Source organism: Pelodiscus sinensis, chromosome 20, assembly GCF_052426305.1.
Source record: "Pelodiscus sinensis isolate ZL-2025 chromosome 20, ASM5242630v1, whole genome shotgun sequence".
Classification (NCBI taxonomy): domain Eukaryota; kingdom Metazoa; phylum Chordata; order Testudines; family Trionychidae; genus Pelodiscus; species Pelodiscus sinensis.
In genome coordinates, this window is record NC_143071.1 from 20695728 (window position 1) to 20824655 (window position 128928).

The following is a 128928-nucleotide window of genomic DNA, read 5'->3' on the forward strand; positions in this document are numbered from 1 at the left end:
TAAAAAAACACCTTTCTAGCCCTCAGAATCAAAAAGAAACCCCACACGCCAGAATGCAAAAAAAAAGAACCCAGCATTGATTGGTTTTGGACGTCTCATGCCTTTTTGCCACTCTCGTGATTTCTGAGGGCAGGCTCCTATTTTCAAATGCTTGGTGTTGTCTGCACTGTATTGAGCTCTGACAGACACAGGGCAGTGACACTTCATAGCAAGGAACAAATGCAGTAGCCTCCCCAGGAATTGAAATTAGGGAGGGTATTTGAATTTACAAGGGGGCGTGTCAGGGCTGATGAGGGGTGAGACCGTGAGGGTGAAGTTGGGCTGTATGGCACCATAGTTCACAAAACTGGGGGGATGTTGGGGAAATTCGGGGGGTATACATCTCCATGGGGGAGGGGTGGTGTAGGGAAATCCCTGAACAAATGGATACAGATAAAATAAAACCACAAGGCAGGGTACTGGGCGCAAACACATGGCACTTCACAGGCAAGTCAAAGGACAGAGGATTTTTCAGTTTAGAACAGGACTTGGAAGAACTTGATTTGGCTAAGTAGATTGTGTGGTGGCAGTAGCTATGGAACAATGGCTGTGTTTACACTTACAGCTGGGGTATGATTCTCAGCACAAGCCGACAGAGTCATACCTCTTCTTGAGCTAGCATGCTTACAACTGTAGCAAAGCCACAGGAGTGCAAGTGGTGGGGTGAGGTAGCTGCCCCTAGTATGTACCCATGGGATCTGTGTGGGATTGTATTCAGCGTGATTAGTCCATGCTGCTGCTGCCACAGCCCAAACTATTGCAGCTGTACTGCTGAGAGCTAGTGCACGTGTATGTGAACTGGGACTCACGCCCCACAGTGTAGACATATCCAATGTTGTTTCCCCTTAATCTAAAATAAAACAATGTAGCCTGAAAGTATATGGCTGTTCTTTATGTAAAGTCAATCTTTCCTTCTACCAATCAATCAATCAATAAATAATAAACAGAAGAAGATGAGAGAAAATATTCATATTTACTAAAATGTACAAAAAATGAAAATTAATTATGTTAAGTATCTAAATTCTAATAAGCATGTTTAGATTAATTAAAAATCACTATTATTCAGCTTAAAAATAAAATATTGGTATATTCATACCATAGAATATGATCGTGGTTTTATTTCTGAATCTGTTTTGAATCTCAGCTGCTAAAATCATTAATTTTTGGAATAACTAGTACTTTTCTTGTCCACTTCCCACTATACAAACACTTTAGTAAATCATTTGAAAAAGCCTTAGAAATAAAAACAAATATTTCTTTCTGAGTTTCACTAAAGGTAAACATCAGATCCTTCCAAGACTAATCATAAGGGAAAAAATTACAACATGAAAATGATGTATCATCTGGGTTGGATTCTGCTTTATGCTAATCCAGTATAAATCAGAGAAATTGATTTAGCAATTGATTAAGTATGGTCAGAATTAGGTCCACTGGCAAGAGTTGAGATCTAGGCCAGGTTCACAGTGAACAGCTGTATTACATGGATGTTGCTAGACTGGATCATGCATTCTATTTATGAAGACACAGTCCTGAAAACACTGGTAATGGTCATGAATAACTTTTTGTATGTGAATACGTAGGAGTGTAAAATGACTTACATGCGTAAGTATTTCTAGGATAAGAGTTCTGAAGTCTCAGGGTCTTTCCCATTCTTCAAGGCTGGAATTTTGTTTTAAAAGAACTTGTGTTACTTAATGTAATGAACCTTGCAGAGCAGATGGCGTCTTAATTCTCCGGAACTATAGAAGGTCTCATGAAACTCAGATGATCTCATTCTGCTAATGGTCATATCAGGAAATTGAAGCTATTTTTTTCCCCAGGCACAGTGCAAGTGATTTGAAATGGCCTGTCTGTAGTCAGGGGAGTGCTGGTGCATGTGTATAACATTTTTGGTCTGGTTATAGGAATCCCCAGAGGTTCTCTCACATTCTAATATACATCTACTGAATAATCACTTTCAGTGAGACAGACGCAATTCTCTTGGGCACGGTTATGGTTGAATGCAAACTGCTCTTCACGGACAGTGGTGTTTCAGGTTGGCAGTGAAGGTTCTGTCATCTTGCTGCTGCTGCCGCTCCTGCTGCTGCCCCAGGGGGCTCCTGAAAAACCAGAGTATATGTCTGGCTAGTTCATTTCCCCTTAAATATTGTCAGTAACACCCTCTCCCTCCCAGAGTAAAGGCTAAATCTTCCATCCTGAAGAGCCATCTCGGTAGGGAAGCAGAAAAGCACCAATGCGCTCAACTTCTCTTCTGCTTGCAATGTCCGCACTGCTACCAGGGACCCCTAGAGAGGCACTGCTCCAGCAAGGGCACCCAGCCAGTGTCCATCCCTCAGCTAACCCCATGCCTGGCATGAGTTGGTTCACAGTGGCTCATCCCAGTGCCAAACACTCGAAGTGACAGGGTGCTCAGATGTGATATTTAAGTTTTGGCTCAGTCTAAATAAAGCCAGGAATCTTTACTCTCCGTATCCCTCACACTGTCCAATGGAACCATTCACAATTATGGGTGGGGAACTGAATTATGCTTGGTGTTTTATCAATACAGATCTGGAGTAACTGCAGCAGAGCCAATCTAGAACTACACCAGTGCAAGTGACAGTAACATTAAACTCTGGCTGGGCTCCTAGGTAGAAGTGGTCCTGTACTGCACAGGTTTGAGCTATATTTTCCTCACAGTGTTTTGGTTTGGCTCATAATAACAGCTGCAAAATTTGGATCTGTTCTGTCCTAGGCACATTCAGCCCTGGGAGCGTCCCACTGGACAGGACACAATATAGTCCCTGGGACCAACATTTTCTGAAGTCCAACTTTGGCAGCCAGGCCTGGAAGCACCCTCAGGCAAACATTACTCTGGAAAACATGGCCTCAGATGACCTGCCTGAGGTCTTGTAGTTAATTGGTGGCAGAGTCAGGAACAGAACCCAGGCATCCTGACTCTGGGTCTGGCCTGGATGAAACAATGTACACTCAGTGTGCTTGCATAGGGCCCCCAATCTGAGGGGGCCACCAACCAGGAATGAGCCTACCGTTGCCACCTGAGTGTTTTTAAACCAGCCTGGCTGAGTTTTCTCCTTTGTTGCCAGCAGAGCCGGATTAGGACACGCTAAGGCCCTAAGTATGTCAAGATTAAGAGGCCAGGAAGGAGTCTAGATTCTAGGGTCCCTAAGGAAGTTGAAGACCCCCCAGTTCCCACACTACACAGGGCCCCTAGATGCTTTTGTGCGGCCCTTCTCTCTGTTGTCTGCTCTAACCAGGAGCCAAGACGTTGGCTGACACAAGTCAGAGTGGAGTCCAAGTTGCGCTGTTCTGGTCTGGTTCCCAATCGCTCGACATCGGAGTGCTCAGATGTGGCATTTGAGTTCTGGCCCAATCTGTACACTAAATAAAGCCAATAACTCCCCTCTCTGCACCCTTCTGCTGCCTCTCTGAAGTCCAGGGGAGCTTGGTTATGGCAGGGGCTGAATTTGGCTTGGTGTTTACCTATACAGATGGGGAGTAACACCACTGGCAGCAGCAGAGCTAGTCCAGAGCTACCGCCATGCCACTGGAAGTAACTGGAACCCCCAGGCTGCACAGAGCATTGTCTGTGCCAAGCCATGAGGCCAGGGGAGCAGGCCAATTGAGCCATTAAATGGAGCATGTGTTCCTCAGTGCTTGATGCATTCCTTTACTGGGGCAAGTGGGCCTGATGGATTTATTATTAACCAGACCATGCAAGCTGAATATTTCTATTAAGTGGGAGGGGGCCTCTGATCCTTCACACCAAGCTGAGCGCTTCAAGCTGGTGATTGTATTATATTGAGAGACACCAGAGCCCCTGTGGGACCATTGACAGGGCTTGTACATAGTGGAGAAATGGAATTTTACACATTTCATCTCTCCTGTGAAACTAGCAGCCTGGCCGTTACCATGTCACTGGGTGGGGGTACAACCAAAAGAGGGCCCCCCTTTCCTTCCCTGTGTTTTCTCCCCCCTCTGTGTGAGCATTTGAAAGTGTGGGAGGAGAAGAGGAACCTGGCTGCAAATTAGCCCTGAAGAATTTTTCAATTTCAGATGTGTACTTCCACCCCCACCCCTGTTATTTAATCTCTTTGCTGCCAAACTCCAGAGAATTAATCTTGGTCTGGGCTGACAGAGTTTACATTATGTGCTGCTCAGATAAACCATATCACCCAGTGCAGCTGAAGAGACAGGGAATATAGATGGACTCCTGATTAACATGGCTGGGAAGGATTCTCTCTCTCTCTCTCAGGGGGAAATAGGGCCAGATGCTCTGGGTAAGTCAGCACAGCTCCAATAAAATCAATTGCATTGTCCATTTTATGCCAGCTTGGGGTCTGAAATCAGTGGGAGTTAGGCACCTTTGAGGAGCAGGGCCCTGGTCCATAAAATGTAGTGGAATTTAAGCAGAATTAATGCTGCATGATGCTGCGAAAGATAAAGGGGAAAGATCAGGCAAGGAAGCTCTTTGGAAGAGGGGCTGTCTATCTGTTCTGTGTTTGTACAGTGCCTTGTGCCATGAGGGCCTGGCTCAATACACATAAAGGGGGAGGAGAAGCTAAAGGGACAGAGGTCCTGTGAGGGTGCAGGATTTGTCTTTTGTGCCTTAATAACAAAACATTAATTCTCTATGCATTTGTATTCTGTGGCATGTTCACTGGGGTGCAGAGAGATGACATTTGCACAGTGATTCTGGGCCTTTGCTAGAATCCCAAATCAATGACACTGTGGAGAGGGCTAGCATTGCTGGGATCCGCTCTGATTTGCAGTGATGTGCCAGGTTCAGGACTGGATGGGCACTGGCACACTACTTACTGGATAACTTATCTGGCACAATGGTAGACAGATGTGAGGAATTTGCGTTGGGACAGCTGTGGGGGTTGAGGATCAGAGCAGAGGTCTAGAGCTGCCCAGGGGTTTCTCTTAAGCATTCATTGAACTGGCCTTTTCCATTCATGTTCTCCTTTGGGGCAGGAGGGTGCCAAAAGAAGCAAAAGCTGTCCCAGGTGGGGGATGAATTACTGAGTGTTTGGACAGGATGTGATATATTTATCCTGTCTCCAGAGCCTGCCTTGCATCATGGTACAGCCTGCTTTCAGCGCAGTGTGGCTGAGAGCCCTAAGAGCTAAATAAATCAAGTCACCTTAATAACTTCAATGGAATAGGGAGGCCAGGCAAATCTCTGAGCTGGGTGAATGGTTGGACAGAAGTTTGGGCCTGACTCATTCTAACTGCCCTGTTGTGAGCTCAGGGTGAGCAGACACACCATTGTGCCAGGCTTTGGGCTGGGGGAAACCGTCTGGTGTCAAATCCCTTGGAGCATCCTACATGTTAGGATTTGACTCTGGCTTTATGGGAGAGAAGGAGAAAAAAATCCGGTGAAGGGGAATGTGCTGGGGTGTACAAACCCCACATTGGTTAGCCAGCAGTTAGCAGGAGCCTGAGCTGCTTAGCCAGTTAGAATCATAGGGCTGGAAGAGACCTCAGGAGGTCATCAAGTCCAGCCCCCTGCCCAAAGCAGGATCAATCCCAACTAAATCATCCCAGCCAGGGCTTTGTCAAGCTGAGACTTAAACACCTCTAGGGATGGAGATTCCACCACCTCCCTAGGTAACCCATTCCAGTGCTTCACCACCCTCCTAATGAAATAGTTTTTCCTAATATCCAACCTAGAACTCCCCCGCTGCAACTTGAGACCATTGCTCCTTGTTTTGTCATCCGTCACCACTGAGAACAGCCTCTCTCCATCCTCTTTGAAACCTTCCTTCAGGAAGTTAAAGGCTGCTATCAAATCCACCCTCACTCTTCTCTTCTGCAGACTAAACCAACCCAAATCCCTCAGTCGCTCCTCATAGGTCATGTGCTCCAGCCAAATAAAGGGGAATAATCACTTCTGTAGGTCTGCTGGCAATGCTCCTCCTTATGCACCCTAATATACCATTAGCCTTCTTGGCTACAAGGGCACACTGTTGACTCATATCCAGCTTCCCATCCACTGTAATCCCCAGGTATGTACTAGGCTGACTGCAAAGGCGTAGGAGGGGTCCCTGCATACTTAATATAGAGTGTGAGAGTGAAAAAACCATGTGGCCCAGGCACATAGATTCTCAGCTGGCATAGTGTTACAGTTCTACCGATGGGTGTATAGAGAAACCCTAAGTTTAAATTAGAGGAGGAAAAGAGATTACAGACTCCAACAATGTGGGTCAATGTGATTTTAACTGATTTAAAAGCACTTACAAATCCTGCATCTTGCAAAGATATGATCTAGTGGCCAGAGTCCCCCCTGCGGGAGTTAGGCCACCTGGGTTCTGTACCTGGTTCTGCCAATGACTTGCTGGGCGTCCTTGGCCAAATCACTTTACTAAGCCTCTGTGTCTCTTTTTGAATTGTAAGCTCTTTGGGACAGGGATGGTCTCTTGTTGTATCTGTGCAGCACCTAACACAAAGAACTGATAATGTCGGAGACCCCCAGGTGCTACTATAATATAAATAATAATGGATGGCTTGCAGCTCCTGGGACTCCATTGGTTGGAATATGTTTGCCCTGAGATCTTAGTTGAAGGAACATGATGAGAAGTTCACAATGGGAGCTTTGGGCGGTTCCTTCCTTTCTGCAATGTGCCAAGCACTTTCCCCTGCTCCAATATTAGTCTAATGGAATGGCTCAGTTAGAATAGGTTGCAGGACTATTCATTGTTTTTAAGTTTTTCCACCTAACTGTTAGTAATTAGAGTCTGTCCCTGCTCCACTATCAGATGGCTGTTGCCAGGGTGCCTAGCTTTAGGCTAAGGTTTGGGCTCTGAGTTTATATGTGGGGAGTTAAACCCTGACTTTCACAAGAGCACCTACTGTCCCCTCCATGGTCAACGGTGTTATTGAAAATGGGATGTCTTACTTAGGTGGTTCCGGACACTTAGTTTTTAGAATCATGGCTGGGGTGTTTTAAGGCACCAGAGGGGCCGGCTGTATCTTCCAGGTGCTGGTTTTAGGCTGGTGTAATTAGTGTTTTCAGAGCAGCTCCTAATTTGCACCAGTGTATGAGGGCTCGGAATCAGGCCTAGAAAGCTGGATGCTTTGGAATCCGTCTGATAGCTCTTCTTAAACCCAGCTCCATTCCATGTTTAACTGTTGCTTGAATGGGAGGCTTTCCTGAGTGGGGTCCTTGGATTGCAAACTTCTTTGGGCAGTATTTATCTTTGTCCTGTGTGGGACTCCGCAAGTGGGTTCTGCCCACGGAAGCTCATGATACCATCTACATGTCTTGTTAGTCTTTAAGGTATTGCGAGACTATTTGTTGTTTTTAAGTTTTTCCACTTAACTAGTAGTAACTGATCCCAATGGAGGGACCAGATGTTAGTGGACCCATCTGTCTGCCCTTGAGTACTGCTGGAAGGAAGAGGACAGAAGCAATGGTAGAGGTATTGGCTAGGATGGGGCAATGATGGTGAAAGACATAAGGAGGGGACCATGGCAGGTACTACTGGGATAGTGGCAGTATAAAAACCATAGGGGAAAATGACAGTGGACAGAAAGAACTGGAAAAATATAGAACTAAAAGGACAAAAGAAGGAAATAGAGAGCAGGTAGAAGCTGATGAAGATTATGGAGTCTGAGCCCAGAAGAGACTATCATGACCACACAGCCCAACTCTTGCATAGAATAAGCCATGGACTATTCCCTAAATCATTCCTTGGGTTTTGCTCATGGTTTGTCAAAGACAATGTTATCTTGTTAGTGGTTCATTCAACAGACAGCTAGTTTTGGTTGTTTTGGCTGCACAATCGGCACCTTTGTTTTGTGGAATTGATGCCACTTGTGAAAATCAGGCATGAGGTGTTTCCAGCTGGACACATGGACTGAGGTGTGCTAAACTAGAGAGCACTTTCAGGTTACATCTAGACTACAAACTTCTTCCGCAAGAGGAAATGCAAATTGAGTGCTCATTTGCATATGTCACGCTCTCATTTGCATTTCCTCCTCTGATCCCTTTTGCGCAAGAGATTTTTGCATAAATAAAGCGCTGTGTAGACGGCTCTTTTTAGCGCAAAAACCCCCTTTTGAGGAAGAACGACTCTTGTGCAAAAGGGGCTTTTTGTGCAAAAAGGAGCTGTCTACACAGCGCTTTATTTGTGCAAAAACCTCTTGTGCAAAAGGGATCCGAGGAGGAAATGTAAATGAGAGCATGACATATGCAAATGAGCGCTCCATTTGCATTTCCTCTCCCGGAAGAGGATCGTAGTCTAGACGTAGCCCCAGACTCTTGGCTGATCATCTTCCTACCTGCCCATCTATACAATGGGGACCCCTTACAGAGGCAGAGGATTCCCTATGCTCCAGGGGTCATGAACGGATGGGAGGCGCTCCGCTCCTACAGTGATAGGGGACCAGATAGGTGTCTAGATAGTCAGAGCTGAGGGCATTTATCACCTGAAAGGTGGAAATCCCTAGCACCGCCCAGGAACAGGCCCTCACTTTCCCAAAGGCCACTGCCAACCTGTGGCTTCAGTGGGAAGGATCAGAGTACAAACGGTCTTTGTAAAATTCCTCCCTGAAGTTCATGGGGTACTGCTGAGCTATGTGCAGTGGCACTGTAGCTCCATTTTCCTCTGCCTTCCATGAAAATACCTAAAAGCACTCTCTTTGTCCTTGAAAACTCCAGCTTCTGTTTCCATGTACAGGTCTGGTTTAGAGAGGGTCATTTCTGCACATGCCCATATCTGTTGGCCATTATTTACCTTACAACACCCAAAAGGGGCTATTATCCCAGTTGGGTCATCTAGTGACTGTAAGCCATTCATGCTATGATGTAATCTAGAACCTGGATGCTGCAGTTCAGCTCTGCTATAAGGCAGTGGTTCTCAACCAGAGATAGATACCCTGGGTCAACACCGACGTCTGCCAAGATGTACATCAACTCATCTAGCTATTGGCCTGGTTTTACAACAAGCTACATACAAGAACTAGCCAAATTAGTGTGGATTAAAATTTCATACGGACATTGACTTGTTTATGCAGTAGACTGAAATGTTAGTACAATATCTATATTTCAATTGATTTATTTCATAATGGTAAAAAGGAGAAAGTAAGCAATTTTTCAGTAATTGTGTGCTGTGACACTTTTGTATTATGTCTGATTTTGTAAGCAAGTAGTTAAGTAAGATGAAACTTGAGGTATGCAAGACAAATCAGACCCCTGAAAAGAGGTGCATGGCCTAAACGATGCAGCTTTTAGCAGTGTGGCCATGTTGCTAAAAGTCTGGCAGTGTAAACGCTATTTGTCAGCAGTTTTGCTGACACAATACTTCCACCCTCTACAAGTGGGGTTCATGTTGTCCACAGGAGAGTGCTTCTGCTGATAATGAGCTGTTTACATTGCTATGTACCATGGCAAAACTTTTGTCAGGGGCCGGGGAGGCTTTTTTAAGCACCTGTGAACGACCAAAAAAGTTGTCATTCAATTGGCAGTGTAGACAAAGCCTGTGTCCAGAAAGGTTGAGTTCCCATTGAAATGAATGAAAGATTCCCATTTATTCCAATGGGAGCTGGACAAGGTGCTAAGTGAAAATACTTAAGGGACTGGCAGAGTTCTGCAGTGTAATTATATTTTGAACTAGCAACAGTTAGGGTTGGAGAGGAACAGTTTAGGGCAGCTGTGCTAGGTAAATTTAAACCAAGATTCCTTAAATCTAGCAGCCCCTTTAAATTGATCACCAGTATGAAAGAAAGCAGAAAGAGACTGCGGAGGATAATGAGTTTGATTGGTTTATCAATGGGAGGTACAAGTTCAGTTTAATTACACAGTTTTGTCCTATTACAAACATACTAAAAACCTACAAAAAGAAAAATTACATCCATAGTACACTAAACAGCATGTAGAAAAAAAGCACATGAGCTCTGATAACACATACATGAACAGTACCCATTATAGTATTCTTAACACTGAAAACACAGAATTACGTCTGACCAAGTTGGTTCACAAGTGCAGGTCACCGTGGGACCAGGTAATGACATACTAACAATCAGACAACTTTAGCTATGGAAAATAGTATTGTTACAGTTTTGTTAAATATTTCAGACCCACGCTTATTTATCCCACACTTTATCTTGAAAGTTGGTCCAACTTTTTTTTTTTTAAACTTTCTTCTGAGCAGCCACCCTTTTTCTGACATTGCCTGTGCTGTGCATGGCACTCTCTGTACAGATACCAGCATAACAGCTCAACTTCACTATAGCAATGAGTAGGGAGGACATGCTCTGGAGGGCAAATTTCAGGTCCCATTGAAGTCAATGGGAATTTGGCCACAGATTTCAATGAAACTAAGATCTCCTTTATCAAAAATAATATAATCAAATCACAGCAGGATTGTACTGAAACAGCCCAAATGCTGCCATATTGCTATTGTAAGCTGCAGGGTTGGCACTTTTAGTGTAGCCTGCAGAGTAGGGCTGAGATTTGTTAAGATTCCTAAGGGATTTGGTGTCCTGATCGGAGCTGGTTTTCAAAACCAGCTGGTCTGTGTGTGTTTTCAAAAGCAAATTTCATGGGGTGGGGAGAAATGGTGCCTTGTCCACTTCCTATGCTGCTTTTTATGTGTTGTTGTTGTTCCCTTAGCACTTAATTTCTAGATAATGCTCATTCATCCTGGGGTAGACCATAGGCTGCAGAACCTTTCACGTCCAGGTCTCCAGTTTGTAGTGATGTGGGCTAAATTCACTTGGAAGGTTCTCTGTCAGCCTGTGCAAAAGAAAGGGTGGTACTGGCTCTATTCGGAGTGGACAGGACTTCCTGTGAGAGATGCCACCTTTATAGTGGGCCCTGGCTGCTCCTTTGTTTGCACCCAAATTGTGGCTGGCATTCTTAAAGCTGCCGAAACAATGTTTGCATGTATATTTCTGCTACACAGGTACTACATATTCATAGATCTCTGTTCTCCCACCAGCATGTCTAAGCGCTGACGTTAGATGCAGGTATTCTGTTTGGCTTTCACACAAACTCCTCTGTAGCTATAAAAAATACACACAGGGCACCCATATCCATCTGTTGTGTTTGCTCATTGCTCTCGCTCTGCAGAGCCCAGCCCTGTTAAGGACTCTCTGCTCTAATACCTCTCTCCCTTCCCCTGTGGCCACATAACAAGGGATGAGGCTGGGCAGCTCAGTTTTCTGGCAAGCGCTCTAATCCGCAAAGGAGAAGAGCCGAAGGCTATTGCCAGTGCAGCAGGAGGGGCAGTGACTGTCTTGAGACAGTAGAAGGAACACACACTGCCTCTGAGTTAGGGTACACGTGGGCCCCACAGCCACAACCCACCTGTCTCAGCGTTCTCTCTTCAAGGCAGAGGAGTGTGGTTGAAACCCGAGGCTTTGACTGCTAAGCAGCTCCCTGTCACTCATGTGTTTGGTTTTATCAGGGCCGTGCTTGCTCTATGGAGTTGAGGTTACATGCATGGTAGAGTCCTAAGGGAAAACTTTCAATGCTCCAAAGTCTCCTCAGAGTAGCCTGGAACTCGTCCACACTGGTACAAGCACCAGCCCCAAATCACAAAGCACTCCGCAGGAGCCATGGGGAAGAAGGGGTTAAAACAGTAACAACTTAGACCCTTTGTACAAAGCCTCTGTTCTGAAAGACTCTCCCCCTCCACCATGCTAAACAGCCTCTTACCACCTATGGAACCAGGGCTGCGCTGGAGGTGGGACCAGGAAGGCCAAAGGCAGAAGTGCAAGCACCGGCAGTAACAGGTGTGCGACCACCAGGACAGAGGAGAGCTGAGACGAAATAGGCCCTTTCCATTCTGTTGTCTGCTGTGGGAAGGGAGATGAGGCAAAGAGCCCTTCAAAGAAAAGTGGGGGAGAGACCTGTAGAGCGGCGAGGCAAGGGGTGCAGAGACGGCATTGCATATGGAGAAGCCCACCGTTGAGCCAGAAATGGACACGCAAGGATGTAGCCCAAAAGGCAGGATGAACGGTGTGCTGGGCATGGGCTTGAGCCAACGGGCCCCTTCTCTGGCAGATGCCATGTGTCTTCTCTCTCTTACCCTTGGACCACTCAAAGTGAGGCAGCCGCCTGGGAAGGGTGAAAGGTTCCCCACCGCCCCTAGTCAGGGGAAAAGAGCACACACCCTTCCTCTCGGGGACCCAGCGGCTTCTTCCTTCTGTGCCCACTTTTAATCCTTTCTAGACAGCTGCTCCCCTTGTCCCGGCAATGCCAGGACAGCTTATCATGCCAATCAGTGGTCTTACAGTGGCAGTAAGGAGCATTTAGTGAAGCAATATTACTGGAGCAGTGAGGCTTTGATGGGAAGGGAAAGACTCCAGAGACCTGATGTACCAAAAGGACAGGTAATATCCTGGGGCTGATGGACATGACTGTGCTGTGAAGGGACAGAAAACTCTGAGTGAGGACAGCAGAAGAATGCAAATGACCCCGAGTTCAATGGGATCCTTTCTGTTGCCTTCTGTGGGTTTTGGAGCAGACTGTAAGATCCTGAATTCAATTCAGGCTCACCTTACAGCCCACTTACCGTGCTGGAACTTTCTTGCGTGGGGGGTCTGGAATATATGGGGGTCCTCCCGCCTCCCCTGAGTGCAGAAAGTTCCAGCACTGTAAAGTGCTAGGGTAAGCAGGTTCCCAGCACTGAGAGCTACTCCCCTCATGGAGGTGGTTTCCAGAGAGCTCTGGGGCCGTGACCACGCTGCTGCAGGAAGGCACTGCCCGGCAGCCATTACTCTTGGCAGGGAAGACAAAGCCAATGAGCAGTGCCTCACCGCGCAAATAGCCTCCCTGCTTGCTATGAACTGGTCTCAGAGTGAGATGCTCTTTGCCCTCCATGGGCTTAGGTGACGTCCTCAGTAACTCAAGCCAAAGTATATTCACCAGGCACTTGGTGTGGAGCTATGCAAAGCATTGCCTCCATAACAGGAGGCAAGAGGCAATGCACTGGTCCGGGGCAATGGATCCATGGATGAATGAAGTCCCGTTTCCCAGAATCTCTACTTCAAACTTCTGGATGGTTGTGAGAAGAGACCATATGGGATATCAAACAGAGCTGTCTGGAACATGCAGCAGCTGTGTGCGTGTGTTTGTGCATGCAAGAGAAAACTATGCTCAGAGCCAAGACCAATTCTCCCCTTGTGCTCTTCCTCTCAGCATTTCTCATGCCTGTCTTGTTTAGGAGTTATTTCCCTTCCAATGTTCAGCTTGGTTTTGTCCCTTTCCGCTGAGATTTTCCTGATCTAAGCAAGTCCTGTTCTGTTTCGGAGGTGGAGAGGGGGTGTTGACTTTAACTGTGTCTATTCCCTGGCACAGCCCCATTTATTCTACTTCCTACAGAGCTGGTAAAAATAAACATGTTTTTGTTTGCATGCATTTGAGTGGCCTGCGATTTGGCTTAGTGGGTGGATCCTCAAGGGACAGCAGCTGTGCGCAGCTGGATTCTATGCAGAAAAATATATCTTAAAACAATTTGCAAAGTTGTGCTGTGTCTACTGTGATTGCTGCTCTGAATTTTACACTTCACAGACAAGCTGTTCGAGACATGAAATACCAACATTTTCAAGCATTCATTAATTCTAGGTGCCATGGTCTCCTGAGAGGGGACAGTGTGAAACGCTCCAAGGACTAACTAGAGTTGTGTGTTCTGGGTGGCTCCTGTTGGGTACCAAGAAACCAAGGCACCCAAACTGAGTGGGTGCTTGACCCTCCAGCCTCTGTCTCTCTCCTGCCAGACAGTTGCAAGGAATTCCAAACCTCCCCATCTCAATCCTCCAGGTCTCACATAGCCACTCTAGCTCCCACTGATCTGTCCAGTTGATGCCATGGCAGCTGTCGGGACTAAAGTCCTATCTCCCAGTCTAGCCCTAGCATAAGTGACTTTGGCTGCATTAAACTCAGTGGAGTTGCACCCAAATATACCAAGGAGGAATTTGGCCCATTACGTCTTGGGGAGAGAAAAGGTCTTACAGAGGGAAATAATTCTCTTATGGAGAAAACGACTGAACATACCTATTTCCTAGCTCACTTACTCATAGGCCATGACAATGCTTAGCACATAATGGGCCAGCTGTAAATCAGCATTGCTCTGTAGAAGTATGTGAAACTACCCTGATTTACACCACCTGAGGATCTGGTCCAGCATTTGCAAAATATCGAGAACATAAACTAATCATTGGCAGTTTCTGCTTCTAGAAAACCTTTCATGCAAAAATTGCAAAGGGCTTTGCAAAAATTAATGAATGAACTCACGCTATAATGCTGGGAGCTAGGTTGAAGACATCTGAAATCTCCTGTTACACACCCTGCTTTCCCTTATCAGGGAATAAACTCGATGAATGAACAGGTCTTTTCTCATTTGTAATGAACATGGTCCTAACTATGAAATGACCCAGCTACAAACTTAGCTGAGGGTGGGGAGGGAACACATCCCTGAAGTTGGTACAAACTAGTAGCTGAATAGACATTCACATGTTAGCTGTTGAGACATTTGTGTGCACAATCTGATTGGCTGAACATCCAGGACCCTGATTCTGTAAAACAAGTCCATTACGATCCAAGTGATCTTGCATTGTCCCTAAATATAAATCCCTGTTCCCATGGCTTTTTTTTAAAATCCCTTTAATCTTGTAAATTCCTCAGGACTGTGGGGTTTGACCATCTGGGGTTCAGATACTCCAGTGACAGAAATTAGACAAGTACCTGGAAAAACAGGTAGGCAGGTCAGATTGTCATTTCTACCCAACCAGTCACTTAGCCCCAGGAAATAGCCCTGGAGACAGTTTGTGTCTAGCCATAAATGACCCTTGCAGAGGATCTCTCTGAATGTATCCGTTCTCCCTGTGTGCTATGGAGGAAAGAGCTGTGAAGCAAAGCAGACAGTTGTAGCTCTGCACTGTCACTGAAAGAAAGAGGCACCAGGCCAAACAACGGATGGGGCCGTGTTCATTCTAGACGTGGGTTTGAGTCACAAAGTTCAGATCCAGAGGAGGATATGAATCCAGAGCATCTCACAGCTGGAGGTTCTGACCCAGTGGCTTGATGTTGTCCAGTGCATGGTTCAAGATGTGGATCTAACTTCCCCACAGCTCTGGAATGCATCAGATTTGGTGGCCTGATGTGGACGTATTTCTAGCTATTTGATTTTAAAAGTATCCTTTGTTCCTTTCCTGGATGAATTTGTATTCTCTGTTCTTGCTTTTTAAATCTCTACCTTTCCTGAAAAGTCTTCATAGAATCCTGGAAGAGACCTCAAGAGTCATCGAGTCCAGTCCCCTGCCCAAAGCAGGACCAACCCCAACTCAATCATCCCAGCCAGGGCTTTGTCAAGCTGAGCCTTCACCTGTGCTCAGTGTTCTTTATTGGTGCTGCAGCCAGCGAGCAGAGTCCTATGTGACTTAATGAGGCTAATTCAGGAGAGTGGGGGTGATGGCTGGGTAAAGAGGCCATGTGGTTTATAAAGTTTCACAAATTCTAGTTTACACCAGAGTCTGCAGAGACCAGTCAGGGACTCATGCAATGATCTATGGGCTCTGTAAGCCCAAACCCTGGCTAAAATCCAGGGCTCAAAAACAAGAGAGGAGGAGGAAATGATTTTTTTATAACATGCTTCCATTTCCATCTTGTTTTAACTGGGCTGTGGCCCAGGGGCTGCCCTGCCTTGCATTCCTTTCTTGGGCTATCCTAGAGGCCTTGAGGGGTTCTCAGTGTCTTAAGATGTGGGGAGGGGGAAAGGTGATTGGAGATTAGCAGGGTGGGAGGAGAAAGCAGCCAGCTCTGTTTAATAGAATTCAGTGGACTCACAGCCCTGGCAGCAGGATCCACTTCCTATCTGGTTGGCTCTGGTGGGGTGTCCATGTTGGCGACCTTTTTGTGTCCCACACCTAGATAGTGAACAAGGTAGAGAATCGTATTTAAAACGTTTACCTCTTTTAGTGCTAAGAAAGGCAGGGTGCACATGAAGGTCTCTAGTGGAAACCCCATTGAGAGAATCATTAGCAGCCCTGCCCCTCTTACACTCCAAGTCTCCCGAGTCCGGCAAACACAGGAGCTGCTGATATTGGGTTTAGCAATGTGTGTGTGTTGCTTTTTGGGCTCATTATTGGACTGTAGTGCAGACATAGACTTATGTCAGCACAACTGATGTGACTCCAGGGTATGATAGTCCACCCCCAAGAGACATAAGAGTTTGTGTGCACAGGGTTGGTGGGAAAGCTTCCGCTTATGTCACTTGCGGAGGTGGGAGGGAGATCTCTCTCTCACCAGGACAGAGCATCCTCACCAGACGTGCTGCAGCAGCGGTGCTAGACCTATGCACATACCCTAACCTGGCCCCAAGGCATCCAATAAAGAGAGGCCAGAACATTTCATGCACTGGAAAAAAAAATCCTTCAAACTATTTCAAAGAATAAATCAATCTGCCTGCTAGTGAGTGAAGTCAGGAATGCCTGGCTGCTGGCCACGGAGGGAGAAGTCATTCCCAGGGGGAATTAATGTATTTATCACAGACCTGCCTCCCATTTAGTCTTGGAACAAACGCCCTCAGTCTGCTCAGTTCTCTTCAAACTGCTTGATTTTTTTTTACAGATAAAATCGGCCTCTCGCTGCCCTTAAGCCATGTCAATGTCTGAGGCTACAAAGCTGTTCTGTCTCTCCTGTGCACAGCAGAGAGCAGGACAGATCCTAAGCAAGCCAAGATTTTTTTCTTCTGCTAGCTGGGGGTATGATTGCCCAGTGGGGGTTATTGCGACATCATGGGCACATGTCTCTAGAGTCTGGGCTGAAACCAAACTATTCCATGGAGGCCACTGTCTAACAATCAGAGGACAATAATTCTGGGGGAGATTTTCAAAGTGTCAATAGGAAATAGGTGCCCAGTTTCCATGGACTTTTAATGAGGATTGGGCACAGAAATGTCCTTTGTGCCTTTAAAATATTCTCTGTCTCCACCAAGCTGATGGGGATTGTCCTCACTTTCCTATTGTTTGTCTGTGTGATCTCTCTCTCATTTGTAACTGTTTCTATCTGCTGTATAATTAATTTTGCTAGGTGTAAATCAACTAAGGTGGTGGGGTATGATTGGTTAGGTAATTCTGTTAGAGTATGTTATGATTGGTTAGTAAAATTCTACTAAAATACTTGGTTAAGGTATAGCTAGGCAGGTCTCAAGTTTCAATATATAAACTGGGGTCCAAAAAGGAGGCCAGTAAGAAAAAGGAAAAAGGGAAAAGAAGAAGAAAGAAGGGAAAGGGAAAGGAAGAAAGGAAGACCAAGAAGAAGGAGGGAAGACCTGGAAGAAGAATTCACCTCCAAGACACAGCCTAAGACCAGAACTGTTAGGACTCCTCTGCTCCACTGTGATGTGCAACAGCTAAGATCCAGAGAGACTGACCTTGCCCGGCCAATGGAACGTCTGCCTGCCTTTATCAGGATTGGTGAGCATGACACTGTGTGCTTAGCATGTGTGTTCTGCTTGCTTGAGAATTGTGAGTAGATAGAGAATAAGAATATTACTGTGTGACGCTCTTTCAGTGGCAAAACATCCTGCAACCCCACAGGAAGTTATGCCTTGAGCCCTAGGAACTGGGTAAGGGTAGCTGTGTAAATTAACAGGGCTGCACCTTGAGCCCTAGGATTTGGGTAAAGGTGTGTGTCTCTAAAGTGTGGAAGGGATAGAGAAATTTATGCAGGTAACAACAAGGCTTATGTTCTACCAGCCACTCACAGAAAGGAGCCAGCCACAGCCGAAGCAAACAGGGAAGGATTTACTTCCCAGCAGAATGATTCTGTTCTGTGTTGGTAGAAAAGAGTAAGAGAAAGATAAGTTCCTGTTTGGTTAAACTTACTCCCAGCTTTAGTTCTATGGTCCATAACATGCACGAGCCACTCTGTATTACTAAGCATTGTGAAATAAGCATCAATAGTGCTCAGTCCTATACAGGAGCAAACACAGTCCCTGCCCCAAAGAGCTTCCAGTCTAAGTAAGGCTCTTGCTATCTGACTCGTCTGTCTAATAGCTGGTCTGCATGGGATAAACAAGGCTGAGTGATTATGGAGTAGGTGCCATCCAATAGCAGGTTAGTTACAATAGAAGTGCAATGGAGCAGCAGGCTATTCACAACATCAGCACGATGTACTGTCCTAGGTGAGCACCACATAACTGGAAGGGCAGTTTCAGGGGAAGTCCCATGTGATAGCAGACTCTGTAGTACTTTGTATGCAGGGTTGATGTAGCTATGTCAGTCCCAGGAGAATAGAGAGACAAGGAAGATGAGGTAATATCTCTTATTGGCCCAAGTACATTATTATCCTGTAAGTCATATGGGGGGAGAGGCGCAGAGAGAGGGGGCAAATGGAGGAGCAGGAATGACATAACGAGGGGAGGTGGAAGGAGGAGAGAGGAAAGTTCTCTCACAAACTGAGTGCGGTTTTGGGGAAATGACCATCCCTTTACTTACTACAGGTATTTACAGCTGTGGTTTGGCTCTAGGTTTGGCTCAGTGCAGCCTCCTAACATAGAGGCTGCATAGGACCAAACCATCCCTGGTGTAACTACTGATTTAGTTCCTGGGCTCAGTGCCAGCACAGACCACACAGTTGGTCTGTGTGAAAAGTTGCCCTAGTGAGAAAAGCCACTTTCTTAGGCCTGGCTGGAAAGAGGAGCTGCTGCGGGGGTGGTTGGAAGGGGCACTTGTGGTACAGAAAGCACACATGGGTCACCCCAAGCTTTTGGCCTTCTTGTAATTGGGTGCATCATCAGGGACGCCGCCAGCCTCATGCCCAAGGAACTGACCATTGGCCGCTGTGCAGAGGTCTGGGAATGTAACTGGAGCCAGGCATACCGAGCAGAGGAAGAGCTGGTCTCTCCCCAGGTGCAGACTGTGTCTGAGGCTTGTGGGGAGTCTGCCACAGATGAGTGTCTCCAAGGAAAAGAGCCCTACCCCTTGCTTTGAATGCTTGCCCCTCCAGCGGGGTGCCTCATGGAGAAGTCTGCTTGTGAATAATTATTGGGTGAAAACAGTGCCAGGCTTCTCGGTGAGTTCTTCGAGCAGCTTGGCTTTTCATCTCTAGCACTGTACAGACATGCGCTGCTTAATCCCCGCAGTGCCGTGCCTGTGGAGGTAGGGAGTATTACCGCCTCTTTTGACAAGTGGCAAAACCGAGGCGGAGAAGGTAAGGGATTTGCCCAGGGCTGAAGAAGGAGAGTGTCAGAGGAAGGATTAGAACAGAGGATGTGCTGTCACCGCATGCGGAGCTCCTGCTGCTAGACGGTACAGCTCTCCCAGAGGGGGTCGCTTGTTCTAAGTCAACGTGGGTGCTTGTGAGGATGGAATCAGTGTCTTGCACACAGTGATTATTACCAGGCACTTCGTTTGGAGGAGCCCAGTTTCACTCTGAGGGAAAAGGAGCAAAGCCTTTTTCCAGTGAGGAGAGACTCTTCATCACACTCAGGAATTGCCCCTTAGGATGTTCAGTTCATCTTTGCATTATTCCCTTTCCTCCAGCCAGGAGGGCTCAGAGTAGCCAGAGCTTGGGTGCACTACACCCCCCATTCTTCCTGCAGACGCACATGCCAACTGCCAGCTCCCTGGGTCGTGGCCACTGAGTAGCACCTACTGGCCCGATGAATTCAGACGCCTGGTTCCAGCTTCCGCATGTTCTCTGACATGACTGGGGGAGTTAAAAGGAGACAGCCTGGTTCCATGGTGCCTCTCCTTTTCCCTGGAGCCTGCATTTCCCTGGCCAGCAGCACACCGCTGCCTACTGCATTGCCATGTCTCTCAGAGCGGGCCTGACCAGATTCTGTGCTCATCTCCCCCTCCTTCCCCCTGCCCCGCCTCAGGAGTGGTGCTCTCTACCCACAAGGCCGTGCTCCAAGCCCTAGCAATGGAATCCCATTACATGCTGAGCTGCTTCTGACAATGCAGCAGCCAACCTCGCAGCTGGGCAGAGCCTCCAGGACTGCGGGCAACACAAGGCCATGGAGAAGGGCTTCTGTGCAAATGAAATTGCTGCCTTAGGATGGGGTGAGGATGGTGGGTGACTGGTTGGGCTACTCCTGTACCAGTGATGTATAGTTTAATGGGAGGTTCTCTGCATCCCTCACTAATTTGGGGCTGGATTCTTACCAACTGGTTTCTTTTTAAAATGCAACCAAAGCAGCAGTTACCTGTTCCCTTTGCAAACTGGACAGGAGAGGAGTATGTGACCCTGATAAATCACAAACCCTGTGGGTGGGGAGCCAGTGATGGCTGGGTGCACTGCAGACTGTATAGGGTGGGGAGCCAGTGATGGCTGGGTGCACTGCAGACTGTATAGGGTGGGGAGCCAGTGATGGCTGGGTGCACTGCAGACTGTATAGGGTGGGGAGCCAGTGATAGCTGGGTGCACTGCAGACTGTATAGGGTGGGGAGCCAGTGATAGCTGGGTGCACTGCAGACTGTATAGGGTGGGGAGCCAGTGATGGCTGGGTACACTGCAGACTGTATAGGGTGGGGATCCAGTGATGGCTGGGTGCACTGCAGACTGTATAGGGTGGGGAGCCAGTGATGGCTGGGTGCACTGCAGACTGTATAGGGTGGGGAGCCAGTGATGGCTGGGTGCACTGCAGACTGTGTAGGGTTGTGATGGGCTTTTAATTCTTCAGTAAATGTGGGCAGTATTTCTCTGGCTCACCACAGAATTTGAACCAATGCATTTTTCAGTGGTCAAATCAAAGCCATGCTCTGGATTTGGGAAGGTTGATAATTTACTGGCCACTGGAACAAGATGGGTCCACCAAGCAAAACGAGTCCCTTCCCACCCCCTGTAACTCCCACCCTCTTTTTTGCTATGGGGAGGTAAAATTCTGACTCTGCTGTTACTGAGCTAATCCTGCCAGGCTGCTCAGATCAGGAGGCTCTTGAGTGGAGACCATAGTGAAGTCTTGATGCACGTCCCTCCCCATCCCTTCCCTGCCCCTGTGTCCGCTCACATGGTGGAGTTTGGATACTGCACCCAGCCCACCTCCTTGTATGTGGCAGTCACATGGGTGTAGATGAGGCTCTTCAGCTTGGTCCAGGCTCTCTGCACCTCTGGGGTGAAATCGTTGGCATATTCTTCAGCGATGACCTCCAGCATGACGCCGGTGAAGAACTAGGGGAGAGGGAGACAGGAAAGTGTTACTGGATTCTCTGGGAAACCAAGGGAGAAGAGGTGTGGTCACTGCGGCAGCACCTTTTCCAAAGCAGCCCTGCTGCTGAGGTCCGGAAGCTTCTGCCACCTTGCTAAGTTGATCCACACTGAGCTATTTTGCCCTGCTTTGCACTGTCTCTAGCCTTGTGGGAGAGTGGCAGTCTCCCACAAGGCTCCAGGAGCCCTCCAGGAGCTGTAAAGCAGTGTTATTAGCCTTGCGGTGCTGAGGGCGAAACAACCCCAGGTAGGCTCAGAGCTACGTTGTCAAGTGCCTGCTCATTTGAGCGTCTGCTTTTCAGAGGTGCTAACCACCCACAGCTCCCGCTGCCGTCCTGACTCAGTGCTAGGGTTACCAGATGGTTTAAAAAAAATACCGGACACACTTGATCTCAGATCAGGGCAGGGGAGGGACTGGCCAGGAGGGCGCGGGGCTGGCTGGGAGGGATGGGGGGGGGGGGAGCGGGGCTGGCTGGAGGAGATCATGAGCGGCGGAACTGACCGGCTGGAAGCAGGGATGGCCAGGAGGGTCTTGGGGGGAACAGGGCTGGCCGGGGGTGGAATCAGCCACTGGGGAGCGGGACTGGCCAGGGGGGATGTAATGGGGGGGGGACCAGCTGGCGAGGAGCAGGGCTGTCCTGGGCGCGCACAGATCCCAGGGTGCTGCCCGTCCTGCACACAGTCCTTGTGGGGCGCATGGGCAAGTCTGTCCCTGGGGATTCCATCCCACCCTAGCCCTGGCCTCGGCCCCAGTCCCATCCCCCTCCTCTCTGCTGCATAGTAGTGTACTACCTGGCTGGTAGACAAACGCATGCAGTGTGAGGGCATCTACCAGCCAGGCAATACACAACTACATACGGATACTCATGATAATAATAAAACTTACTTAATTAGAAAATACTGGACATTTCTATGTCCGGTATTTTCTCAATTTGTTTCCCGGACAGAAAACTCAAATACCGGACTGTCCCTGGCACCCTACTCAGTGCTACTGAAAATCTGAACTGAGGCCCTGGGCTTCTCCTGCTGGCTGCCCAGAATGCGGGGCCACTTTTGAAAAGTTTGGCCTAAGTGGTCATGCCACAAGTCAGCGAGGGTATGTCTAAACTACCCTCCTAATTCAAACTAGGAGAGTAATGTAGGCATACCGCACTTGCAAATGAAGCCCGGGATTTGAATTTCCCGGGCTTCATTTGCATAAGCCAGGCGCCGCCATTTTTAAATCCCGGCTAGTTCGAACCCCGTGCCGCGCGACTACACGCGGCACGGAGTAGCTAGTTCGGATTAGGCTTCTACGTGGAATGAGGAGTACAGCTAGTTCGGGTTAGGAAGCCTAATCCGAACTAGCTACTCCGTGCCGCGTGTAGCCGCGCGGCACGGGGTTCGAACTAGCCGGGATTTAAAAATGGCGGCGCCTGGCTTATGCAAATGAAGCCTGGGAAATTCAAATCCCGGGCTTCATTTGCAAGTGCGGTATGCCTACATTACCCTCCTAGTTCGAACTAGCGGGGTAGTGTAGACATACCCCAAGAGAGTGCGTGACAGAACCCAGGTGTCCTGCCTCTCCCCGAATGGCACAGTTCTCTAAGGGTTTGGCACCTTCCTCTCCCCTCTGCTTCTCCAAGTGTGGAAGAGGGGAACGCTGGCTGGCTTCCCACTGAAGTAATTTTGGAGCCAGCCTGCCTTGAGTCCTCTTCTGGGGTGCAGCCCATAGGTGAAGGGACATATGGGGGTCACCCCCCCTTAGATTTCAGTTGCTGAATCCAGGTGCCCTTCACTCTGCTCCCGTTCTCTGCCACCCCTCCCCCACCAATGATGCAGCCCGCAAAGTCCTCCCCGCTTCCTTCCAGCTCTTGCTGCCTGTCTGTGCCACCTGCCACTGGGTGCTATGGGGAGCCAGAGAAAACTCCCAGCTGTGTGAAAAGGAGAGGAGGTGAGTGGGGGAAAACTTGCTGACCATAGTACTGACTGCAGCCTCTCTCCCCAGTGCCAGTAGACCCTACAGGGTACAGTGCCCCTTTCAGGCTACCCAGCAAACCAGCCTCTCTTGATGTAAAAATGCATAGGGTTAGCCAGCATCCTGGGGGCTAGAATCAGCCAGTGCAGCCCCACCATTTCTTGCCAGCACCCATTTCTCAATGCGCCTTGTCCCCTCCCTCCCTTTCCCTCTTGTGTCACCAAGGCTTGTGCTCCACTCCTTTACCTTGAAGTAGACAGGCTCTACTTTGTGCTTGAGGGCATGGGCCTTGCCCACCAGGGCCAGGACAGAGGAGACCTTCTCGGAGTCATTGATGTTCTCCACTACGGTGTTAACAGCGCCCATGACCCGCCGGGCATGCTTGCGCAGCTGCGGGGTCCTCTCCATCTCCAGTGGGTCCTCCATGTGCTTGAACTGACTGAAGTACTGCTTGGCAGATGGGAATTGGACAAAAAACCTGCGCAGCACAGAAGGGAGAGAAAGAGGGGGAAAGAGAGAAGAGAGAAGCCACATGAATTTCAGTGAGAGGTGGAGGGGCCTATGATAGTGATTCTCAGCCAGGATGACACACACACCTGGGGGTATGCTGAGGTCCTCCAAGCTATGTCTACACTGCAGGCTTCTTGCGCAAGAGCGCGTCCACAATGCAAAAGCGCATCGAAAAAGTGAGGCACTTTTGTGCAAGAGAGCGTCCAGACTGCATGGACACTCTCTAGAAAGGAAACTGTGATTGCTATTTACAGAATGGCCACCAGGGCTCCTGTGCTTTTTTCAGTTGCCTCTTTTTGCGCAAAAAAACCCTGTTCCCCATCCACACACACCTTTTTGCACAAGAATTCTTGTGCAAAAAGGAGTTATTCCTTGTAGAAGGAGGAGTACCTACATCAGAAAAACTCCTCTGTTCTTTCATTTTATTTGTGCAAAAATGCACTTGAGATGTGCCTGCTCTATGAGTTTTTGCACAAAACAACCGTTTTTGTGCAAAAACTCTATATTGTAGACCTAGCCCCAGGGGTACATCAGTTACTCTAGATATGTGCCTAGCTTTACAGCAGGCCACATAAAAAGCACTGGCGAAGTCCCTACAAACCAAAATTTCAGTTATGGACAATGGCCTGTACATTGCTCTATAGACTCTGCATAGAAATGTAAATACAATACTTATATTCCAAGTGATTTATTTTATAATTATATGATAAAAGTGAGAAAATCAGCATTTTGTCAGTAAGGGTATGTCTACACTACAATGTTAGTTCGAACTAACGGACGTTAGTTCGAACTAACATTCATAGGCGCTACACTAGCACTCCGCTAGTTCGAATTTAAATCGAACTAGCGGAGCGCTTAGTTCGAACTAGGAAAACCTCATTTTATGAGGACTAAGCCTAGTTCGAACTTACTAGTTCGAATTAAGGGGTGTGTAGCCCCTTAATTCGAACTAGTGGGAGGCTAGCCCTCCCCAGGTTTCCCTGGTGGCCACTCTGGCCAACACCAGGGAAACTCTATGCCCCCCTCCCGGCCACGGACCCCTTAAAGGGGCACGGGCTGGCTACGGTGCCCGTGCCAGGTGCAAGCCTGCCAGCACCCAGCCAGCAGACCCTGCACCTGGCACGGCACAGAGCCACCCACCCGATGTCCCCCAGCCCACCCCCTCTTCCCGGGACCAGACTGGCGGCTCCCGGGAGCTTGCCCGGGACCGCAAGAGGCGGGCACCTTCCTGGGCTAGTGCAGACATCATGGACCTCGTCCACGATCTCCGCACTAGGCACAGGAAAGTGGCCGTCTAGGGCAGGAGAGCTGCCAGCCTGGCCACCCAGGAGCAGGTGTGCATGAAAATCAAGGGGGTCCACTGAGACCCCCGACCCTGAGCCCTGAGCTTACAATGGCCGTCCTGGGTCAGACCAAAGGTCCATCTAGCCCAGTAGCCTGTCTGCCGACAGTGGCCAACCCTAGGAAGCCTGGAGGGGATGGACCGAAGACAGTGACCAAGCCATTTGTCTCGTGCCATCCCTCTCCAGCCTTCCACAAACTTTGGGCAGGGACACCACTCCTACTCCCTGGCTAAGACTACTCCATGGACCCAACCTCCATGACTTGATCTCACTTCCCTTTAAACTCTGTTCTAGTTGTAGCCTTCACAGCCTCCTGCAGCAAGGAGTTCCACAGGTTGACTCTTTGCTTTGTGAAGAACAACTTTCTCTTACTAGTTTGAAGCTTGCTACCCATTCCTTTCCTTTGGTGTTCTCTAGTCCTTCTTTATGGGAACTCATGAAGAACTTTTCTGTATGCACCCTCTCCACCCAACCCCTGCTTTTAGAGACCTCTATCCTGTCCCTGCTCCATCTCCTCTTTTCTAAGCTGAACAGTCCCAGTCTCTGTAGCCTCTCTTCATCTGGGACCTGTTCCCAACCCCTGATCATGTTAGTTGCCCTCCCCTCTTCCAGCCTTTCTCTTCCCCTCTCCCACCTCCTTTTCCCAGTCTCCCCCAGTTTTGTTCAATAAGGACAGAGTCCATGTTGGAAGAAACGTTATCTTTATTTTGTACATCAGGAAGGGGGGCTAGGGAAGGGTAAGTGGAAGGAGGTGAGGGAGGAATGGGGTACGAGCCCCCGATGGGGAGGACTGGGCTGGCTCTGCGGGCTTCTGGGGGTGGAATCTCTCCTGCAGCCCCCCAATTGTCCCCTCTCCCCAGATGGCAGCCTGCGGCAAGTGCAGCCGGGCTGATGGCCGAGTGGTGTGATGTGCCCAGTGTGGGTACTCCGGGCACTCCAAGCCAGGATTGGTTTTCAAGCGGGGCACCCCTGAGAACTGTCTGTCCGGGGTGGGGGTCGGGTCCCTTTAAGCGCAGCCCTCGGCTAGCCTGAGACAGCATCTCCACGCTCTAAGTCCTCCTCTGATGCCCTGTCGGCACTGCTTCCGGCCATCCTTAAGCCCTGTTCAGGGTCCACTCAATGTGGACATGCTAGTTCGAATTAGCAAAACTAGAGCACCACGGGCAATAATTTTCGCAGTGGGGGCCACTTAATGAATTTTGGTAGGTAGTCACCAGTCAGCTCCACCTTGGAAGGGGCAGGGATTGGGGCAGAAGGGGCAGGGCTGGGGACTGGTCTTCCCCAGAGTTTTCTGAGGCCAGAGGCTTTGAATTAGAAACACATCAAATGGCTCACAGCTCTGGCCCTGTGCTACCACGTTGTTTGGCAGCCATCTAGGGTTGCTGCAGATATTTAAAGGGCTTGTGGCTATGGCCCCTGCTTGGGTAGTGTTGCAACTGGGAGCCATGAGCCACTTCAATAGGATCTGGCTACCTGAGCCACCGCCTGGAAATTCAGTGGCACGAGCAGCAGGCTATAAATAGAAAGCAGACAGATGCAGTCTGTGGGCAGGATCAAAGTGTTAGGTAGGCTGGATCCGGCCTCCGGGCCACATCTTGCCCAGCCTTGGGCTAGAGCAAAGTCCAGGGAGGCAATAGAGTTCAGATCTATTCCCAGTTGTGTCACATACTCACTGTGTGACCTCATGACTTATAATGGTGTGGGGGTTTCCTTGGTCCTGAGCATCAGTGGGAGCAGTGGTGCACGGCCCATCTGCAAGCTGTGTTCTGGGAGCTTTCCCAGCCTTTCAGTAAATACTCACCTGCCTAGAAGATGGGTTGCGGGGCTGAATTCATCATCACCATCCTTATTATTAAAGGTTGGACCTCTCTGGTCTGGCACCCTCAGGACCCATCTGGTCCTGAACAAGGGAGTTTGCCAAAGCAGAGGGGTCAATTCCAGCCCCTCTGTTGCCAGCCCCAGTTGCTAGTCTCTGCTCCCAGCCACTGGACTCCCAGCCGGCCCCGGCTCCCAGCTGCTGGGGGACTCTGGTCTTAGGGCTTTCTGGTCCAACAGCAGGACCACAAATGGTGCCAGACCAGAGAGGCTCACCTGTACTTCTGTGTGTAACAGCCCCTTGTGCTAGGCACTGTACACACCTAGGCTACGTCTACACTGGCATGATTTTCCAGAAATGCTTTTAACGGAAAAGTTTTCCATTAAATGCATTTTTGGAAAAGAGCGTCTAGATTGGCAGGACGCTTTTCCGGAAAAGCACTTTTTCCGGAAAAGCGTCCGTGGCCAATCTAGACGTGCTTTTACGCAAAAAAGCCCCGATCGTCATTTTCGCGATCGGGGCTTTTTTGCAGAAAACACTACTGTGCTGTCTACACTGGCCCTTTTCCGGAACAGTTTTCCGGAAAAAGACTTTTGCCTGAACAGGAGCAGCATAGTTTTTCCGGAAAAGCACTGATGATTTTGCATTAGATCGTCAGTGCTTTTCCGGAAATTCAAGCGGCCAGTGTAGACAGCTGGCAAGTTTTTCCGGAAAAGCAGCTGATTTTCCAGAATAACTTGCCAGTGTAGACACAGCCCCATAGTGTGGAAGATTGTTCCTGCCCCACAGAGCTTGCACTCCTATATTAGAAAGCCCTTCTCCTGGCCAACAGGATTTCCTTCCTCCAGCAGCAGGCCAGAGGCAGCAGCTTTTCCACAGTGTTCATGAATAAATCAGGTGCATTTTGCCCCAGCACTTCTACACAAATTGAATAATTCTGCCCTTAGCCACACCTGGGTTTCTCCTGAGTTTTCAATGGAGGAACCAAAGGCAGAACCTGGACCAGAGAATGCAGCCAGGGTTCACAATGAGAAATCAAATCAGTGCTCAGAGCTGGGGGGCAGATGCTGAACCCTACGGCTTCCACGGTAAGTTGTGTCTCTGATGTGCCAGTCCTGGATTATTACAGCTGATGGCGATGTCTCCTTCATCCCGTGCTGGAGGGTGTAGTGGTCCTGGGAGCAACCCTCTGGCCTCAACCCCAGAACTGCCTTTGCTCTGTGCTGTGAACATGAGCCTGTGTGCCTGGGGCAGAACCACCGGGCACAGATCTGAAATGCTGCACGTGAAAGGGAAGTTTCTGCTGAGCTCCGAGTCCATCTGCTCTCTTCACAGTGGGTCCCACTGCATGCGGAGTAGGGGTGAAGGCTGTACTGTGATAGGCTAGTGAACCAATACACCCCTTGGTAACAGAGGCAGAAGCATGGGGGAGGACGGGAGGGTGGGAGGGAGCTACGTGCAAAACCCTTCATTTTACTAATCTTTGGCAAGTTACTTAATCCCTGCATTAGCGGTGAGATTCTCCTGTCACTTGCAGCAGGGCAGCTCTATCTCACTGTAACCGCACCGATTTCAGTGAAATCACTCCAGATTTACACCAGCCTGAGCAGATCAGGTTTCAGCCCGTCCTCTCCACTCCACACATCTGAAGGCTTGAGCAGCTGCACTCGCTCTGTGCCCTAATGTGTGTACATGAGACTGGCTGGGAACCAGCGTAGGCCGCACAGGAGCTGGTAGACTCAGCTCCTGGGGCTGTCCCCCGATGTCTTCTTTGCCCACCGTTTCAGACAAACACCTCCCTCCTGCCATCTGCCTCCTCCCTTCTTCCAGGCTGGTGTGCTCCCCTCCCTGCCTCTCTCACACACACGCGGCACAGTCCCTGTGCCGATGCACACACCACCTCCAGGGCCAGGCGGGTTTGTCTTCTGTGCGCGCCAGCCCATGGGTAATTGCAATACGAGGAGCAGGCTCTCGTTTACCACCTCATTATCCTCTCCCCCCTCTGTTGGCTCAGAGAGGATCCGGGGGGCTGCCAAGAAAGCACAAAGCAGTGAGTGGAACGTACATTGCTTCTGTTGCTTCCCTCAGGCATCTGGGATTCATCAGCGGGCCCGAAATAGGTTTCGATGTGTGAAGAGTGAGCAGCAGGGGGGAGGAGGGAAGGTGGGGGGAAAGGCGTTGGTTTGAAAATCAGAGAGGGAGCCGCGAAAAAGCTCCTCAGATTATTTTTTAATCTCTCCCAGCAGAAGAGACTTTTCATGATGCATCTGCTCCCTGGCAGAGGAAATCATTTTTCTGAACCCTGGTCTCATCGCGTCTCACCACATCTCACCATCCTGCTTCTTTTAGCTAAGTGCCTTTCATTCACAGCTGATGGAGGGCTTTGGTGAGAACTGTGCATGGTGCCCCAGTCCGGGAATGAGGCTTTGCAGTCCCATGTGTCCTTCTGATAGAGTGTTAGCAAGATCGATGAGTCTCATTAGGACAGAGCGGCTCTGGCTTGGAAAAGCAGCAGGCTCAGCTATTGTTATGGATGTCTCCATGGAAGCATCGGTGTTAATGCCCCCCTTTTCTCCAGATTTCCAGGATTCAGTGTAGATTGAATGTCTTGCACCAAAAGGACAGACACTTCCCCTCAGGTTGACCTAACTACATTGCGAAGAGTGGGGAAAAGTTTCACACCCTCTGCGGTTATAGTCAGGTCAACCTAACTCCCACTGTAGATGCAACTAAGTGGAGAGAAATATCTTCCCATTGACTTAGCTACCACCTCTCAGAAAAGTGGAGAAACTCCTTCCATCAATGTAGGGAAGCACCTACACTACAGCCGCAGAGTTGCAGCAACATGCACCACAGATGTGTCGCTGTTTGTAGACATCGCCTACGTGACATAGCCCAGAATCAGAGAGGAAGACAGGGAATTGAAGTCAAGTCTCCTGAACTGCAAGCTAGTTCCTAAGCATTGGACCACCCATCTTGTTTCTGGGGGAATAAAATTGGGTTTTCAAAAATTAAACTTTTAGCCCGTATTAAGAAGAAAAACATGACTGTTAATTTCAAGAAAGGCGTGTGAAATATAAGCTCACTTGAATCTAAAGCAACTTTAAAAAAACACAGCTCCTCAGTAGTTGCTAATTAACTTATAAGTTGAACTGATCATTTTAATAAAGGACAAACAAAAACGGGATAGAGGAAGAGAAAAAATAACACAAATGTTGATGAACAGGGATTTCCTCCTCTCTCTCCCCCCTCCTCCCTCCCCGTTACATCTTTTTCTGTAGTCCAAACATCTTAGTATCTGGAATATTGTTTTCTTATTCACCCAAGATCATTACAAATACAATATTTACCATTGCATATCACGCAATATGACAACTAATACAAAACAGATGCCTGAATACCGATTTCATTAAATTCCTTGTAAATGATTTGATTTCATGCCCCCTAATTTGTATTGTATGAGCTACATCTGGATAAAATGGACAGGATGTCCTAAGTGTCATTTTTTTCATCTTCCCCTTTAACCATTTTATATACACAACCTTTACCAGCAGAAGAACCAAAGGAAATAATTAAAGTGCAAGATGGCCACAGACACTAGGAATCTGTTCTTTGTTCTCATGGGTTTGGAATCTGAAATATGTTGGAGAAGGAGTGAATTTTCTATAAAATATTTTATTGAGTAACGTATTTAGAAAGCTCATCCCTTTCCAGTAATTGCAACACTTGTTTACCAATGGGAGAGTTATAATTTTCTGAAATTTCAGTTGTTCTAGGTAAAGGCATATTTCCTAGAATCAACTGATTTGTTACACTTCTGAGAAACATTCTCATCCCCTGCTCACAGAAAGTGGAAGTTACTTAACAAGTAACTCTACTGTAATCAATGTGGCCACTTGCAGGGGAAGTCGGTGGAGAAAGAGGAAGGATCATCCAGTGATTGAGTTGATAGGACTTAGAAGAACCTGGTTCAACTCCCTGCTTTGTAACAGACTTTCTGTGTGATCTTGGGCAGGTTGCTTAGGGGCTGGATTTATTAGGTATTTAGGAATCTAGCAGGGTTTATAAAAAGTGCCTATGTGAGTCAATAGAAGTTAGTTGTAAATCCCCCAGTTCCTTAGTTAGATGCTGTGACGGACCGGGCCGTGTCTGGGCACAGCTGAGGGCGTCCGCTCAGGGCAAATTGCTCAAATCCGGGGCTCCTTACAGCCCCCAGACTGGTGACCTCTCCAAACTGGCCACAAACCAGTCCCACAGAGCGCTCCAGCAGCCTGCCTGAAGCCTCACGAGCAAAATCCCTCCGACACCCCAGCAATATCCATGCCCCGGATGGCCCTAGGCCTCATACACAGGCGGGGGGTCCTAGCACCCAATCCCACCTACCCCAAACAAGTTCTTTCCGGTTCCAAGAAACCAGCCACAGATCCCTGGTGAATATACCCTCTGGACCTTACCCACAAATCACTCTGGGCCAATCCTTTAGAATCTATATCTAAAGGTTTATTATCACAAGCAAGAAAAGTATGAAAGTAAGGTTGTTAAAGGAACGTTACATGCACCGAATCTCCCAGTTCTCGATGCAGGCTCTAGCAGAGATGTTACAGCTGCTGGTTTAAAAGTTCTTGTTGAACATCCTAGCATCAGGCTGGCTTCACAGGTCTTTCCGGCTCTTCGATCCCTGCAATGCTGCCTCTGGGATGAAGTGCTGAGCTGAGAACAAAATGGCCTCGACCACATGGCCTCTTTATACCTCCTTCCTGGCCTCTTCTTGGCCGCAGCCGGTCACCTGGCCCTCAGCCTCTCTCTGCTGCAGCTCTTAGGTCTCCGCCCTCATGCTTTAGGTGTGTCCTTGGCCCATCGAGTGCCATTGTCCCACAGGGCCACACTAATTAGCATGTCCATAGGCTGGGCTCTGCCCAATGCTCAACCACATTCAGAGAAATATTCAGCTTCCTCACACATTACAGATTCCTACCTACACACACAGACATTATACACTCACATAAATAGTGTACACAGGATGAGCAGACAGTAAGCTCCCATTCAACACCCCACATGGCCCCCTTTTATACCATTTTTGGGGCCAGCACCCGCACCTATGGGTGCAGCCATGATCTGGCTGCTTCCCTCAAATTCGGTCATGTGACAGATGCCTAAATGATTTGTAAATCTGGCAGTCTGTGGCTCAGTTTCCCCACGAGGCATATATTTGATATCCTTCCCAGGAGTGCTGCAAGGATGAATACATGAAAGAGGATCTCAGACACTACTGTGATGGGCACCTGACTCCCCTGCTACTCAATATGAAGTTATCAGACGTTAGCAATACCTAGTTGAGTTTGAACAATGGTGTGTCCTTTAGTTCAGGTCTGTAATTTGCCTTAAAAATGATTTTCAAACATTGTTCTGTGAATTTGCCAGAAGACTGAGTACCTAATTTATGCACATTTACTTCAACAGCCTGCAAAACACACACCTCACATGCAGCCCCCAACCACACCAGGCTCTTATCAGAAACCAACTCCTCACAGACCCACGGACTCAAAGCCACACCAGACCCCGTCAGAACAACAGATGCAAAACCTGCAGACATCTCCACTGCAACAGTGATCAACGCCCCCCACAATGCACTTTGCAAAATCCAGGGGTCCTACACATGCTTATCACAGCATGTGAGCATGTGGCATAGCTCATCCCCTGAAGCAGTTGCCCAATAAAAGTTACGTGGGTGAAACCAGACAATCCCTCCACTCTTGAATGAATTCACACCAGCAGAGCCGACACCGTCTGTGGGCCTCTGGGCAAAGGCAGGGGCAGCTCCCTGTCCTGGGAAGTGGGGAGGCTTCAGGTAAAAGGGTGGGGCAGCCATCCATCAGCACCACCCACAGCATGGCACTGCCCCCCAAAACCCAGAGCCGTGCGGAGCATGTAGTGTCACGCTCCAAAAGGGCCTGGGGCTCTGGCTGCCACCACTAGCATCATAGTAGCTGCAGTGGCCAGGAGTCCTGGGCCCTTTTGAATCACTAAACTCAGGAGCAACTGCCCCTCTTCCCCTTCCCTCTCCCCCCCTCCCCCACCCCCGGCCTGTGAATGGGCCTGTTTTACAAGGAAACATGATAAAAGATTTTTTAAAATCCTGTTCCTTCTCCCCCGTGGATGAACCCTTTGCACAAAGTGATCACTCCATAGGATCTTCAGTACTCATCCTCATAGCAAACCTGCACAGCACCTTCAGTAGGAGAGCCTGGACGCTTATATTCATAGTGTGGCTAGACACTTCAATTCATAATGCTGCTAAAACCATGGTGCAAACAGAGACACTGGTCCCATGGCTCATTACAATGATCCCTGACCCTCACCTCTCTGCTAACCCTTAATGGCCCTCTTCAGATGGCTTTTGCACAACAATCTAACCTTTATGGCTCGCCCCATATCACGTGACTTTCTACCACACCTCCCCTATTACACTGAACTATCTGTCCCAACTCCTGGTTAAACACTGATTTCTTTCCCAGATCTGAAGAACTCTCTGTAGTTTGAAAGCTTAGTGCCTTGGAGGGAAGATGCCCCAATTAAGGATATTACCTTACCCGCCTTGTCTCCCATATCCCAACACCTGTGCAGTTACAACAACAAATACATTTGTGAGTCTTTAAGGTGCCGTGAGACTCCTCATTGCACACAGCTCATAACTGTTCCTGGTGCTTTCCTCTGTTGTCTTATCCTTAGGCTGTAATCTAGCTGGGAAAGGGACTGTCTTTTTGTTGCCTGTGTGTACAGTGCCTAGCACAATGAGGGTGGAGTCCCAGGCATTAATTAATCGCAGGGATACATAATAAAATATGACAGATCTCCTTCAGACTGTGCCCTTTGTGAAGTTACGCCCAGGCAATCTTGTTTAGCAGTGCAAATATTTTGAACTGCTCTTCCCTAAGTGTCACTCTACTGACACACACAAGCCACAGATTGGATGATGGGGCTAGAGAGGCAGACAGACTTGCTGGGCCTCTGGTGGGGATGCCCAGTTCCATGCTCCCAGAAAGGGTGTGGCTTTGGGTGGAAGGGACGGGCCTTGGCAGCCAGCCTTCAGCATCACACAGACTGTGCCATGTCCCTCCCACCCTCCTGGAGCATGCCACTTGGGTCTCCGGCCACAGCTGGGAGCCCTGGCCCTTTTAAATCACCAGGACCTGGAGCAATTGCCCCCTTTCCCCTCCCTCCATTAGAGGGCCTGGATGGGGCTGAGTTGTAATACCACGAGAGGACAAAGTGGCTGCAAAAGCTGAAGCTAGAAGCTAAGTTACTGTCAGCATGCAGAGGGGTAGTCAATTTAGTCTGTAACTAGAAAAACTTAAAAACATGAATAGTCTAGTAGCACCTTAAAGGCCACTTACATATTTTTATGTCTTTAAGGTGCTACTAGACCATTTGTTGTTTTTAAGTTTTGTGGGCGAGTTTTTTGTTAGCATTCAGCTCACAATGCGGTACCAACGCTTCTCCTTCTGCCTTGCCGGGTACGGTCCCAGGAGCAGCCCTGAGGCCAGTGGTCCTTTCCTGTGTGGCGCTGAGAGCCCTCTACTCCCCTGGCAGAGGCTTTTCTTCAGAGCAAAGGATCATGCTAAGCAAGGGGACCGTGAGGCACACCTAGCAACGGCCGAGCGGCTTCCTTTCCTTCCTCAGCATCCCCCGGCACCGCTGGCCTGCTGCAGGCCTGTCCTTAGTAATGTTGTTGTCTAGATTTCAGCAGCTCCAGCTTTGATTGATCAAAGGCTTTCGAAGAGGCGCGCCTCAAAGAGCAGAGGCCACCGCTGAGCTCTGAAGTAATTACCAGCCTCACAATGTGAAACCTGCTCATGTATAGTCATTTCGCCCCCACAGCCAGCGCATCCTGCTACACTGCACAATGGGCCTCGGCTCCACTCTGTCTTCATTAAAGCTGTGGGTATCGCCACAGACCCAAACAGCCCTTGGTTCATGAATCTAACTTTCCACTTAGGGCTCTGCAAGCTCTTAGTTCTGACAGGATCTATTTCGGTTTTCTTGGAGGCACATGGCTCCTGCAGTGTCTTCTTGCAAAAGCCATTATAGCAATCCCTTCAGTTCTGGGCATCAGTGAGCCGGCCTCACACTAAGACACCCATATTCCTGTTTCCCAGAGTCTCACTGGAGCTCTGCTTTCAGCAGCACAGTTTAATATTATTACTTGTACATTTCCCAGTGTGCAGATTTCTCTCTCTGTGAACAGGGCTTGTCTGTGATGGTTTTCACGAGCCATCAGCATGCATCTCCATGCTGCCAGGGACATGGAGTGACAGCAAGACAGCTCTGCAAAACATCCAGCCAAAGGAAACCTCTCCTGGGCTTGTCTCTTCTTAGCTCCCAGCCACTCTGCTGGCCTGTGGAGGTCTCCCGGCCCTGTGAGGGGGCAAGTGAGACTCTGCAGGCAGCTTCTAGTCTCATCTCCCTAGCCCAGCTCCAGTAGGAAGCTACCCAGCACAGAGGAGCTGGAGCTGTCCTTGGAGGGCCCATTCATGGCAATGGCCTTTGGATCAGGCCCCAAGAGATTGCTGGGAGGAAGAACAGTAGGCGAGGACTCACCTAAGGTCAGACCTATGGTGCTGATTCCCCACAGCTCTCGGCTAGCCAGAGGTGGAACTCGTGGGTGAAGGGTGCTAGCGCAGGAGTGCGGGGGTGGTGGGCTCCCGTGGAGATACGGGGAGGCCAGGACGCCAGGGTTTAAAGACAAATTTTGATCCTAGCTCTTGTCAGAGTTAGTCTGGGGCAGGGGTGGGGCCAGGCTGGCTTGCCTGGATCCAGCCCCTGAGGCTCATGGCCCTTCCCCCAGCCCTGGGGAGCCTGCACTGGCACTCCAGCCTCTCCACTGCCCTGTCACAGGGCTAGAGCCCAGCCTCAGCCTCTACTGGGCTCTGGTGTGAGGGGAATGTGGGGAGTGAGTTGGGGGGGGTTGTTGCTTCTCACTTGTGTGCAGCCCCTGGCTGATTTTTCTGTGGCTCAGTGGTCCCCCAACCCAAAAAAGGTTCCCTGTCCCTGGTCTAGGGCCTGATCCACCAGGCCCTCCTGTTTCCCTGAAGGAAAAGTAAATTTAAAAGAGACAACGGTGTTAAAATATAGAATGAAAGAAAGAACTGGCTGGAACAAAAGAAAAATGCAAATACTATAGATAAGATTTAACTATAAAATAAAATGGTGAATGATTAGATGTATTAGTAGCTGTAATTATGAAATAAAGAAATAACTAGGGCTCTTACCCTACAATTGAAATCCATTGGGCTGCATTTAGGTGCAAAGATCTGCCTGGGGGATTGGGCCCTGCATGCATACCTGACACCACTTCAAGTATTTTGCTTATTTGTTGTTGCTTAGGCTAGATCTATACTATGGCCTTTTTTCGGAAAAAGCTACGCAAATTGCGCTCCACAATTTGAGTACCTTTTTCTGATTGCATTTCCGGAAGAGGCTTTTCTGCCATTTGGCCCCATCTAGACAGGGCCAAATGGCGGGAAAGCCTCCTCTTTTGAAGGAGCCCATATTTCTCGTAGAGTGAGGTATTCAGGACCCCCCAAAAGAACACGTTTGCTCTTCCACAAAAAAATGTGGAAGAGTAAATGCGTTCCCAGAAAACCCCCGCAGTCTAGACATACCCTTAATTACTATGTGCCTGCTTGATCTATTTATACTGTAAGATTTTGGGGATGGGGCTGTCTCTTACTATGTGCATGTGCCCCTCCTAACACAGGGTCAGACACTGATCCTGAATGGAGCCTCGAGCAGTATTGCTGTATAATATTAAATAATAATTGCCCTGAACAGAATTTAACCTCCGTGCTGCAGAGTGTAGGCTGCTCATTGCAGTGGTCAGGAAGGATTCTTGCCCTCTGACAACTGGGGGAGTTTGTCTGTACAGCTTACGAATTCTAGCTGCTACTGGGAAGTTGTTCTTATGACATGTGCTGTATCATGGACATTTTGAAGAGTGGGGGTGCTGAAATCCAGCCCCCTTACTCCTATCTACATCCCCTCCCATCCGCAGCTGAGGCCTGCAGCAGAGCCCCCCAGCACAAAGGGCCAGCTCTGGCATGAGCGGTGGCAGACGGGTCTCTGGGGGTGCTGCAGCACACCCCCCTCCAGAGTTCCCATGTTTATGATCATGGACTGTCTCTGCATCTGTACTTACTTGCTGTGGGCTGATAGGCCTTTAGCATGTACATCCCAGACTAGCAGAGCTGGTTTTAGGAGCGGGCGAATCGGGCAGTCGCCCGGGGCCACCATTTTTAAGGGGCCGCCGAAATGTAACACAATGAATTGTATAATGGGAAAAATTGCAAAAGCTTTGGCCAGATATTTTTCATGTTTTCTCAGCAGCAAAACTGCCCCGCTCAGCGCTCTGCCCTGCACTGAGGCTGCTTCTCACTCTCTGGTGCTGGAAACCCGTCTCTGGCATCCCGCATCTGCAGCTCCCTCCCCACCAGACACTCCCAGCCGGGCCCAGGGCACAAGGCAGCAGGAGCGTCTGGAAGGCAGGAAATATTTCATTCCCCTATATGCAAACTTAAGGATCAAAGAACACTTTTTGAATATTTGGGCTAACATGGCACATTGTTGTAAGGGCCGCAAAAAGAAATTTGCCCGGGGCTGCCAATTGGTGAGGGCCGGTCCTACAGACTAGATACAACGGGCCACTGTGCTGAGCCATGAATAGATGTGCTAAGGAAGTTGGCTGAAGAAGGGAAAAGCCACTTCCTCCTGTTTGTTGGCAGGGATCTAGGGATTGGAAAGTCAAAATTCTCAGCAGCAGGCCATGGGAGCTGAGTGGTGGTGGTGGGATGTAGACACAAGAAGATTCACAGGAAGCTTTTGGGCAGAAGACGGGGAAGAGACTGGCAGGATTTTGTAGCAGAGGACAGAGTTTAGCTGTGAGATTGAGCAAAGTCAAAGTAAGGTGAGTGGGTGAGGCAGGGGGCGCCATGGTTGAGAAACCAGGTGCTGTGACAGAAGGGTTTTGGCAGCCCCCAGAAGTCCCTGACCCCCACCCAAAGAATGCTCTTGGGTGGAGAGAAAACTGGGGCAGGGACATATGTGTAGGTTTTATGATTTGTGTCTAGTGCCTTAGAATCCTGTGCGGAGTCTGCCTGCGTGCTGCGTGCTGCGTGCTGCGTGCTGCGTGCTACACCTATTGTGTGCTCCTAGCAGAGTTAACTTGTGGACCTAGGACACCTGGACAGGCAGAGTTCTGGGAGCTAGTGTGTTTAAGCTACAGGGTGTGGGTGTCGGTATGGGGAGTGGGTGCTGGGCCCAGGGGCAGTGCCTAGACGCTTTTCCAGCTCTGGAGGTTTAAAGCACATAGGAGGTAGCAGCTAATTCCTCACAATAATCGGGTAAGTGCCTAAGTTGGGGCTTTTGACTAGTTCTGTGACACCCCGTCGTTGGCAGCTGGCGAGGTGCAGTGGGCAGGCAGGAAGACAGCTGGCCTTTCTCAGAAGACTGCTGGAAGTCTGCGTAGCCTCTGACAGCCTGGGGAATTTTGCAGATACATCCCCTTTGCCGTAAAGCAGACATACATCATGCTGTCACTCGCTTTGTGTATATGTTGGTGGCATGTGGGCTGTCTAACTCTTCTCTTGCACCCTGCTCTGCAATTTTAGACCTGAGATGGTTGCTCATGAGATTGATTTTAAATCCTGCTAGTGCTCATATATAGTTGCCAGATGATGGCAGTATGTGTGGCATGGATCATTGCTCAGACTTGCTATTCTCAAGAGGCAGACAACCGCCTGCAAGGGACCGTGCTTTGCCTCTTGACGATGGCAATTTTCTCTGAAGTCTTGACACCCCCGAACCACATCTGCTGCAATAAATGCATAGTGGGTCCCTCCCAGATCCTCAGGAGCACCCCAGTGCTAGATCTCCTTCAGGAGTTTTCCAACCTGGAAGGAGGGCAACATACCATAGACAGCTCCATATGCCAGAAGTCCTGTGGATACCTTGGACCAAGGACCCTGGACAGTTACCCCCACTCTAAGGCTGCACGGTTAACCTTAAAACCTCCATCAAGGTGGCTGATTGGCCTAGGAAGTGTCTTTTCCAGGCAGCTTGCACTTCTAAGCCTGAGAGAGGTAATACTGTTTAATCAGCATTGCCTACTGCTACCACAATGTATAAAACTCCCAATTTCCACCAAATACACAAGGGATGTCCTTACCTTTCAGTGGCTTTAACAAGCTTTGTAGTTCGACGGTCACATGCACTTTATAGCCCAAGCAAAGATGTTACACGTATTTATAGCCACATTCTGCTCTTTGGAGCAGCCACCCGGCACCCTTCTTACACAGAGCTGTTTAACAGCGCATAGAAGGTGGCCCACGTCCCCTATTCTAAATGAGAGATTCCCGTGGGCTGGCCAGTCAGTTCAGCTAAGGACGAGTCACATGTTGATCAATAGACCTCGCTAACATTTCACTTCGTAACTCTGCTGCGGCGGTGGCACTGATTCGGCCTTTTGTGGCAAACGAGTGAGTCTGGGAAATACTCCTGGGAGTTCTCACAATTGTTCTGGTTCATCAGAATGTGTCTGAAGAACTCTTTGCAGCTGGGGGAACTTTCAGAAGCAGCTGGTCAGAGTTAAAAGAAAATCATTATATCAAAGGTCTCGAAGGGGGAGGAAGAGAGAAGCATCCAACTTTAAAATGGCCTGTGTTTTTCTTCCCCAGTGGGCACCAGGTTTGAAATGAAGCTGATTGGTTGACAGTTAAAGTTTGAAATGAAGGTGATTGGTGAAAGTTGCATGAGTGACTTGGTTGTGTAATCTCGGGGTGGCCGCTTCTAACAGAAATATTACATGTGACTGGGAGGGTGGGGCAAGGGTTCTAGATCGAGCGCTAGGCTGGGACCCAAGCTCTGCTCCCTCAACTTTTCTACAACTTTGTTTTCCCTCCCAACCCTGTGTCCTGTCCACTTAGCTAGTAAACTTGTGAGGCAGGAAATGTCTCTTACTCGGCATGTGCATAGTGCACAATGGGAACCAGAACTCAGTCACAGCCTCTAGGTGCTATAGACAAATAATCCAGTGTTATAAGAAAAGTGAGGTCACAACTTCATAGAAAGAGTGTCTCCGGATCTCTCCCCCAGTCACTTCCCACAAACCACTCCTCCCATTGGCCATCACTGGGTGTGTCTAGACTACAGGGTTTTGTTGACAAAAGTGGACTTTTGTCGACAAAACTATACCTGCGTCCACACTGCCTTTGAGTTATGTCGACATAACATCGACAAAACTCAGCAGTTTTGTCGACATATGTAAACCTCATTCTACGAGGAATAACGCCTTTTGTTGACAAAGTTCTGTCGATAGAAGGTATTATTGCATCTACACTGTCCTTTGTGTCCACACTGTTATGTCAACAAAGTGGCTTGCTTTGTCGACAGAACTGGATGTAGTCTAGACGCTCTTTATCGACAGAAGCTTTGTCGACAGTATCTGTCGACAAAACTTCTGTCGACAAAACCCTGTAGTCTAGACGTACCCACTAAGACCAGCTGCCCTATCACTCTGCTCAGGGGAGCTGACAGCCTGCGTGGACTTAGTGCCACTCCCATGTCAGCGGACATGTTCCACATCATGCAGCTCGCCTTCCCTCCTATTGGCTATTCGCCTACACCAGCTTCCCTCCCTTTGGCCATTGCATTGACCTCTATTGTTTGCCACAATGCACATAGGAAAAATGACAGCTAAAAATACAAACATGTGTGTTTTCTAGCATCTTCTAATGCTGGTCAGCAGAGGAGCCTCCCTGCTGCTGACTAACATCCACGGTGGTCGTTGCTGGGTGAATTGGGGCATTTGTGGCAAAATTGCACCGTGTTTGTGTTCTGTTGTTTTCTGGCCTCTCTTGTTCTGAAAGGTCTTTCCTGAAGCTCAGACAAAGGATTTGCTTCCAGTACACACTTACTAAACCAGGAGAAAAAAACAACCGTTTAACCTTTTGCATGTTTCCGTAAGAGTTCTGACTGTATCCGCTCATTAGCAAAGCTGCTTGGTACTTAAACCCCAGACCCCTAATAATGCGACAATGCCTAGCACTCATTGAGTGCTTTCCACGCTCAAAGTCCTTTACAAACAGGACGCTAAACCTGATGGACTGGCTCAGACAGAATGCCTATTGAAAGCAGTGGGGCCGGATTCTCCATGTCTGCTAAGTCCCCTTTACGCTGCTCTAATTGGTGGGACAGAGGGTGCGGGAGAGATGTAGAGATCGCAGTGAGGAAGATGTTCTGAGGCTGAGAAGTTACAATTAGAGATGTGAAAATTTGGGAGAATTCTCCCTGCAAGTTCAGAGATGGGGCACAAAGCAAGGGAAGTTTGAGAGACATGCCAGGGCCTTTCTCCTGCAACTACTGCCTGGTTCAGTAGGAGACGGTACATCTTGCAATCGTCTGTGCTGGGTGCAGCTTTCAAATCTGATGCGATCTTTGATTTGCTCTTTTGCTGCAAAGAGATAATGAAGTCTGAACTTTTCCACCCAGGAGTTTGAAGGGGCAGACATCATGCTCTGGCCTTTGATTCTCAGCCCTGTAAGCATGTGTGTCTGTGTGTGTATCCATATGCCTAGTGGTGGACCATAGGAATTGTGCCACTGCTTACCGCATAGATTTGTGCGTGTGTGTGTACACATGCCATGCACACTGAATGCATGTGTTTGCATTCCTTGCGTGTATTTCTATGAGAAGTGCATTTGTGACTATGCATATGTAGGGTTACTAAAGTCTCTACGAGAGTTAGGCCTCCAGTCTGCATTGACTTGCAGCTGAAGCTGGACACCTTACTCTCTTTGGTGTCCTTAAAACACCCAGCCTATCTGCACTGTGTGTGTATTGTCTTGCTGTGTGTATTATAGGGGTGTGTATAGTGAATATGTGTTTCTCTCTGCCAGGGTTCAGTTGGTGTTGTTAATAACCCTTCTGTAAATAGACTGGGGCTTTATAGAAACAAGAATGAACTGTGATCTACAAATACACCATTAATGGAAACATCTACTAAGCAGAGCAAAATCTGCTATAGTTGCATTGAGAGTTGTTGAATTCAGTTCTGTCATCTTTACTCATGCACCTACCCATCACATAGGTCTTTTCATCTATAGCTTTATAAAGAAAGGATATCAGCAGGCCTATTTTACAGATGGGAGGACTGAGGCAGAAAGAGGGGACGTGACTGATCCATTGAGGCTACCTCATTTCCCCATACAGTTATGAGTAATCTCATTGAAGTTCTGGTAGGGGGATCTGTGGAACTACTTGCATCACTAACTTGCCATTCAGTGTTGTCTGCAGAAGGCTGGAACAATTTGTACAGCGGAGGTGCTGAGAGCCTCTGAACCAAACTGTAAACCCTGTATATGATAGAAACCACTTGAAGCCAGGAATTATGGCAGCACCCCCATCATCCCTACGTCCAGTGACTGTGGGTGTCCAATGCACACCAAAGGGGCCTAAGTTAGATGCAACTTGTGCTTGTTCAAAATTAAGCATATAGTTAGATAATAATAATAATAATTTATAATAATAAATGCAGGGACCTTTGGTTTCTCAGGGGAGGATGATGTGTAAGATGAAGTATTCCTGAAATACTTTTAAGCAGACAGATTCCAAGAGTCTAGTGATAGTTTAGCCAAACGGCATTACTATCGTTACATTCCTGTAGCACCTGGGAACCCCAGGCAAGATTGGAACCTTCCAGTCCAGAAGGAAGGATCAGAGAGGAAGGATGGTCCAGTGGTTAGGCCACCAGCCTAGGACATGAAAGTCACATTCCTTGCTCCACCACAGATTTCCTGTGTGACTGTGGGCACGTCACTTATCCTCTCCATGCCTATGTTCAAGGGGGATAACTGCCCTATCCTACTTTGCAGGGGTGTGAATTCACTAAAGACTGTGAGGCACTCAGCTACTATGGGGGTGCAGGCTAGCTGAGCCCCAGGTATACTGTTAGGGTGCATCTGCACTGCACCCTGAGCTCAAAATGAGCTATGCAAATTGTGTAGTTTATTTTGAGAGAATTTCAAAATAACTTATTTCAAAATTTGGCGCTGTCTGCAGAGTGCCAAATTTCAAAATAAAGCACTATTCCGAAATGTCCCTTAATCCTCGTGGAACGGAGAGAGAAGGGAACTTCTCCTTGCAACAGTGCTGGCTTCTGTCATGCCTTAGCTGTGGTTTTGGCCCCTCTCTTCCAGGCGAACAGGACTTTTGCACAAATCCAGGGCTCCAGAAGATGCCCTCTCTGCAAGTACCTGCTCCTCTTTCAATGGAAAAGTGACCTACCCAAATCTGCACCAGCATGGCAAGGGGGCAGCTGGCTGGCTGGTACATTGTGACTGAGCAGAGTGCCTGCTCCATGGCTCACACTGTGCATTTTCCTGAGGACTGTTTGAATCTGTTTGCGGATATACCATACAGTTACATTGCATAGTGCAGCTGCCCATAACCCCAGGGCCGTGTGTTTGTGTAGCTGTCCTCTCTTTGGCTATCTCTACACTCGCGGCTTCTTGCGAGAGTAATATGCAAATGAGGCTAAGCGTGGAATATCACCACGCCTCATTTGCATATCTAATGAGCCACCATTTTTTTCAGAAGAGGCTCTTGCGCAAGGAGCATCTACACTGCCCCTTCTTGCGCAAGAAAAACCCTCTTGCGCAATGCCGTTCTTCCTGAAAAGTAATAGGTGTAACGGCATTGCACAAGGGGGGTTTTCTTGCGCAAGAAGGGGCAGTGTAGACACTCCTTCTTGAGCAAGAGCCTTTTCTGAAAAAAAATGGTGGCTCATTAGGTATGCAAATGAGGCTCGGCGATATTCTATGCTTAGCCTCATTTGCACATTACTCGCACAAGAAGCCGCGAGTGTAGACATAGCCTTTGTGTGTGGTACCCTTGCTGTGTGATCTGACAGCTCCCGTCCAGCAGACCTGCTCCTGCTCTTGTCGAAATCAGCAGCAAAGCTCCCATTGACTTCAATGGGCACAGGATCAGATCCTATGTTTATCAGTATTAGTTATTTTCAAGTGTGCCCACAATGTGCTAAGCTCTTTCCAAATGGGAAAAAAGGACCCTGCCCTGACCAGCACACAGTCTAAGGCAGAGAATTTAATGGAAAGGCCAGGGGGGAAGGGCACAACATCATCTATATAGTAACCCAATGTCTGTGACTCTGTAACGCTGAAACACTGGCTGTTCCCTCTGGGAGGCGCTGTTGCTTCCCACCGTGGCACTCGGCTGACTTCTGCACCTCTCAGCCAGGCTGCCACGTGGGAGCAAGCAGTGCAAGTGGCTGTTTGGGGTCTGTGCTCCCCACGAGTGGTGCAGAAGTCAGCCGAGCGCCGCGAAGGGGGGCAGAGCGGTGACATACACACCAAAGGGGTGGGGCCTGGACGAGCATGCATCCCCGACAGAGACAGAGGAGAGCGGAGAGAGAGTGAGAGGCAGGAGGGGGAGAAGAGAAAGAGAGAGACGAGAGAGAGGCAGAAGGTGGAGGAGAGCTGAGGGGGGGGAGGAGGCAATAGGAGGAGGAGGAGAGAGAGAGAGAGAGAGAGAGAGAGAGAGAGACCGGAGGCTCAGGAGAGAAGACCGACGTGGAGGAGAGACCTGAAAATCCCGTCTTATGATGGGCTAATTGGCTAGTACACAGGCATGTTAATAAAAGCACAGATAGGCATAACTTTAATGGGCCATGCAGATGATTCTGGAGTTACTCCTAAAGCTGGACATTGACAGCCAACAAGTAGAGTTGCTTATGTTTGCAGGCTTGCTCAGGCTTAGTGGTTCACGTATGTGGCTTGTGTGGCTGAGTCAGCTTAGCTTCCTTACTTTTGCGACGGTCTTGCTGGATAACTCTGTGCAAGCCACTTTGCACCTCGGTTTTCCCAACTGTAAAATGGGAATGATGACATTACCCTTCCTTTCCAACTCACTGGAAGACCTGAACGTGAAGGGGCTACATCACTGCACAGAATATGATGCTTGTGTGCATGGGAGGGATTTTTACACCCCCCAGTGTGTATCTGGGGAGTGGGTCTGATTGTATGTGTTGGCAGACGTGAGTGCTTTGCCTGTGAACATGCGTCCACAAGTGGTCAGCAAACTGAAAAAGCAAGTGACCTTTGTAGTTGCTGAGCGGCTGCATCATTTATAAGAAAGTAAAAGCAGCCTTGATTCCATATCCTGTTCTCTTGCTACACCTCCCTGCAGCCTCTGCACATGACCTAGTTCTCCTGGAGGGAGATGCCAGCTGTGAAAGGTAAAGGCAGGCAGGAGCCAGGTGGGGGAGAGCTTTTCTCCCAGGTACTGACAAGTCAAACTGGGGCTGTCCTGGTTTCACGCTGCCCACATTTCCCCAGGGATCTCTGCAGTGAACTCGGGGAGCATGATTGGGAGCTATGCAAAGGTTGAATCCTTTCCCAGCAATGGAGGGGTTACGTGCAGTTTCAGATCTGTCCTTACTATTCAGAGTCAAGTCCGTGCTCTGCTGTTCCCCTGTGACGGGGCTGCGTCTCTTCCCGCTCGCTTCTTGGCATTCACGGCGCGAGTGTCTCACAGCTGTGCGTCCGCACCCCGGCCTCTGTGGCCTCCCTGGCAGTGGGGCAGTGAGTCACCAGCAGTGTCATGTTCCTGTAACAGCAGGTTCTGCTACTTTTGCACCTGGGGGACGGATGGGTCTCTTGTCCACTGCCTTATCCTTTCCCAGCTGCCTCTTTCCTTCGCCTCCCCCGCAGGACTCCGGAGAAAAACACAGTGGTCTCAGCTGGTGTTTAAGAACATCTGAGCTGCCATACTGGTCAGACCAATGATCCATCTAGCTGATCTCCCAAGCGCTAACTCTTAGCTAACAGATTCCCCCATCTCCCCAGGAGTCCTTCTCCTGCCCAGCATTGGTGCTGGTTTCGCAAGGGCTTGGCACGCTGACAGGAAAATCCCAGAATGCAATGACCTGTAAAAACCACCCTGAGCTTCGGGGAAGTTCTGCTCTAGATCGGAACTGTGCAGCCAGGGTCCCCCTGCCAGCTGCACTCCACACCCTCCTGTTCCCAGTTCTGTCTAGTTTTAGGCCTGTTGTGTAACACTCCAGATCCCACATGCCAGCTGGCCACTACTTTTCCCACTGGAATTGCTGCATCTGCCTGGGAAATAACTTTGCTTTTTGCACCTCTACTCCAAGGGAGAGGAGCTTGGCTCCCAGTTCACTTGTCTGCCTTTGGCTTTACCTTGCAACCTCTTCCATCCTCCTGTCAATTAGGCTACAGCCCCTCCTGCCCCCTCCCGGGTCCCAGGTTTGGGTAATCTTTGGTGGTGCCCAGAACGTATTCAAGCAGAGCTGTCCCACCCTTAGCAGGATAGGCGGTCCGGGGCGGCCTGGGGCACTAGCAGGGGGCTGGGTGCTGGTAGCAATGAGTGACCCAGCCCACCCCACTGGCTCCTGGCATCTCTCATGGGAGGGGGTGGAAGGGAGGCTTCGGGGAAGGGGTGGAACAGGAGATGGAGAAGGGGTGGAGTAGGGGCAGGAAGGGGGGGGGGCAGGCTGAGGCCGAGTCACCTACTGCCACTGATGCCAGACCTCCCACGAATGCCCCAGACTATGCTAAACTCTGCATCCCCCGGGAGCCTAGGGCCCTCCCAAAGTGTGGGGCCTGCAGCAGCTGCCCCAGTCCATCCTATGGATGGGACAACTCTGAAAATATCAGCCCAAACACAGAGGCTACGTCTACACTACAAGGTTTTTGCGCAAAAACCGACGGAGTGTCCACAAGTCAAGTGCATTTTTGCGGGGGAAAAGAAAAGGTAAATCAGCAGGACAGAGGGCTTTTTCCAGTAGAGTTGTTCCTCTCCCCACAAGGAATAACTCCTTTTTGTGCTACAACTCTTGCGCAAAAAGGCAGGGTGTGGAGGCTCCACAGGGGTTTCTTGCGCAAAAAGAGTCTATCAGAAAAAGCACAGAATGGCCAACAGAGCTTTCTTGCGCAAGAGTGTCCATGCAGGGTGGACGCTCTCTTGTGCAAAAGCACATCACTTTTGTGATGCGCTTTTGAAGTGTGGAGGCGCTTTTGCACAAGAAGTTTTTATGGAAGATCTCTTCTGCAAAAAGCTTCTTGCACAAAAACCCTGCAGTGTAGACAAAGCCTGTGGGACCTGAATCCATGTTCCTGAATATCGGTGTCACACGGGCAGGGGCAGATGACCGTTTTGCGGGGCCCCGGGCAGCATAATTCTGCAGGGCCCCCCCTTTGCCACGGCGCATGCGCAGCGGCGCCACGGCTCATGCATGGGGCTTTCTGAAGCGCGGGGCCCGGGGCGGCCGCCCCATTCACCCTGCCCTATATCCGCCCCTGCACACGGGCATGATGGGCCTTTATAACTTGCTACCTTTGGCCCCTCAACATGTACATTACACGCATTGTGCATACTTGCTACCCAGCATCCATACCAGCCACCAGAGCTTCATTCTGTCTCATCCCCATCCCATCATCACTTACACCCTCCCTGAAGCCACTGCTGACCTGGATCCATTTTGCCTGCCTACGAGTAACAAGTCTCTGGGAAGTTCATGTCAGGCAGGAGTCCAGGACATTTGCCATCCCGATCTGCCCAGGATCAGCCATCGGATGCCACTTCTACCGCAGCTCTCCACCCCCATTCCCGAAAAAGAGATCCCCTCTTCCCCCACACACTCACAACACCACCCAGCAGTTTTCCCAGAGGTGGGGCAGATGTCCAAGGAGACAGCTCTAAGTCAGGCAGAGAGGGGTTCCAGCAGCCAGGGCCAGATTATCCCAGTTCCATCTGGAAGGATCAGAGAAGTTGCATGAAATATCCAGTCTGGGTTCCCCTGTGGCTGTCACAGCTAGGATGGGCTAAGTGCACTAGCAAGCAAGCAGATCTCAGCAGCCAGTCACGTCAGGCACTAGAGGACTCTTTTGATGCTTCATTTCATGGCAGGGGGGAGAATAATCAGCCCCAAGAAGGCCCCAGATCTCCGGCTCCAGGCCCCTTTTCACAGACCGGATCCTCAGAAATCCCACCATTCCCCAACTCGGGGCTCAGGACACTAATAAAAGATGGAGCTAATAGTGTCCAGCCCTCAGGTCCTGTTTGGGTGCAAGTGGGGCTTGAGTCAAACTGTGACCCAACATTTTGGGGGTTGGGGTGGCCCATTTTAAAAAGAGGGAAGGAAAGGCAGCGGCATGGGTCAGATCTGGAGGTAATCTTCCCCAATGGGAAGGTACGGGGTGGGGAGATGTTGGTTTACACATGGAATGATGGAATCTAAATTAGGAGTTACCACTTGAGAGCGATCTTGGAATTGTGGTTAGTTCTCTGAAAATGTCCACTCGCAGCAGTCAAAAAAGTGAACAGAAAAAATTAAGAAAGGAATAGAGAATAAGGCTACAGGTATACTGCAGCCTTCTTCTGCGAAAGCTTATGCAAATGAAGCACAGAGTAGAATATTGCCATGCTTCATTTGCATAATTAATTAGCAGCCATTTTTGCGCAAGAGGCTTTTGCGCAAAAAGGAGCTGTGTAGACGGCTCTTTTTTGCACAAAACCCCCCTCTTGCATTTTTCCTCATTTTTTCAGGAAGAACGGCTCTTGCTCAAGAGGGGCTTTTTGTGCAAAAAGGAGCCATCTACACAGCTCCTTTTTGCGCAAAAGCCTCTTGTGCAAAAACGGCTGCTAATTAATTATGCAAATGAAACATGGCAATATTCTAGTCCATGCTTCATTTGAATAAGCTTTTGCAGAAGAAGGCTGCAGTGTAGACGTAGCCTAAAACAGAAAATATCAGATTATCTCAATATAAATCCATGGTATGCCTGCATCTGGAATAGTGTGTGCAGATGTTGTGGCTTCCTCTCAAAAAAGATATCTTGGGATTGGAAAAGGTTCAGAAAAGGGCAACAAAAATGAGTACACTGCTATTTGAAGAGAGATTAACAATACTGGAACTTTTCAGCTTGGAAAACAGACAACTAAGGGGGGATATGATAGAGGTTGATAAAATCATGAGCAGTGTGCAAAAAATGAATAAAGAAGAGTTATTTACTCCTTCTCATAACACAAGAACTAGGGATCACCAAATGAAAATAATAGGCAGCAGGTTTTAAATAAACATAAGGAAATATTTGATCACACAATGCATAGTCAACTTGTGGAACTCCCTGCCAGAGGATATAGTGAAGACCAAGACTTTAACAGTATTTAAAAAAGAACTAGACACATTTACATAGGATAGGTCCATCTATGGCTATTAGCCAGGATGGGCAGGAATGGTGTCCCTAGCCCTGTTTGTCAGGGCTCGGAATGGACAACAAGGGAGGGATAATTTGATGATTACCTGTTCTGTTCATTGCCCACAGTTGGCAGAGAGGATACTGGGCTAGACAGACCTTTGGTCTGAGTCAGTATTGCCAGTCTCGTGTGCATATGGTTTTATGACTGACACTTGGAAGTCCTGGAATGAACTTCTGGTTTCATTGAAGACAAAGCTCCAATTGACTTCAGTGGAGCCAAAATCTCACCCCGGATGTTTACCTAAATTCTCTAAAGCTCTTGGCTGTGTCTACATTGGCATCCCTTTCCGGAAAAGGGATGCTAATGAGACGCTTTGGAATAGCAAAATCCGCGGGGGATTTAAATATCCCCCGCGGTATTTGCTTTAACATGGCTGCCGCTTTTTTCCGGCTTGGGGATAAGCCGGAGAAAAGCGGCAGTCTAGACATGATTCTCCGGAAAATAAACCCTTTTCCGGAGGATCTTTTATTCCTACTTTCAAGGATCAATAAAAGATCCTCCGGAAAAGGGTTTATTTTCTGGAGAATCACATCTAGACCCCCGCGGATTTTGCTATTCCAAAGTGTCTCATTAGGATCCCTTTTCCGGAAAGGGATGCCAATGTAGACACAGCCCTTGAGTTTATGAACTCAGGCAGGAGGTTTCCCAGAAATGGGCTTTCTGGGCAGTGACTAATCCTATATATTTCTGTCTCAAACAAGGTCTGGCTCTATGAGTAGGGAGTTTCAGGGAGGCCTGTAGGACGGGGCTTTCTTTGAATTTGATCCAAACTGGTTCCCGGGGGAGGAATCCCACGGGGAAATCCTGTGATAATTCTGACAGTCAGACAGGAGGGAAAGCCAAGAAGGGACATCTGCACATCTTAGGAAGTTTCTGCTACCTCTGCAGTTCCCCCAAGCCCTATGCCTCTTGGGAAACTCTGAATTTATGACTAGGGAGAAATGCACCAGTCCCTGTGTTCTTTATACCACAGCCCAGTCCTGAGGCCACAACCTGCTCAGGGAACAATGTTTACAACTTTAGCCCAGACCATTGTTAGGAAAGGAGAGCACTGGACAAATATGCAACCTAATCCAACTTTCTCCCAGCAGCTGGAGATCGAGGGTCAGGTCCATCCTTGAATCAAGCATTTTTGCTCAAATCAAGTGGCAACTGATCCATGGATCTATCCACAGGGAGCAGGACTAGAGGACCTTTGTGGTCCCTCGCACCCCTCTGGTTCTACAGCCTGATCTTTCTCAGTTCCCCCTCCCCAGCTCCATCTATGGTTCTTCTTCTGTGTTTTCTTTTAAACCTAAGGCCTGATTCCCCTCCCCCACACACCAGCCATGTCCTTGAGTAACTCGGGAGACTTCAGTGGTGCTTTTCCTGATCTACACTGGGGAGAGTGAGATGAGACTCAGATAAACATTTCATAACACTTAAATGTTCTTTGAATGAAAACAAGTCCCTCTATTTTCCAATGAGAAATCCCAGGAGCAGTCTGCCCCTTTCTTAACCCCTCAACCTTTACCTGCAGGTCTGTGCAACACAACAGGGTGCTGTAAGGGAATTTCCATATCCTACTGCCTCATTCTTCCGATGCTCATTGCCTATTGCCATATGCCCCCCCCCCCCCACCTCCTGCTTATGACCTTCATACCAGCCTTAGCAGGCAACTTCTGCATTATCCTTTATACCCATGCTGTAGTCCGACAAACAGATGGTGCTGTCAGAGACAGATCTGTTTTGGTTTCATCTTGGCTTGTAAGTTGCATTATTTCACCCAGGAACCTAGCACATACAATTCCATCGGCAGGGATGTGAGTAGAAACCACTGAGCAGAAAACTGTGTACAGCTATTCCCTCCTTCTACACCCTCCCCACGTCCACCAACAGCACACAGGAGATAAGGTGACCTTTCCAATTGAAATACTGATTGCCACAAATTACATTATAAGAGGTTCCCCCCAAAAAACATGTTGAAATCTGAGAAGTGCTGTGAAATTGTCTTTGATCAGAGCCAATAGGGACTGAGAATGGTTCCTGTCTATCTGTCACTCATTTAATTTAATTTAATTTAATTTCTTTTAGGTTTGTTTCTTTTTATTTTTAAATACCTGATCAGTATGGAGACCCCAACGTCCTCACAGTTGGTGTACACTCTGCTCCAGGTCTCTTGAATCACCTTTTTCTCGGCATCTGACAGCTCTTCACTCCTTTCCCATCTTTCAATCTCCATTTCTCCCTGGACTTTCTCCATGAAAAACAGCCGGCACAATCCTCCAGGAAGCCAGGAGGAGATTGAAAAGAGAGATGTGTGTGTATGTGTATCCTCTGAGAAAGAAAAGGTATTTGTTAGGTGGTGCAGCAGATGATATTGTCTCTGTCTATGTCTGTGTGTCTATGTCTGTGTGTGTGCGTGTGTGTGTGTGAATGTGTGTGTGTAATTAAAATATATCCAAGAGATATAATGCATGTAGTTAGATTTCAAATCTTCTAGTGCTGTCCATTGCTGTAGTTTGCTTCAGCTCAGTGTGTGCATGTATGACTCTGACTCTGATGGGAAACTGACTAAAAGTAAAATATTCAAAGGCATTGCAAGACCAGCCTCTTTACCAATGTGTGAACGTGAGCTCACTTTCTCTCCCTCTCTCTCCTCCTCTCCCTCTCTCTCTCTCTCTCCTTGAACAGAGAGAAATGAAAAAGAGGTTCTGTGGAACATCAGGATCCTCTGCTTAGGGGATTTTATGACTACAGGTCTTTTTTCAGCCTTTGTAAACAACTTTGAGGAAATGCAGCATCTAGAGTGAGCAGTTAAAGTTATCCCAACAGCTGGCTTAGCCTTTTCTATTTCTTCTCTCTCTTGCGTTACCTAATGTTGCAGGAAATTGTGTTTGGAAGGAAAAATCCCTGCTTGCTTTTGATTTCTAGTCTGTGTGTTTAAGGTGGGGGTGGAAGGCAAAGGAGAGAAAATACCTATTAAATCAATGTTTAACTTCAGCTTGAGCTAAATTATTTTCTGTCCCAAGGGGATGTTTTTAATTATAAGAATTTGCTATGTCTTCTTTTCTCCAAACACAATGGGAGAGGAATGTGGGCTTAGGAGACTCCTGGAGAAAACATATGGGTATATTATTATTGGTGTTTATCATTTTGTAATGGGAAGTGCATTGTTCAGATATTCTTTCCTCCTGCCCCCCCCTCCGGCCCCCATCTCAGGTAGCACTTTGGCAGGCAGGAAAGAAGAGTGAATTAGAGGAGAAGAGAAATACTTGTGTTATTGGTCAGGAATACGATACCTGCTGCACAGACATTTGCATATAGACAGAGAGAAAAATCTTACAGGGAGGTGTAGTAACAGACAATATCCAGAGGGGGATTGGAGACAGAGAAATTGACGGACTGAAAAAGTGTGTAAATATATATCAGTCTCTCTCTCTTTTCCTTCATCTGGTTTGCCTGTCTGTGTATACTCCTGCAGACAGAGAGCTCCATTAGACAGACTCACAGACGGGTCAGTGCTATAGTGATGGAGAGGTAGATGCTATAGGCAGACAACAGAATCCATGTGAAAGACAGGCCCACAGGTGCTACTGAGGATAGCCAGGCAGAGCAGTCTGATTTTGTTTTCTGAAGCAAGGGCCATGCCGAGCACAGCTGGTTGCTGGAGCATGTGTGCGCCACAAAGCAGAGAGTGTTATCTTGTGCTTGTAACCCAGCTGGGCACGGGGGATGCTGCTGGAGCAAGCATGTACCTGTGGAGTGCTCTCTGTGACTTCCCATCACCTATATAACCTAGGAGCCAAGAGGAGAGCCCTGGCTAGGGGGACATCTACACTGCACCCTTCCCGCGAAATAACCTACACAATTTGTGCTACTCAAATTGCGTAGCTTATTTTGATCTAATTTCAAAATAGCTTATTTTGAAATTTGGTGCTGTCTACACAGTGGCTATGTCTACACTGCAGGGGGTTTCAGAAAAAGATACACAAATTGCAAACTGCTTGTTTTCTGCTTGTTTTTTTTTTTAAAAGAGGCTTTTCTGACATTTAGCCCGTCTACAGGGGGCCAAATGTCAGAAAAACCTCCTCTTTCAGAAGATCCCTTATTCCCCATAAAATGAGGAATACAGGGCTTCCAAAAGAGTGCATCTGCTCTTCTGAAAAAAAAATGGATTTTTTTTCCTAGACGCGGCGGAGTTTTTCCGGGATACTTCCGTTATCCTGGAAAAAACGCCGTAGTGTAGACATAGCCAGTGCCAAGGGTCGAAATAAAGTGCTATTCTGCAATGTCCCTTAACCCTCGTGGAACACTCAAAAGACACGGAATAGCTATTTTAGGATACTTCCGGTATCCCAAAATAGTGCTGCAGTCTAGCCATAGCCAAGCTGAACAGTGGAATGCAGACTGCGGTGCTATCTGTTAAGGTTCTCCCATGATCCTCCTTGGATCTGAGTACCCAACAGTCTTCAATGCAGCCCTCTGAAGGAGAGAAGTGCTCTTAACCCATGCAGGAAACTGAGGCACCTGGACCAAGTGACTCATCAAGGTCACACAGGAAGTCTGGGGTAGCCCAGAAATTGAGCTCCTGTCTGGGGATACTAGGGGAGCACACTAACCACTGACCCATCCTATAGAGCAACAGGTGCCCTCTAAAGCAATTTGCCTTGGTTTTCCCATGGTGCTTTGCTTTTGGTCACTGTATGGCTGTCTTTTCCCCTTTGCTGCAGTTCCCTCTTGCTTCCAGGGGCACTTCATGTTCCTCCTTTTTTCTTTTGGGGCCTGACTCTTGTCTCTGTTGCTAATGGCTTCCCGTGACTCTTCTGATCAGCAATAGGGAGAAGATAGAGGAATGGGTGTGGTGGAGTAACACTTCCCCATGTAGCCAATCAAGAGACTATGGGGCATTTTATTTGCACCTAAAAGAGACTCCTGACTGCACATAACACCTGTATTGCCAACCCCTCTCCCCCACACACATTGAAAAATCAATTAACCTCCACAAATTGCCTTTAAAAGCATGAGATTTCAAAAACTAATACATTTGGGTGGGGTTGATTTGCCTCCTGTTTTTGAGCTTTTGGGGTGTGCATTTTCAAGCCTTTCTTCACAGGCATGAGGGTTAGAAATTTACCTTCTTTTCTGGAAATCTGAGATTTTCACACAATTGCAAAACTCTAGGAGCTGGGGCCTTAACAGAAATGCTAGATACTATATGAATCATGGACATTGCAGCAATAAAAAGTGCTGCAGAATTCAGTACATTCATATATTCTGTAATTGTACCTTTTTGTTAAAATGTAGGAAATTGTGCCCTGGATTGATTTCCAAGAGGGAAATAAATTTTAGTGAAAACTTGAACATAATGAAAAATGAGAAATTGCACTATAGACAATATGAAAGTGTATGCAAATATTCTATGATGAATGTATAGTCTATTTCACTGTTTCCAGTTAATTACCATTTTTGTATGAGCAAATCTCTTACACAGCAGCAGGAAATATTATAAAAAGCAAGAGTATGTGACTATAAGACTGTAATAAAATGGGACACACAAAGAGGGATACAGTATTACCCTGACTCATGTCATGTGGTTTGGGCCAGGCAATAAAGTTTAATCTGTTACTGGCTTAGCTATGTGATCCCCACTCCCCTTTTTTTATTTTTGCCTCATGGCAGTGGTCATTTCCCATGGTTTCCACTGGCTACTGTTACAACAGGCAGGGAGGCCAGAGCAGGTATAGTACTTAAAACATCTTTTAACTCATTTGAAAAAACGAGTTCAAGATGACACTGTCTCTTTAAAATGCTGGAGCTTGCTCATGCTATCATCCGACCAGCATTGTCATTTTAACTGTCATGTGCCATTGCAATATCGCTTTGCTAGGTATGTAAAGTTAGCATTAAGAACATAAGAACGGCCGTACTGGGTCAGACCAAAGGTCCATCTAGCCCAGTATCCTGTCTGCCGACAGTGGCCAGCACCAGGTGCCCCGGAGAGGATGGACCGAAGACAATGATCAAGCGATTTGTCTCCTGCCATCCCTCTCCAGCCTCTGACAAACAGAGGCCAAGGACACCATTTTATCCCCTGGCTAATACAGGCAGTCCCCGGGTTACATGAATCCGACTTACATCGGATCCCTACTTACAAACGGAGTGAGGCAACCCTGCACTAGCTGCTTCCCCCCAGCAGACCAGGGAGACACGAAGCTAGCGTCCCCCCCCCCAGCATACCAGGGAGACGCGGAGCAGCTTTTCTCAGCAGACACCTCAGCTTGAGAATAAAGGACTGAGGAAAGTGAGGTGAGGGAGAATAAAACTGAGCTCTGGAGAAATGTTTGGCTAGAGTTTCCCCTACAATATGTACAAGTTCCGACTTACATACAAATTCAACTTAAGAACAAACCTACAGTCCCTATCTTGTACGTAACCTGGGGACTGCCTGTAGCCTTTTATGGACCTAACCTCCATGAAATTATCTAGCTTCTCTTTAAACTCTATTATAGTCCTAGCCTTCACAGCCTCCTCTGGCAAGGAGTTCCACAGGTTGACTACACGCTGTGTGAAGAAGAACTTTCTTTTATTAGTTTTAAACCTGCTCCCCATTAATTTCATTTGGTGTCCTCTAGTTCTTCTATTTAGGGAACTAATAAATAACTTTTCTTTATCGGCCCTCTCCACACCACTCATGATTTTATAGACCTCTATCATATCCCCCCTCAGTCTCCTCTTTTCTAAACTGAAAAGTCCCAGTCGCTTTAATCTCTCCTCATATGGGACCCGTTCCAAACCCCTAATCATTTTAGTTGCCCTTTTCTGAATTGTATGTGAAATATACTTACAACATTGTTCAGTATATTCAGGGCCTGATTCGGCCTCTTCTGAGCCCAATCCAGTGCCCAGTGTAGCCAATAGGAGTCTTTCCATTCATTTCATTAGCAGTTGGATCAGCCCATGTGGTGTCATAAATATTTGTGCAAACTAGGTACTAAATGAGAGGAAGGATGGTCCACTGGTTAGCATGCTAGCTGGAGACCTGGCTTCAGTTCCTGGATTTGCACCTGACTCTCTCTTTGATCTTGGGAGAGTCATTTAGCTGCTCTGTGCCTCAGTTACCCATCTGCAAAATGGGGAGATGATCACCTCCCTCCCTGACAGGAGTATGGTGAGGATAATTACATTGCAGATTGTGTGATGCTCTGAGCTATGATAATGGGGTACATAAAAGTACCTGAGACAAACAGAGATGCTACTGAGTGTGCGAGGCCTTGCCTAGTACTGAAGAAGGTGTGTTTTTACAACGAGCTAGCCAATGCAGGACAAGTTGACTTGTCCATATAATTCCCCTAGTGTTATTTAATATTAATACAGTGGTAGGACCGAGAGGTCCCCGGCAAGATTGGGTCCCTTTGTGTTAGGTGCTGTACAAACATGGGAGACAATCATGATGTTCCTCGGTGGCCTCATCTTTATTGTGACTGACTGTTGCTGTGCCTAGCATGGCACAAAACACAAGACCCACAGTCTCTGCTTGAAGGGCTTTCAGTCTAACCTGGGCTGAGTAGTCAGCACATAGCAGGAAGCCCAGGGAGAGAATGACCAGTCATTTGTGGGTACTGCAGAAGTGAGTCCTTTGGAGGGCAGGGACCTGAGAGAGAATTGTGATTTGGTGGGCTGGCTGGGGAGGGAGGCAGGGACTCCTTGTGTGGGGTGAGGAAAGGGTAGCCTGGAGAAAGACATAAGCATGGCCTGGAATGAAACACACATGGAGCCCCCAGGCTGGTACCTTACCATTGGCAGAGCAATGAAAGTAGAGGTGACATGATGAGCCAGGGAGAGGCCAGTAAGAGGGGAGAGCTGTTCCAGGTATGTGCACTTATATTTGTGCGAGGGTTTGAAACTTCTTGTGGGGGAGGAGGTCCCTCTGTTTTCTCTGCAGGCATTTTATACAATCACAGAATCACAGGTTGGAAGAGACATCAGGAGATCAATGAGTCGTCTAACACCCTATTCAAAGCAATTTCACTTCCTTTCCATTTACGGCTGACCGCTTTCCCTCTGTCCTGCATCATTTATCTCCTATTCCCTTTGTCTCATTCACTCTCGCCTCTGCACTGGGTTGGCCTCACCTCTTGCTCTGTGTCCCTCCTGCCATTCTCCATCTCAGCAACTCTAGGGCTATATCTACACTGACGGTTTCTTGTGCAAGAACTCTTTTGCAGAAGAGTTCTTGTGCAAAAAATCTTCCACGAGAGCACGTCTACACTGCCATATGCTTTTGCACAAGAGATGTACTTTTGTGCAAGAGCATCCATGGCAGTGTGGATGCTCTCTTGTGAAAGAAAGCTCTGATGGCCATTTTAACCATAGGGGCTTCTTGCGCAAGAAATTCATGTTGCCTCTCTACACTGCCCTCTTGTGGAAGAGCTCTTGCGCAAGAGGACTAATTCCTCATGGGGAGAGGAATAACTCTTCTGGACGAAGCCCTGTTTTACAACACTATACTGTAAATTTACTTGCGCAAGTACACTCGTGCAGTGTAGACAGCAGGCAAGTTTTTGCGCAAAAATGACTGTTCTTGTGCAAGAAGCTGCCAGTGTAGACATAGCCTAGGGGTACGTCTAGACTGTGAGGATCTGTGCATTTTGCGTATCTTTTTCTGATACTTTTGTCGGAAAAGGCTTTTCTGAAATTTGGCCCGTCTAGACTGGGCCAAATTTTGGGGAAAAAAAACCCTTTCAAAAGCCCCCTTCTTCCTCGTGGAATGAGGAATATAGGGGTTTCCAAAAGAGCGCATATGCTCTTCCGCAAAAAAAACAACAACAGCGGAGTTTTTTCAGGGTACCTCTGGTATCCCGACCCCCCCCCCCACAGTCCAGCCATACCCTAGTCCCATCCCCTCTTTTCTTTTCTGCCTCTCTGCTCTGTCTCCCATCTTCATATCCTGCCCCCTTTGACCCACAGCATGCTCTGCCAGCCCTTCCGCCCCCGCTGCCTCTGGAAATGACAGACAGTGATCTGCTGGCAGTCAGAGAGCAGAGAGATCAGAGTCTTGTCAGTTTCAAGCTGCTTTGGAGACAGTCAGTGCAGGCTTCTTGCTCAGCTTTGGCACTTCAAGAGCAAGTGTGTTCTTGGGCACCCTCCCTTTCCCCTGCTACAGGAGGTGGTGAAGCGATGTTGCCATGCATTGCAATCCCATTTAACCACTGCTCCCGCCAGCCCCATATTCCCTCTCCAGCCAGCCCACCAAGTCACAATTCTCTCTCAGGTCCCTGCCCTCCAAAGGACTCACTTCTTCTGAAGTGCCCATAAGAGCCAGGGGAGACTGGCCATTCTCTCCCTGGGCTTTCTGCTGCGTGCTGACTACTCAGCCCCGGTGAGACTGAAAGCCCTGCAAGCAGAGACTATGGGTTTTGTGCCATGCTAGGCACAGCAACAGTCAGTCACAATAAAGATGAGGCCACCGAGGAACATCATGATTGTCTCCTATGTTTGTACGGCACCTAACACAAAGGGACGCAATCCTGCTGGGGACCTCTTGGTCCTACCACCGTATAAATATTAAATAACACTAGGGGAATTATATGGACAAGTCAACCTGTCATGCAATGGCTAGCTCATTGTAAAAACACAGCTTGAATGTTCTAGCCTGGCTCTTCTCTCTTTCTGCACCAGCTCCACTGTCTTTTCCACTGTCTTAGCTGTCCTGTTCCATGCGTATGCTGGGAGCAGTGTGAAATTTACTCGGCTCCTGATCTGAGAGGGGGATGTAAACTCAAACCAAAACTTGAACTCCCAACAGCTTTGAGTCTGCCTGTTAGATATTCCTGAGCATTGCTGCCCAATTTGATTTAACTCTAATTCTCAGTTTAACCTTTTAGTTTAACATTTAACTCTAGTTCTCAGGATGAAAAATGTCTCTTGTGGCTGCAGCAGTCATGACTTTGAGTGCTGTCCCCTTTCCCTGGTAACTCCTTGCAACAGGCTGTCATGTCTCAGGTCCCTGTATGGAAATGTAGAGGCCATTCTCCCGACTCACCCTGACAGCCAGAACCGTGGCTCTTTAGCTTCATTTCAAAGTGGAGAGTCTCTTTCCGGCGACAGAGAATTCAAGAAGTAGGGGGCAATTGGTCATGCAGGAAGAAATCCTATCAGCCCTCTCCAGAAAGCATTCTGGGGCTCATGTCTGTACGAACAGCCCTGTCTTAGGCCAGTGATAATGTACTTAAGGGTCAAGGCAATCCCTGGGGAAGGGAAGGAGGGTGTTTGAGGACTCTCCACTGTGTGCATGAAGTGTTAGGCATGGCATAGAAATGCAGTCCCTTTACATTTCCATATCAGAATCAGCAGGCTGGAAGAGTTTTCAAGAGGAGGTGACAGGGTTTGTGTGAGAGGGGGTATGCTTCCCAATCCCAGGCTCTGCTCATTTCTGCTTCCCACCCAAAGCAGAGCTTGCATCCTCTGGATGGAAAACCCACTGCGTTGTGTTGCTGCTCTTTTTGCTCCGGGATCTTCAGCTTGTCTGCTCTAATGCTGCTGAGACTAAGCCCTCTGGCTTCCAGAATGGATTGCACGCATTACCCACCGTGCCTTGCAGCGCAATTTCTCTCTCTCCAATATAAGCCTGCTGTTGATTGGGAAGGCCTGGGGCGAAAAGAAATTAACAAGGCTTTAGGAAATGAGGGAGGCTTTAAGGAGCTCTCCACACAGCCAGGCACTCGGGAAGGGAGAGATTTTGCCTAAAGCCCATTTAAATGCTATGGACTCGCTGTAGGATCCCTCCCTCCATCACTGCTGAGCTCCAAGAGATTGCTGTGTAAACTGCAGCTTCTGTTCTGCCCTTGCTTCCACTGTGGGGATGCGAGAGTAAATCCGAAGGCCACAGAGGCCTGCATGCTGTGTATGCGCATTGTCAGGCATGCCACAGCACAAACTTGAGCTTTGAGGAAAGAGTTAAAGCAGCTGGCAAAAGCTGATGCAAGCCAGGCAGAGCCTGCCGGATGCTGGGACATTAGCTGCTTTGCTCGCCCTTTCTGAACTGCGATAACCTTGCTCTGCAGCAGCGCTCTGGTATCTGTCTGTCTCCCCTGCTCATGCCCACGGTTCACTCTTCCTTCAGCTTCTGGGCTGCTGGACCAGCTCTGCATTGCCTGTGACAGAGATTGTCCTGCAGGAGGCAGCTCTGTACCCCGGAGCTATAGAGTACAGGCGGGCGTGGAACATGTGGGCTATGCTGTGGCTTGGACCGGCTCCTCAGTCTGACAATGAAGCAGGGGTCGGGGTGTAGAAAGAGACACAGAAATCCTTCCCCATCCCAGGCCACAAAGTCACAGCTGGCTGAGGTCCCACCTGCATACCTGCTCCTTCTGTGAGGCTTGCAGAAAGTGAATCATTTCAACTGGGAGCAACATTGTAGACATCTCCTCTTCCCAGAGCATCCTGCAATGTGCACCGGCAGACTGTGCGGGGCCTGTGCGGGGAAGAGCTGAGCTCTCTGTCTTTGCCTACAAACTAGAACTCCCTTCTGGGTGTGATTAGTGGAGGAGGGTAGGGAAATCACACCCTCCTGCACCGGAGAGGCTGGAAGAATTGGGGTTGTATCTGTTCAGACCCTAGGGGTGTTCACCTACCTCTGCAGCATGTAGGTGCAGGTCACTTGCTAGGACTATCTGAATCATATCCTGGCTACCGCAGCAGCCCCAGAGGTCAGTGCCCCTCTCGGGTGCCGGTTTTCTGCCTGCAGCACCTGACTGGCTGGTCGCCTGGGGGCTGTTGTACTTTGGTCTTGTTCTGGTTGCTGGGTGGAATGGGTAGGTTGTTGGCTGGTGGTGGTGATGGCCTGTGGTTTGTAGGAGGTCGGACGAGGTAACATGATGGCCCCTTCTGACCTGGAACTCTATGACTCTCCGTTGTGTAGCACCAGGAGTGTGACTGGTCTATTGCGCCTCTTGGTGCGGGTGCAGGGGCAGCACGGAGGTGTGGCGCTCACATGGAGCATGACAGGATCCTTGGTCGTTTATTCAGCTGGCCGTCCCAGCTGCCCTCTGTGGAATTCAGATGCTAACTAGAGTTTGCCAACACACGCCGACTTCATATGGGCTCCCCATCGCCGGGGCAGGGGAGTCCCTCCCCCAGCTGCCTGCACGTGAAAGAGCCTGGCTGAGCAGATGAGCCAGAAGGGCAATAACCTCAGGGCTTGTCTGCACGACCTTGCTCCATTGGTTTAACCTAAGGAATCCATGTATGCTGATGTAGTTAGCGGAGAACAAGCTCTGGGTGAACATTCTCACTGTGGTTTAAACCAGGCCTTGGGAAGTCTGATTGCAGTCGACTGGAAGCAGGTTTGAGTGAAGTGTCCACACAGGGTTTGCACCAGTTTAACTAAATTGCATTAAAAACTGAGGTGGCCTTCCCATGGAGACCTGGCCTATGGCTCTGCTGGAACAACGGAGGCAGGAGATTACAGAGACATGCCCTTCAGTGAGAACACCCCGCCCCAGGCCCCGACGTTTAAGTCATGTGCCGTTAATAAGAGTGCCTGGCCTTTCCCACAGCTCTCCTTTCACCTCAACCACCTAGGCTACGTCTAGACTGGCATGATTTTCCAGAAATGCTTTTAACGGAAAAGTTTTCTGTTAAAAGCATTTTCGGAAAAGAGCATCTAGATTGGCATGGATGCTTTTCTGCAAAAGCTCTTTTTGCGGAAAAGCGTCCATGGCCAACCTAGACGCACTTTTGTGCAAAAAAGCCCCGATCGCCATTTTTGCGATCGGGGCTTTTTTGCGGAAAACAAATCTGAGCTGTCTACACTGGCCCTTTTGCGCAAAAATTTTGTGCAAAAGGGACTTTTGCTCGAACGGGAGCAGCATAGTATTTCTGCAAAAAGCACTGATTTCTTACAGTAGGAAGTCAGTGCTTTTGCCAGTGTAGACAGCTGGCAAGTTTTTCCAGAAAAGCGGCTGATTTTCCGGAAAAACTGGCCAATCTAGACACAGCCTTAGTGTTCTAGAAATTCACAGCAAAGTCCTCAGTTAGCTGCAGCTTCTGGTCCTCAGAGGCAGGTCCTGGTCAGGATCCAGCTTGAGGTGATAGAGACAGAGAAACAGGGTGCGGGGATGGGGGGGGAGGGTAATGCAGGGAGGCAGAGAGGGCAGCCGGTAATGTATGGTGTCACCCAGCACTAGGCCTGACCATCAGTAGTGTCTGAGGAGCATAGGTCCCACTGGGAAGGACGGAAGAGAGGGACTGTGGAAGTTCAGGATCCTGCTGACCTCTTTGAAGTGTGTGCATCCGGGGAGCTGGTGACATAAATAAAATCCCCCCTGGAATGCGCTACCATCCGATATTACGGAGACAAACAGCTTAGCCGGCCTGCAGTAAAAGAGGATTAGTGCCTCTGTGGAAAGTCTTGTGGAGAAACGGAAACGGCCGGGGGCCTGAGGACCTGCTGCACTTGGTGGTGAAGCAGCATGGAGGGCTGGTCCCGGGATGATAGAGCCAGGGCAAGTGGCTTTTTACACTCCCTATAGTGGGCAGAGCCCTGGGTGCTTCTGGATTTGTGGAAGGTTGGGTTTGCCTAGGCGGGGCAGAGGAGAGGAATGGGGAGCTGGGGGTGAGCTACTGTTCCCGATGTAAAACTCACCCGTTCCGAGAACGGAAGTGAAACTGCTGCCTTCCCACACGTGATGCGGAGAATCAAAACTTTCTGGCTAAATGTGGTGTGCTAGGGTGGGGGTAATAGAGAGGGTGCTTTAAAAACACCCCCCATTAGATACACTAGATAAATGCCACAGGGGACAAGAATGTGACCTTGGGCTGAGCTGCCAACCCTCCTTAGGCCCTGCTCAGCCTTCAGTTTCTTCTCCCTCGCCTCAGGCTCCAAGCTGCCATGAAAAGCTCTGTCCTTCTGCAGTGAGCCACCTACACTCAGGTCTCTGCGCCGGGTGGACATGGTCCCTCGGCTCTGTGAGGCCAGGACAATGCAAGGAAGGCCCGGAGCTAATCCAAGCCCCGGTGTCCTCTGGGGTGTTCAAGAACCTGAGCCGAAGGTGACTGTGTGACCCCCCCGGCCCGAGTCCAGAGCAGTCATCAAGCAGCCCTTGCAGCTCAGCCGCAGCGACGGGGCTATTGGGAAGCGCTTTCAACAGAATTCCCTTTGTTGGAACTTTACTTTGTGAAGCTGGTCTGCTTGTGCTGGGGGGGGGGGGGGGGCGCTACAAATCCAGCCCACTCCAAGGCTCACATCATCTTGCATTTGGGGCCAGCCCCTGAAGCATGCACAGTCAAGGAACCTAGCTCCTGTTCCAGACAAGCTCCGTTTCTTATTCAGATCATATTCCCCAGGCTCCCCATAGAGATTCATTGATTCATATCTTAAACAGAAAAACCTTCAGAGCCCACTGTGTCCGGACCACTCTCAAGATCTAGGGTCGGAAGTGTAGCTGAGGCTGCTCCCAGGCCCTGGCATTTGAACTGGGTCTCTCGTCCTGTCAGTCAGGCTTGTTTGGAACTGAACCACTACAACCCCGGACAAGTGCCATGAAGTCAGTCCGCTGCGCTCTCTGGGCCAACGCCAGCTGCGGAAAAGTGTTTTTCTTCATTCCAGAGAATGGCCAGAAATAATTTCTATTCAATTAACACCGTCAGATCTTCAGCTGGGGGAGCTGGTGCAAATCCGTGAGCTACTAGGACAATTTATACCAGGTGAAGATCAAGGCCCAATGACCGGGAAGCTGTTCCATGCACTTAACAGGTCCTGTACTGGAATCTTTGGGAGGTGCAATTTCTAGCTCAGGACACCCAGAATTGTGAATCCCCATGTGACCCTCTTATCCTCAGCTAGAGAGAGCTTTGCTGCTGCTAAGCTACATGTCAGCTCCCTGACACACTTGCTCATCTGCCTTGTCAGCAAAGCTTGGCTGGCAAGTAACAGTGGGTACGTCTAAACTACATGGCTCCGTCGAGGGAGCCGTGTAGATTTGTTTGTTCGGCAAAGGGAAATGAAGCCACGTTTTAAATAATCGCAGCTTCATTTAAATTTAAATGGCTGCCCTGCTCTGCCGATCAGCTGTTTGTCTGCAGATCGGGGCAGTCTGGACGCTCCCCTGCCGACATGAAAGCCCTTTATTGACCTCTCCGGTAAACCTCATCCTACGAGATATAACGGGAAGGTCGATAAAGGGCTTTCAGGTCGGTGCCAGAGCGTCCAGACTAGCGCACTGAGCCGACAAACAGCTGATCAGCTGTTTGTCGGCTCAGCGTGGCAGCCATTTAAATTTAAATGAAGCCGCGAGTATTTAAATCGTGGCTTCATTTCCCTTTGCCGATCAGCCTAATCTATATGGCTCCATCGATAGAGCCATGTAGTTTAGACACACCCAGTCAGTGCACCCAATCCCTGGGTTCCCGAGACCTCTCTCAGAAGAGAGACGCTCACAGAAGTGATTAGGTTTGCTGACCCCAGTGGGTGTGGCTAGCTGAGAACGCACCCTCCAGTTTAATACCCAGCCCTCGGGAGGCCCTGAAATAAAACACGGATATGCTTCTTAACAAAGAGCAGAGCTCTCAGTGAGATAGCACAGGAATAAAAGAGACAGAAATGGGTATAAACATAACAAAACACGCTCTCTGCTGAGTAAAATGTAATTTCAGCTCATTAAAATCTGAGTCTAATCAGGTTCTTCATCTGCATTCACTTTGCAGCAACCCTTGCCTTCTAGGCTCAGGGGATCCTTCAAAGGCTCAGTGATGTTCTGCCTTGATGTCCCCCATCTACACAGCAGGGCTAAAGTCAAATGAAGCTACACTCCCTGAGCTACATCCATTGTGTAGCTTAAGTCGAATTTCGGCTTTTGGCGCTGTCTACACAGCAGGAAGTCGAAGGAAGAGCACTCTGCCTTCGACTTCCCTCACTCCTCCTGAAATGAGGGTTACAGGAGTTGGAGCAAGAAGTTCTCCAGCTCAACATTATTTCGAAAAAAGGCTTGAAGTGTAGATGTGCTCTATGTTATTTTGGAGTCACGTCAGTTATTTCAAAATAATTCTGCTGTGTAGACATAGCCTAACTGAACCGTCTCTGCTCCCTTATACAGGCAGTCCCCAACTTATGCGGATCCGACTTATGTCGGATCCGCACTTACGAACGGGGCTTTCTCGCCCCGGAGCTCGAAGGCAGCGGTCAGCCACCTCGACCTCCGGGGCGAGAAAAGCTGCTCCCGGTGCCCCTGGTCTGCTGGGGACCGTCTCCAGCAGACCAGGGGCATCGGGAGCAAAGCCACAGCCCCGGCGGGTTTGCTCGCGGTGCCCCTGGTCTGCTGGAGACAGTCCCCAGCAGACCAGGGGCACCGCGAGCAAAGCCGCAGCGGATCCCGCGCCAGAGCAAAGCCTCAGAGGCGAGGCACCCCGCCGCTGCGGCTTTGCTCCCCATGTCCCTGGTCTGCTGGGGGGGGGCACAGCTAGTGTGCCCTCCCCAGCAGACCAGGCTTTTGTTGTGGACCCTGGGGCAGAGCAGCTGGGGTGCTGCCGGTTGGTCCCGCAGCGCCGCTCTGGCCACTACTGGACCAACCCTGCAGCACCCCAGCTGCTCTGCCCCAGGCGTCCTGATTCAGCCGTTGCTGAAACTGACCAGCGCTGACTACAGGAAGCCCGAGGCACAGTTGCTCTGCCCCAGGCTTCCTGGAATCAGTGGCTGATCAGTTTCAGCAGCAGCTGAATCTGGACGCCAGTTCCGACTTACATACAGATTCAGCTTAAGAACAAACCTACAGTCCCTATCTTGTACATAACCCGGGGACTGCCTGTATTATCCAAGGGCATTTGCCTCTATTTCTATCACTAAGGGTACGTCTAGACTACATGGCTCCGTCGACAGAGCCATGTAAAATAGTTTACTCAGCATAGTCATAGAAGCGGGGATTTAAATAATCCCCACTTCATTACAATAAAAATGGCCGCCATGCTGTGCCGACGATCAGCTGATCCAGCACAGTGCGGCAGTCTAGACACGGCACGGTCGATAAGGGAAGCCTTTGTCAACTGCTCCGGTATGCATGAAACAGTACTGAACAGAACTGGTCCCAGAACTAATCGCTGTGGGACCCCCACTCCTTATGCCTCTCCAGCTAGCCTGGAAACAATTTCCCAACCAGTTTTGTGCCAACCTCCATATAGGTTGTATTCCCCTAGTTTGTTTCTGAGAAGGCCATGTGAGATAGTATCAAAAACCTTACTATAGTCAAGACATACCATCTTGACTGGTTCCTCCTACATACAAGGCTTGTTACTCTGTCAAAGAAAGCTATTAGTTTGATTTGATACAATTTGTTCTTGACAAATCCACGCTGACTATCTATTACTTATCACTTTATTATCTTCTAGGTATTTACAAATTAACTGCTCAATGGTTTGCTCCATTATCTCTCTGGTAATGAAATTAAGCTGACTGGTCTTAGCTATTTCAAAATAGAGTGTCCACACTGATTGGACGCCAGCTCACATTTAAGGCCACTTCTGGCAGGGCATCAGATCAGCAGTTACTTCCTGGACCTTCTGCTTCAGGCTATGTGAGGCTCTTGCTTAAGGGGACCCCCCGGTACAGCAGTGTCTCAGGCTTTTTCTCTTTGCCTGCTTCCTCGAGGGACAGCAGAGCCTTTTCTTCTGCCTGCTCCGGTTGCATTTGCGGATACCTCAGCTTGCCAGACATGGAGCCGGAGCTGTCTCTGGGCAGTCTTCAGCTATTGCAGCTTGTGCTGCAACTCATGCAGCAGTTTCTGCCAGCTGCAGCTCAGGCCCTGCAGAGCCCAACCCCCAGCTCCTCTGGGAGACCCTCCTCGGTGCTCTGCATGCGCGGCTCATGCAGCTGAGTCCAGCCCGCCCTGCCCTGCATACTGAGTCACCACCTCTGGTGTCTGGACACCAGTGCCGACTTGTGGGACCGGATTGTCATGGAGCAGTGGGGAGACCAGCAATGGCTCCAGAATTTCAGGATGAGGAAGGACACGTTTCTGGAGCTCTGTGAGTGGCTCACCCCTGCCCATAGGCGATGGGACACTCACATGAGACCCGCCATCCCCCTCCAGAAGCAGGTCACCATCGCCCTTTGGAAGCTTGCCATGCTGGAGAGCTACCGATCCATTGGGAACCAGTTTGGCATGGGGAGATCGATAATTGGGGCCATGCTCATGCAGGTACTTCAACTTCCTGAAGGGAGGTTCCAAAGAGGCTGGAGAGAGGCTGTTCTCAGTAGTGACAGATGGCAGAACAAGGAACAATGGTCTCAAGTTGTGGTGGGAGAGGTCCAGGTTGGATATTAGGAACAACTATTTCACTAGGAGGGTGGTGAAGCACTGGAATGGGTTACCTAGGGAAGTAGTGGAGTCTCCATCCCTAGAGGTGTTTAAGTCTCAGCTTGACAAAGCCCTGGCTGGGTTGATTTAATTGGGATTGGTCCTGCCTTGGGCAGGTGGCTGGACTTGATGGCCTTCTGAGGTCTCTTCCAGCTCTATGATTCTATGACCTTTCCCCCCCACCCCGGTCACAGCTGGCCCGGCTGTGGAGAATACAGAAAGATGGTCAGTCATTCCAGGCGGCACTGTTCCTGAAGCCTTGCACTCATCTGTGAGCCAAGAGTGACAGTTCTTGGCTCAGTTGAAGGCAACATGCTTAAAGCAAGGCCATGTGCATGCTGGCCAGTGGGCCCAGGTGTCCCCAGGTGTGGGTGCTGCCCGAGAGTGCAGGCATGTCTGTGTGCCATGTGCAGGACTGCTGAGTGTGTGTGTGTGTGTGTGTGTGTGTGTGTGTCCAACCTCCTTTTAGAGGTGGCTTGTGGTGGGAGGGTGGAGGGTGTCCAGATACCCTGTGGCAGCCTCCTGGGGTTGTATGGCCAGAAGCGGTGTGACATGCTCCCACGTCCACAGGCTGCTGCGCGATCCCTGGGCTGCAAGGGCCAATCGAGGAGAGATCAGCCCCTCCCCCCCCGCGTGTGAAGGGAATGTGATAGCACTCGCATGATGTTCTTTCCCCAGCCTCAGATGATGCCTGGGACACGTCCACAGAGAGGGATACCGGCTCCAGGGTCAGGAGGCTGCTGATGCTGGCCTTGTCCAACTCCTCCTCCTCCTCATCTCTCTCCCCTGCAAGGACAACAATGGGTGTCTTGAGCCTGGAGTCCACAGCCTGGGGGGGAGGGACTGCCGCACCCCCCCAGGATGCAGTCCTGGTTCTTGAAGTAAGGACAGGTGTGGGGTTCTGCCCCAGAATGGGAGCTGCCTTCCCTGGCTCTGGCATATGCCTGGCGCGGTCCTTCACTTTCATCCACACCTGCCCCTGTGTGCGTCTATTACCCTTGGTGGCCAGGCTCTCGGCCATCTGACCATAGACATCTGTGTCCCTGCATCTGGTATGGAGATCCCAGAGGTTGGTCTTGTCACCCCAAACCTCAAAAATGTCTAGGATCTCCACACCGGACCAGGAAGGTGCACACCCCTTTTGGGCCTGGGCAGGCTCCTGGGAAGTGTCTGACTGCTCCCTGGGAGCAGTGGAGCACTGGGTGGGAGCAGCAGATGGGCTCATTTTGGGGGAAAGTGAGGCAGGGGCAGCTGCGAGGTAGCTCAGGGCTGTCAGGGCCTCCTGCTGGCCACAAGCCCTTTCTGCTGAGGCTGCAGCTTTGAGGGCTCCAGAGGAAGCGGGGGAGAATATAGAGTTTGGCTGAGGGTGGACAGAGCGGCCAGCAGGGAACCTTGGGAAGGGCTGGAGGCCCCTTATTTCGAAATAACAGCTGCTGCCCTGTCTACATAGTGCCTATTTTGAAATAACTGTTTCAGAAGACGAGTTATTCTTTGTAGAATGAGGTTTGCAGATTTCAGAATAAGACGCCCGTTATTTCATAATTATTTTGAAATAACAGTATTGCTGTGTAGACGCTTGCATAGTTATTTTGGAATAACGGCCGTAATAGGGATCTGGAATCTCTCCACTCCTCCACGACTTTTCAATGGCTCAGATATCTCCTCAGTCAGCTCCTGGAGCATTCTAGGATCTATTTTATCAGGCCCTGTTAATAACTGTCCTTTCATTGTCCCCTGGCTGACAACGCTTGCCCCAGCCAGGTGATGTGTGATATTTTCAAACAGAACAATGCAAACAACACTCTGTCGTGCTGCATTCCACTGCAGCTAATAGGATTTCAGGGTGAGTAAGGAATAAGCTCTGCATGTAGTGCTTCACAGGGCTAAACCCAGGGGACAGCATGGTGTAACTGAGAGAGGGAAGTGGATAAAGGCATGCATGTAGCTATGGCATGAAAGGAGAAGTGGTCATTCTGTTTTGTGTAAGCTGGGCCTTTAAACATAGAAAAGTCCCCTTGGTCACTGTGAGCTTTCCTCAGTTCTGGGTGCTGAATGGGGCAGGTCAAGTCACTGTGTCGGTCTGTCTCTCCGTGTGTGGTGGGGGAGGAAGGGGTTCAGTCAGATAAGTAACGTGCAGTCGTTATCGCACTGTAAAACCCTAGGACAGACAAGGAGAGTTTCCTGTGAGGCAGCCAGGTGAGGCCAGCACTATCCCTCCGTCTGTGGCTGGCCTTGCTACTTTCCCTCCTGGTGAAAGGGACAGTGCTTGTCTCCTCTAGGGTTCTACAGTGGGGTAGTTTGCCGGAGAGTCAGCCTGTAGCTAAAGACACCTTCTTTTGGCAGTGAAAACAAAGCTTGTGTGTGTGTGTCCCTGCCTTTGTCTCTCTCATGGAGACTCTCTCTCTTGGTTGCTCTCCTGACCCTGAAATAAAAGTCACCTCGCCTGGGAAATGCAAGGCTGATCTGGGAATGGGGAACGGGATGAGGCATAAGCAAAGCTGCTCTTGGAAGGCCAGCAGTGGAGGGAAGAACGAAGAGGAGTGGGGAAGAGAGAAGATGGGGTTGGAGGTTTCCAGGGGAGGTTTGAAAAGGGACAGAGGTCTAATGCAGAAAAGGCTCGTCTAGAGGACAAGAGCTGCAGAGGGGAAGGCGCTTTCATTGCTTTTGAGCCTGCATGAAGGACAGAGAAAGGAGACAAGTAGAGAGACAAGGGCTAACAGCTCAGCTGATCCATGGGGAATTACATGCCGTCTGCAGCTTGTCCAATAGCAGAGGGAGGGAGAGGTTTGGAGAGGGCAGGCTATGGAGAGAGGAGTGAAACCAGGATTCAGAGCCCTGTATGCAAAGAAAGGGGGTGGAGAGAGTGGAAAAGGAGTCTGGCTGCAGCCATGTACCCAGAGAGAGGGAGCAGACCACTGTGATGGGTGTTCGAGGGCACTCAGACAGACAGGAAGAATAGGGGATAAGTAGGCAAAGGACTGAGGGCGGCGTACAGAAACGGCAGGTTGGGGAGGGGAGGCCCATGTAGTGGTGGAAGGGTGCATAATAGGATCACTTACATGGAGGGGGTACTTGCCTCTGGCTTGTCATTCTGGGGGCTGGCCCATTATGTGAGAATGGGGTGAAAAGCCTAAGCCACTTACAAGCTGAAGGGTTCAGGCTGCCCAGCCCTCTCCTATCCAAAGATCAGAGGAGTGTGTCCTCATTTGCTGCCCATTAATTACATCTGATCCTGCTCTAATCCCCTCTAAAACTGGTCATGAGAGCCTGCAGGTGACCGACTGACTGGAACACAACCTGCTGGCTGGGGCTGCCTGCTAGCCTGGGGAGTAGATGGGGCCAGGCTGAGGGCAGCGAAGCTGCACTGCATCTGCCTCCACGGTAGCACAGGGGATGTGGCCGGCCTTCTGCTTTCTGTGGTGGTGGAGAAAGAACCATGTGCACCACCTTCCTGGTCATCAGCACCCTGGCCATCCTGCTGCGGCGCCACTTCTTCAACAGGGTTGAACCGTACGTCTTTTCCCGTCGCGGAGCCCCAGGGCAGACAGCGGGGAGCGGGAGGGCCCCAGGCGAGGGGGCACCTGAGCTGGCTTTCTAAGAAGCGCCATCTGGGAAACATACGAGTCTGCAGCCACAAGGGACAGTGGTAATTAGCTAGGTTATGGGTAGTTTCCATTAGTGACCTCTATTGAACTGGATGTAGGGGGACTGTACCTCTCTGGCACCTGGTAGGCCTGATTTGATTCATACCAGTGTCAATCACACCACTATATACCTGGTGGGAGAGAAGGAGGAACAAGCCCCATACATACCCTGGCAGATGCATGTCCTCTATTATCTAACAAGCTTTTTCCTTCTCTGACTCAGATAATCTTGTTCTGTGATTCTTGAATCTCTTTTATAGGCCTCATTAGCAGAACTTTTATCTTGGTGGGGCAGGGTTCTGTTCTTCTAACCATGAGTCTTTCTCAGCCCTTAGGGAAACGCATACAAGAGGGGAGGTCAATTTCTTCTCCATAATGTGTATGCAAAATGCCCTGATTCAGTGTGGTTGGTAATGCAGATGGTTTCGTAAGGATATTAACCTGTGCGTGCACTTGTTTACTGTGATTGGGAAGCTGTAGCATTGCTGTGCAAACACATTCTGTGTCTTGCTTTGGAGAAATCTACACATTTCAGCTCTGTGTAGATTGGGAAGGAAATTCTACTGCCGCTAATTACAGACTTGCAGATCCGTGCTTCCATGCATGGTCCAGAAGTGCTGAGTGTGCACCCCCAAATCCCCCAGAAGGGATCTCACAGGATCAAGCCCTAACAGTGCAGACCAGCAAACTGCAGGTGCAAGATTGGGCTGCCTCTTTCAGTGCTTCTTTGTACTAATTTCTGGCAATATGGAAATGTCCCTTCCGAGCAGTGAGGGTTCTGATTTAGCGCAGGCTCTACAAGGGGGCATTATTGGCACTGAGTTGTTAATAGCTAGGGCTGAGCACCTGCCACACTTACTTACTGATTTCATGAGGAGCCCCACTCAAGTAAATGTGAGGGTTGAGGTGTAGTTGTACAGACTCCTGTAGCAGGGGTCTGTTTTGTACAGCAGGCCCTGCGTGTGTGGTGCTGAGCACTTGGAAAGTTCATTGATTTCAGTAGGGGTGTTTATTTGAGGTACAGCAACTTGGGGCCCCAGCTGCAAGCATTGTGCTGGGTGCTGTACAAACACAGTGAGAGACAGACCCTCCAAGGAGAGCGCCCTCCGTCACCCAGCAGTACAGTACACCGCCCTGTCACCTGGACTCTCCCAGAGGAGGGTTAATGGGTGTTGAGGTTTTCAGCTCTCGTTCAGCACCTGCTCCACTTTGGCGCAGATTGAAACGACTCAGCGCTAATGGCACAGTGCTCGCAGTGGAGCAGTATGAAAGCCCCCAAGAGCCTTTGCTGCACTCCAATGGGCCGAGGGGGAGCTAGGGAGCCTCTGCTGAGAGCGCAGCTGTTCTCTTCAAACAGCCTCAGCTTGAAGAGGTTTCTTTCAAAGACGCAGAAATCTATTTACCGGCGGAGACTGGAGACATCTGAAAGCAGGTCGATGAAATTGGCATTTAAAGAGCCAGCTTCCGTGTCTGATTCCTAGCAGGGTCTGGATGGTCCAAGCTGCCTCCTGGACTGCCTGGAGCAGACACAGGATTACAGGCTAATTGATTGCCCGTGAAATCCTGTTTTGAATAAAAGCCTCGTGCTTGCTCTGTGCTGTCCATCAGGAAGAGCACTGCCCTTGCCCAGAGGGAGGCAGGACTGAGGAACAGGCTGACATCCACACACTGAGTTGAAAAGGGACTGATACTGCCTGGTAACAACAGCGTGAAGCTGGGCACCATGGTCCAGTGGGCACTCCAGTTCGTACCCGTGGTCCAGGCCAGCATGGCTACCTCCCATAGCCAGCTGTGCCGCTTTAGCCTTACAGCTGTTACTCAAGCTAATGTTCACCTAGCTAGATCACAGCTAGCTGGGGCATGTCCACACAGGCAGTAATCACACCTTCCAGCTGCACTGTAGATGGTGTCAGAGAGCATGTTCCACCACAGTGATGTCACTACTACTGTAGGTCTGAGTGTGAAACTCCCATTCTTGGCACAAGTATTCTTTGAGGGGAGCCAGAATGCCAGTGCTTTAGTAGCCAAGGGGGACAAAGCAATTACAATTTATTGCTGACCTGCAGTTACAATTTATTTATTATTCTCTGCATCTATACGTGTACAAGGAATGTTATGACATGGTCCCTGCTCTTAGCTTACAGTCTACATCAGCTCATGGATCGTAACACCAGGCATGGGATGGGAAATAGATAGAAATGGGGGCTGGGATGCTAGCAAGAAGCTGAGCTCTGGGTGAGAGACTGAAGTCTGAACTTGCTTCCAGGGAAGGGGTGAGGGGGCATGTGTGATGTGGTCAAAGGAGATTTATAGATTTTGAGGCCATTGTGATAATTGAGTCTGACTTTCTACCTACCTGAGCCCAGGAAACTTCACCCAGTAATTTCTGCATCAAGATCATAACTTCAGCTGGCATGAAAGCCGGGTCTCCTGAGTCTTGCTCCAGGTTTCAGTGACTAAGCCCCAGCGAGTCAGTCACGGGGCTAGCCTGAAGCAGAGGAAGGACTAGAGTTCAGGGATTTCAGCTCCGTGCAGAGCCACAAGACCACCCACCGGCAAAATGTGTGCCACCTCCCCCGTAGTGGTTAGTCATTACACACCTCAGGATGAAGATGTTCCCATCTGAAAACTAAGCCCAGAGTCAAGCACAGCTCTCCTCAGCTTAACGGTGCCTGAAGAAAAGCCACTCTGTGACACGAGGGCCTTCTTCTGTCTCCACCTATGCACCAAAAATCAGACTGAGTGTTAGGAGGAAGGATGAGCACAGACACAAACGAGCAGCCCAGTGAGGATAAGGTTGTGTATGATTCTCTGCACATTGTGGGCTCGTCTACACTGGCCCCTTTTCCGGAAGGGGCATGTTAATTTCAGCTATCGTAGTAGGGAAATCCGCGGGGGATTTAAATATCCCCCGCGGCATTTAAATAAAAATGTCCGCCGCTTTTTTCCGGCTTTTAGAAAAGCCGGAAAAGAGCGTCTACACTGGCCCCGATCCTCCGGAAAAAGCGCCCTTTTCCGGAGGCTCTTATTCCTACATTGAATAAGGGTGCTTTTTCCGGAGGATCGGGGCCAGTGTAGACGCTCTTTTCCGGCTTTTCTAAAAGCCGGAAAAAAGCGGCGGACATTTTTATTTAAATGCCGCGGGGGATATTTAAATCCCCCGCGGATTTCCCTACTACGATAGCTGAAATTAACATGCCCCTTCCGGAAAAGGGGCCAGTGTAGACGTAGCCTGTTTGTGTGACAATGGTTGATGGCAGGGATCAGGCCTTGGGCTTCTGATGCCTTCAACAGACAGTCATCTGAGTGGAGAGGAGAATGTTCCTCCATCTTGGCATGACCCCTACTTCTGCTCCTCTTTGGGTCCCTCCTGCCTCCAGGTCTCAACCACCAGAGGCTTGGTGGTCCCCAGTGAGTTTGCCCTAGGGGATAAAATGTACACATGAGATTTCTGTGCATTGGAAATTAAAAGCAAATTGAAATTCTAAGCTTAACTCGACTAATCTTTCCCTGGAAAGAAAGGGGACCAGAAATGTGATTTCCTGGGCTTTAAAGCTTTTCTATAAAAGTTATATTATTCTTAGTTTTAGCCAATAATTGATAGAGATTATAAACTGTATGTCACACGATAGTTCTATTTTGACTTTCTCACACCCCCTCTTTGTTTCCCATTAGATAGTGTTGCCTTTTCAGTAATATCTGTTAGATATTAATAATACATTGTTTTATGTAAACGGATATGTTGCTGAAGGAAAAATATAGGATAGTACACTAGCCCTTTAAGGCTGGCTACCTGCCCAACAAGGTCCTAGTCCCAATTTGGAACAGGGGAATTCTGAGAATTGTACTTCCCAGAATGGAAACAGTAGGCCTGTGTAATAGTGCATTTCATATTCTTTATGGAAATATGCTTATGAATATATGTAACAGGAAAAAGTTTATGCAAAATACACCATGTAAAGTATCATTTGAAAAGTTGTAATCTGCTGAATGTGTACATTCTATTTGTATGCATGAACCATTTCTGTATCTGAAATTAGGACTGTAGATTTATCAGCAGTGTGTTCATGTTGAGAAAAGCCCATTACCTGCCCATCAGGAACAACAGTGAAGAAGCCAGACACAGAGCTAATAGGCATTAGCTAGAGACAACTGAGTGAGGGAGAACAGTCTTCCTGTGTGCTACTCTGCTACTGACTGATGAACTCTAGGGTGCTACAAAGACATGTGACCATGTCACCTGTTGCTGGAATCTATCCTGAATTTTGAACTTTCCCACAGGTGGGGGACCAAACAAAGGCTTCCTGCCTAGGGAAATTCTATATAAGTATGCTGACCACATGTCGCGATTTTTCGGGACTGTCCCAAATTTAAATACTCTGTCCCGGTGCCCCATCAAGTAGTGAAATGTCCCGGAAAGCCCCACCAGACATTTCACTACTTGAGGGGGACACTGGCATGGTGCAGCAGCCTCTTCCTCTCCCCGCCAGCAGGGTGCTTAGGGCAGCCAGGCCAGCTTCCAGTGATGTACAGCGCCTCCTCTCTCCGTCCCCTCCCTCCCCCCACCATGTGGGGTCCTGGTCGGGCAGCCATGCCTCTTTCTCCTCTGGGCTGCCTTGAAGCCCCGGGAGGAGACACGTGAAGCCCAGCTGAGGGACTGCGGGACAGGGCACGCTTGGGCTCAGCAGGTGCTGGGACTGGAGTGGAGGCCCCTGTGGTGCTATTTTTAGTGCCACAATCTGGGTCCCCACGGGCAGCCCCAGCTCCAGTTGGAGTCAAACTGCAGCCACGCGAGGTGCGTTCCAGCCAGGGCAACCTCACTGGGATGGGCCTCGTGCAGCTACTGCTTGACTCCAACTGGAGTTGGGGCCACTCGCGGTACTATTTTTAGTGCCGCAGTGCGAGTACTCACAGGCAGCCCTGGCTCCAGTTGGAGTCAAGTGGCAGCCACACGAGGCATGTTCCAGCTGGGGCGGCCTCACCGGGACAGGCCTCATGTAGTTGCTTTTTGACTCCAGCTGGAGCCAGGACTGCCTGCGAGGACCTGGACTGTGGCACTAAAAATAGCACCATGGGCAGCCTCCGCTCCAGTCCCAGCAAGCAGTCCTGCCCTGGGAGCAGCTGGGACCAGGGTTGTGGGGACTTCTGGGGCCAGACGGCAGGCTCCAATCCCTGCAAACTGGAAAGCAGAAGGTGAGGGGAAGGGGGAGAGCTAAGGGGAAGGGGGTGAGGAGAGGAAGGGGCTTGTGCTGAGGAGAGGGGGCACAGGGAAGGAGAAGAAAGGGGAAGGCACCAAGGGGCAGGGTGGAGGAGAGACAAATGCCAGGGTATCAAGAGGAGACGATGAGGAAAAAGGCAGAAGGGGGTGAGGGGAGGGAAGGTGTCGGTGGAAGTGGGGGAAGGGAGGAGATAGGGTGATTCTGGGAGAGGAAAGGGGATGGATAATGGGGGGAAGAGGGAGGAAGATGAGAGGGTAGGAGTGGGTGCTGGGAGAAGTGGGGTTGAAAGGAGGAGTGGGCTTGAGGAAGGCAGGGGATGGAGCAAGTTGTGTAAATGCACAAAGGGGCATGAAGAGAACTGAGGCAGAGGGTGGTGAGGGGGAGGGCACCAGGAGAAAGAGGGCAAGGGGGGTAAGGGCAGTGAGGGAAGGAGGCACCAGGAGAGTGCAGGGGTAAGGGAAGGTGCAGGTGCCAGGAAACTGTAGGGGTGAAGCAGAAGGGCAGACACCTGCAGGGGAGGACGGACACCAGAGGAGAGAGGCAGGGCAGGTGGGTAGAAGGAGGTTTTAGGAAAGGGGTTGGGGAGGGGTAGCTACAGATTATCAGAGTGGAGCTAGAGGAGGAGTGGACATGGGGAAGAGAATGGCTGGTGAGGGGGGGGGAGGGCAGATTGCCAAAGGTCTGAGGGGAGTGAGAAAGGCAGGAGCCAGGAAAGTCGAGGAGGGCGAGGGATGGGGGGCAGCAGGCACCGGGGGAGCAGATGGGGTGAGGAGACGGTGCAAGATATGGCAGCAAAGGGAAAAAGGAGAGGTTTATAAGATATTTATTTATAACTTGGGTGCCACAGTTGCACATCTGAACAAGCCACATGAACTCAGTACTGGTGCACAAGACAAAATTCACTCTGTTCATAGGAGGAAAATCTTAGAGGGAGCACTTCTCCCAGCCTCTCCCCCTGAGTTAATGCAATGCAAATTGGGTTAATGCAATTGCAGGATAGCTGCATGGGGGGAGGAGTCCTGTGGGGCCAAACTCATCCCTATTGGCAGGAGGATGATGGGAGGAGTTCTTAGAAGGGTCACACAACACCCTTTATTTGTGTCCATCTTGACCCTGGGAGCGCTAACTCCAGGGGTGGGACTTCTTGTGGCAGGGGACATGGCTAACTGGGGCCAGGGGTGTAGCTAATGTGTCCCTAATTTTGGTTTAGAAAATATGGTCACCATATATATATGGTGAGGGATGTAAACAATGATGGTCATAAGCTAGTTTTACAGGTGACCTCCCCACCCCAAGAGGAAACCTGAAAACACTGGAAAGGAAAGGATTGTTATGACAGGGGTGGCAGAGAACTGTTGGACCCAAGTCAGAAAGGACATCTCTGGCCTGAGAAGGACTCTGCCTGAAATAAGAACTAGGGTGAGAAATTATTATTTGCAGCAAGTTTTCTCAATTTATTAGGCTTAGCTGAGATGTTTTTAATTGTTTAGTAACCTACATTGCTCTGTCTGCTAGCTCTTTATGACCACTTAAATCCTACTTTTTATACTTAATACAATCACTTCTGCTTATTAATAAACCCACTGTAAATCATTGTCACCTCTGGGGGTGGGCTGCTGTGCATCCCTCTCTTTATATAAGGAAGTGGGCAGGCAATATGAGCTTGCCCTGTATAAAACTTGGTACAGAGTAAGACGGATTTATCTGGGGTTCTGCTCCCATTGGAGCTGTGCACTTAGGTGCTTTGGCAAGTCGCTTTCACTGAGCCTTCCCAGGGCTCAGCTTATCTCAGGGTCTGTGTTCTCTGCTGTGAGCTGGGACCCCCTCTTCGTGCCAGTATTGGAAAGGGCCGCAGGGCTTGGCCCAGCAGAACAATGCTCAGCAGAACAATCAGCATTAGCAGAAATGCACAGACAGCGACGGGGCTGTTCATTTCTGGATAACTTTACACCTTCTTACGTTATCAAGACCAACAATGCATTTCAAAACAATGGTGAATGCAAATGGAACAACTAAGTCAAACCCCTCCATTCCCTAGGATGTCTGACAAGCAGCAACATCCCCCCACTTTCTCTCTTGCATCTATTCACTTTGCTCTACATGCATTTGCTGTTATTGCCATATTTTACTCCATTTTCCGCAGGGCCAACTCAGTGTCAGCCTGTGATTAAGGATAACCGTTCTAGTGTAAGTGTCTGTGAACAAACAGAAGTTGTGATGAGACATCGATTGCAATGAATGCTCTGTCCAGCAGCTGTTATTTAATTAATCTAGAGAAAAATCTGTGCAGAAGGCCATTTGGAGAGCTGGTTAGGAGAGTGCTGTCTCTCAAACTGGATCAATGTTTGTTTAACTCTCTTTTGTTTGGATATTTTTAACCAATGCTTACTGACAGCCTGGCAAGTGAATATCGAATATATTAACAAAGACGTAAGCCTAGGGTTGCCAACTTGGTAATATTTAAAAATTTGTTGCTACAATGAGAGGGCCAAGATGTCTTCTGCCCTGGCTCGTCCCCGTTGGGGCATTGCGCCACCTCGCACCACCCCATCTACTCCCTCGAGCCCCTCCCCTAGGCATGTCTACACTACAGCTTTATTTCAAAATAACAAGGTGAGCGTCCACCCAGCTAGCCCATTGGGCTTCTTATTTCGAAATAATAAACCCTCATTTTGTGAGGAACAATGCTTATTTCGAAATAGGGGTAGTGTGGACGTCCCACTGCTGCTATTTCAAAATAACTCCTCCCCAGCGCCATTCAGAGTAATTACTCCCCAGTGCTTCTTGGGGCTCCAAATCGAGGTAGCGCATCCACATTGGGGGAACCTGCCTCAGACTAATTTTGAGGCTTCCCTGTAGTATGGATGTGCTATTTCAAAATAGTTATTTCGGGAGTTATTATTCCAAAATAACTTATTTTGAAATACCCTTGTAGTGTAGACATACCTCATCCCATTCACTCTTCTTCCCTCTCCTCCACTGCTCACTGATTTCCTCTCTTATTCCCCACCACCCAGGTCAGGTGGGACTTGCCTGCAAAACCAAGACTGTGAGCTGCAGCTGCCCATAAAGGTAGGAGGCAGCTGAGCAGAGATTGGAGCAGGTGATGATCCGGTAACTCCCCACCCCCCCTGCTCACTGTAACTGGATTTTAGCTGTCCCATCAGTAGACAATGTCAGGCCTCCTTTACAACCAGACTTTCTGCTCAAAAACCCAGCACCTGGCCACCCTAATCACCTCAACTTAATATTAATAATTCTTAATATATCTTGGACTGCAAAAGAAGAGGCTTTTTGATGATCAAACCATGGTGACAGTAAGGCTAAACTCTTACATCTATCCCAATACTATATACACAATGGACTGAATCAAAACCAGCTTTCTTTGCTCTTCAATGCAGATAAATCTTCTGTTTGTAAAATGTAAATTAATTCATCATTCACAATCAAAAACCTTAGGATTGCCTAGTAACTCACTGATCTTCTACTACTTTGGTTTCTTTTTTTGAATTTGATTGAATTACCAAAGTACTGACAGCTGTTGAAAGCAGTGATAACCCTAGCCATTCCCCTCTCCGGGCTTCCGAATGCCTCTTGTTTGCTGTGCCCGATGGATTCTCAGGTCTCCGGGGCAAGGACTGTTGTGTGTTGTGTCTTGAATGGAGCTCAACCCTCTGTCAACACTTAACTAATAAGACCCAGATTTTCAAAAGGGCTTGGTTTGTAACAGGCAGCCAGATTTTTCCAAAGAGGACGTTGGCTGCTGAGCACTACAGAAAGTCTGGCTCTGTTTAGCTGTCTAAATGAAAGCTGGTTCCCTCTGAAATTTTGTTCCCAGTTATGGGTGTTCAGCAACTGAAAATCTGGCCCATAACAGATAAGTATTTATCCCGCTCCCCTCTCAGGTGGAATGAGAATGAGGCTGAAATGGTTAGAGCCCCCAAACTGTTTTCAGGACTATTCTTTATCCCTTCATTGTTTGCATTTCAGTTGCACCTAAAAGCCCTGACCAAGATCAGGGCCCCATTGGTACTAACCCTTCTACAGGTGCCAGTGAATGATGGGCTTTGCCCTGGAGCAGTGAGGGGCCACCGAGGCTAGTGAGTGGGCTGAGTGGCCCTCCTTCTTCTCAGTGGGATGCAAGATGGTTGTAACGAAGACGATCTCCTGGGATAGGGCAGTTTTGCTAATTGCGCTTGTGTACCTAGAATTTGTGGGGTGTGCCGATCGAACCCAGCAGCAGCACTTTGATTGGATGCAGAGGGAGCGCACGGCTCTCACAATGGTGTGCAATCAGCATGCACTTCACTTCACATGCCCTGGCTGTGTGTGTCACTTTTGTAAGTAGGAAAATAACTACAGACAAAAACCAGCAGAATCTGCCAATCCTGCACATGTGCACCGATAAACAAAATGTCTCGTGGGCCACACATAGAACCCCAGTGGGCCTCAGGTTGCCCACCACTGCCCGAGGGAATTTACAAACCAAATACACAAACTTTTTAAAAAAAAAAAATCTGACTGTAGAACCACAGACTTCGGCAAAGGGACTGGGGGACCAGTGTGGCCCTGGGAACTACTCTTATCCCTTGTTTCAATGAGCCAGTGTCCCTTTAACAAATAGCGTGCATGTTGCAAAATGAAATCCTTAACTGTGAAGCAGACTTGGGTCTTGCAGCATGTTGATTGCTGGCTGTGGCAGAACCTGGCAGAGCACAAATAAAAATCAGGGGTGAAACAAAGGTTAACGGAACTGTTTCAAATTCTTAACGGTCTGTGTTTGGGGCTGGGGGATTCTGGATTAGCCCAGGCTGGCTTAGCCTCCCCACAGGAGGCAAAGCTGTTGATCACAACCGATGTGAAAGAGTCTGTACCTTAAGAAAATAGAGGTAGGTTTGTTTGTTTTTAAAAGGCACCTCTCAAACTTTAATTTCTTAACTTACCTTCCTCACAGGCAAACCTGCTCCTAACACTCTGAATTCAGGAACTCCTAAGGTCTAATTCTGGATTTTTTGCTGGCTCCTTATGCCTTCATTTTCAAATCCAGCCAACCTAAAACATTATAGTCTCTGTGCCTCAGTTTCCCCAGCTAAATAATGAAGGTGGCACTACTGACCTTCTTCTCCAGAGCTGGACTGAGATTAATATTGTAGTGCTTGTATTGCACTCTGAAGAGAATAAGTGCTAAGCATTTTACATGCCTGACCAAAATGTATTGCAGGATATCACTAGATTGCTTTTGTCTTGGGTTATGCAGGACCAAATTAAGATGTGGTTAGGTACTGTCTACTACCCTGCTCCATCACTTGTCCCTATGCACTCTGATTTGTATGGTGTGAGGAATGGCCCCTATTCAAAGAGGAAGGCCCTGTACCCTAACCCTACTGTCCTGCTAAATATACACACTGATGCTTTCAAACACACCAAATGGTGTGAGATGCCCAACTCCCATTGAATTTCAGTGGGAGTCCAACTCCTTTGAGCTTTCTTCAAAAATTCCAGGCCCAAAGCCCCAGTGAGCGATGAGCGAGATAAAGGTGAGGAGCTAAGTGTTGGGAGACGATGGCGGGATGGGGATTATGAAACACTGCCTTCTGGGCCAAAAAAAAAGTGTTTTTTCACCCTAAACTTCATATTTTGCTTCAGAAATGCTGCTGCAGCCCCTCATAAGATCATGTCTCTCTGCGCTGGGCTTTCTGACTGGTCCTCCTGTGCTGCATCAGGCCTCCTCTCTTGACAAGAGTCATAGGAAACCCTGGCCATGGGTCACCAGAGGAAACTCATCCCATAGGGAACGACAGGGCATGGCAGGGGGCCTCCAAAGCCCAGCTCCCAGGAGGCATTGCAGTGGCATTTCCAAACTGAAATTCGGGAGTTGGGGTTTTCACTGAGAAGCTGAGATGTCCCATGGCAAACAGACACTTTTCACACACAATATATTTAGTCCAAACCCCCGTTTTCTGTCCAAAAGTCCCAACCCCCAGAAAGCTTTGGCTTGCTCTGGGCTGGAGGGAAGAGAGAGGGAATGCTGGTTGCCATCCTATTCCCTGGCACTGTCCCAGGAGGGTGTACATGTGGGTTCACATGGTTCTTTTCCCTCTTTCAGACACCCTGAGGCAGCTGAGGAGACCAGGCAGGAGGCTGGCACCAACTCCGTCACAAGGTAACATTGTGTGATGTAGTGTCAGTACCTTGCTGGTTGCTGTGCTTGGGCTCTGGGCTGTGGATGACCCCTACTGGCCTCTGTCTGTAAGCACTGCCCAGTGGGGGGCATCTTGAGGGCCCCCATGACAGTGACCGAACCGGTTCTACCAGTTAAGGGAAGGGATGGAACAAAAGAAGTGAGTGTTGGGGGAAGGGGCAGTCTTGGGTTGGAACCATGAAGGAAACACACTAAGGAGGGGGCTGGAATCTAGAGGCCCAGGGACCCCATCTCAAGGGGTCTGAGGCATCCTGGCCCAGACTCCTGTAGCCACATCACGTCTATGCTGTGCTGTAACCTGGAGAAGCAATAAACCCTCTCTGTTCTACTGGCTGGTGGAGTCTGTTCTTGCTGCTACGGGCTGCAGGATCGGAGGAAACCCGACTTGTCTTCACACATTGCTTCAAAATAAAAGCCAGCCATGGTGGCTGGTGTGGGAAGGCCGTGTGGGTGTGAGAGACTGCAGAGCCCAGAGCTGGGAAAATCTTGGAAGCAGAACTCTAGCCTGGCACAGCGTGTGATCATTTCTCTGTTTTTCACTGTCTTTTCATGGACAGATCTGAGTATTTATAGGAGGGTTGTGCAAAATAGGGACAGGGATTTTTTTCTCCTGTGGAAATTTTCACGACCATGTTTCCAATTTCGTGCCCATAAAATGTAACTATTTGGGGGAGTTTCATGAAATGAGGCTTTCACAAGGGGAAAAGAGATGCTAGAGATCCAGTAACCCCAGACTGAGCCTGTGGCTGCTTCTTCAAGTGAGCATTGAGGAAAAGCAGCACGTTTCTTTCAGTTCCCAGCCAAAGTCCTTTCTCTGTGGACTCCTAGTCATAATCTGGGCCCTCCAGGAGCTCTGCCTGCTTCTGCCATTTGACTGTGGAACTGCCTTGGCTTCCAAGATGGGAAGGAACGGAACTAGTATAGCTTGGCAGCAGGACACTTAGGCTATCTCTAGACTACAGAGTTTTTCCAGGATACCAACAGTATCCTGGAAAAGCTCTGCCATGTCTAGGGAACGCATCTGCTTTTTCTGAAAAAGCAGGCATGTAATTTCGGCATTCCTGTATTCCTCTTGGTGAGAGGAATAAGGGATTTTCCGAAAGAGGAGGTTTTTCTGAAATTTGGCCCATCTAGACAGGCCAAATTTTGGAAAAGGCTCTTCTGAAAAGGAAGTGTAAAAAGATACTCAAATTGCGGTTTGCAATTTGTGTATCTTTTTCCGATAAAACCCTGCACAATGGATGGCAAGGCAAGTGCGCATGAGGGAGGAAGATTTGTATCGGACATTGAAGATGACCCCCAGTTTTATGTTTTGTGCAGGGAAAGCAGAAAGTGAGCTCCAGTCCCTGCAGGAGGCTGTCCTCCCACAGCTGTGATGAAAGGATCAGGAAAGGAACAGTAAGAACCTCACTGTATACAACTGGCAGAAGACTCCTACCCTCTCGCTTAGAGGGAGGGGAGATGGTGGCCGGGGAACACCAGGGTTGTATGTGGGGGATGATGTCTAGGTGCTGGGAACACAGTATGTGCACTCGGATCCCCAGCTCACTTTCACAGCTGGCTTGATTACGACAATGGACTCTCAGTAAATCGTGGCAGTATCCAGGGATTTCCCACGTGTTCAGTGTATATGGTGGGAACAATGGTCTCCAAGCTTCTGTGTGCTTGGATCCACGCCTACCTTGGGACACGTCTGCTGCTTATTAAATAAAGGTCTTCTCATTTTGTTTTTTCCCTCAGTATCTCTGGCTCTTCCCTCCTCACCCTGATTGCAAGTGCGGATTGTGTCAAAGCCTCAGCTTGTCTGGGAGCAGTACTTCTCTTCCTACCAGGCATGCTCCAAGCAGCAATGGGTGGAAGATATTGGCCAAGACAACTAGCTACACTTCTGACAAACCCCATGCAACCAAGGACTCTTATTGTGACTGCTGGAGTGGAAAGAGGTTACCAAGCCTTTAATGTATAGCGCGTACAAGATAACTGACCACCTCACAGAGGTCATCTCGCCAATGCCATCCAGAATCCATGACACAGCTTCAGGGACTGAGGTAACCAGGAAGTGGTCAGTCACAATTCACCAGGGATAGAGTCAAGTCCTGCTCCTAGTGATCAGGCATTCATACCCTGGGGAGGGTTTCCTTTTATATACGTATGTTAATAAAAGATCACTTTGAAGACCAACTTACTCTAGCCAATAGCATTAAAGCCGCATTTGCTTCCATGAAATGCCAATTTCTTGGCGGTGTTATTTTTCTGTTAGCAGCAGTGATAATCCCTTTCAGCATTCAAGACTCTAGTTATTATGGTAGGGAAATATTCTGCACCAAAAACTTTAGGGCTGAGAACAGCTAGCTAAAAATTGGGAAATGATTGAGCTTGAACAAAATGGCTTGGATTTTGGTTTCCAATGAAAAACGAGTTTCTTTTTTAGGATAACACAGTGTTTCCCAATGGGTGCTCTGGGGAACCCTGGGGTTCCACAAAGCAAAACTAGGGGTTCTGCGAGGAGCCTGCACTCCCCCACCCCCTCTGAAAGAAAGAGAGAGAGAACCAGCTTGCCAGTAGAGGCATGGGTAGCGAGTTGTATGGGCTCGTGCCCATGCTCCACCAATATTTGGCTCTGGCCCCACCCCCGCGAGTCCTCCCACTCCGGCCCCAGAGCATCTCTCCCCCAGCCCCGTCCCTGGCCCTTCCCTGCCATGCGCAACCTTCACTGAGCTCCCCCTTGCCGGCTGCTGCTGCCCTGCGCGGCATGCTCAAACCAGTGGGTGGGGAGATGCCTGGGTATGACATAACGTCACGGCCCGGGATTTTAAAACTGCTGGACCCTGCGTTGCGCCGTGTGGCTGAGTTGCAGGTTCGGAGTCCGGGGATGGAGAGTAGACTTCAGCCCCGCAAAGTGGAAGGCAGAAGGTAGGGGAAAGGGAAGGGCTGGGAGAGGAAGGGGCTTGTGCGGAGGGGCAAGGGAAAGGGGGAAGAGAGGGGAAGGCACCAAAGGAACAGGGTAGAGGAGAGACTCTATCGGGGGCCAAGTGCAGACAATGAGGAAAAAGGCAGGAGGGGAGGTGTCAGTGGAAGGGGAACAGGGTGATGCTGGGAGGGGAGAGGGTAAGGGCATTGGAGGCTAGAGGGGGGAGAGGGAGGTGCTGGGAGAAGGCTTGAAAGAAGGGTAAAGGTGGTGGAGTTGCATTGTATATCAAAGATGAGGTAGATTGTAAAGAAATAAAAAGTGATGGAATGGAGAAGACAGAGTCTGTTTGGGCAAAAATCACATTGGGAAAGAAAACTATCAGATCCTCCCCTGGGATAGTGCTTGGGGTGTGTTACAGACAACCAGGATCCAATTTGGATATGGATAGAGACCTCTTTAATGTTTTTAATGCAGTAAATACTCATGGAAACTGCGTGATCATGGGAGATTTCAACTTTCCAGATATAGACTGGAGAACAAGTGCTAGTAATAGTAATAGGGCTCAGATTTTCCTAGATGTGATAGCTGATGAATTCCTTCATCAAGTAGTTGCTGAACCAACAAGGGGGGATGCTATTTTAGATTTGGTTTTGGTGAGTAGCGAGGACCTCATAGATGAAATGGTTGTAGGGGACAACCTTGGCTCGAGTGATCATGAGCTAATTCAGTTCAAATTAAATGGAAGGATAAACAAAAATAAATCTGAGACTAGGGTTTTTGATTTCAAAGGGGCTAACTTTAATAAATTAAGGAAATTAGTTAGGGAAGTTGATTGGACTAAAGAAATTATGGATCTTGAGGTGGAGGAGGCCTGAAATTACTTTAAGTTAAAGTTGCAGAAGCTGTCAGAAGCCTGTATCCCAAGAAAAGGGAAAAAATTTATAGGCAGGTGTGTTAGACCAAGCTGGATGAGCAAGCATCTCAGAGAGGTGATTAAGAAAAAGCAGAAAGCATATAAGGAGTGGAAAATGGGAGGGATCAGTAAAGAAAGCTACCTTATTGAGGTTAGAGCATGTAGGGACAAAGTGAGAAAGGCTAAAAGTCAGGTAGAGTTGGACCTTGCAAAGGGAATTAAAACCAATATTAAAAGATTTTATAGTCATATAAATAGGAAAAAAAAAGAAGTAGGACTGCTAATTACTAAGGATGGAGTGGAGGTTAAGGATAATCTAGGAATGGCCCAATATCTAAACAAATACTTTGCTTCAGTCTTTAATGAGGCTAATGAAGAGCTTAGGGATAATGGTAACATAACAAATGGGACTAAGGATGTGGAGGTAGATATTACCATATCCGAGGTAAAAGACAAACTTGAACAGCTTAATGGGAGTAAATCGGGGGGGCCCAGATAATCTTCATCCAAGAATATTAAAGGAACTGGCACAGGAACTTGCAAGTCCATTAGCAAAATTTTTTAATAAATCTCTAAACTCAGGGGTTGTACCATTTGATTGGAGAATTGCTAATATAGTTCCTATTTTTAAGAAAGGGGAAAAAAGCGACCCGGGTAACTATAGGCCTGTTAGTTTGACATCTGTAGTATGCAAGATCTTGGAAAAAATTTTGAAGGAGAAAGTAGTTAGAGACATTGAGGCTAATGGCAATTGGGACAAATTACAACATGCTTTTACAAAAGGTAGATCGTGCCAAACCAACCTGATCTCCTTTTTTGAGAAAGTAACAGATTTTTTAGATAAAGGAAATGCAGTAGATCTAATCTACCTCGACTTTAGTAAGGCATTTGATACAGTACCACATGGGGAATTATTGGTTAAATTGGAAAAGATAGGGATTAATATGAAAGTTGAGAGGTGGATAAGCAACTGGTTAAAGTTATAAAGCGGGTTATATTGAAAGGTGAACTGTCAGGTTGGAGGAAGGTTACTAGCGGAGTTCCTCAGGGATCAGTTTTGGGGCCAATTTTATTTAATCTTTTTATCACTGACCTTGGCACCAAAAGTGGAAGTGTCCTGATAAAATTTGCAGATGACACAAAGTTGGGAGCTATTGCCAATTCAGAAAAGGATCGGGATATCATACAGGAAGATCTGGATGATCTTGTAAATTGCAGTGATAGCAATAGGATGAAATTTAATAGTGAGAAGTGTAAGGTTATGCATTTAGGGATTAATAACAAGAATTTTAGTTATAAGCTGGGGACACATGAGTTGGAAGTAACGGAGGAGGAGAAGGACCTTGGAGTCCTGGTTGATTATAGGATGACTATGAGCCGCCATTGTGACATGGCTGTGAAAAAGGCTAATACGGTATTGGGATGTATTAGGCGAAGTATTTCCAGTAGAGATAAGGAGGTGTTAGTGCCATTATACAAGGCATTGGTGAGACCCCATTTGGAATACTGTGTGCAGTTCTGATCTCCCATGTTTAAGAAGGATGAATTCAAACTGGAACAGGTACAAAGAAGGGCCACTAGGATGATCCGAGGAATGGAAAACCTGTCTTATGAAAGGAGACTGAAGGAGCTTGGCTTGTTTACCTTAACCAAAAGAAGGCTGACGGGGGACATGATTGCACTCTTTAAATATATTAGAGGGATAAATACCAGGGAGGGAGAGGAATTATTTAAGCTTAATACCAATGTGGACACAAGAACAAATGGATATAAGCTGGTTAGTAGGAAGTTTAGACTTGAGATTAGACGAAGGTTTCTAACCATTAGAGGAGTGAAGTTCTGGAACGGCCTTCCAAGGGAAGTAGTGGGGGCAAAAGATCTATCTGGTTTCAAGATTAAACTAGATGGGTTTATGAAGGGGATGGTTTGATGAGATAACATGATCTTGGTAACTAATTGACCATTCATTATCAGTGGGAAATAGGTCAATGGAGAGATGATAGAAGTTACTATAGAGAACTTTCTGGGTGTCTGGCTGGTGAGTCTTGCCCACATGCTCAGGGTTTAGCTGATCGCCATATTTGGTGTCGGGAAGGAATTTTCCTCCAGGGTAGATTGGCAGAGGCCCTGGAGGTTTTTCACCTTCCTCTGTAGCATGGGGTACAGATCACAGCTGGAGGATTCTCTGCATCTTGGAGTCTTCAAAGTATTTGAAGGCTTCAATATCTGAGATATAGGTGAGAGGATTATTCTAGGAGGGGTGGGTGAGATTCTGTGGCCTGCACTGTGCAGGGGGTCAGACTAGATGATCATAATGGTCCCTTCTGACCTTAAAGTCTATGAGACTATGAGTCTATGTAAGGGGTGGGCATGAGGAAGGCCGGGATGGAGCAAGTCATGTGTGAGGGCACAGAGGGGCATGAGGGGAACGGGAGCAGAGGGTGGTGAGGGGGTGGGCATCAGGGAAAAAGAGGGCAAAGGCGGTAGGGGCAGTGAGGGAAGGGGGAAGCACCAGGAGGGTGCAGGAGTAAGAGAAGGTGCAAGTGCCAGGGGATTCTGGGGGTGAAGCAGAAGGGCAGACACCTGCAGGGGAGGGACCAGCACCAGAGGAGAGACACAGGGCAGGTTTGTACAGGGAGGTGTTAGAAGAGGGGATGAAGCGGGGTAGCTCACGTGGTCAGAGTGGGCACAGGGAGGAGAGAAGGGCTGGTGGAGGGGGGCAGGTCACAGGAGGGCTAAGGGCAGTGAGAAGGGCAGGAGTCAGGACAGTGGAGGAGGGTGAGGAGTTGGGGGGCAGCAGGCACCTGGGGAGCTCATGGAACAAGGGGAGGAGACATGGCAGCAGAGAGAAAAGGTAAAGGTTTAAAAATATTTATTAATGACTTGGGTACCACAGTGGCACATTCAAACAAGCCACATGAACTCAGTACTTGCGAGCTGTGCTTTTGAACAAGAGCATCTATGGATGCTCTCTTGCCCAAGAAAGTGTCGATGGCCATTTTAGCCATAGGGCTTTCTTGCGCAAGAAATTCATGTTGCCTGGCCACACTGGCCTCTTGCGCAAGAACAGTTGCGCAAAAGGGCTTATTCCTGAGTGGGAGCATCATAGTTCTTGCTCAAGAAGCCCTGATTTCATACATGAGAACGTCAGTGTACTTGCACAAGAACATGCGGCCAGTGCAGACAGGAAGCAAGTTTTTGTACAAGAGTGGACACTTTGGCGCAAGATTGCGCCAAGGGGAGAGCGGGAGGGAGGAAGGGGCAGGGAATCATCGCTGGCTCAGCATGTCTGCATGGTTTGGGGGAAGCTCTGCATACAAATTCCCTCCCAGAGCTTGTACTTCTCACCCCTTCCCACCCCCAAATCCCTCATTCCCACCCCACACCTCCTGTCTCAACCTAGTGAGAGTGTATAAGGGCTGGGGATAGCAAGTGATGGAGAGGAGGGGAACAGAGTGAATGAGGCCTCAAGGAAGAGGGGTGGGGGGCCTTGGGGAAGGAATGTGATTTTCATGCATTGGTAGGGATTTTCCCTCTCCCCCCCCCCCCCTTTTTTTGTTGTTGTTGACAAATCTATAGGATTCCTTGAAATTCTGAAAAGCTGAAAAGGGTTCCTTGGCCAAATAAAATTGGGAAACACTGGGATAACAGATACTTTCCATGACATTTTTTTGTTTATTGGAAACTCAGTTTTCCACTGAAGAAAGATTTGATGGAAAATTTTGACCTGTCCAATTAAGGCTGTTCATGGAACTTTCACTTTGAACTTCTAGACTTTCAAGCACTTAGCTATTCTTAATTCTACCTCAGGCCTAGCGTACACTCAGAGTGAGGCTTTTTCTATTTTTTTTTACTGTTATAGCTCTACCGATCAAAGCCTGGTTTTGTCACTAGTGTGCCAGTGTAAAGATGCTTTAGCCCAGTTTAACTTATTCCCCAAGAGCTATACTAATATAACTGCATGCACATTGAAGGGGTGCAGTATTTTAACTGACCTTGCTAACATAAACAATAATTTCCTGGTTTCCACAGTTAGATATTTGTTAATGACTACAAAGTGTTTTCTAGCAGTTTTTTTCCCCTTGGAGCATTCCATTTTAAGTCTTTCTAACCTCAGCTCAATTGTAACGATGGTTCTTTTTTTGGGGGGGGACTGGAAATAACAATGGCATAGGGTGCAGAAAGTCACTGCTTAGCTGTTTCCATTTTTACAGACAATTAGGAATAAAGAGGAGGCCATGGTAGGTGCAGATGATTGGATCTAAGAAGGATCAGGTGAAAGGAAAAAGCAGCACCAAGCACTCAGTGATGTCAAAAAAGCAGGTGGAATGAACGGCTGTTCTGCTGAAGACTGGAATACATGGCAGCTTCCCAAGAAGGGCCCAGAGGCTCTGTTGATGCAAATTGGCATAACTGCACTGATTTCAATAAAGCCAGGCTGATTTACATCAGCTGAGAACCTGGCCCTATGAGGGCTTTATATTTTTTGGCATAAGAACACTCACACTGGGTCAAACCAAAGGTCCATCTGGCCCAGTGTGCTGTCTTTCAACAGCAGCCAATGACAGAAGCCCCAGGGGGAATGAACAGAACAGATAACCCACAAGTGATCCATCCATTCCCAGTTTCTGGCAATCAGAGACTAGGGGCATTATCCCTGCACATCCTGGCTAATAGCCATATTGATTAGACCTATCCTCCATTAATTTATCTAGTTCCTCTTTGAACCCTGTTATAATCCTGGTCTTCACAACATCCTCTGGCAAGGAGTTCCACAGGTTCACTGTACATTGTGTAAAGAAATATTTCCTTTTTGTCTGTTTTAAACCTGCTATCTATTAATTTTATTTGGTGAATTGACTTTTGGTTTTTATACGCTCAGAGCTTAAACCTATGGCCAATATCAGTTTGCCTAGCTGATCATATTTAGTCCTAGTATAATTAGAGTGTCATTCAGACTGTATCCACACAAAGACAAGTGTAGAGTCCTGCACTTGGGACGGAAGAATCCCAAGCATAGTTACAGGCTGGGGACCAACCAGTTAAGTAGTAGTTCTGCAGAAAAGGACCTGGGGGTTACAGTGGATGAGAAGCTAGATATGAGTCAACAGTGTGCCCTTGTAGCCAAGAAGGCTAATGGCATATTAGGATGCATTAAGAGGAGCATTGCCAGCAGATCCAGAGATGTCATTATCCCCCTTTATTCGGCTTTGGTGAGGCCACATCTGGAGTACTGTGTCCAGTTCTGGGCCCCCCACTACAAAAAGGATGCGGACGCATTGGAGAGGGTCCAGCGGAGGGCAACCAAAATGATTAGGGGTCTGGAGCATATGACCTACGAGGAGAGGCTGAGGGACTTGGGTCTGTTTAGTCTGCAGAAGCGAAGAGTGAGGGGGGACTTGATAGCAGCCTTCAACTTCCTGAAGGGAGGTTCCAAAGAGGATGGAGAGAGGCTGTTCTCAGTAGTGACAGATGGCAGAACAAGGAGCAATGGTCTCAAGTTGTGGTGGGAGAGGTCCAGATTGGATATTAGGAAAAACTATTTTACTAGGAGGGTAGTGAAGCATTGGAATGGGTTACCTAGGGAAGTAGTGGAGTCTCCATCCCTAGAGGTGTTTAAGTCTCGGCTTGACAAAGCCCTGGCCGGGTTGATTTAGATGGGATTGGTCCTGCCTAGAGCGGAGGGCTGGTCTTGACGACCTTCTGAGGTCTCTTCCAGTTCTGATTCTATAAGGGGATGGTTGGATGAAATAACATGATCTTGGTAACTAATTGACCATTCATTTCCAGTTGGAAATAGGTCAATGGAGGGATGATAGGAGTTGCTATAGGGAACTTTCTGGGTGTCTGGCTGGTGAGTCTTGCCCACATGCTCAGGGTTTAGCTGATCGCCATATTTGGGGTCAGGAAGGAATTTTCCTCCAGGGTAGATTGGCAGAGGCCCTGGAGGTTTTTCGCCTTCCTCTGTAGCATTGGGCATAGATCACAGCTGAAGGACTCTCTGCATGTTGGGGCCTTCAAAGTATTGGAAGGCTTCAATATCTGAGACATAGGTGAGAGGATTATTCTAAGAGGGGTGGGCAAGATTCTGTGGCCTGCACTGTGCAGGGGGTCAGACTAGATGATCATAATGGTCCCTTCTGACCTTAAAGTCTATGAGTCTATGAGTCTATGAGTCACACTGGCTGTAGAGGGTAAATTACACAGCACCTTTCAGCTGAGCATCTCAAAGTATATTACAAAAGTAGGCAAGGATTATGTTTTTTAAACAACTGGGGAAACTGAGGCTCAAAGAAGTGTTGGCCCAGATTTTTGCAGATATTTAGGCACTGCTGTGCTTTTTATTTTCAAAAGAGATTTTTAGCACCTAGGAATCTGTCATTGTTATTTTGCCTGTCAATGATATTTTCGAAAATGAGACTTCAAAGGCCTGGTCTAGACTTCAGAGTTAAGCTGATGTAAGGCAGCTCCCGTTAACCTAACTGTGTGTCTACGCTACAGCATTGTGCCCGCCTAAGAAGGTCGCCCATTTCAGCAACTTAATAACTCCAGCTCCGTGAGAGGTCTGTGTAGTTAGGATTATGCAGTGTCTGTGTCACTGTGTCTGTGTTGGCTGTTAGCCCTCACCCTGGAGCCCAGAAGCTACCTCCCAGTGATGGTTTAAATACTGCGGAGGCTGTATATGGACCCAATTTAGGGAAACAATTTTTTAGTGTAGACTTAGGCTCCTAGTCAGTTAGGCATTGAGCTCAGCAATGACTTGAGCATCTTCAAAAATCTAGGCCTAAGCGACTTGCACATGGTCACATGTTGAGAGGGTGGCAGATGTAAATTCACTGCCCCTTGCTCCAACCACTCTCCTTCCAGCAAAAAGTGAGGCCAAGGAGCTAAGACCTAGGACCAAGACGTATATTTTCAGCTGAGATCTGAAAATAGCTGGTGAGCCAATAAGGAAACTAGACCAATCCAGGGAGACAGCTCCACACATTAAGAGCTGCAGAGGAGGATGCTCTAGATACAGCTGTACAGAATGAGTGTATGTGGGAGAAACTTTTCAGGCAAGCACAGCCATGTTAGCAGTGGAAGCTAGATGGGTTTGAACTGGAATCTCTGATCTCCATGTGCAGAACTTTAGGAAAATGTGGATTCAGATCCAGAGCTGAACTTTGCAACTCAAGCACATATCTGTAGTGAGTCTTCAGGGCAGTAATGAAAGCCTCTAGCAAGCCATATGATGGGCTCAGGGGCCACTGAAGAGGTCAGCTGGCACTGAGAGGTGGGAAGGGAGGAGTACATGGGCAGCTGTGACCCCAGGTACATGAGAGATCTGGGTGGGTCTCTGAGCATGAGTTTGTAAACACACATCGGTTGTGTGTGGAGCACAATGGATTTCGGGGATGAACGTTTTCCTGAGTCTTGGGAAAGGCCAGTTCCCTGCCTAGGGGTCTCCAAGGAGGTGAATGCCGTGAGAAGCGCTATATTTACTTGATTATTTGTAGCAAGAAGCTGAGCTAATAATGGGTGGATCCGCTTTTCGTGAGTGGCTGAAGGAAGATTTCTGGCTCACAATGAGGCATTTGCTGTCTGTGCTGAGAGTTGTATGGCTCCCAAAAGGCTCCTGATGGATGGGAGGGAAATTCACATTTCATTATCTACATCATTGCTACTGGCCAAAACCACACGCAGCTTAGCAAGAAAAACAAAACTGAGACTGCCAATCCTCTGGGAGCCTTACAGGCCTGACATGACCTCCTTGGTTTTCTGCCCCATCTTGCCCTTTAACATTGACCAATCCTGTTTGGATCTGATATGCTTCATGGAATAGCTCCCTCGGACATAGCCTCTAGCCATAGTGTATTCCTGCAGGCATCTCAGAGGTGGCCTGGACTGAGCCATTCCAAGCCATGTTACTGAATCAATGTTATAAAGCTGTAGCCTTTAAGAAGAAGCATGTTCCCTTCTTGGCCATAATGCTGCCCTCCATTCTCGCCACTGCCCTGGCTGGCTGGTCCTGGCTGACCCTTGTTAGTGCTGGGAGGAAGGAAAGGTTGTGACACACTTTCTCTTCTGTTTTCCTCTCACCATCTCTTTAAATAGAGGTGCCCGGGGCCAAAGGGAAATGAAACAGGTGTGCAGCAAAGACGGTTCAGTCTTGTTCTGAGTGGATGTGGATGAGGCAATGTGGCAGGTCAGGCAGAACTTGCTTGTGCAGTTGGCAATGATGGTGGGAAGGCAGATCTTGGCCCTGGCTCTCAGGAAGGAATTTTTGGCTTCCCTTAGAACTGGTTGATGTTGTGCTTTATCATTTCTTCCAGTGTGTCTGTGAAGGGATAAAGGGACCTTACAGCAGCACAAAGTCTGGGAAATCAGCAGGGAAGTCACCTGTCTCCATGCAGGACTGGTCCACCTCTCCACTGAATGCCCTCCAGGTCCCATCTCCTACTTAGTCCTTAGGCCTCTCCCCCAGTGTGCGCCTGACCTCAGTCCCTTGCCAGCTCTCCTTAGAGGCTGAAAGGTCCCTGTCTCTGTGGGACCACCCAAGCTGTTTCCTTTATAATTCCTTCCCTCTCTTCACCATGCGGGTGCAGAAGCTCTATCAACATGTTACTTTGGGAAAGAGTATCAGAACCATCTCCAACTTGCAGTGACTCAATGGAGCTCATTAAAAACAGCTGTGATACTTTGGCCTGGCAGCCTCTGCCCTAAGGCATAAAGGCAAGGGCAGAAATAGCAGAGCAGGAAGGGAGTGGTTGTCTGGAAGGAGATCTGGAGCCACACAAAACTTGCTGTCTCTGGGGTGTGAAATGCCAACTATTTGAATATAATTTCCTCTGATCCCAGGGGTAAGTGGATCCAGAGTACAGCCAAGTCTAGACATGGAAACCAGATTCCAGGCGTGTTTGGATAAAGCTCATTAGCAAGAGGGGCTGGCAGGAAAGTGCAGATTGGAGCCCAGAGTTCTAGGATGATCATGCTTAAGGTCATATGTTTGAACTCTTCTCTGCTTTAGGGCATCTGGCCGGTGTGCTGGGATGGGCACCTTCACTTTAAAGCTGTTGTGATCTCATTGGGCTTCACAAAACCAGGTGACATGCTGTGGTTGGTGTTCTCAGAGTCCTTTCAGCCACCAGAAAGGGAATGAAACTGGGGAGGTGCAAACCCCCACACACTGAGTCTGGAAAAAACACCCCCTGGGAGCTTCCGCAGGAAGAACAGAGCTTCACATAGCCCTGAGAGGTGCTATTACAAGTCCCTTGTAACCAGCTAATTAGGACACAGCTAAGGCTGGAATGCTGCTCTGCTACCTTGTGCCATCACCACCACCACCACCCCTCCAGATCAATGTAGGTTAAACAGGTGAATATGAGAGTATATGGCCATTAGTCTTCCTGTTTTCTTCCCTGGATCTTCTCATACAGACTCTGCAGGGGGTAGGGGTGCTCTTAGGAAGAAGGTTCCTTCAGCATACGTCCTGATTAGAGACAGTGTAACCACCACCAGGCAGATTTGAATCTGGGAATCTCTGAAGCTTAGTATAAGAGCCTCTACAGTTTGAGCTATAAAGCCAGCTGGCTCTCAGCCTAACTTGTAGAGGTCTCTTGACCTTATCTGTTGCTGTGGTCTAGGTGCCACTGCATGGGACACTGAACTACACTAAGTGTGTGGGTTACAACAGCTTTTCCTGCTCTAAGCATGATGGAAGTGCCAGTCCATCCCACACCCACTGAAGGGCTCCTAGTATAGCGTTGCATATGGATGGCTCTCTATGGCAAAGAACCTCCATCCAGACTGATGTACTGTGCAGGCTGCCTCCCTGGCTACACTTAGGGTACGGCTAGACTGTGTGGGGTTTTCAGGATACCAGAGGTATCCTAAAAAAACTCTGTGTCCAGGGAACGAGTTTGCTCTTCCACTTTTTTTTGCAGAAGAGCAAATGTGCTTTTTTGGAAACCCCTGTGTTACTTGTTCTATGAGGAAGAAGGGGGCTTTCAAAAGAGGTTTTTTTCCCAACATTTGTCCCAGTCTAGATGGGCCAAATATCGGACAAGCCTCTTGTGACAAAAGTATTGGGAAAAGCTTTGCAAAATGTGGAGCGCATTTTGCGTAGCTTATTCCGACAAACAGATGTAGTCTAGACGTACTCTTAGAAGATTGCATCTTGTGTTCACAGCCCAGTGCTCTGGGGTATTCAAGATAACTTGCCTCCTGCATCTCTTTCTCCCCCCATGTACGTTTCCTTAGGGCAAAAAAGCGAAAGCAGGTGGGGACTGCAAGTTTCCCAGTATTTCATGGAACAAAATATACTCTTGTAGGCTGCTTTGGGGAGAGCTGGGAATGCTCATTCCTAATTAATGATGATTTATGAAGAGGGCCAGGCAGTAAGATCAGGAAATGTTGCAGCTGCCTGTCTCAGTAAATATGGAGCCTGGATTTTGATTCATGCACATCGGTGAGGGACCATTCCCCGCCTGTCTGTTTGCATTTGAGCTGACAGTCTATAGCCAGAAGGTGCAGATTTGCACAGCCTTCTTCATAGCCAAGCAGGACTCAGGGAGTCTAAGAAGTAGGGGCTGTATTGTGGCTATAAGCAAGTAGGTTAAAGCCAAAATTTGACCTACCTTAATATTGTAATAAACAGAAAGTGATAGGGAATAGCTTCTGAATTTTTTTAACTAAGGAAAATAAATAGCTCACCATTTGAATAGGACCTATTCAAAAACAGCTCCCTTCTCCCTCACTTGCATCCCATGGGCAGAATTCAGCTCGGCTGTGTCTACATTGGTGCGATCTTGCGCAAAAGCAGTTGCTTTTGCGCAAAAACTTGCTGCCTGTCTACACTGGCAGGGAGTTCTTGCACAAGAACACTGACGTTCTAATGTATAAAATCAGTGCTTCTTGCACAAGAACTCTGATGCTCCCGCTCAGGAATAAGCCCTTTTGCGCAACTGTTCTCGCACAAGAGGCCAGTGTAGACAGGCAACATGAATTTCTTGCTCAAGAAAGCCCTATGGTTAAAATGGCCATCAGAGCTTTCTTGCACAAGGGAGCGTCTACACTGGCATGGATGCTCTTGCACAAAAGCACATGCCAGTGTAGATGCTCTCTTCTGGAAGAGTTTTTGCACAATAACTCTTCCACAAAAGAGTTCTTGCTCACGATCATGCCAGTGTAGATGTAGCCCTCAAGTTGTCTCATAGACTTTCATTTCCCCTGCTGGCTGACACCAGCAGTTACTTTAAAAACTTGGTGCCTGAGTCTCCATTATGCTAAGGCCCCTCTATGCCACTATGGTATTATGAAGGTGGTGTAAAGTGGGTGTAAATGGCACCCTGAAAATACCCTTGTTCAGATGCCTCCTTATTGGGTGCAGAGCTGACATAAGAGCTCTACACCAGCCAGCACTTCTCCCAGCCTAGGCTGGGTTTAAGCCAAGTTGGAAACAGGGCCAAAACACTCTACATGTCAGTTCCTTGCTGCTTCCTGAGGCCACAGAGAAGCAGAGTGTGTAAATCAGAGGCACCCTGAGGCTGTGAAAACTTAGACGGAGCACTGCATAGGACCTTGCACAGCCTAGAATGTGCTCTGCTGACAACCCTTAATGTTTAAAGTCAAAATCACGAGACTGACTTAAAAAATGACAAAGGTATTTTTAAATCATACCTTCTGGTTTCTGAGCCTTTTGAGCCGCAACTAAGCCATATCTCCCAGCTTTCCTCTACAATGAATGCTAGAAACTTATTTTTCTTAAAATCAATCAATAAATAAACACTGATCCGCTTGGCAGCCACTCAGTGCAAAAAGACAAATTGCCCAGCTGTGGAGGAATGGTTTAAAAAAAATCATGGGAGGTTGTGGTCATAGAAAAATTAACATACCAACTGTGCACTCAGAAAAACAATCAAAGGACAGATAGATACTTAGATACTTGCTTTTCTTTTATTCAATACTCTTACAAAGCCTATTTGCTAGCAAAACCCCCAGAGTACTTGTCCATTTTTTTGATTGACATTTGACAGAAAAACCTGGTCTGTTAAATGTGTATATACAAATTTAACTCCATTTAATAAAAATCATGAGAAAATGACATAGGTGTTCTAACGACACTCGGGATATGTCTAGCCTGCAGGCTTCTTTCGGAAGAAGCTTTTCTGGAAGAGATCTTCCAAAAAAACTTCTTCCAAAAGAGAGTGTCCACACTGATAAAGTGCATCAAAAAAGTGATCTGCTTTTTTGAAAGAGAGCATCCACACTGAATGGACCCTATCTTGCATTTCAGCTGTGATTACTATGGACTGAGCGGCCAGAAGAGCACCTGTGCTTTTTCCTCTTTCCTCTTCTTTCAAAAGAACTCCCTCTTCCCCGTCCACACACTCCTTTTTCTGAATGAGCTCTTTCGGGAAAGGGCTTCTTCCTCATAGAAAGAGGTTTACCAACGTTGGAAAAACCCCTCTATTTTTTTGATTTTTTGTTGAAAGAACGTGATTGCAGTGTGGACATAAGTGACTTTTTTTGAAAAAATGGCCGTTTTTCCGAAAAAATTATGTAGCGTAGACATAGCTTCACTCTGCAATACAGTAACACTGTTAAATAGGAAGATCTGATTACTTTCAGGATAATGTTTCTTTAAACAAAAGCTTAGTTGTTTTGTCTCTGATATTTACTTGGCAAGGATTTGTAAATTTTTTAAAACTTCCTAACTAAATAGTTTTAAAAACAAGGAAACAGAAATTAAATCTAAGATTCTCCCATGATCACCTGCCTCCAATGGCTGGGGCTTTCATGAACTCAAAGTATCATCAGATTCATGATAAAGTTGGAAAAGGTAGCAAAGTGGACTGTGGGAAGTGCAAAGATAACTTCAAGCCATCCCTGCACCAAATGCAAGAAAGGAACACCTGAAAATTAGGTTCTTTACACCTGATTCACCAGTGCCCTCCACCTTGTGGGTAATATCCATGCAGCCTGGGGAGGTAGCTTTAGACTAGTTTAAAATCGCAGTGAAGCCACAGTGGAGCAGAGTGTAGAAGCCCTCCTGGAACCCGTGTAGCTATTTACATTGCTAGCTTCCACGGGGGGTCTTCCCTGACATTGAAGTGAGGCTAGCTAAATTAGAGTTAGCATGAGTATGCCTACTTGCACCAAAGGCAGCGTAGACGTATTTGGTGTCATCATTCACACCAGTGTGCAGTGCTTGGGGGTGATCAGGGATCAATGTTCACATCACACTCCCTGTCAGTACTCTGCCCAAGACGGGAGAGCTAAGGAACCAAGCAGTGGACCAAATCTGGTGATGAATCCTGCCTGGTGGTGTGCCACTAAGGCATGTTGCACATACACTAAAGACAACAACGTTGGTTGCATTTTACACTCTCTGTGCACTGGTATAAATGACAACACGAGGGCCCAGAGTCTCAAGGGTGGTTAGGCACCAATTGGAGGAGCTGCCTCAAGATCCTTGAGCATCTGGGCCAAGGAGCATAGCAACGAGGAATCAGGCCCCTCATTTAGAGCTCTTGTGTCCTTGCTTGTACTCTTGCACCAGCAACTGTGATGGTCCATAGACATGGATGTTTACAAAATGATGCTGCATTTAGCATAAACCCACTAGAAACAGGTAAGTGGGCAAGTTCTACTCTCAGTTAAATGCATGCAGCCCCGAGAGAGGCTTGCATGCTGCAGAGGCCTGAATTCTGTGAAGGCTCTCCAAAGCAGACAGCCTGGACACTCCTTTCCTTGTTTTGAACTAGATATTTTCTGATCTTCTCCTGATGCTATAAACTGGTTTTGTGTTAACCTTTCCTGTGTCATTTTCACCCACACGCTTTCAAATATCACCTCCCTGCAGGCAAAACCTCTCCTTAAGAGCAGAGGGCAAATGAATGGGGGAGAAATGGTTTATTCTTTGTGACGACACTGCAGTATTTCTAAGCATGAAGAATAAAAAAGCAAGAGGAGAAAATTCCAAAGTTAACATTGGAAATACATGTATGCTTCTGAGCTGGGCTATACTACAGTGATAACTGGGGTCACTATCAACAAAACCCCATCGAAATCAATATCTCTCAGCTCCATAACAACAAAGTGCTTTGTATATAGGATCAGTGCAGCCACCTCTGGAGCGGAAGATAGGAGTGGTCTGGCAGTGCACAGGAAGCCTGTGCAGGAGTGTAGGCTAGGAAATGAGGATTAATATGTTACCAGCCCTTGAGCGGGTGCAAAGCAGCATAACTCATATGTGAGTTTGACTGAATTACACCCGCTGAGGGTCTGGTCCATTGTATCCAATTAAAATGGGTGGAACTTACAGAGATGGACTGTAATTACCCACACTGGAATCTTAGTTTAGGAAGGGAAGTAGAGCTCAAAGGACCAAATTCGTCCTTGGTGTAACTACTGGAGTTACCCCAGGGCTATATTTGGCCTGAAACATCTAAACTATCTCATTTACTGTTATTCATGCTCTACTGGAGATGAAAATGTTTATACTAAATGAGATTCTCTAATACGCCATGGAAATAATAGAGTTGAGGTTTATATGGGCTCTCGTTTACGAGCTTAGCTAGAGAGGCCAACTTGTCACAGATGCTGGGGCAGCCACGGATTCCATGGTTCTTTAACCAGGGTCCCTGCGAGGAGAGGCAGCTGCCCTTTTCCTTTTATCCTCATTCCTCCTCCAGTTTTTCCACTTCCAGCAAGTGGTTCCTAGCCCAGCAGGCTTGGACTCAGCTCCACACCAGGACTTTGTTCCTCCGTGGTGTTTGAAGGCTGGGGGCCAATGGTACACTGGGGAGCTGGTATTTTGAAATTGACTGCAGTTAGCTTAGCAGCTCTTGCAGGGGGATGTTTGCAAAGCCAGAGGGAAAGGGGCAAAAACATGGCAGCTAGGAAGCAGAACAGGTGATATAGGAGGTAGGGGGAGAGAAAGAGAAACTGCTGTGAGGCAGAGTGGCTTTATGATGACTCTAGTTATTTTCTGTAAAGACCCAAAAAATCACCAGTGATCATGAGGCAAAAATCCCTGTGACAAATTTGCCATCCTAGTCACCAGACTAGAGGAAGAAGGCATTTGCACCCATACTTATCCTTACAGAGGAACTGCCTCGCTTGCCTCCATCGCCATGACTAGCAGGAACGGCGTAAGAATTCAGAAGTGTGGGATCAATGCGCTAAGGCAAGGCTACTTAACACGTGGCCGGTGGCCCATTTTCATCCGGCCCATGGGTGGGATCCTTTGAACATGGCCTCCACTGGGAACACGCTCCACAACGGCGAAGCATCCCCCAGGCAGGGTGAGCATTGAAAGACACAAGCAGACAGGCTTGCTGGAACAGAGAGGAACAGGGTGTCGGTGTTTCTAGCCCCCAAGGAGGAGGTGCTGGGAGCGCCGGGGCATTGTGGGAAGTGCTTTGCGTTCATGCCTGTCAATGTGAAAGAAGTTATTTGCATATATTTGCATATATATTTGCATGTGTATGCAACCACACTTAAGTTGCAGCCCTCGGCATGTTCTGTGAGCATCATCGTGGCCCCCGGGACTAGCCCTGCCCTAAGGAGTCAGCGCTGCATTGAACTTGGCACATATGCACACTCCAGACAGCGCCAAGATGCAGCCTGGGTGTCCTCCACACTCAGCACTCCCAGATGTCATCCAGAGGCTATTTCACTAAGTTAAAGACTCCATCTCAGGGTCTTTCCAACTTGCCACCCAGGCAAGATTCGCGTAATGTCTCCTGCTTGATTGGAACCAGAGAGCACCGCACCCTTCCAGGGGGAGCTGGGTAGAGTTTGTACAGCCAGACCTCAGGGAGCCGTATTCATTCCTGCTGGTTCAGTCGGGTCACCTTTGGCAGGTATGGAAAAATGTGTATTCTGCCGTTCTCAAAAGCAAAATCAATGGGCTAAATGCTTCCCTAATGCATCTCTACTGCAGCCAGGGGCACAATGCCAGCGATGAATTTAGCCTGTTTTCTTTGCAGCCTTCAAAATGCATCCACCCAGAACGAGCAGGAATTTACTCTCTAAGCAGGCAGGTGGCCATATTACTAAAAACCTTGCCTACAGTTCAGTTCATTGTTTGTGCCTTTCCTTTCCAGATAGGAACTGCCAAGCCGCTTTGTGGTCTTTCCCTTGATTCCCTTCCCACTGGGAGCCCTAGCATATGCAGACTTGTTTGTCTAAATACAATTTCTAATGTCTCACAGCTTAATGGTAAATGAGATGTTATCATCAATTCTGACTACCACTCGCTCCTCTGGGGATTTCAGATTCTCACTGGGCATCTCACGCTGATCCCCCACTCACAATAACTGTTCTCTCATTTTCATTTCCAGGCTTTTCAAAATGCTGCTTAATTGGTCTTTTAAGTTACTTGCTTCAAACTTTCTCCTGCTACATCTTCCCAAGGCCTGAATAAGCCTCAACATCACCAGATGTCTCCTGTTGGCTAAAACCTGGAGAAAAGGGGTCTGGTGACTGCTGGAACAGGAGACGGTATGCAGGACTCCTGGTTTGACAGCAAATTCCTGTGTAAAAGGGGCCTGGTATTCAGATCACAGCTGAATTGACAGCAGTAAGGCTGTGTCAGTGTAGATGAGAGGAGTAGAGCAGGTTGGAACTGGTCCTAACATTGTGTGCCACCTCACCATATCCTGTACAGGTGCCCCAGGAAGAGAATACATCATTTGCTACCACCCGAGTCTTTGGCCTTTCTGCTGAGGAAAGTGACATTGTTTCTTGCAATATTTCTACTAGAAAGCAAATGGAAAACACTGGCTTATTTCACAGAGGCCACCTGATGATAAGGATGCTCCGTCATTACCCACATGGGGTAGATCCCAGCAGGTGGTCCTGAGCTAAAAGGCACTATATTTCTCTACCCTTCAGCAGAACTGGAGTACCCTGTCCCCAGAAGTCATGGCCTTGCTCAGAGGATGCTGTCATTTGACTCAGACCTGCCCTTGGGGTTTGTGTATGAATGTTGCAGGATGGACAGAGAGGCAGGAGTCTAGGGAGCAAGAACCATTGTATATAATTTGCTGAATTCTTAATAAACCTCAGCTGCTTCTCTTCACCCCAGCTGCCCTGCTGTTCCCATACATAAGCCATTGGGTTGCTATACACAGATGAAAACACATCCTCATTTCTGCTAGCAGAGACCCAGGCTGGAGCCCAGTTGGCAGTAGCCTCTGTTTCTCTCTGCTAGCCATTAATCTTCCCAAGATCACCCCAAATCCCTCATCCTGCCCTCTTCTCTGTGTCTTCTGCTGCCTCCCCCACCTGTGCATGGAACCCTTTCACTTCCACTTAACAGTCTAGTATTTCATATGCACAGAGACTGAGGAGTCTCTGGGCAGCAGCATGCAAATCAAACAGCTGCCACTTCTGATCTGTGGAGAGAGAGAGAGAAAGAGAGAGCGAGAGGGTGGGGGCAGGGAGGGGACCAGAGGAATATGGTGGGAAAGGGGAAAGGCAAAGAAGTAGAGGCAGTGCCAGCCCATCTGCTGGGGGAGGATAATATTCCCCAGCTCCTGCCCAACACATGCTAAAATAGTGACATGGGGGCCCCCTGGAGCTGCTTGGAGTGCTAAGCAATTGCTCAGTCTGCGTGTGCCCAGTGCTGGCTCTGCGAGGAAGAGCGATGACGAGAGCCAGAAAGCAAAATAAAAAGAGTGAGAGAGGAAGCGAGTCAGTGACCAGACGAGGTGTAAAGAGAGAATGTTTCTGCTCGAAAGGGCGGAACTGAGAAGAGGGGAGACGTGGTCGCGGAGCTGGGAGCGTAGCGCAGGGCCCAACGCCTCAGTCAGGAGTGGGTTTAACAGAGTGACACTGGTGTAAAGGAGGGATGAAGCAAGGCCTCTATCCTGTGAGGGGGCTAGCGTCACCCGTATGACTGCAGAGAGTAGGAGGCCAATTTCATCTTTTGTTCCCTCTCACTGTCTTCTTGCCTGTCCTTCCCTTGCTCCCACCAGTGGTCTCTCACGTGGGCCAGCCCTGTAAGGTCCCCCATCAGGGAGGGGCTTCTCGAGGGGCTTTGCGTCTGCCAACACAACACACTGTGCTGCACCCCTCTTCCTGGCTACAGGTGCCAACTTCCCCGCTGGCCAGGGTGCTCAGCCCTGCCTCCGTCCCTGCTCCCACCCCATTACAACCCTTCCCCCAAACTCATGCTCTGCTGCTTCCCCACCCTGAGCGCGCTATGTCCCCATCCTCCCCGGGCATCCCTAATGCCATGGAACAGCTGCTCGCAGTGGGCAGGAGGCGCTGTGGGGGCGGGGGAGAAATTGGTCAGTGGAGCTGCTGGTGGGTGAGAGGTGCTGGGGGTAGGGGGTTGAGGGGGAGCTTGGCTGCCGGTGAGTGCTGAGCATCCACTAATTTCCCCCTGTGGGTGCTCCAGCCCCAGAGCACTTACACAGTCGGTACACTAGGGCCAGGAGCATCAGCCTTGCGGTTCCTGGGCTGTATTGTCCCTAACTAAACGGATGCCACTGTCATCGCCAGTATTTGCCTAGGGCTCCGGAAGGAGCTGCAGGACCGAGTGGGGAGGAACGCATAGAGCTAATCCCTGGAAAGGGGATGCTCCAATTTACCCCTGGTTAGAAAAGCCCTTCCCGAAACACAGTGTCCTTTCCCTTTGGCTGAGACATTCAGCCTCTCGAACACCCAGCCCCAGAAAAAAACAGCCACACCCTAGCGCTGACCCACGCTTACCAAGCCAGCCCGAGGAAGAGGAATCTGAGTGCAGGCAGACAAGGGCCTGTGCCCAGAGACAACTGGGGCAGTGGAGAGAAGATGGAGGGGAAATCAGACTGCTAAGCCGTGAGAGACATGTCAGCGCATGGAGAGCACAGCTAATTTTCTTTCAATAGCGTTCACGCCGCTCCAGCAGTGCCTAGAATAACAAACTCTTCTCACCCTCCACCCCTGAATGCTGGAGGAAGCTGCTGAGAAACTCAATTGATTAGCCGGATGTGTGCGTGAATGAACGGCCCAGCATCAACGCCGTTACTGTCCTGATAGCCAAGGCAAAGGCGGGGGCGAGCCTGCAGGAACCAGCTGTATCTTCCTGCCGCACAGTCCCTTCTTTCAGTTCAGAGACAAAGCAAGGTTTGTTGTTACTAGGGGGCCGGTTTGCAGCCGCTCTGACTGTTCCTGAAGGCGGCGGGATTTGAATCCAGGAGCAAACAGCTCAATCCTGGCATCACACCAGTGTTTGAAGAGGAAGGTGACACCCACTCAGCTGGACCCCGGCGTGCAAGTGAACAGCCTGGCCCAGCGGGGTGGGAATGGTGGGAGCCCGGCCAACCAGCGCTAAGAAGCGACGTGTCCATGCTAAGTCAGCACACATTGAACTGGCTACACCCAATGCATATTAGAGCCTTTGTGTTAACGGTGGAACAAGGATACTTTAAGGGTTTGCAGCTTGTGTAAGAGGGTCATTTCAATGAGCACAAACCCAAATCAGTGCCAAGTGACCTCCCCCACACACTCCGGTAAACAAGCCGTCAGGCAACATGTCAGTAAAAACGCCTGATCCCCAGGCACATGCCAACCTCCACCATTGGTCCCAGTGGCGAATTGTGGGTCCCACAGCTAACGTAGCCAAGGTCTGGCTCTTGTCTGACTCCTCCCCTGGGCCCTTTCCTGTATCCCAGGCTCAACCCACCCTCCCACCAAAGCCAGTGAGCATTAGAGGCTCAGGAATGCAGAATTTTGGTGTTTGCCTCACTTGCTCACACTGTTTGGGCCCCACACCCCTGGGCCCAACCCAGGTCCGTCCCAGCAAAGGGAAAGAGCTTGCTGTGCAGCAGAGGGCATGGGCTTGGAGTGAACAGAGTGTGAAAGGAGGGGGGTTGATTTTCAGAGCCCGGGTACTTGGCCCTTTGGAACATCCACCCCCTTTTAGGTGCCTCAGGTGGGGCAGCCAAAAATGGAGGCAATGAAAATGACGAGTCACTTTTGAAAATGTCAGGCTCCTGCCTCTCTCTGAGCTCTCCCACTCTCGGAGCGGGCGCCTGAGCGGAACTGCTGCATAATTCACTCGGTGTCTCTAGCTCTGTCACCAGATGACTTCTGTCCTAGATCAGCGGAAGAAAACAAGCAGCTAAAAGCCTGGTAGGGCTGTGAACCTGCCTGTCAGGTTTCCTGACAGCAGCAGCATGTTCCTTTGCTTTTGTTTTTCCCAAACTATCACCGCATGTTGCAGCGTTGGCTCAAACCACTGGTCTAAAGACAGATCTTCAGTGGAGTTGGCATCAGTCTCTATGCCATGCCAGACTTATGGCAGCGTACATCTTCCCATTGCTCCTCAGGGCTGACTGAGAGGAGTTACAGAACAGAAGGGTTTTGTCAACAGATACTGTCGACAAAGCCTCTGCCGAAAAAGAGTATCTAGACTACAGCCAGTTCTGTCGACAAAGCAAGTAGCTTTTTCGACAGAGAGTCTAAACGCTCTCTTTTGAAAAAGCACAGTGTAGATGCAATAGTGCCTTTTTTCGACATAACTCTGTTGAAAAAGGCGTTATTCCTCATAGAATGAGGTTTGCCACCGTCGACAAAACTGCCATGTAGTGTAGATGCAGGTATAGTTTTGTCGACAAAAGTCCACTTTTGTCGACAAAACCCTGTAGTCTAGACACACCCGTTGGCTGTGTCTACACTGGCAAGTTTTTCCGCAAAAGCAGCTGCTTTTGCGGAAAAACTTGCCAGCTGTCTACACTGGCCGCTTGAATTTTGCAAGAACACTGACTTCCTACTGTCTGAAATCAGTGCTTCTTGCGGAAATGCTATGCTGCTCCTGTTCGGACAAAAGTCCCTTTTGCGCAAAAAGGCCAGTGTAGACAGCTCAGATTTGTTTTGCGCAAAAAAGCCCCAATCGCGAAAATTGTGATCGGGGCTTTTTTGAGGAAAAGCGCGTCTAGATTGGCACGGACGTTTTTCCGCAAAAAGTGCTTTTGTGGAAAAGCGTCCATGCCAATCTAGACGCTCTTTTCCGCAAATGCTTTTAACAGAAAACTTTTCCGTTAAAAGCATTTGCGGAAAATCATGCCAGTCTAGACGTAGCCATAATGTCTCCGGGGAGGAGAGGAGCACATTGGACCAGCACTTAATTTTCCTTCTTTGGGAACTTCTTTTCTCTCTCTCCCATGTTGGGCTATGTCTACACTGCATCACTATTTCTGGATACTGGAGGTATCCTGAAATATCTATTTTGTGTCTTTAGAATGCGTCCATTATTTCAAAATATAACAAGCTCGCTATTCCAACATCCCTGTTGCACAAGGAGTAAGGGACATGAGGGAGCCAGGTGGGGAGCTGACTAGCTCATTACTTACTCCTAGGCCATCCCCACAGGGCAGCTGGATTCCTAGCAGAAATGATGGCACCAAACAGGGTTAGAAATGGGAACTGGTCTACTGACACCAGGAACTGCTGAGCTTCGAGAAGTTAATGCTGAATTCAAGTGAAGGGTTGAAGCCACAAGAGGAAGGTAGGCAGGCAGGCACCAGACAGTTCCTCCACAGATGGGCTCTGGCCACGATCTGCCATTTCATACTAGGCCTGTGCTTGGCCTCACCAGTACACTTCTCGTTATACCAGCCATGTGGCTTCTCCTGAGGAAAAGTGGTGGCCAGATGTGGTGTATAGCTGTGATCATTCCAGCACAGACTAGGCACTGAGACTGCTAAACACATCTCATCCTGGGGCTTAATCATGATTTGAATGTACCCAGATCCTTGAAGGTAAAAACCTGAATGTATTAAATTACAGTGCCTCTGCCACCTCACATCCTGTTGTTTACTTATATTGTTATTATCTGTATAACCTAGGGATATTAAGGACTAGTCAATTAGTCGACAATCTGATAAGCAAATGCTTATTGGATAGTCAGTCGACTAGTCGATTCCCCCCTGCTTGCTGCCTCCATCAGATAGAGGCAGCAAAAGGGGGGAAGAGGAGGTACTTCGAAGCAGCAGCACCTCACAGCTGAGCTGGGGATCAACTGCCTCTTTGAAACGCTGGGGTGGCGATCAAAGGGGTAGCCCCACACAGCTGATCCCCGGCTCAGCTGTGCGGCGCTGCCCCTTTGAAACGCCGCCTTGGCATTTGAAAGGGACAGTGCCGCACAGCTGAGCCAGGGATCTGCTCTGTGGTGCTGTCGCACGTGGAACCCGGGGACAGCTGGGGAAATGCCACGTGGAACCTGCGTTCAGCTGGGGAGTCCCTTGCTGACGCCAGGCTCCATGCTGTGCTGCCACTTTGAAATGCACAAGAGTCCCCACTGGGGACTCTTGTGCATTTCAAAGCTGGCATGCCACATGCAACCCAGAGTCAGCGGGAATTCCTGCTGGCCCTGGGCTGCACATGGAGTTTTGCATTTCTCCTTTGAAATGTGCATTTTGCTATTTCAAAATAGCGCATCCACACTGAGTGGACTCTGAATCGGAGTTAAGGCTGGCCAGTGCCAGCAGGGCACCAGGTCAGGACCTCCTATATGGGGCTGCTGCCTGAGGCTATCTGAGGTTCCTGCTTCTCCACGTGGGAACTAATGATACGGCCAAGAATGACCATGAGCGGGTTACTGCAGATTACGTAGTGCTGGGAAGAAGGATCCAAGAATTCAGAACGCAAGTGGTGTTCTCGTCCATCCTCCCTGTTGAAGGGAAAGGACTGGGAAGGGATCGTCGAATTGAGGAAGTAAATGCATGGTTGCGCAGGTGGTGTCGCAGAGAGGGCTTTGGTTTATTCGACCATGGGACTCTGTTCCGGGCACAAGGATTGTTAGGAAGAGATGGAATCCACCTAATGAAGAGAGGAAGGAGCATCTTCACGGGCAGGCTTGCAAACCTTGTGAGGAGGGCTTTAAACTAGGTTCGTCGGGGGACGGTGACCAAAACCCTGAGGGGAGTGGGAAAGTCAGATACCGGGAAGAAATGCAGAGAGGAACAAGCAAGAAAGGAGGACCCCTGATTCGAATGGAGAAGATAGGGCAATCAACTGGTTACCTGAGTTGTTTGTACACTAATGCGAGAAGCCTGGGCAACAAACAGAAAGAACTGGAGGCCCTGGCCCAGTCCAAGAAATATGATTTATTTGGGATAACAGAGACTTGGTGGGATGACTCGCATGACTGGAGCGCTGTCATGGAAGGGAATAGACTGTTCAGGAAGAACAGGCAGGGGAGAAAAGGAGGAGGAGATGCACTATATGTAAGAGAGCACTAAGATTGCTCTGAACTCCAGTATAAAGAGGGAGAAAAACCTGTTGAGAGTCTATGGGTTAAGCTTAAAGAAGCAAACAACAGCAGTGATCTGCTACAGGCCACCGAATCAGGTGGATGAGGTAGATGAGGCTTTCTTCGGACAACTGAGCGAAGCTTCCAGATCGCAGGCCCTGGTTCTCGTGGGGGACTTTAATCACCCTGACATCTGTTGGGAAACCAATATGGCAGTACACAGGCAATCCAAGAACTTTTTGGAGAATGTTGCGGATAACTTCTTGACACAAATGCTGAAGGATCCGACCAGGGGCCGTGTGCAGCTTGACCTTCTGCTCACAAACAGGGAGGAACTAATAGGGGAAGAAGAGGTGGGTGACAACCTGGGAAGCAGTGATCATGAGATGGTAGATTTCAGGTTCCTGACCAAAGGAAGAAAAGAGAGTAGTAAAATACACACCTTGGACTTCAAAAAAGCAGTTTTTGTCTCCCTCAGAGATCTGATGGGCAGAATCCCTTAGGATGCTAACATGAAGGGGAAAGGAGTTCAGGACAGCTGGCAGTATTTTAAAGAAGCCTTATTGAAGGTACAGAAAGAAACCATCCCGACGCATAGCAAGAGAGGCAAACATGGTAGGAGACCGGATTGGCTTACAGGAGGAATCCTTGGTGAAGTTAAGCACAAAAAGGAAGTTTAGAAAAAGTGGAAACTTGGACAAATGACCAGGGAGGGATTTAAATGTATAGCTCGAGAATGCTGGGGGGTTATCAGGAAGGCAAAAGTGCAAATGGAATTGCGACTAGCTAAGGATGTGAAGGATAACAAGAAAGGTTTCTACAGGCATGTTAACAAGAAGAAGGTGATCAGAGACGGTGTGGGGCCCCAAATGGATGAAGTAGGTAACCTAGTGACAGATGATGTGGAGAAAGCTGAAGTACTCAATGCTTTCTTTGTCTCTCTATTCACGGACAAGGTGGGCTCCCAGAACAATGCGCTAAGTGACGCAAGATGGGATGAAGATGGACAGCCCTTGGTGGGTAAAGAACAGGTTAGGAACTATTCAGAAAAGCTAAACGTACGCAAATCCATGGGTCCGGACTTAATGCATCCGAGGGTACAGAGGGAGTTGGCAAATCTCATTGAGGAGCCTTTGACCATTATCTTTGAAAAGCCGTGGTGATCAGGAGAAATCCCGGATGACTGGAAAAAGGCAAATGTAGTGCCCATCTTCAAAAAAGAGAAGAAAGACGATCCAGGGAACTATAGGCCAGTAAGTCTTACCTCAGTTCCTGGAAAAATCATGGAAGGGATCCTTAAGGAATCCATTTTGAGGCACTTGGAAGAGAGGAAAGTGATTAGAATAGTCAGCATGGATTCACAAAGGGCAAGTCGTGCCTGACCAACCTGATTATCTTCTATGATGAGGTAACTGGCTCTGTGGACGTGGGAAAGTCAGTGGATGTGATATACCTTGACTTTAGTAAGGCTTTTCATAGGGTCTCCCACAATATTCTTGCCAGCAAGTTAAGGGAATGTGGATTGGATAAATGGACAGTAAGATGGATAGAAAGATGGCTAGAAGGCCGGGCCCAGAGAGTAGTGATCAACTGCTCGATGTCAGGATGGCGGTCGGTTTCTAGCGGAGTGCCCCAAGATTTGGTTCTAGGACCGGTTTTGTTCAATATCTTTATTAATGACCTGGATGAGGGGATGGATTGCACCCTCAGCAAGTTTGCGGATAACACTAAGCTAGAGGGAGAGGTAGATACGCTTGAGGGCAGAGATAGGGTCCAGAGTGACTTAGACAAATTGGAGGATTGGGCCACAAGAAATCTGATGAGGTTCAACAAGGACAAGTGTAGAGTCCTGCACTTAGGACGGAAGAATCCCAAGCATAGTTACAAGCTGGGGACCAACCAGTTAAGTAGTAGTTCTGCAGAAAAGGACCTGGGGGTTACAGTGGATGAGAAGCTGGAAATGAGTCAACAGTGTGCCCTTGTAGCCAAGAAGGCTAACGGCATATTAGGTTGCATTAAGAGGAGTATTGCCAGCAGATCCAGAGATGTCATTATTCCCCTTTATTCAGCTTTGGTGAGGCCACATCTGGAGTATTGTGTCCAGTTCTGGGCCCCCCATTACAAAAAGGATGTGGACGCATTGGAGAGGGTCCAGCAAAGGGCAACCAAAATGATTAGGGGGCTGGAACATATGACTTATGAGGAGAGGCTGAGGGACTTGGGTCTGTTTAGTCTGCAGAAGGGAAGAGTGAGGGGGGATTTGATAGCAGCCTTCAACTTCCTGAAGGGAGGTTCCAAAGAGGATGGAGAGAGGCTGTTCTCAGTAGTGACAGATGGCAGAACAAGGAGCAATGATCTCAAGTTGTGGTGGGAGAGGTCCAGGTTGGATGTTAGGAAAAACTATTTCACTAGGAGGGTGGTGAAGCACTGGAATGGGTTACCTAGGGAAGTAGTGGAGTCTCCATCCCTAGAGGTGTTTAAGCCTCGGCTTGACAAAGCCCTGGCTGGGTTGATTTAGTTGGGATTGGTCCTGTCTAGAGCAGGAGGCTGGACTTGATGACCTTCTGAGGTCTCTTCCAGCTCTATGGTTCTATGATTCTATGGTCAGTTATCCCTGGGGACACAGTGGGTGAAGCCCAGGCCCCCCTCTGCAAGGAGAGGATGTCCGTGCCCTGCACCGTCAGAGCCGTTGTGCTTGCACAGAGGCCATATTTGGAATGTCCAGCTATCCCTAGGAGTGGGAGGTGCCCCGAGACCGCACCCATGCCCCTGTGCCGTGTATACTGCAGCTAAGGTTGGGGGAGATGTCCCCTGCCTCTGTGTAGAGGATGTGTGTGAAGGGAGGGCGTCCTGCTGTGTCCTACCCCATGGTCAGGAGCGTGTCAGGTCTCTGTACACACGCGTGTGCCTATTAGGCCACGGCCCCTGGGTGTCACACAGCTGGAGCCACCTGCCCAAGGGTGGCATGGCATGTGCTCGCATGTGCACAGGTTGCTGCATGATGTGTGGTAGGCAAGGCCCATGCACGCGGTCCCTGATCTCCCTCACCGACCCCCCCAGGTAGAGGACGGTGATGGCACTTACCTGATGTGGCCTCCCCAGATGACCCTGCTGACTCCAGTGCTGGGACAGCTTGGGGGTACTGCCAGCGTGGCACCCTCCGCGATGGCCCCTCTGCTGTGCCCAGGTCAGGGCCCTCCAGCCCTGGCTTGCTGCCCCCCGGGGTGGCGTGGACCATCCCACCCCCCAGGATGTGGTCGAGGGTGGGGAAGTAGGGGCACGTGGCCCTAGCATACACCTGCCGCAGCTCCTTTATTTTGAAGCACACCTGCTCCTGGGTGCCCTATGGCCCTTTCTGGCCATGGTGGCCACTATGCGGCCGTAGACGGCCATGTTCCTTCACCTAGTGCGGAGATCATGGACATTGGGGGCCTCCCCCCAAACTTCAAGGAGGTCCATAATCTCTGCACTAGTCCATGAGGTGCACGCCGTCTACGGCCCCTGGCTGGACCCTGGGTGGGAGACAGCTGGCTGCCACTGGATGGCATTGTGTGGCCACTGGGTATGGGGCTGCGGCTGCTGGCAGGCCTGGCTCTGGCACATGCACTGTGGCCAGAGTCTACCCCTTTAAGGGCTCCGGGCCTGGGGAGAGAAGAGTTTTCCTGGTTTGGCCCAGAGTGGCCACCAGGGGAAACTGGGAAGGGCTGGAGGCCCCCTATTTCGAATTAAGTGTCTACACAGCACTTAATTCGAAATAGCTATTTCAAATTTGGCATTACTCCTCGTAGAATGAGGTTTACCAAATCTGAAATAAGCGCTCCAAAATTAAATTAAATTTGAAATAGCGGTTTGCATGTACAGACACTATTGAAGTTAATTCGAAATAACGACTATTATTTTGAATTAACTTTGCAGTGTAGACATACCTCTGAGTCAAGAGAGGAGGCTGCTACTTCTGAGTTATCCCCTCTCTCCTCACAACACATTAGATTCAAATTCCTTTCCTTTAGCAATGAGGCTTTTAGATGCCAGTTGTAGGGAAGGGGGAAGGAAATGCTTGCAGATTGCAAATACAGAGGCATCTGAAGACTGTTCAGCTTTTAGCAATGTCAGTATTAGGTCAACAAGAAAACAACAATAAATGTGGAGTTCGGTTGGAAAGAGAAGCACCTGAACTCAGAGGATTTGCAGCCCCAGTTTGGTTCATATGTTTTCTGCTGAAATCTGGAAAGAGACTGAGGCATGGAGCCTGAAGAAGCTATTTCAGATTGCAAATGCAGCAGAGAAGTCTCTTGCACAATTGCTGAGCCTGAGTGGCAGGACCAGGAGGAGATGGGTGAGCAGTGAGTGGTGGAAGTAGGAAGAGAGATGAGACACCATTTCTGAGACTGTATTTACATTGCAGGCTTCTTTCAGAATAACATTTTCTGGAAAAGATCTTCTGGAAGCTTATTTTGAAGAAAGCATCCACATGCAAAAAGGTCAATGAAAAAGCGATGTGCTATTTCGAAAGATAGCATCCACACTGATTGGACACTATCTCGCATTTAAGGCCACCCGGAACCAGTTACTATAGCCTAAGGCTAGCTGAAACGTGAGCTTAAAGGGACCCCTCTGGACAGCTGTTTCTCAGCTTCTGCTGCTTGCCTGCCTACCTCTTTGAGGCTACGTCTAGACTGCAGGCTTCTTTCGGAAGAAACTTTTCCAGACGAGATCTTCCAAAAAAACCTTCTTCCTAAAGAGAGTGTCCACACAGCAAAAGCACATCGAAAAAGCGATCTGCTTTTTTGAAAGATAGCATCCACACTGAATGGCTACCAGGGCCAGCAGGACACCTGTGCTTTTTCCTCTTTCCTCTTCTTTCGAAAGAATTCCCTCTTCCTCATCCACACACACCTTTTTCCAAAACAGCTCTTTCAGAAAAAGGCTTCTTCCTCATGGAAAGATGTTTACCAATGTCAGAAAAACCCCTCTGTTCTTTCGATTTTCTTTCAAAAGAACACATTGCAGTGTGGATGTAAGTGACCTTTTTTTTTTGAAAAACAGCTGTTTTTCCAAAAAAATCTCTGTAGCGTCCCCATAGCCTGAGGGATAGCAAAGCTTTTGCAGTATGTACTCTGGTTGCTCTGCTTCAGGACACCACAATACACTCCTTGCCATGGAGACAGAGCTGCCTCTGGACACGCAATAGCCCCACACTGCCATGCTGCTGTTTCTGCACCAGTTTCTGCAGGCTGCCTTCTTGGCCCTGCACGAGCTCGACTCTGAGCTCATCCTTGAGAACCATTGTTTGTGTGTGGGAGCAAGGCCCTTGCAACTGCACCCCACAGTGGACAGACGGTTCTGGAGGCTGGACTCCAGTTCCAACTGGTGGGACCAGCTGATGATGGAGCAGTGAGATGACCAGCAGTGACTCCAGAACTTCAGGATGAGGAAGGAGACATTCCTGCAGAGCTGTGTGCCTAGCTCACCCCTGCCCTCCGTCAACGTGACACCCAAATGCGACCCACCACCCCTATGCATCACCATAGCCATCTAGAAGCCACCCCAGAAAGTTACCAGTGAGTGTTTCAGGCCTGTGCAGACAGCCAGTGCAAGAGGATGTTGGCACTAAACCTGCCAACTTTTTACATCAGCCTGACATTTTAGTCTGTCTGTTCGTTCCAGGTGCCACCAGGGGATCCAGGGCAAAAGCTGCCAGGGGCTTGTTCTCCCCACTAGCCACACACACTGCAGAGCAGGCCCTTTACAGTTCCCTGTGGCATTGGATCATTGGCTCACAGCCACATTGTGCTGGGGAGCACAGAGACACTTCTTTACAATGCTGTAGCTGAGCACTGAGGGGAGGAGGGGCCCTCTGTCTCCCTTGATCACTGCTAGATCCAATGTGTAGGAGAAATTTGAGAAAAGATGTCTCACCCTCAGACCTGGTGTAACCAAGGGAAACTTCTGTGGGGTTTTTCCCATTTACACCTGGCTTGAGTTTGGCCCATTTGGAGCAGGTTTAGGAGGTGGTGACAAGCCGCAATCCTTACACCTCAGAGGTTAAACTGGGCCATGGGCCAGGGGTAATATTCTTTATTGGCCACTATGATTTATAGAGGGGTAGTTTATGCCTTTTGATGTGGGCCTGGGAAGGGGCGATATATAGGAGATACACCCAGGACACAGGCTCTAGAGACACCTCTGTCAATTACAATTCCTCCTTGCCCACTTGCAACTGCAGTTGCTCTGGTCATAAAGTTTGTATGTGGCGAGGAGAGAGCGACACCCTGGGTCCACCCATTTCCTGTCCACCTTCCCCAGAAGAGGGTCGATTGGCACTTCGCCCCAGGCACTAAAGCCTGCATAGGTGTGTCAGGGTGATTTTTACGCCCGAACTCGGGCCCCTAGTCCCACTTCCTGTGCAGCCCAGAATATAGGCCACATGAGCGAGCCTCAGTGGCTGGGTATCAAGCAAGCATATGGACTAGACCACTGAGCACTCCCCCAGGAGGCTGCAGGAAAACAGACAAGAATTCCAACTGTTCAGCCAGCCTATCGGTTGGAAGGAGGATGGGGTGGAGGGAGCAGGTCGGTTTCCCCCACTGGCAGCCTCTTATCTTGTTTTCCTCTTTTTAAATGTCTGTCTGCTCCGAGTACAAAGGGAATTAGAACTTGGCCGAGTCACTTTAATTATCTGACTGGCTGCAAATCTCTGTTTGTTTGTTTGAAATCCCTTCCAGGCCCTGACAGGAAAGAATTCCTGCACATTTGAGATAAAGGATGCTGAGATGCAGCGGAGGCGTTTCAGGGTCAACAGAGGAAAAGCCAGCCAGTAAACTGAACTGCTGCTGCTTTTCTTTATTATCATTACTGCTATTAGTCAGTACCATCTACATTTCTGTGACCCGACACAAAACATGACATGGGTGCTAATGATGGATAGCATGAAATGGACAGAAAGCAGCCTGGGTTTCAAGCAGCATCCTCACTCTGTCTGGCAAGACACATGGAATTAATATATTACACTCCCTACTTTTTTTGTTACACCCTTTAATCGCATCATGATTCAAATGAGGTTGTAAGCACATCTGGGCAGGTATTTAGCCATCTTGTTTGTTCTGCACAACACCTAGCATGTTATGGGCACTAGAAGATCATTGTTCTTTGTGGTCAAGCTTAGGGCCAGATTTTAAAAAGTATTTAAGTGCCAAACCTTTAAAAATCTAGCCCTTAGCTTGTATGTAACACTTTCCATCTGTAGATCTTCCCTTTGTCAATTCCTTTTAATACCTTCAATGTCATTGGGTTTTACCAATGGGGAAACTGAGGCAGGGAGCAACTCCAGACTTGGTCAAAGCTACTCAGTGAGGCAGGAGTTGGGACAGAATGTGGGTCTATCCAAATCCCTTGCCCAGTGCCATCCCCACACTGCTTCTCTCCTTGATGGTGTACAATACCCACACTTGAATGCCCTGGTCTAACAGACACTGAGGGTACATCTACACAGCAAGCAATACACTGTGGCACTGAGTCTCGGGCCTGGGTCTACAGCAGCAGGCTGCTGCCTGCTCTGTAGATGGACCCTAAGATAACAGGAAAAATCAGAGAAGGGAAGAACTTGGTTATTTGGAGGTTTATGTAGCATCCCATGTGTGGAGAGCCCATCAACAGTAAGTCTGCAGGAGAGTCAGGGTGAGAAAGGTAAGGTGTTGGGTGTATTAGGGTGACATGGCAGAAGAAGATGCCTGGGCCACAGAGACTGGCCTGGATAAGGTGGGATGGGATGTTGTAACGCACAAGGCCTGAAACGTCATCAGGTGAGGAGTCATGTGGCGGGTTGAAAGGCAAGAACATTTCCCTCCTGGGCTGTGTGTACATGTTCATGTGTAGTGTGGGCTCAGCTAGACTATGCGGAAGATTGGAAAGAGGGTCTCACTTTCAAAAGCTTTTCTTCAAAAAATGAGGTTTACGCAGCTTTTTGAAAAACGGGGGGTTGCCAAAAATTTTGTCTTGATTACTTTCACTTTCGAAAGCTCTTCTCTCAAAAGTGAGATCAGAAGATATGCAAATTCCCACAGAATTTGCATATCCTCTTTCGAATCTTCCGTGTAGTCTAGATAAGCCCTGTGTGTCTAAGTGTGTATTTTAGCATATGTCTAGCGCACACACGTCTGCAATGACTCAGAGGTAGGCCTCAAGCAACTCCCTAGCATGATCACTGCCAATCACGAGGGAAGTTTGTGTCTGGATCTTAACTCCCTGGGACTGGCTCCCTGTCTGCTTTGCAGCCATTACAGTGATAGCTCTGGTGTATTGGTAGGTGTGCACTCGGGCTGTGTCATTGTGTATACTCTGTGCACAGGGGTGTGTATAAGGTGAGGATTTTGTTTATCTCACTAACCCATAGAAAACCTGAATTTTGTCCATCCTCACTATGTGTGTATTTATTTTTCTAATAGGAATGATTTATTTTGGTTACATGTGTCATAATTTACACCTTCAAAGACAAGCTGCTGTTACAATCTGACCAGTATTTAAACCCTGGATGCTTGACTGAGTGCAATATCTGACATGAAGTATGTAATCTCTGGCAACATTTAGCAACGTTAATAAATTCAAAAATAAATTCAAATATACTTTTTTCCTAGCCATATATTTAAGCAGGTAGCCACAGTGGAAGGTCTCAAATTCAAAGTGCATCCTCCTTTTTCAAGCCTCACATACCCATATATTTAATAAGTAGGCAAAGTTCCCCAGTGGAAATGCTTGTTATCAAAGGTGAAAGTAAGCCAGTGAGCCCTGATGCAGTGCACCTGTAAGGGTATGTCTACACTACCCCACTAGTTCGAACTAGCGGGGTAATGTAGGCATACCGCAATTGCAAAGGAAGCCTAGTTCGAACTACCTAGTTCGTGCCGCGTGTAGCCGCGCGGCACGGGGTTCGAACAAGCGGGGATTTAAAAATGGCAGCGCCCCGCTTATGCAAATGAATCCCGGGAAATTCAAATCCCGGGCTTCATTTGCAATTGCGGTATGCCTACATTACCCCGCTAGTTCGAACTAGCGGGGTAGTGTAGACATACCCTAAGAGACTGGCCAGCTGAGGGCTGGGCTTTGGATGCTACCAACACCTCAGGCTGCATGGCCACAGCACACCCAAGCTCCAACCCTGGTGCTTGTGTGGTGAGGTTCCTGACCTGGCCGGCCCCCTGCCCTCCCTCCCACACTTACATTTCTTACAGGTCCTGTCCTATTGCAACCTGCCCCACCTTAATCTCCCTCCTATGGGTGGGGGCAGATTGTGACAGGACCGTACCTATAAGAAAGTTAAATTACTTTCACCCCTGCTTGTTATGTTAAAAGAGTGAGGTGAGGTGGTAATATCGGAATGGCATCTTCCCCTGCAATTCTGGAGTGAACCCTGGACCCAATGAAATCAATGGAGGGTTTCCCCTGGATTTCAATGGAGACAGGGTTGTATTTTACCTGGGATCTATAAATCGATAATCCCTCAAATACCTTGCTCATCAACTTGGAGATCAGCAGTAGCACAGAAATATTATATCCCAATCTACAGCTCAAACAGCTTTGTGAACAGTAATGACCAGCCATTAATTTGTATGACTGATGCAGGAGAACCCATTATTTATCTGCTGAAATTGCTTCATTTTTGTTTTTACACAGCACCTAATTAACCTGAGGAACTCATTTGCACAAAATCTTCCAGGGGCTAAGAGCTCATTAGCATCCAGAATAGGGTTAGATATTTATAGTGAGGAAAATAATATCCTCTATTGCATGAGACAGGACAGAAATGTGTAACATATATAAATCCCAATGCTCTAGGCCGTAAGACAACCCCTAACTGACAGAGGTTAGGAACAATTTCCCCTCATGCGCAGATTATTCCATAATTATTCTTTATTCATAACTATTTTTTATAGCATGTCTTGCCCTTCCTGTGCAGCATCTGGTGCTGGCTACAACACAGTTTTTTAAGCAGGGATAGAATTTGCTATTCAGTTCTATAGAATGGTTCATAAAGCCTATAGAAAGACTATCATTTTCTATTGAATTCTATGGGGCTTTTCCATACTCTACAACTGTAAGGCAAAGTTCTGCCACTGAAGATTTGTTTGACATGATCGCCCCCTAGAGATGAAGGGAGAGTCAAGATTCTCAACCAGACAAGCCTTTGCAGATAAGCAATCAAACATGTAAGATATCTAATATGCTATAACAATGTGTCCAGTGGCACTTTAAAGGCTTCTTGTTGTTTTTGCTGAAACATACTAAAACAGCTGCCTCTTTGAAACCTAATGTGTCATGTGCTTAGTGGAACCTCGTTAATTCTCACTTTGTTAAGCCACGAACTCCACTACTTACACCAACAGAAAGCTTTCTCCATCATCCAGCAAAGATTTAAGAATGGAATCCCTTTTATAGCCAGCTCACATAGAATGGGGACTTTGTCATTACTAGACAATAGCCCCTGGAATGTTTTCCTCTTCACTGTGAGTGCGGGTAGGAGCTTAAATCATTACAGTGAACTACACTCATCTCAGATAAAGGATGTAACTACATATTGCGGCACTTAGATACTACAGTCATGGGCAACAGAAAAACCCTAAAATAGGTCATTAGATACCCATAGCAAATTAATTCCGTTTGCTAAATAACAAGTCAACCAAACAACAAAATAACTAAGTGCCTTCCACAGAAAAGCTATGCCAATAGCAAAGTCTCTAATGAGTCTTTGGCTCGTCTCTCTTTTCGGGGTCTAAGTTCTGCATCGGACAGACTTTTAGTTCCTTGGGTTTTTCAAGTTTCATATTAATTCACCTTCATTGTTTTTATGGTTGATTTATTAAAGATTTTGGTTAGGTTTAATGGTTTGGGGGTTTTGTACATAACAACGGCCATGCTGGATCAGACCAAAGGTCCGTCCAGCCCAGTATCCTGTCAGCTGACAGTGGCCAATGCCAGATGCCGCAGAAGGAGTGAACACAACAGGTAATCATCACGTAATCCCTCTCCAGTCATCCATTTCCAGACAAACAGAGGCTAGGGACACCATTCCTACCCATCCTGGCTAATAGCCATTGATGGACCTAACCTCCATCAATTTATCTAGTTTTTTGAACCCTGTTTAAGTCCTAATCTTCACCACATCCTCCATAGAGGAGTTCTACAGGCTGACCATGTGCTGAATGAAGAAAAATGTTCTTTTGTTTGTTTTAAACCTGCTATCTATTAATTTCATTTGGTGACCTCTAGTTCTTATGTTCTGGGAAGAAGTAAATAACTTTTCCTTATTCACGTTTTCCACACCAGTCATGATTTTATAGACCTCTATCATATCCCCCCTTAGTCTCCTCTTTTCTAAGCTGAAAAGTCCAAGTCTTTTTAATCTCCCTTTTTATGGGACCCATTCCAAACCCCTAATCATTTTTGTTGCCCTTCTCTCAATCTTTTCCAGTGTCACTATATCTTTTTTGAGATGAAGTGACTACATCTGCACACAGTATTCAAGATGTGTGCATACCATGGTTTTATATAGAGGCAATAAGATATCTTCTGTCTTATTCTCTCTCTTTTTTAAAATGATTCCTAACATTCTATTTGCTTTTTTGACTGCCACTGAACATTGAATGCATGTTTTCAGAGAACTATCCACAATGACTCCAAGATTGTTCTCTTGAACAGTTGTAGCTAAATTAGTCCCCTTCATATTGGATGTATAGTTGGGGTTATTTTTTTCAATGTGCATTACTTTACATTTATCAACATTAAATTTCATTTGCCATTTTGTTGCCCAATCACTTAGTTTGGTGAGATCTTTTTGAAAACCTCAGTCTGGGATAATTCCTCAGATTTGTCACCTAAAGAATAGCTCACGTTTTGGAATCTTCCTAACATCCTCAGCAGTGAAGACTGAAGCAAAGAATTCATTTAGTTTCTCTGCAATGACAATATCATCTTTGAGTGCTTCTTAAGCATCTTAATCATCCAAGGGCCCCGTTTGTTTAGTAGGCTTCCTGCTTCTGATGTACTTAAACAACATTTTACTGTTACTTTTTGAGTTTTTGGCTAGCTTCTTCTTCAAACTCCCTTTTGGCTTTTCTTATTATATTTTGTATACTAGATTTGACTTCCACTTTTCAACAGATGTCTTTTTATTTCTCACTGCTTCTTTTACTTGGTTGTTGAGCCATGGTGGCACTTTTTTGGTTCTCTTACTGTATTTTTTTAATTTGGGGTATACATTTAAGTTGGGTCTCTATTATAGTGTCTTTCAAAAGTTTCCATATAGCTTTCAGGGATTTTACTTTTGTCACTGTGCCTTTCAATTTCTGTTTAAATAACCTCCTCATTTTTGTGAGTTCTCCCTTCTGAAATTAAATGCCAGTGTTGAGCTGCCGAGGTGTTTTTCCCACCACAGGGATGTTAAATTTTATTACATTATGGTCACTATTTCCTAGCAGTTCAGTTATGTTTACCTCTTGGACTATGTCTATACTACAGAGTTTTTTTTGGAAAAACAGCCATTTTTCCAAAAAAAATTCACTTATGCCCACACTACAACTGCATTCTTTCAAAAGAAAATCGAATGAACAGAGGGGATTTTCCAACATTGCTAAACCTCTTTCTACGAGGAAGAAGCCTTTTTTCCAAAAGAGCTTCCGGAAAAAGGTATGTGTGGATGGGGAAGAGGGAGTTCTTTCAAAAGAAGAGGAAAGAGGAAAAAGCACAGGTGTCCTGGTGGCCACTTCGTACATAGTAATCACAGCTTACATGTGAGTTAGCATCCATTCAGTGTGGACACTATCTTTCGAAAAAGCAGACCGCTTTTTCTATGTGCTTTGGCTGTGTGGACGCTCTCTTTTGGAAGAAGTTTTTTCAGAAGATCTCTTCCAGAAAAGCTTCTTCCAAAAGAAGCCTGCAGTCTAGACATAGCCTCAGACTAGATCCTGAGCTCTACTTAGGACTAAATCAAGAATTGCCTCTCCCCATGTGGGTTCCAGAACCAGCTGCTCCAAGAAGCAGTCAAGTAAGGTATCAAGAAATTTTATCTCTGCCTCCCGTCCTGAGATGACATGTACCCAGTCAATATGGGGATAGTTGACATCCCCCACTATTACTGAGCTTTTATTTTGATAGCCTCTCTAATCTCTCTTAGCATTTCATAGTCACTATCACTGTCCTGATCAGGTGATCAATAATATATCCCTGCAGTTATATCCTTATTATTAGAGCATGGAATTACTATCCACAGAGATTCTATGGAACAATTTGGCTCATTTAAGATTTTTACTTTATTTGAGTCTACATTTTCTTTCATGTATAGTGCCACTTCCCCACCAGCACAACCTATTCTGTCCTTCCAATATATTTTGTTCCCTGGCATGACTGTGTCCCATTGATTGTCCTCATTCCACCAAGTTTCTGTGATGCCTATAAATCAAAATCGTCTTTTAATACAAGGCACTCTAGTTCACCATTCTTATTATTTAGACTTCTATAATTTGTGTATAAGCACTTGAAAAAATTGTCTCTATTTGTCTGCCATTTCCTGATGTATTAGACTCCTTTTTATTTGATTGTGTCTCATTTGTGGTGTTATTATAACTGGATTGACAAATGTACCCTAATTGTGGGAAAGTGGATAAAAGTTTACAGATGTTTCAATATGTAACAATAAATATTGATAGAAAAAGGGAAGACTGAGTGAGTGAATTGGTGGGTTTCAGACCAGCTCCTGGCAGGCAGGGCAGCACATCACGGAGAAACACCACTCAATTGGCACTAATAAGCACCCTCTGCAGAGATGTCAAGCACTGAATGAGCATGGAGATCAAACTCCAGTATCATCCCTGGAAATGGTTTCTCCAGATCAGGTCACTGGTGGGTCAGCATGAATGGCTGGTACACATGCTGTGCTCGGTCTTTGGTTAAACAGAGGGTGACATCTGGAGGTAGTACAGTGATGTGATTAGTGAAATGGTCTGTGAGACCTTTCCTAGGTTCTGTTCCCAAATCTAGTACTAACCTGCTGTGTGACCTCCACTGACGTCACCTCCATTTCCCCTCCCACCATTTCTCACTCTTAACTCTTTGGAGCAGGGACTCTCTTCCCAGGTTGTTCGCACAGTCCTCAGCACATGATTGTAACATCAGTAATATTAAGGAGGTAATTCATGAGTGCTTTCAAGGCACTCTATGGCTCAGGAGGTGGGGAGCAGGAGAAGAAGCCCTAAAAAAGGGTCGGGAACCTCTGATTTCTACTGGAGGGAAGATGCCCAGGATTTTCCCTGTGTTACAGATTACACATGTGCAGGATCAGTTAAAGATAAAATCTATGCATAAGCAGATGAATCCCAAAGGATGTAGAAATGGATACTTTATATACTTGCTACTCTTGCATTTATACCATCTGTTTCTTTGAGAGCAGTATGCATTTTGGCAACTTTTGTTACAGTTCATGGGTTGAGTGGAGCCCTATTCCTTTTACAAGTATTTTAATTGTAAACGTTAATCCTTAGACCACTTATAGAATATATTACATAATCAAAATATGACACACACACACACACACACTTACTAATTAATCTCTAATTAATCCAAAAACTCCTGGCTAATTAGCCATTTAAAATTAAGGCTGGTACTTCCTTTTGGAGATGCGGAGCTCTGTATCAATGATATGTAGGATTGTATTTTTATTAACTGTAAGACACGTATGTGAAGATTCAACTAACACCATTAAGAATCAAACAACAAGTGCTCTGGTAGCACTTTATAGACTACCAAAACATATAGATGGTATCATGAACTTTTGTGGGCACAGACCACTTTTTCAGATGACCGGAGTTATGAGTTTAGGATGTGCACACCCAAAATAAATAGGAGACGGGAGGGAGGAAGAGAAAAAAAAGGAAGGCGGGTGGGAGACAGAGAGCTAGAGGAAATCAGTAAGTATCTGAAGATTGGGTAGTTAAAACGAAGCAGATAAGAACCAGTCGTGCTAATACTGTAGTTCAGAGGCATCAGTGCCTGAACTGGAACTCACATCAGTGTAAGTCAGGGGAAACTCACCGACATCTAGTCAAATCTGTCCACCTATCCACACTATTTGCTGTGGTTTCTGTAAAGCTGCATTGGAATGACACCAAAGTGACAGCAGCATATGTGAAATCAGAACCAAGCCTTTGGTCTGAATTTGCCACATTCTTTATTATTATTTTATTACTTAAGTGCCAACAGGAACTACGGTTCTGTTCTAAACCCAAAATAAGCCAAACCTGTCATGTAGAGAAGACAAGATGTATCAGGGAATTTAGAGAAGAGAATAACAGATAATTCTTTATGTTATTAACTCCTTCATAAAATGGATAATTCTTTGGGTCTTTCATCATTTAGCCGCATCTTAGCTATTATTTTGTATACAATACAGTGCTCCACCACTGTTGCTAGCCTTTAATGTCCATTTGTCAAATTTTCAGCAAGCACCGCTGTGGTTTTTGCCATGGAAGGAGCACTCCATAATAAAAACACAAAGTCACTACACTGTCCTTCAAATGTTGTCTTAAAACTCATTCCTTCTCTGGTACCTGAAGAACACTTGACAATGGCTAGGCTTCAGGAATGATGTGACCATTGTACATGACTCTAATGGATATCTTATCACAAATGCATTAAGCTCCCTCTACTGTTTGCTGTAGCTACCTCTTTGTCTTTCACCACATATAGAGTGTCAGATCTTTGTGGCATGGATTGTTATTCTATGTTTGTACAACATGTAGTCCAGTGGTGACTGTCCAGCTAGTTGATGCGTTTGTATGAAGGGGAATAATAATAATAATATTAATATCAATAATAATACATAGTAAATATTTAATAATTATAATATAATTGTAGGAAGGGCACAGGGATATGGAGGTGACTTCTTGAACTCGGTAAGGTAGGGCACGGAAGAAAGCACCAAGACAGGACTGGGAGAAAGAAGTTAACCAAATTCTGAGCTGATTTGCAGCCCCACTGCGTCTGGTTGCCAGCCAGGTAGGGTTGCCAGGTGTCCGGTATTCACCCAGACAGTCTGGTATTCACCCGGACAGTCCGGTATTTTCACCTCCTGTCTGGTAAAAAAATTCCGAAAATACCAGACATCTAAAATGTCCGGTATTTTCTGATTTTTTTCCCTGCCAGGAGGCGAAAATACCAGACACCTGGCAAACCTACGACACACTCAGCAACCAGGCCCAGCCCCCAGAACCCCCACCTCCATCCCTCAGCTGGGACCCCGGACATCCCCCCCCAAAACACACACACACACACACACTTACCTGGTTCCACAGGGGCTTGTCTTGTGGCTGAAACAGAAAAACAAAATGGCCATTGGCAAAAAAAAAATCTTCATCTTAAAGGGACCATGCTGTTTTTTGTTGTTGTTGTTGGGTTTTTGTTTTGTTTTGTTTTGTTTTGTTTTGTTTGCTTAGTAACTGCTGTCAGGGTCCCTTTTTTTTCTTCTCAACAACTTTGGTCTCCCCCTTTTTTTTCCTCAATAGAATTTTTTTTACCTGGTGTTTTTTTTCTGGGGGGGGGGGGGGCGTGTTTGGCATTTTGGGTTAAACCATCTAGCAACCCTACCTACAGCCTGGTGCAATTTGGGCAGAATTTGATCTTACCAACATTGTTAACAAAGTTAGCAGCTTACTCTGGAGCGGTGGCATGTAAAACGCCCGGGATACCTAAGAGAGTGGGAAATAGCATCACTCTCTCTCTCTCCAAAGAAACTTCAGACACACCAGCCACTTTAAGTGGCCAGATAAAAACACTACATTTCCCACAAGCCCCTCTTAGGCTCGCGAGAGGTAAAACGAGACTTGCCCTGAATAGGGCGGACACTTCCTGTTGTCACGGTCTCTTCCGCTCGCTGCCGGCAAGAATGGCGGTTGTGTTGAAGGTGAGTAGCATCAGGTTGTGGTAGGATCTGGTGCCATCCTTAGTAACGGTGACTTGTAAGCAGACGCGATCTTGTGGTGTGGGGGTGGGTGGCGATTGTGCATGGCCGTGGCGATGTATCACTTGGGTCGGTGCGCGGGTTTCGTGTCACTTCGGTGGTGTGATCTCCCCCCCCCCCCCCATCGGCCTGTGAAGCCTTGGCCGTAAGTCCCATGGCTGCCTCTAGCTCGTTCTCCCCAATGGGAGGTGACGAGGGCCCTGGATCCCCTTTGTGGGGTGGCTTTGAGCTTTCTGAAGCTGCTGGGCAGGGGAAGTCTGGGCGTGGGATGGGGATGGGATGTCCCAGTTAGCGCTCCCCACCCCCCCTTTCCGTGCTATGGCAGGTCCTTGCCCAAAACCTGTAGGAGGGCGGAGAGCTCGGCTGCACCCTGCTGAGCGCGTAGCTCAAAGGAGGGGACGGCTGCTCTCAGCTCAGGTTCTGGCGGCCTCCCTTTTCGCGCGTAGGTAACGCAGATGCGTCAAAGCTCAGTTCGTTCAAGTTTTAACCTTCTCCCACACTAGATCCCATGACCTGCGGGCTATTGGCTTGTTCCTTAAACTTCGCTGTAGCTGTAGAATGTTACTGATTCCTGATGGCCACCATGCTAAATGCATCTGGGATGTGTGTAAGTCACATGTGTTAAGGTCTGTGATTCAAAGGGACACCCCCATATTCTGTTCCAGTGACTCCTGTATGTTGCCTACTTTGAAGAGAAAGTTTCAGTCTTCCTATTGTTGCAACTACAAGTCGTTTCCTGTTGTCTATAAACATGTCTTAAAAACATGTTATAGACTTGGTAGCCCATGGGATGTGTCTTTTAATTTACACTTCTAAAGTGACTGTTTTTCCTTAGGCACAGAGACTAAGTCTGTTCCCTTCCTTGCTCAAACTTTAGCATTTCTTGCATTAGAAGCCAAGGTAGATGAAATATCTTTCATTGTCTCAATTTTTATTGGTGGAAGGAACAGACTTTTGGGCTGCACATAGTTCTGAAAAGTCTCTTCTATGTTAACGGAAGAATAGTCAGTGGGAAATCCATTCAGTATAACAAAGCTAAGTTATTTTGGGTTCTGCTGGCTGCCCATGCTAACTATAAATATTATACAAAACATGCATGTAATTATATATAATGTGTTTCCCTCCTGTTGTGTGGAGAACTGCACAAACTGGGAAAACCAAGGGTATGTCTAGACAGCGGGCACTATTTCCGGATACGTCAGTATCCACTTCTTGATGGCACTCCTGTTATTTCAAAATCCAATAGAAATAACAGGCTTGCTATTCTGACATCCCAGTAAAGAGTTTATTTTGAAATTTGGCCATCTCAAAATAAGCTATGCAATTTGCACAGATCAAATTGCGTAGCTTATTTTCGAGCTAGTGCAGCAATGTAGATGCATCCCCAAGAGATTTTTGAAGTATTCTTTAAAGTCTTTTGATCTCTTTCCATTCACTTCAGTAAGGTATGGACTGCTGCTCTAATTGATTATTTGGGTAAACAGTGCAACTAATGATACATAGGGCCCTGCCAAATTGACAGTCCACTTTGGTCAATTTCACAATCAGGTAGGACTTTTTTAAATGATAAATGTCATGATTTCAGCTATTTAAATCTGTAATGTCAGAGTTTTAATAGTAGGGGTCATGAGCCAAAAGAGTTGTGCTAATGCTGACGAGGACACTGCCAGCAGTGGTTCAGAAATATGGGTGGCATGGTATGATATTGCCATCCTTACAGCTGGGCACCCTGCCAACAGCTGCAGCTCTCTGGCTACTCCACTCTGAAAGCAGTCCAGATGTAAAGGTGGTAATCTTGCAACTCCCTTCTGGGTTGAGATTGCCAACCTGAGAAATGCTGGTCTCCCCTGTGAAATCTGTATAGTATGGTGTAAAAGCACATACAAGATCAGGTTTCAGTGGGTTGAAGACCAGCTTTCATGGTCTGGGATGCATTTTTCATGGCCATGAATTTGGTAAGGCCCTAACCGATACAATATGCTGCAGACATCTGTAATGGACAAAATAACATTTTAAAAAAGTACTGAATGTAAATTTTTCCTTTACTTTTTCATCCCAATAAACCATAGGGGTTCTTGTAATGGTGAAACTTCTTCAGAATGGAGTAATTATTTTTAAGCTGAAGGAAGTGCTGCTCTAAGCACTTCTGGGCTACGTTACGTCTACATTGACCCCTTCTCCAGAAGAGGCATGTTAATTTCAAACTTCAGAATAGGGAAATCTGCGGGGGATTTAAATATCCCCCGTGGGATTTAAATAAACATGGCCGCCGCTTTTTTTCCAGCTTTTCCCCAAGC

General features: G+C 48.1%; 1 protein-coding gene and 1 long non-coding RNA gene across 6 annotated transcripts; one reads left to right on the forward strand and one right to left on the reverse strand.

Moving 5' to 3' along the window:
- Window positions 1–1051: 1051 nt before the first annotated feature.
- CYGB (cytoglobin) lies at window positions 1052–51856 on the reverse strand. Of its 4 annotated transcripts, none has more exons than XM_006136486.5 (4): window positions 51278–51856; window positions 23406–23637; window positions 21006–21166; window positions 1052–2138 (listed from the first exon to the last, which is right to left on the reverse strand). In XM_006136486.5, exons 1-4 carry the CDS (start codon window positions 51418–51420, stop codon window positions 2054–2056), a joined length of 621 nt encoding a protein of 206 aa, XP_006136548.2. In that variant the 5' UTR covers window positions 51421–51856; the 3' UTR covers window positions 1052–2053. The 4 variants fall into 4 exon arrangements, with proteins under 4 accessions (XP_006136548.2, XP_006136547.1, XP_006136546.1 ...); XM_006136485.5 differs by having other exon boundaries at window positions 21038–21166; window positions 51278–51851; XM_006136484.5 differs by lacking the exon at window positions 1052–2138 and adding an exon at window positions 9790–19702 and having other exon boundaries at window positions 21038–21166.
- LOC142819094 (uncharacterized) lies at window positions 4181–103467 on the forward strand. Of its 2 annotated transcripts, XR_012896801.2 has the most exons (5): window positions 4181–4319; window positions 82477–82533; window positions 83893–83970; window positions 84313–84620; window positions 102728–103467. It is a non-coding gene; the product is annotated as an uncharacterized LOC142819094 (long non-coding RNA). The 2 variants fall into 2 exon arrangements; XR_012896802.2 differs by lacking the exons at window positions 4181–4319; window positions 102728–103467 and adding an exon at window positions 80900–81259 and having other exon boundaries at window positions 84313–84923.
- The last annotated feature ends 25461 nt before the right edge of the window (window positions 103468–128928 follow it).

What these genes read in the sequence shown, in the direction of transcription:
- CYGB (XM_006136484.5), bottom strand. Translation starts at nt 51,420, where the DNA reads ATGGAGAAAGTCCAGGGAGAAATGGAGATTGAAAGATGGGAAAGGAGT. An exon ending in TAGAGCCTGTCTACTTCAAG is followed by an intron (nt 21,167 to 23,405) that starts GTAAAGGAGTGG and finishes CCTCTCCCCTAG; the next exon opens with TTCTTCACCGGCGTCATGCT. An exon ending in TGACTGCCACATACAAGGAG is followed by an intron (nt 19,703 to 21,037) that starts GTGGGCTGGGTG and finishes TAACTCCCCCAG; the next exon opens with TCATGTCAGAGAACATGCGG.